General features: G+C 42.2%; 1 long non-coding RNA gene and 2 gene segments (V, D, J or C); 2 read left to right on the forward strand and 1 right to left on the reverse strand.

Annotated features, from left to right (window-relative positions):
- Positions 1-12568: 12568 nt before the first annotated feature.
- On the reverse strand, positions 12569-114157 carry LOC140716614 (uncharacterized). Of its 2 annotated transcripts, XR_012096328.1 has the most exons (4): positions 113789-114157; positions 28086-28187; positions 15083-15162; positions 12569-13334 (listed from the first exon to the last, which is right to left on the reverse strand). It is a non-coding gene; the product is annotated as an uncharacterized lncRNA (long non-coding RNA). The 2 variants fall into 2 exon arrangements; XR_012096327.1 differs by lacking the exon at positions 15083-15162 and having other exon boundaries at positions 113789-114143.
- On the forward strand, positions 24052-39483 carry LOC140716611 (Ig heavy chain C region-like). The segment is given in 7 exon segments: positions 24052-24951; positions 30595-30897; positions 31859-32158; positions 35765-36067; positions 36153-36470; positions 37814-38128; positions 38783-39483. Coding segments are annotated over 6 exon segments (1731 nt in total).
- Positions 50326-65680, forward strand: LOC140716230 (immunoglobulin heavy constant gamma 2-like). The segment is given in 4 exon segments: positions 50326-50621; positions 50704-51027; positions 53615-53757; positions 65391-65680. Coding segments are annotated over 4 exon segments (744 nt in total).
- Positions 114158-144179: the final 30022 nt, after the last annotated feature.

Here is a 144179-nt window from a genome sequence, read left to right on the forward strand (position 1 = left end):
GATGCCTAGAATGCATTGCCTGCTGTGATGGTAGAGGCAAATACATTAGAGACTTTTGAGAGATATTTGGATAGGTGCATGAATATGAAGGAAATGGAGGGTGTCAGGGTCCAGTCCGGTCCAGTCCAGAATCCACGTTCCGGGTCTTGATCCGGTCCGAGGGCTCTGGACTCCGGGTCCTGCAGTTGCCCCTCCCGTCACCCGTGAACTAGTTAGGACCCGCCTGGCTCAAGGAGGCACACCTGTGACTCATTGAGCTGCAGGTGTTTATAAGGGGCCTTGGGACTGGGACCAGGCGGGTGGTCATTTTGTTCTGTTTCCTGTTTCTCTGCTGGCTCTGAACTCTTCTCTGCATTCTGTTATCCCGCCCAGGCTCAGATCCACTCCTCATCATGCTTCTCTGCCCCGTACCAGTACAGCCAGGTTGGTCCTCTCCCCCACCTTTCTTCCCATGTGCTGGTCCCGCCTCTCCGCTCGTTTGTTTTGTTCGTGCGGTTGCGCTGTCTGCCGGCCTTTCCCGATTTTCCTGCTATTATGGCTGTTGTGTTGGTCACCCTAGACCTATGCCCATTCCTACCCCTTGCCTCCGTCAGGCGGGTCCGGCTGACCTGCTGCTGCCTGGTGGTGGTTCTGCCCGTTCCTATCCCTTGCCTCTGTCGGGCGGGTCCAGCCGGTCTGCCGCAGCCCGGTGGGGTTCTGCCCCGTCCTCCTCTTCCACACAAACCCCGGGATTGTGCACCGCACCCGCCTAGGAGTCCGCGTCGTGCCCAGGCCTCCGGTGTTTCCGCCAGGGAGGTGGCCCTACCCGGGACATATGCGGCCCACCCAGGGACGGCTCTCCGCCAGCTTATCTAGCCACCTAGACCTGTCTGCCTGCCAGCCTGAACCCCGGGGACCTGTCTGCCTGCCTGCCTGAACCCCGGGGACCTGTCTGCCTGCCAGCCTGAACCCGGGGACCTGTCTGCCTGCCAGCCTGAACCCCGGGAGCCTGTCTACCTGAACTCGAACTCCAGGAGCCCACTCCGCTCTGCCTGCCTGACACTCTATCTACCTGAACCCCAGCTCTACCCTTAAATGCCATGGCATCCCCATCCTGTCCTCCCCTTAGTACTTCAGTGTCTGCGTCCTGCGTTTGGGTCCATCCGGCCCCTTTCCTGACAGAGGGATTAGTTTTAGGGGATTTTTGATTTATTTTTCAGCTGGTTCAGCACAACATTGGGCGCTGAAGGGTCCGTTCCTGTCCTGTACTGTTGTATGTTCTGATAATCTGACTTTAGCTTCTCCCTTTCAAATTGCAGGGTGAATTCTATCATAATTTGACAACTGGCTCTAAGTGTTCCTTTACCTTGAGCTCCCACATCAACTCTGGTTTATTACACAACACCCAATCCAGAATAGTTGATCCCCTAGTGGGCTCAAGCATAAGATGCTCTAAAAATCCATCTATTAGGCATTCCACACATTATGTCTCTTGGAATCCAAAATCAGCAAAAAAACTTGATTTTCCCCATCTTCCTGCATTTTGAAATCCTCCATGATGATCATAACTTTGCTCTTTTGACTTGTGTTTTCTGTTTCCCATTGTAATTTGTAGCCCACATCCTGGCTGCTGTTTGGATATAACTCCCTGTATATAACTCCCTTCAGGGCCTTTTACCCTTGCAGCTCCTTAACTCTACCCACAATGATTTACATCTTCTGTGCCACCACCTCTGACTACTTGCCTATCCTTTTGATAGAATGTGTATCCTTGGATGTTAAACTCCCAACTATAATCTTCTTTTATCCAGAAATCTGAAATCCTGCCCTCTGTACCAGTATCTCAGCCATACTTTCATCTGCCAACTCATCCTATTTTTATCCTCACAGGCACGTGACACAGGCAGCAATCGAAAGATTACTGCACTGGAGGTTCTGTTTCAAATTTCTATTTGAACTCCAAGGCCCATCCGTTCCACATTACCCTCCAGGATCCTATCGTTTACTGTGGAAGTCCTACCTTGGATTAACTTTCCAAACCTTGAACTTCCCTGAATAGAACTGCAGTTGCCACTCTTCAGTCCACCTATTCAGCTAAACAAGATGCTACTGTAATGTTGATAACCTTCGCTCTTGACTTTACTGCATATTTTTCAGTTGGCTGCAATCAGTGCGAGAAGTTGGCAGGAGGATGGGAAGCAGAGTGATGGAGCTGAGGATCCGGCAGTTGGTATTGTTACGCCTGTGCCCCCACCCCCCCTCCTTTTTGAGAATCACAAGATCGCTATTAAGTCAGGTCAGGAGACCCAGGAAATGAGAGAGAGACGTTTGGAATGTCCTGGCCCCAGCGATACAAAGCCATGGAACAGGTCATTGTCTCTTGGAGACGGAATTGTGTATTGAGTACTGTACTTCATGGAGGCCCTCAGGCAACGTGGGCTGGTTGGGGGATGGCATCATTCCACCCTGATTGACATCTGAGACCCTGTGAGTCAGGATAAAAGAGGGACTGGGGAACAGCCCTTCAGATGCACCAGAAGAAACGCTAGAAATCCTGTAACAGCGTAATAGCGAAAGCCGGTGGAAAACCACGTGCGTCCTTTTCCATTTGCCTCGGAATTGGTGGGCCTTGCCACAGAAGAACGGCTTTAGCTAACAACAAAGGAGAAATCAGCCCCAACGACTCTCGAAGGATTGACATCATAAAAGGAATGGGCAAGTTTTAATCCGTCTCTCTCTCCAACCAAAAGCTGCAGCCTTAATGAACTTGAGTGACTTTTATATTTCCATCGGACAATACATTATCCCCTAGACAACGATAGAGCTATTTCTTATTGATTATTATTATACCCGCGCTTTTAGATTTAGTATTGACGACGTATATTATCTGTATGTTTGCATTGATATTATTTTTGTGTACCGTAGATTCCGGACTACAGAGCACACCTGATTAAAAGCCGCTGGCTCTAATTTTAGAACTAAAATCAATTTTTTACTTGTAAAGGCCGCACCGGATTTTAGGCCGCACCGGATTTTCGGCCGCAGGTGTCCCACGTTGTAATATGAGATATTTACACAGAAAGATATTACACGTGAGGATTTTTTAACTTTTAATTAAATCCATATGGTAACAAAAACAAATACATATTGCAAATGCTTTTTTTCGAACCGTGCCCGTAACGCGGCTACTTTTAAATATACGTTGCGTATACTTCTTTACTGAACAACATTCCAATATCTCCTAACGACTGGTAAAAAATATATATACTGCAGCCTACCAGGAAAAGTTATTGATCGCCTTTAACTTAAAAGCAGCATTTTCGCTCCGCCGCTTGCCCCCGCCTTCCCGTTTATCGCAAACGGCATTTTTCCCACAAGACGCGGCGAAACCGGGTGTGACGTCATAGCATCCCGCGATGTAGTACAGAAAACAAATATAGTTAAAACTCTTCTAACTTTAACTAGAAAATGAATTACTAAGCGAAAATATTATAAACTAAATAACTGCCATAAAGGCAGCACAATGCTTTTCTTCGAGTGTTTTCCATGTTGATGAGGGTGAGTACAAATGACTGATTTACAATAATTTAATTGTGAAAGTGCGCTTGATTTATCGTACAATTTCATTGGACCTCTGTGAACTACTCATCAATTTTATTGGTCTACTGTTACGAGGCAAAATGTTTTCGGCGGCATGAAAAAAAATAATACATTAGCTGCTCTGTATTAAAGGCCGCAAAGTTCAAAGCTGTTCAAAATGTGGGAAAAAAGTAGCGGCTTAAAATCCGGAATCTACGGTATTTTATCAATAAATACTGTTAAAAATAGTACCAACAGACTTCAACGGACCTCTCTATCTTTGCTGGTAAGTGACCCAGTTACTGGGTACGTAACAATTGGGGATCTCATCTCGGGATTTGACACCAAATTGGGAGGCCAGTGAATCGGGCTTGTAAGTCCAAACTTGGATCTGGTTACGCGGGTAGCCAGACGGGAAACCAGCAAAGATGGGTATGGATGAATTTATAGAAAACCCGACTCTAGAGGCGCTAGAGGCGGCCACTAAATCAGACTTGATAAATGTGGCGAAGGGGCTAAACCTCGCAGAGGTGCGGTTGTCAATGAAAAAGCAGGAGGTGCGAAGGGCCATAACTCAATATTATATTGAGAAGAATGTGTTTGCAGCTGAGGTATTGGAAAATATCCCTGAAAAGGTACCAGCTAGTGGGACGGCTCAGTTAGAGTTGGAGAAATTAAGGTTGGAACATGCAATTAAGTTAAAGCAGCTGAGAAGGAGAAAGAAAGGGCCGAGAGACAAAGGGAGCATGAGCTCCAGCTAAAGGAGTTGGAGGTGAAAAGGGAGCAGGACAGGGCTGAGAAACAAAGGGAGCATGAAATTCAGTTAAAACAGCTGGAAGCAGCTGAAAAAGAGAGGGAGAGAGCTGAGAAAGAAAAGGAAAGAGCCGAGAAACAGAGGAAACATGACTTGGAGATGGAGAAGTTAAGGCAAGAGCGAAGAGATCAAGGGTCAGACCGAGAGGAACGGTTTAATGTTAGTCGGGAGTTGAGGTTAGTACCTCCATTCGAGGAGAAGGATGTTGATAGTTATTTCTTGCTTTTTGAGAAGGTGGCAGTGAATCAGAAGTGGCCCAGAGATCAGTGGGTGGCGCTGTTACAAAGTGTGTTAAAAGGGAAGGCACAACGAGCATATGCGGCGTTGTCCATGGAGGAGGAAGAGGCGGAGAGTTATGACAAAGTAAAAGCGGCCATTCTCCAGATTTATGAATTGGTACCTGAAGCGTATAGACAAAAGTTCAGAAATTTAAAGAAAGGGTGGAATCAGACGTATACCGAGTTTGCCTATGAGAAGGGTGTGCTCTTGGACCGTTGGTGTACAGCAGAAATAGTTAATTCTGATTCCTAACCCTAACCCTAATTTAAAGGTTGTGTTTCGGAGGATATCCGGATGTATTTGAATGAGAAGCCGGATAAGTCCATCTCAGACTTTGCTAGGTTCGCAGATGAATATGCCCTGACCCACAAGACAAAGTTTTCCTCGAATAAAAGTTACCAGAGAGACCGTGGGAATGATAGAGAAAGCCCGCCGGCTGAGGCAGAGGTCCTGCCGGGAGCTAGTGGTAAGATTGAGGGAGAAAGGCAAAACGGCCAGAGATTTCCGGGCTTGACCTATTTTAATTGTGGAAAGGGGGGACATATTGCATCTAGGTGCTTTGCTCCGAGGAAGGAGACAGGAAAAGGGAAAGCAGCAGTCCCTATCAGATGTGCTGTGGTAATCAGTAAATCGACAAGAGAACCCCGGGTAGACAGAGTACGAGAAGGGTCTGAGACTTGTATGTCAAACGGAACCGTGTCTGTGAGGGAGGGAGACACACCAGTTCCAGTACGGATCTGGAGAGACACGGGGGCTGAACTATCATTGATCAGCAGTAAGGTACTAGATTTTGGTCGCAAGACAGGAATGGTAGCTGTGAAAGGAATAGGAAAAGGGACGGAAACGGTGCCCTTGCATAGGATCATTATGAATTGTGAGCTAGTCTCTGGACCAGTTGAAATGGGGTTGCGATCAGAATTCCCGAGAACTGACGTGGACGTCCTTCTGGGTAATGATTTAGCCGGTGGTAAGGTTTGGTCAGCAATGACGCTGACAAGACAGCCGGTGAGTGTTGCGGTCCCGCCCCTAGATTCCAAGATCTATCCCGCATGCGCGATCACTCGCAGCATGTCGAGAAAGGCAGCTGAGAACGAGAGCAGTTTAAATCCGGCCAGTATCGATTTGGCCGAGACGTTTTTACCAACCCTGTACCACGAGGGTTTAGAGAGTGGTAAAACTAAGAGTAGTAAAGTGAAAGAGAGTAAGGGAGAGGAGGTAGACCTGTCCTTAGCGAGGAGAAAAGTTCTAGAGGCACGAAATAAAGATGAGAAACAGAAAAAGCTGTTAAAAGTTCCAGAGTTGGACATGGATGATCTGTCTGGTTTGGCAGAACTGTTTGAAGAAGTTGAAAATTCTAAAGGTGTTCCCGATAATGAAATGAGGGTAGTCCTAGATGAAAAGGATGCCATTACCTTGAAGAAGTCTGCTGGGTTGGCAGATGAGGTTGTTTCAGCCCGCGGGGTTGAGTTTACTCTGGAAGGGAGTTGCCCAGAGAGTAGCTGGGAGAATCAGGGGAATTTAGAATTTGGTACGGGTATTGAAAGCCTGGAAGAGGCAAATGTCCCGTTTGAGTGTGTCCAAGATGTGGATGCACGTGGTACTGAACCTAGTAATGGAGCTCAGAAAAAGTCTGAGGTATTTGATTCAGTTGAAAAGGAATGCAGTCCTTGTGGGTCAGATGGACTTGGTTCAGTGAAGAAAGGGTTAACCTTGGTAATAGTGGGAAGTGAGAGTTCCCAGGTGTTTGTGCTCGAAGGTGTGTTAAAAGTTAGTGAGGAGATCAAAAGTGGGGAGATGAATATTATTATTGAAGGAAAAGGGAAATATGTGGTTCCCAAATTGAATGATGAAAATTTAAAGGCTGAACTGATATCGAGAGTGGCAATCAGGCTACAGGGACAAAGGCATAGTACCACAAAGCCTGTGAATCAATTACAGGTTGAGTTGGAAGGTAACGGGGCCCCACACGCTATTGTTATTCCAGAGTGTGGTGTGAAAAGGCAGAATTTGAAATGCTGTTTGAACAAAGAGTTTAAACTAAAAACTAACAGCCTCAAGGGTCCTGAAAAGACAACTAGCAACTTGCGTAAAATTAAATAATTGGGTGGAAATTCAGGAAATGGTCTAAGTTTGGAACACATTGTTGATAAAATAACTCCTATGGAAGGAGCGGGCGAAAGCCTATTTCGGCAGGGTGCACAAGCTCCCCACGTGGGAATTAACTGGAAAAGAGGCGAGGGTTAATGGGAAGCCATTTTTAAATGGCAGAAGCCTGTTTTAAGGGTTTTCGACAAAGCATGTGAATAATAAAAGACAACCCCCATGGAAGCCTGCCTGTTAAGTTTGAAAGTAACATAAAGATTAGTATTTGCATGAACTTTTGTAGTATACCCGTAAGCTAAGATCACAACTCTTTAGTTTTTGTTGGCTAAAGAAAAATAAGACCTAAAAATAGGTGGTTATTAAATTGGAGTCTGATGCTACAAGACTTTAGTAAGGTACAAGATGTTAAGATATTAAAGGAAGTGACAATGTAATCGGTAACCATCTAGATACTGAATTGAATGTATAACTGTATTACCCTGTAGAAAAAAAAGCCTTTTGTACGGTGTTAGATTCTAAAATCCTGTAAGACTCTGTATTACTTTGTTTTTTCCCGATGGTAAAAAACGCGTTGATGAAAGGGGGTGTTACGCCTGTGCCCCCCCCCCCTCCTTTTTGAGAATCACAAGATCGCTATTAAGTCAGGTCAGGAGACCCAGGAAATGAGAGAGAGATGTTTGGAATGTCCTGGCCCCAGCGATACAAAGCCACGGAACAGGTCATTGTCTCTTGGAGACGGAATTGTGTATTGAGTACTGTACTTCATGGAGGCCCTCAGGCAACGTGGGCTGGTTGGGGGATGGCATCATTCCACCCTGATTGACATCTGAGACCCTGTGAGTAAGGATAAAAGAGGGACTGGGGAACAGCCCTTCAGACGCACCAGAAGAAATGCTAGAAATCCTGTAACAGCGTAATAGTGAAAGCCGGTGGAAAGCCACGTGTGTCCTTTTCCATTTGCCTCGGAATTGGTGGGCCTTGCCACAGAAGAACGGCTTTAGCTAACAACAAAGGAGAAATTAGCCCCAATGACTCTCGAAGGATTGACATCAGAAAAGGAATGGGCAAGTTTTAATCCGTCTCTCTCTCCAACCAAAAGCTGCAGCCTTAATGAACTTGAGTGACTTTTATATTTCCATCGGACAATACATTATCCCCTAGACAATGATAGAGCTATTTCTTATTGATTATTATTATACCCACGCTTTTATATTTAGTATTGAGGATGTATATTATCTGTATGTTTGCACTGATATTATTTTTGTGTATTTTATCAATAAATACTGTTAAAAATAGTACCATCAGACTTCAACGGACCTCTCTATCTTTGCTGGTAAGTGATCCAGTTATGGGGTACGTAACAGTATACAACTAGATGTGGTGTGTAGTGAGGCTGAGAAGAAAGGACAGGCAGAAGATGGGCAAAATTGAAGTCATGTGAATGAGTTAAAGTGTAACTGGGGCCAAAATCAAAAAGAGTGATGAATACAGGACTGAAGGTGTAATATTGGAAGGTCTTGTAGCGCAGTTAGAGATTGGCAGGTATGATGTTGTGAGCGTCATTGAATCGTGGCTGAAAGATCATAGCTGGGAGCTTAACATCCAAAGATACACATTGTGTTGAGAGAATAGGCAGGTAGGCAGAGGGGAGGAGGTGGCTCTGTTGGTAAAAAAAAATGAAATCAAATCCTTATAAAGTGGTGACATAGTATCAGAAGATGTAGTATCATTGTAGGCAGAGTTAAGAAAGTGCAAGGGTAAAAAGATCCTGATGTGAGTTATATACAGACCTCTGAACAGTAGCCAGGATGAGGGATACAAATTACAATGGGTGGGAGGAAAGACATGTAAATAGGGTAAAGTTCAAATAGTCATGGAATTTCAATATGTAGATAGATTGGGACAATAAGGTTGGTGCTGGATCCCGAGAGAAGAAATTTGTAGAATGCCTATGAATTGTTTTTAGAGCAGCTTGTGGTTGAGTCCAAAAGTGGAACAGCAATTCTGGATTGGGTGTAGGGTAATGAACCAGATTTGATTTGCAAACTTATGGTAAAGGAACCCTCGAGAAAAAGAGATCATAATATTATAAAATTCAGCTTGCATTTTGAGAAAGAGAAGCTACAATCAGATGTATCAGTACTACAGTGGAGTAAAGGGAATTACAGACACATGAGAGAGGACCTGGCCACAGTTGATTGGAAGGGGTCAGTAAGAGGGATGATGGCAGTTTCTAGGAGAACTTTGGAAGGCATAGGAAAGATGCATCCCGAAGATGAAGAAGTATTCTAAAGGGAGGATGAAACAATCATAGCTATCAAAGGAAATCAAAGACAGAACAAAGGGAAAGAGAGGGCATATAATATAGCAAAAACCAACAGAAGGCTTTCTGTCTGGCATGTGCTAAATGTAGCTTGTACTGTGTATGACTCTTCATACAGCGTTTTGCACCTTGGCCCCAGAGAAATGCTGCTTTGTTTGTCTGTACTGATGGGCATTCACATCTGGTTGAATGATAATAAACTTGAATTTGGGCTACATCCACAATACGCCGGATAAATCCGTAACCAAAGCTTTTCCTCTTGTTTTTACCCTCCGTCCACACTAAAATGGTGTTTTAGTCTCCTGAAACCGGAGCTTTTCAAAAACGCTTTCCAAGGTGGATATTCTTGAAAACGCTGCTCGGGCAGATCAATGTAGACGGCATAACCGGAGACTTCTGAAAACGCTATCAGACGGCAGCGCGCCATTTCATTGTTTTCTTGAACGCAACCTAACAACTTCGGAACAGACGGCAACGAGACTGAAGCCAGAAGAGTTAGAAATGTACTCCCAAATACTTTGACCCAAAACTTACTGAATAAATAAGTATGCTCACTTTGCCCTGTTTTCTGTCCTTGCTTGTATGAAGGTGGTTTACCTATTTATGCAAGTACTTCTCTGACAATAGATTTGTAACAGCCTAATGTAACATTGTATGGAAATACAAGATAACACTGATGCAGACATGTTTTATACATTTAACAAGGTGCTTTATTAATGCAACAGAGTTGGTCAGTTTTCCAATGTTCGTCGTCAGCCGGGTCAATCTGTCATTGAACTCCTTGTCGGTTGCCGCCGTACACTCAAGTATTTGGGTTTTTTTTAGTTTTAAGTTCTCCTGCACGAGAGCCAACAGCTGTCTGTCATTTTAAGTTTTTCTTGTCTGTAACTACACAAACGCGCACTTTTATGGCGAGATTCGACACCAAACATGTCGCTTGTTTTTGGTAGATGTGTCCTGCGCATGCCCAGCAGGAGGAGATTCGCCGAAATCTCCGTTTCAGTGTGGATAGAGATATTTTCAAAAACGCATAATATGGACGCCTATCGTTTATACGTGAAACCAACATTTTCAAAATTATCCGGTCTAGTGTGGATGTAGCCTTAAACTTGAGGGCAACTTAAAAACAAGACATGAAGAGAGAAGAGGTGAAATATGAAGGTAAGCTAGACAACAACATAAAAGAGGATACCAAAATGTTTCTGATATATATGAAGAAAATCAGAGACCAGAATGGCTATCAGACCACGGGAAAATTACGCTGGAGAGGTAGCAATGTGGGACAAAGAAATGGCAGGCGAACTTAGTAAGTATTTTGTGTCAGTCTGCACTGTGGAACACAGCAGCAAAATGCCAGAAATGCAAGAGTGTCGGGGGCAGAAGTGATTGTCATTTCTATTACTAAGCAGAACATGCTTGGGATGCTGAAAAGTCTGAAGTCACCTGGAGCAGATGGACAACACCTCAGGGCTCTGAAAGAGGGAGCTGAAGAGACTGGAGGCATTAGTAATGATCTTTCAACAGTCACTAGATTCTGAAATGGTTCCAGAGGACTGGAAAATTCCAAATGTCACTCCACTTTTTAAGAAGGGGCAGAGGCAGAAGAAAGGAAATTATACGCAAGGTGGTTAATGGTTAGTGCAGTCTCAGTGGTTAATAATGGTTAGTGCGGACACAGCGGTTAATGGTTAGTGCTGACTCAGTGGTTAATGTCTAGTACAAACTCAGTGGTTAATGGTTAGTCCAGAATCAGTGTTGTTAACGGTTAGTGCAAACTCAGTGTGGTTAGTAGATAGTACAGACTCTGGATAATGGTTAGTGCAGAGTCAGTAGTTAATGGTTAGTATAGACTCAGTGGTTAATGGTTTGTACAAACTCAATGGTTAATGGTTAAGCCAGACTCAGTGATTAATGGTTAGTACAGACTCAGTGGGATGATGGGCCTGTTTCTGTGCTGTATCTCTCTACTTACAGGAAACAGTACAGACTGAGTACGGAAGCCCTTGTAAGTGTTCCCCGGACTAACCATCAAAAGAGATAAGTGTGACCCCACTACAATCTGAAGGGGAATGCAGACCTGAATCACCAGTGATTAATGTTCTTTCCCAGACACTGTCTACCTCGCTGTTTTCTGATTTTATTTTCTACGCTCTTGTACATTCTAATAGAAAATGTGACTTCCTTGCGACTCAGCCCCCATTCATCATCAAAAACTTTTGTGGTTCATTTGTGGACGTGGTTGGTCTGCAATGCAAAATAATTGGACAATTTTGCCCAAAAGCAACCACTTGCATTTACAGTGTGGCTTTAATATAGGAAATCATCAGAAGGTGTTTCACAGGAGCATGAATCAGATGTCAGGTCATAGAAGGAGAGGGAATGGCAGGTGAGGAAGTGTCTGGTCAGAGGAGGAATCTGGAAGCAATGCCTCAGTCCAACGGGATGATGTGCTGAAATGGTTTGCACCACAATTTACTGACTCACTGAGACGTCTGACACAGAGTGATGGAAGAGTGAAGGGAATGGAAATGACATCCATAAGATGGATTTAAATTAAAGAGGAAGAGAAAGACACAGACTGCAGGTTTAAATTCATCAGAATGAATCTGTGGACTTTGTTGAGGAAGCTCCTCAGACAGAGTAATTGACAGTAGGACTGGACTCCCATATGGAGGAGGGTGAGAGGAAACTCAGGAATACTTTTAGAATGAACTCATGGGAAAAATCAGTAAAGTCCATGTAAATTATTTAATTCATTTATTTATTGGCATACAGCATGGAATAGGCCCTTCTGGCCCTTCGAGCTACACTACCCAGGAATCCTGATTTAATCCTCGTCTCATCTCAGGACAATTTACAATGACCAGTTAAAGTACCAAACTGAGGTATTAAAGACTTTGGACTGTGAGAGGAAACCAAAGTACCCGGTGGAAACCCACACATTCTTGGGGAGACATTACAATTTCCTTACAGGCTGTGGCAGGAATTGAACCCCAGGCTGCCTGCACCATAAAGCACTCTGCTAACCCACTGCACTACCAAATGCTGGGTTTCCCAGCCTGTCTGATGGATTCATTAATTAAAACTTAAACTTGTGTTGGGTCCTGAACTCAAAGTTCTTCAGCAGTCAAGAAGGGGCATTAAAACCCATTGCTTATGACCGCTGAAAACTGGTAGCAGACATTCTATTCAAATTCCACTGCTTAAATTAAACAATAAAATAGTCCCTATTCGAGCAATGTGATACCCGCAACTCACTGAGCAATTACATGTATATAAGTTATTATTTAAAAACAAACAAACACAAGAAAGTTAAACTACAATAAAAATTACAACTATGCAGTCCAATCCAAAACCTGAAAGGGCCAACTTCCCAAAATAATAAGGTAGTATCATCCTGGTACCTTCCTCGGGACAATTATTTACAGGTATTGTTAGATCTATCAATATGTTCTTACCAAGATTGATAAACGGTTTAAAGAGACTCAAATCCAGGTCAGGTGATGTTATTTAATTCAAGGTGAACACAAAAATCAAACAGCAAGGTACTGGCCCAAGGCTCTTACAGGAGTAAAACTACAAATTTTACTGTCCTGATGCCAGAGAGAAAGGTTTACTACACATCTATTCTTGCAGACCTCATCAGCTGATAACCTGTCAATGACAATGAGATAACAGATTATTGAATGTCTCTGAATCTGCAAGTTTGTTATCCTTGATCTTCAGGGCCTGAGAGCTTCCAGGCCAATGATAACCCCCAATTCCCACAGTGATCCAAAGTGATTATGGTCTGTGTTGTTGTTTCAGTCTAAGCTTTATTCACTGGGCAGCAATTGTTCTCATCAACAAACATCAGCATGTCACACCGGGATTCTGCCCACCCATTGGTGTAATGTTGACAAGGCAGTCTGTGGCATCTTTTAGTTTCTCCTTCTTTTTCACTTTATTGATGACAATTCACAATTATCTGATCACCAAGATGGACCTTTGTGCTCAGTTTGAGCAAACACACTTTAAGTAGTTGGTGGGAGTCTCCCAACTGCTTCAGAACATAAAGTGCAGGTGTACATACATTTGAACTGCTCATTCCCATAACATAATCAATAAATCAATCAGTAACACTCAATCATCATTACAGTGAGCCCGTTTCTGACACGTGGCAAATGCTCTGTAACGAGGAGAGGGTCTTGCTGTCTCTGTGTCTTTTGACCTTTGATTTTGATTCATTTCGTTTCATTCTGTGTGGTAAACGTGAACCTGTTGGTTGGTGCAAAGCACAATGTTAGAATTGTATTTCCATATGTAAAGCAGTGTGTTTATTCTTTTTAGTAACACAGCTCCACTGGGAGGGCCCCCTGCTCAAATTAAACCTGCCTGTGAAACCGGAGAGGAAGTGTAAGGACTGAGTGTTAATGTTATCGCAGAGTTTCAGACATCTGTCAGCTATTAATAACAAATAGTTACTGAGCTTCAAGTAAACCTACAACACAGAACAGTACAGCACAGGAACAGGCCCTTCAGTCCATGATGACTGTGACAACCTTAACACCAAATTAATCTAAACTGAACTATCTGCACATAATCCATATCCCTCCATATCCTGAATGGTCATGTGCTTTTTCAAATGTATCTCAACTGTACTATCATGCTGATTCACCACCACTCCTGCCAGTGCATTCCAGGCACCTATCACTCTCTGTGTAAAAAATACAACCCACAAATCTCCTTTGAATGTTATACCCCTCACCTTAAGTCTATGTATTTTTGGATACAACATTTTACCTTGGAAAAATAACTCTGACTGTCTACCCTGTCCGCCAGAAGAAACTCCAGCCTAATCAAGGACAGGCGAGGCAGACAAACCAGTTGTCTTTTTTCCCCCACATTTTGGACTCTGAGCTGATTGTTACTCTGGGGCGATCTAATCAGAGCAATTGAATGTGGATGCAAGGAATTTCAGGTAATGACCTGCTAAATCTGAGACCATTCTTGAATGAGTAGGTACTTACTATGCAAAATGCCAGACCTACCAAAGAAAAAAATCTTTGACGTCCTGATGAAGGGTCTCAGCCCGAAACATTGACTGCTCCTTTCAACGGATGGTGCCTGACCTGCTGAGTTCATCCAGCTTTTTTGTACGTCTTGATTTGACCACAGCATCTGCAGTGTACTTTGTGTTAAACAAAAAAAATCTGTTATCTTGTTTGACGCTGTCCGGGTCACTTCATTTAACTGGTTTGGGCCGGTCAGAGTTGAAAGACTCAAATATACAAGGCTGGGATGGCCAGAACCATGAAACAATGTTAGTGTAGCCCTGTACAATGACCAGTAAGAAGGTGACTGAGGTAGGTCAGGTGTCCTTGAGCCAATAGGATGGAGATCCACCAGTTCAATTGATGAGCAACACTGTAAGAATCAGGAACTCCAAATAAACAGGGGTGATAACTCTCCAGTAACCAGAGACCAACCATTGTGAACAAGTAGGACCTCACTGATACATGGAGATTGGGACCATGAGGAATGCCTGGCCAGCGTTGACTCCTTTCCCGGGTAATACCTTTTGGCTTCATTGATTGTTCATGGAGGGTCAGGGATTCTAGTCAGGTGCACACAGGTAATTAGTTTGTGAACCCACGTGCTTTTGAGTTGAGACAATAAAAGTTACTTGTCAGTAAATACAGATTCTCTGTCCTTCCCAGATCATTATTACAAGGGGTGATTCTTGTAACAACCCTATTGATGACTCTCATACTTTCATAAGCCTCTATCAGGTTGCCTCTCAGCCTACGCTCCAGAGTAAACAGTCAAAGATTGTTCAACCTCTCCTTACAGGTAATATTCTGTAATCCAGGCAACATGCTCGTGAACGTCTTTTACACCCTCTCCAAAGCCTCCACATCCTTACAATGGAGCAAACAGAACTGGGGTTTCATGAAGTTTCACCCAGGTAAATGCAGGCATGGAAACCTATGCTTAACTTCAACAAAAACAATCTGTACTCTTACCCAGTCCCATGAATTTCTCCCAGTCGGGACACTGTCACCTCGATGCTGCAATGTACTGGGTTCAACTTTAGGGCTCTTCCCTGTGAAAACAGGGGGACATTTTTGACCACATTAGTAACACGTGAATGGTTTTGATGCTCAAGTACACCCTGGATAGGAGAGTCATGAGAATGTTGAAGTGTAAAGCACATTTCCACATAAAATTACCTGATAGGGTGGAGAAGAAAGGTGGTTCAGTCTTCAGGAGGATTAAAACTATTTAGATTATTTATCCAGGGAGTGGGGAGAATGTAGATCTCTCCACAGAAGTGAATGTGGAGAAAGGGAACAGACGGAAAAGATAACCCAGTTGCACAAAGATGGAGTGACTGAAGGTTCATGCAGAAAATGAACAATGGCATGAAATTATTGGTCTGAATCTGCTCCTGTGCTGTACATTTCATTTAAGTCTGTGTAGTACCAGAGTTTCAGGAGGGAAACAAAATCTATTGAGTTTACTTTTCTTCACCATGTTCCTCTCCGACTCTCTTTATCTCTTCCTAGGACTTTCACTCTCCTGTTCCCCCCTCACTCACTGCATATCCATGTCATATTTCTCTCATTTCCATTTTCCCCTTTCTGTCACCCCTCTTGTCACTTCCTCTCCATTTCATTCTCTCCCACGTCATGTCTCGTATTCTCTTCCTCCTTCATTCGCTCTGCATGTTCCTCTCTCTTTATTTTCCCTTCATTATTCCTTCCCAAACTCTTTCTCAGGAACTGTTGTTTCCCAGTGGCAGCAGTTGGGCCCAGACCAGTCACCTACGGTCAGGTATATCAGATCATCAGACTCAACTATTTTCTGCCTTCACTCCCATCAGTATCAGAAACAGGTTTAATATCACTGACGTATGTAGTGAAATTTGTTGTGTTGTGGCAGCAGTACAGTGCAACACATTAAAAATCATAAATTACAATAAATGTATATATAAATATGAGGTAGTGTTGATAAATTGATACATTGCCTGGTCAGAAATCTGATGGCAGAGGGAAGGAAGCTGTTCCTGAAATGTTGAGTGTGTGTCTCCAGGCTCCTGTACCTCCTCTCTGATGTAGTAATAAGAAGAGAACATGTCCTGTATGATGTGAGTTTTTAATGATGGATGCGGCTTTTCGAGGCACCAAATCATCTCAAACTCCCAATGAAATTTAACCTCTAATGTTCCTTCTTTGTCATTTCATCAATAAGTTGGACCCAGTTAGCAATGTTGACAGCCGGGAATTTGAAACTGCTCACCCTTTCCACTGCTGATCCCTCAGTGATACCTAATGTGTGTACCCCCACATTCCCTTCCCTAAGGCCACAATCAATTCATTATTCTGACTGACATTGAGTGAAGGTCGTCGGTGTGACACCACTCAACCAGCCAATCTATCTCACTTCTGTACACCTCCTCATCACTATCTGAGATTCTGCCAACAACAGACAAATGTGAAGATGGCATTTGAGCTGTGCCTAGCCACACAGTCATGGGTGTAGAGAGAGTAGAGTGGAGCATGTTCCATATCTCAATTCAGAATGGGACAAAGAGGCAGAGGGAGCTGGAACAGATTAGCCAGCTGTGAGATTTTTAACTTACAGCTGTAAGCCTAGAAAATTTTGAACAAACTGTAATGAATACAAGCCAATGGTAGGTTGAGGCAGGTACACATGAAAATACTCAGGTGTGGTGAGAAACATAAGGAGGTAAACTGCCCACAGTCACAGAGGTTGTTGTTGTCTGGTGAGCTCGTGTTTCAAGAGAGGTCTTGTTTCTGCTGTGTCAGCTGACTGACACAGATTCCATAAGTTAGACCACATCTGGAGCACTGGCATCACTCTTCAGGAAGGATGTATTTTCCTTGGCGGGGAGGGGTTTGGTATTGCTGTTGGGCCGGGGGTCAGTGAAGTGCTACTGGGACAGGGATAGTTAGCATATTAGGTCTGGTCTTCTGTTCCCTGAAGTGTGGAAATTGAAAGCAAGTGCAACTTAAAAACATTCAAGGATGGCACAGAAGAATAACACAAAGAATCTGTTATTTCAGGGTATGCAGGGCACTGGAAATCTGGGACTCTCCCTGAGAAGTGGTCAAGACTGGAGAGCTATGGGGAGTGTCAGTTGAAACTTCAAAATTAATAGAATTTTGTTTGTTCAATTATTAATATATGTGGAGCCAAAGAAGGTAGATGGAGATTGGACACAGATCAGCTTAAGAAAGAGGGCTGAACAACCTCCTTCTAACACAGTGCATGGGATAAATTTGTACAGAATCTCTGTGTGCAGCTGTTGATTTACCAGAAACACATTTCATATTTTCTTTCTTGACAGGTGGATGAAACTGGACAGTGATATAGAGGCTATATCCTTCTCAGCTTCCTGTAGGAGATGTGGCTTGACTTAATCTGAACAGGGGACCTTCCAGAGGAAATAGGCTTACTAAAAATAATAAGCTCGCTGCTGAAGGCCTAGAAATACTTTTCTGATTCAGGGACCAATACCAATAAGCAATTCTTGTACAGTATTATTGAAAAGAGGATTGACTAATGGGACTGAAAGTCTGAAGGGAGAAGGGGTCCATGCAAGTATGGAGACATCTGTCCTCTGGGAAGTAACAATATAAAGCTGACTTAAACCAAACATAAATATTGGGTTCTATGGGAAGAAAACAGAGATTGGCTCAGATTGAAGGTGGTGGTTATTTACGCTGCAAACAGGAAATCTGTGCTCTGGCCCAATGCCATTATACTAATGGTTCCAACTGAACTGCTCCAGTACAGATACAACACTGACATCTGCACAAAAATGGGAAAAGTTGCCCAGTATGTCCATTCTCGAAAAATAGGACAAATCTAGTTAGACAATAATGGCCCAACTCATCTACACAATGTTCAGTAAAGTGATGGGAGCCATAGTTGACATTATTGGCAAGAGCCACTTACTCACCAGTGACCAGTTTAAACTTTGCTAGCACCACTTGGTTCTTCGTTGATCAATCTTGTTGTTTTATCTTAACCTCTCCTTACAGTTAATATGCTCCAATCGAAACAACACTAAGCTGAATCTACTCTGCACCCTCTCCAAAGTACCCACTTCTTTCCTGTAATGCAATAACTAGAACTTTACATGCTCCAAATGTGGAATTAGTATACAAACTCAAGATAAGCAGGACAATTTTGGAATGAATCCTCCATGGCCCGAGAATTCACCAGAGGTTCTCCCTGTTGATGCTAACAAATGCCATTTCAAAGTCCATGAAATTTGTGTGTAGTTGTCACTGTCAACTTTTCGTTCTGCTCTATGACATTCCACAGTCTGAAGACCTCATCAACAAAACCTTTATTCTTCCTGAAGCCATCTTGCTCCTTCTTCAAGCACTCATAAACAGTACCTGTAATCCACTGGACAATGACTTTGTTGAGAACCTTGCTAGTCACTGACAGAAGTGTGATTCCGCACCAGTTGTTTCAATCACTTAGTGTTCCTTTCTTGTGGATCCTAACAATAACTCCCTTTGTCCAGTCCTTGGGTACTTGTCCCCATTCCCAGATTATAATAAACAGTGATTGCAGAATGGCTGCTGCAACTTTTGGTTCAGCTTTGAACAGTTCGGTGTTCAAAATATCATGTCCTGCTGTTCTCTAATGATTTAATCGCAGCAACAATCTCTTCTTTCCTGGGTTGCATTGATGTCTAGATCCATTGCTACCTCTTGTATGTCAGGGTCTTCATCTGGTGGTGTTCTATTCAGTAATTCTCTGAAATACATTGTCCATCGTGCTCCTTGATCTTTATTAGTTGTCAAAACCAAACCAATTTTATCTCTCATGGGACAACTGGATCTGGCCTGGAGCTTTTTGCATACCAATTTTGACATCTTGCATATATTTTCCTGATCACCTTGATTGGCTTCTTCACTGGCTTCCACTGCTAGGTTTTCCATGTAGACTCTCTTATCCATTTTTTGAAGCTTTTCACTTTCTTCCCAGTTGAAGTTTCACCTTAATTTGTGTTGACTTTGCATCAAACACTTTCCTCCTGATTTTCCATCTTTCTTCTAAGGCTGTTCATGTTTCCTGCAGTATCCATTCTTTGTTTTTCTCTCCAGCTCTGTAATGTAGACAAGCCTCGCTGATTTCCTTGAACACTGACACAATCTGTTTCCACATTGTGTTGACCTTGTCCACTGACACATCCTCGTCAAAGGCCTGAAATCTGTTCTTAAGTTGAATGGTGACAGCAGATCGCACACTGGTGTCCTTGAGCTCAACATCAAAATGTCTTTGTACATATGCTCTGGTCCAGTGCTTCTCAGCATGAGTTTCATCACTGCTACAACAAGATTGTGATTACTTCCTGTATCTGCATCCCTCTTCACCTTTATACCTTGCTGGGATCGGCTCCACATACCAATGATCATCAAATGGTCAATCTGGATCTTGTCACATCCATTGGGTGAACACAATGTCAGTTTGTGGAAAGAGAGTCATCCTATGATCAGATTGTTCACGGCACAGAATTCCACCAGTCTTTCACCGTTGCTATCCATTGCTATTCATTGTCTCACTTACTTGTGTGCCCATGACCCTAGTGAAGTGTGAGTTGTTATTTCCCACTTTGCCATTTAGATCTCCTATGATGATTACATCATGGTGTGGTGTTAACTCTACCTCCGTTGTTTGTAGAAGATGTCATTTTCTTCAATGTCACTATTGTTACTTGGAGCATAGCACTGGATCACAGTCATGTTCACTTGCTTCACTCTCAGCCTGACTCTCACCAGCCGACTGTTGATTGGTTTTCACTCCAGCGGGCACTTCTCAATGCCTTTCTTCAAAATGACAGCTACACCATCATGATGCTGACCATCTTCCCTTCCTGAATATAGAACTGTTTCACCAGTTGCTGCCTTTATTCTGCCAGACCCTGTCCATCTGCTTTCACTGACACCAGTGTGTGTTGGCTGTAAAGACACATTACTGTGGTTATTTGTGTGAGCTTGCAGTGTTGTACGTGGTTAGTACATTTCCAAAAAACATTTTTGCTCTTGGTCTTTGTGAAGTTCATGGCTCCCTTCACCATGCCAGTAGCTTTCTCTCAGTTTTCACTACTGTCAGCTATGCAAGTCCTGGGTGGTGACTAGGGAATACCATCACACTCAGATGTAGAAGGATTCCTCATTGCTGTTTCTGTAACTGTGATGAGAGTCCTTGATGAGGATGGTTTGGACCCAAACACTGGAGTATCCGAAGCAAAGTTCAAGACACAGAATCAAACTGGATTGGGAACTGAGCACAAAACAAACGCTGGACAATGTCACCAGTAGGGCTTACGATTGAGCACCGAACATCAGTTCAGATGTTCTTTAAATACTCAATTCTTGGAGCCCAAAACATGATTGTCAATAAGTGGGATCATCCTGAATCTTAAAAGGGCTGCAACTAGCTATCCACACTCTGCAGAATTAGAGATTCTAAATCTGGAAGATGGCGTGGTTAGGAGTGTCTCGTAACAAAAATTATTTTTCTTTTTGACTAGTCAGGTTCACTAACCCTGACCTGAAACTCCGAACTTGGAGGAATGGTGGATCACTCTTCGTCTGGTACCTACACTTTGACCTGTGTAGCATGGGTGACCTTACCTAGAGCTAAAGCACAAGACCCTGACTCAAGTCAACATAGATCTCTGGGTTATTGAGGCACACAAACCCTACAAAAATTTGTGGTCCTCTTGGAGGAAAAAAAATGATTCACCATTTTGACTGGTGTCTTGGTAGGGTTGTTGTGTCAGGTGAATGTAAAAGATTTGGAAATTTCTCTACTATGCATCCAAAAAATTGATCGCTCAATCAGCATCACTGAATGTCTGATCAGACTGAATGTCTGATCGCCAAGATGGCAGCATGACGCAGCTTGCTGTGGCCATTCCGGAGCTGATTATCTGTTATTTGTGAAGCAGGGTGCTGTGCACAATCATAATCGATGAAAAACGGACGTGGGAGCATGGAGGAACATCTGGAAATCTCCAGGAAGACCTTCTTCGTTGCTGCTGCTGCTGTGAGGTCCGGGACTCTGCTGGGAAGAACAGGCCCCCAGTCCTCGGGGTCGTGTTGCCGATGGCCGTTGGCGGGGGCGTCTTAATACGCTCGGCAGAGGATGATCCTGTGCCGGAGGGGATGGTCGGAGGCTCGGAGGTTTGACGGACTCGGAGTTCGCTGCGGTCAGGTCGCTTTCATTGTGTGCTGTGTCTGCGAGGCTGGGTTTGATGGAGCTTTCATTGTGTGCTGCGTCTGCGAGGCTGAGTCGGGCGGCGCCGTGGAAGTCCACAGCGGGGGATTCCCTTCTGCCGCTGGCATGGGATAACGAGTCTATCGGGACCCTGAGGACTTGTGGAAACTGTGTGGTGGTTTCTTTTGAACTTAGTCTTTTAACATCTTTAGATTATTTTTACTGTGCCCATGGTCTGTTTTTTTTTAATCAATTATGCTATTGTTTGCACTGTTGTAAATATATGGTTTTATGTAGGTCTTGTAGCTTTAGTTTGTGGTCTTGTTTTGTCTGGTGGGATTGGAGCTCCTCTCCGGGGAATGCGCTAAGATGGTAGCGTGATATTAATACGCAGCAGCCTCTCTGGACTCTGGATTGGGGATTGCCAAACGTTATGTGGACTTTCTGGTGTAGTCTGTTTTGTCATGTGCTTTTGTGATATCATTCTGGAGGAACGTTGTCTCATTTTTTAACTGCATAGCATTTGTGTTTTCTAAATGACAATAAACTGAATCTGAATCTGAATCTTTATATCTCAATGCTGTTTCAGAGAGGTTGCTCTGTGTAATTTGGGTCCCACCTTCCCTCTGTGACACCAGAGACTCCACTTTAAGAGGTACTTCATTGTCTGTAGAAACCGCTCTGGTTTGCCATGGAATCATGAAATCTGCTGAGTGATGGCAAAACAGCTTGAGAGGGGGGAGCTTTGGTGTGATTAGTAATTCAATCAGCACAGTTTATACTTTAGTGAAGATGCAAGATTTGGGACATGCAGTACTCCCATCACCAGGGTGGGAACACAGAATTACCCACCTTGCTGATCTGCCACATTGGATACCCTCCCCCCATCAGTTTCCTTTCAATAGGGACCGTTCAGCAGCGCTTGTCTGCCAACCCACTGGGGAGCATCCTGTTACCAACGACAACAACTTCTCCTGTTGTGTGGCTTCAATTCCCGAGTTCCCTGCATCAAATGTCCTGTTCCTCTCACAGGCTGAAACAGGTCAAAGAGATTTTGTGGGGAGAACTGCTGAGGGTTTTGCAGTGAAATTCATGCTGCCAGGTCCCTGACAGAGAAAATATCTTAAAAGTGTAAATTCCACCCATTTTCACCAGGAATCTCTGTTTAACATTGATTCTCATGCTATGAGTGCAGGCAGGCAATTGTGTGGTAACTCTTTCTACTGCAATGTATTTTCCTGCAAAGACACTCTCAGACTGTGTCTCTGTGGAGAATATCTGCCCACTGACTGGTGTCCCTCAGTCCCTGTCTCTCAGAGGGATATCTGTCCACTGACTGGTGTCTCTCAGGGGGATATCTGTCCACTGACTGGTGTCTCTCAGATATCTGTCCACTGACTGGTGTCTCTCAGTCCCTGTCTCTCAGAGGGATATCTGTCCACTGACTGGTGTCTCTCAGTCTCTGTCTCTCAGAAGGATATCTGTCCACTGACTGGTGTCTCTCAGTCTCTCTCGCTGGGATTCTGTGTGTTTCAGTTTACACAAACCGTTCATCGCTGAAATTGATGAATCGAGCAGAGTGTGACAGATCTTTAATCCGGATCTGGTCACTGACGCTGACCTGCCGCCTGTTGCAGAGACAAACATCTTTTGGGGAATTGAAATCGCTGCTGTGGGCGGGGACAGGAAGCTGCGCCTCTGGTTTCAGTGTGTGAGAGCCTGTTCAAACCGCGGCTCCCTCTCTCACTCACAGCCCACGTCCCTATTTAAACAGCGCTCACTGCGGCTCCGGACAAAGCCGGCCTGAGCTGAAGCCGCCGATCTCAACAGTGTCCAAGTCCGGCTCAGTGTTCAGGGCGATGGGGGTCGTTCCTTATCTCTGTCTCCTCCTGTCTTGTCTGGCAGGTGGGTGTCCCGCGGCTTGTCCTCCTCCCGGGACCGGCTGTTTCTCGGAGGCTTTGTGAACCTCTGCCCGTGGAACATTTTATTAATTTCTGCTCTTTTTTATTGACAGGCGTGCGGTCCGCCGTCGTGCTGACACAGCCCAAGTCAGTGGTGGTACAGCCCGGACAGTCCCACAGACTGACCTGTGACGTCAGTGGGTTCAGCCTCAGCAGCAATAACATGCACTGGGTGAAACAGGTCCCCGGGAAAGGGCTGGAGTGGGTGGCAGCTATAGCGTATAACAATAACAAATACTACGCGCCTGAATTCCGGAGCCGGCTCGAGGTTTCCAAGGGCAGCAGCACCGTTTATCTGCAAATGAACAGCCTGAGACTGGACGACTCGGCCACCTATTACTGTGCGAGAGGCACAGTGAGAGAGACCGGGACTGGACCGGGACAAAAACCCAGCGAGAGCGCCTGCCCTTCGGGCGCTGAGGGAAAGGGCAGCAGTGATCGCCACAGCTGTATCCCGGTCGTTCTGGGCCACATCCGCTCGTCCACGCAATGGAAGGCGGGTTGTCAGCGGGGATTCCCGAGAAGAGATGCTGGATGGATGGGCCGAGGGGCTCAGCGGATCACTTCAGAGGGCAGCTCGGAGCCAAGCGCCGTGAGTGGGAATGGGGTCACCGATCGACCTGGTCAGGTGTCGGTCCTTCGTCCACACGTGACAGTAAATGGTCGGGCTATGAGGAACATTAATGATCAGAGACACTTTGGTGTTCCAGTGCGGTTTGACTGAGGAGTGACTGTGCTGGGAGACAGTGAGAGGGCGGAGGTTATCGTAAGGCGGTGTATCACTGTGACTATAACTGGGTGGCACAGTGTGAGAGATGGCGGCTCCCTCCATACACAAACCTACCGCAACAAAACTCTTTAAATTGGGCTCTTCGGACGCTTCCACTGGCCTTTACCCCGAGATCCGTGAATATCAATCAGATCCCGAGTGGATAATCTGGAAGTTGGAACAAGTTCCACTGGAGAAGTGTCTGGAAGGGAACGGGACCACCGAGGAGGAGCTGTCAGTGGAAGCCCAGTGAAAGGTCCCGGTGGGTTATATCATCTCCACTTCAGGACTGGGATGGCCGAGATTGGGACCCACTGTGTGGGATACCAGGACACAGAGGGAGGGTTTAATAAATCCGCCGGCCGGTTGTGGGATCCACTGGATTTCGGGCTGGATGTGATGAAGGCGGTTTGTGACCTGCGGTGAAGCACTGTGACTATGGACCACGGTGACGGGGAGCTGAACAGAAACTGGTCCCGACAAAGGAGCGTCTGCAGCGCAGTCTGTCTCCACGGATTCCGCATTGCTGCTTCCCAGAGTCAAATCCCCGAAGCCTGACTCGGACTGCTGGGTGTAAATGTCCATTTCTGGACAATTAAAAACTCAAAAAAGATTCGACTCTGATTCCGGGTGATGACGGGAGCCGGTGTCCACAGACAGGAAAACTGTGAAAATGCCTCTTTTAATCACACGCCATGAAGAGACGAGGACGGAGTTTGGGATGGAAATCCAGGAAGCGGCTGCTCCCGGTCCGGACAGGGATCATGTTGACATTTTGCTGAGATTATTGGATGTGACGGGCAAGTGAAGTTACTGCACTGGGTGAATGGGGAGACGGAGCACTGTGACTATCTTGACTACTGGGGCGGAGGAACCTCGCTGACAGTGACTTCAGGTAAGACCAACTTCTCAATTGTATCTTCACGCACTAGTATTTTATTTATTTACGGTTTTGGCGAATTCTGTGATTTAACTGAAATCAGTGAGATATTTAGAGCGAGTACATGAATCTCCACGAACCGGCGGGTTTCTCTAGAGCCCAGTAACAGTACAAGGGTACATACCCCACCTCACCAGTGAACTGTCCACAGACCGGGAACAGGCTCAGGGGAATGGGGTCGGATCTTGTCACCAGACTGTGCCTTGACACCGGCCGGTTGTGCTGAGTGAGCTCAGTGTTTGGTTCAAGTCTGGCTTCTGATCCTCAGCACCAACTGAAGCCACGTTCAGGGGCTGAGCGTTTCAGTGCAGTTGAACTCGTTCCGTCAGTGACAACAATGGATCTGTTCAGTGTCAAGTTATTGGGATCGGGTTTTACTGTCGGCTGCTTTCATGTTGAAGGTAATGGGATTGAGACATAATCTGAGGGAATGGTTACACATGTATGATCTGGTTGATGGCTCAATATCCCCAGGGTACAGGTGGGTGTCAGTCCCATCATGTAATGTCCGGCGTGAGGTCCGTCCCGGGATACAGCAAAAGTATCGGCGATATCCCAGGATTAATTGATGGGATTAAGGTTTTAGTTTTAATCACTGATGGGTGAGGAGGCTGGGTATGGTGGGAAAGAATTTTGGAGTGAGAAGGCAGTGGGGAAGTGGTGCAGGAGGGTAAGGCAGGGAATTGAAATCACAATTCCTTCACACATTCCGGGCAGCCTTGCATTGGTGGGTGGGGGAGGGGGGAGTGGTGCAGGTGGGGTGGGGAGGAAAGCGTTCAAGTCAATAATGTGTAATAGGGGAGCATTTAAGGGAAGGTTTGTTGATGAACGTTTGTGATCTGGAACACACCGCCTGAATGATGGTGGTGGCCAATAGTGAGTGTAGAGAGGGAACAGGAGATCCACCTTTTGTAGGGATACAGGGAAGAGCAGAGAGACCAATGGGTTTATTGGGTTTGCTCAGCTAAAGGGAAGCACAGACACTATCGGATGAATGGCCTCACTCTCTGCTCTGTCATTCAATAGAATCAGTATTTATCTTGTAAATCTGGGAAATTCTTCCTCAAAGGGATTCCAACAATCACCCCAGAGTACACAGAGCATGAGTTAAATGCAGATTACAGTTCCCATGTCCTGTCCTGGCAGCCACAGATTAGATACAAAGATCCTTCTGCACTGTCCCATCCCTCCCAGGGCGGAGGCAGCAGAGCTTAGACACAGAGTGAAGCTTCCCCCAACCTGTCCCATCACACACTCACGGGACACGAGTTGAACATTACTGTATAAATGAACTGCTTATTCTCAGTTCACAGACGGAGCAACTGCTCTAATTTCTTGCCCTCCTCCATCCCCCGACTGGGTTTGTTTAACGAGTGTTTTCCTACATCAACCAGTGTTGCTGGTGATTCAGTGAAAGTGGTTGTGAGATAAAGTGCTGACATTTACAGACACCTTTCATGGTGTCCCCGAGCTCTTCACAGGCAATGAAGTAGTTTCAAAGTACAGCCCTGTTGTAGAGTCGGGAATGTGGAGCCACTCTGCACACAGCAGAATCCACAAACTGCAAGGTGAGAACGATCAGACAGTCTGTTCTGGTGATGTTATTGAAGGAGAAATATTGTCCAGGACACCGTGGACACAGTGATCCAATGGACAGGCACAAGGTTGGATTCGGAGTGATGGGAAACAGGGCAGTACATCAAAGCAGATGAGTAGTGCAGAGGGATAGATGAACAGTCCACGGTTACCACCACAACAAAACTGACAAATCTAAACTCAGTTCATCATAATCTGCAACAGATTTGGATCTGTGGTCAGATTTCCATCATCTTAGTAATTGTTTGGTATTGTTTTTAAATCTAGTCATTAGTAATGATGACCATTCAGTTTTACTGATGTCCCTCAGGGAAGGAGATCTCTGGTCCTTACCATCCTTACCCTTTGCAGCTATATAGGACCCTGGTCAGACCCCACTTGGAGTACTGTGCTCAGTTCTGGTCGCCTCACTACAGGAAGGATGTGGAAGCCATAGAAAGGGTGCAGAGAAGATTTACAAGGATGGTTCCTGGATTGGGAACATGCCTTATGAGAACAGGTTGAGTGAACTTGGCCTTTTCTCCTTGGGGCGATGGAGGATGATAGAGGTGAAAAAGATGATGAGAGGCATTGATCATGTGGATAGTCAGAGGCTGTTTCCCAGGGCTGAAATGGTTGCAACAAGAGGACACAGGTTTAAGCTGCTGAGGAGTAGGTACAGAAGAGATGCCAGGGGTAAGTTTTTTACTCAGAGAGTGGTGAGTGCGTAGAATGGGCTGCCGGCAATGGTGGTGGAGGCAGATACAACAGGGTCTTTTAAGAGACCTTTGGATAGGTACATGGAGCTCAGAAAAATAGAGGGCCATGTGTAAGCCTAGTTCTTAATTTCTAAGGTAGGGACATGTTCTGCACAACTTTGTGTGCCAAAGGGCCTGTATTGTGCTGTAGGTTTTCTATGTTCCATGTTCTATGTGTTCTATGAGCCTATTTATGACCCATCAATGTGTTTGTCTCCAAAAGCCCTCTGAATGACAGCTCAGATGTGTAATTCATTCAGACTTTACCGGCAAAGCCCAGATTCCAAAAGACGAATGAATAAATAAAATTGCCCATCTGTTGTTCATACTCCCCGATGTTCTATCCACTTACTACAATACAGACTGAAATCAGACTGAACCTCCACCGATCTGCTGATTCACCATCGATCGTTTTGTACAAATACCCAGCTCCTGTGACCCATCGAGATCCAGTTCCCCTCTTCACCTCAGCACCCTGTGACCCACCCAGATCCAGTTCCCCTCTTCACCTCAGCACCCTGTGACCCACCCAGATCCAGTTCCCCTCCACCCCAGCACCCTGTGACCCACCCAGATCCAGTTCCCCTCTTCACCTCAGCACCCTGTGACCCACCCAGATCCAGTTCCCCTCCACCCCAGCACCCTGTGACCCACCCAGATCCAGTTCCCCTCTTCACCCCAGCACCCTGCTATCAGTTTGATGGGTGTTTTTATAAAGACCCAGAGGAACACTGATCCAGACAGAACTGTACTTACCACCTGCTGGTCCTGGGATGTAAAAGATCCTCAGCTGCAAATCTCACCGACTGACATTATTGTGCCTCCTGCACTGCCAACACTGAGCAGCTCAGGGAACATCTGTGGGGTGAGAAACAGAGTTAATGTTTCACATCAGTGACCTTTCACCAAACTCCGTCAGTCTGATTTCTGGCAACTACACTGTTTCCAGTTTTATATTACTGAATATAAATTCATCCTGGAGGGAAATCATCCAGAAATCATCCAGTAACCGGAGAAACTCCGGATGTAATGTACCTTTCCTATTTTGATGAAAACAATTTGTTTTTCATTGGCTTCTACAACCCCAGAACATCCCAGGGCCTTTACCAACCCAGCAAGTACTTCTGCAGTGTGTCACTTGTCCACAAGCGGAACTACAACATGACAATCTAGTCTGTTTGGGTGATGTTGGAAGGGAATGGTCACTTTTAGCCTACAATTCCTAAAGCTCCCCGCCATTGGAAAATCTTCATTTGAAGTCTGAAAATTCAAAGTAAAATTTATTATCAGGGTACATATATGTCACCACATACAACTCTGAGATTCATTTTCTTGTGGGCATACTCAGCAAATCTATAGAATAGTAACTGTAAACAGGATCAATGAAACAGCGAGAGCATAGAAGACAATAAATTGTTGAAATGGAACCCTAAATAAATAGCAATAAATAACAAGGTAAAGAGCCCTTAAAGTGAGATCATTGTTTATGGGAACATCTCAATAGATGAGCATAAATATCCTCTTTTATTCAAGAGCCGGATGCTTGAGGGTAGTAACTGTTCTTGAAACTGGTGCTGTGAGTCGTGAGGCTCTTGTTCCTTCTGCCTGATGGCAGCAGTGAGAAAAGAGCCCGGCCTGGGTGGTGAGGATCTTTGATGATAGATGCTGCTTTCTTACGACAGCATTTCATGTAGATGTGCTCAATGGTTGAGAGTGCTTTACCCATTACGTACTGGGCTGAATCCACTATCGTTTGCAGTATTTTCCATTCAAAGGCATTGCTGTTCCCATACCAGGCCGTAATGCAGCCAGTCAATACACTTTCCACTAGACATCTATAGAAGTTTATCAAGGTTTTAGACATCATGCCAAGTCTCCACAGACTCCTGAGGAAGTAGAGGCACTGTCCTGTTTCCTCTGCAATTACATTTATATGCTGAGTCCAGGACAGGTCCTCTGAGATAGTGACACCCAGGAATTTAAAGTCACTGACTGTGTGGTAGATGAATAGATAGACACAGATTACTGATGGTCCCAGGTCTTTGGTCCCATAACTCCCTTGTTGTGAGGGGTTGACGCTGATAAACAGCAGCAAGGTTCCTCAGACCACAGCTGACCATCCCTTTCCCCTGCTGCTCAATACAAGGGAAACTGAAGATACTGTGGTTTGAATGGTGCTGGCTGTAGCTGGCATTCCCGAAGTGAACCATTTACCAGTGTCTAGCCACTTACACTGGAGTCAGTCTCACAGTTCCACAGACCACTGTGCACCAAGATTTACTGAGTGACAGATGCCACCAGAACTGTCACCACACTCCACCACTTGACATGGGGCCTTGCTGGAGTTCCCAGGATTAAACTGGGGATTCCACCTCAATGATTCCCTCGCAGACTAGACTTGTCAAAGGATCACAGTCACCATTCATCTCAGTGCGATTCTTGGCCTGGTGTGTTGGGAAGGCGTTTGGCTTGTAATTCCCACAGGCTCGGTGCGGTTGAAGTTCTTCCTCAGTTGCATGGGTTGAATTTTGAGGCGGTGTCAGATGCATCAAGTAGTGCAGAGGGTGCATCAGAAGTGCGGAAGACTTCGGAGTCCTCGTGCGAGTCTCCCAGGTGAATTTACAGGTTGAGTCTGTGGTAAAGAAGGCAAACTCAATGTTGGCATCGACTTCACATCGGACATTTATAAACAGTACTGTGCAAAGATCTTGGGCCTATGTATATTGCTAGCGTGCCTAAGACTTTTCTGTAGTAACATATTTGTCAAAGTGGAGTGGAGAGTGAGTTTGTAAATCTGGCGAGAGCAACGCATGTTGGGAACGGTGACGGTGGAGCGCCACGGGAGGGGTGTGGGACAGGTGACAGAGCAGGGGCAGCAGTTGGCACGGGTGCAGTTCCAACCAGCTCTGAGACAACAGGCAAGGTCACTTGATTCAAAACAATTGGTTTATTGATCTTTCCAGAATGTCTCTCTGATGCTTCTCACTCCCTTCCCTTTCCCACTCTCAGTCCACAATAGAGACCCACATCAGAATCAGGTTTATCCTCACTCACATCTGTCATGAAATTTGTTTTTCTTTAGTGGCAGAGGTACAGTGCAATACATAAACTTACTACAGTACAGTGGAGGGGTTGGGTGGGCATCCCAGCTTATGTGTCTCAGACTTCAGCACAGTAGTTAGTAATGGTAATGTATAACATGTCTCCTTTGTCTGCTAGTAATGCATTTATTTACAGAACTTCTGTGAATTTCTTTCCATTTCAGATGTCAAGTCCACACCATCAGTCTACATCACACATTCCTGCAACACAGAATCTGACCAAGGCATCAGGCTCCTCTGTCTGGTCAAGGACTATCAGCCTGAGAGCATCAGTCAGACATGGTCCACTAACAGTGGGGACATCACCACTGGAATCAAGAAATACCCAGCGGTGCTGGGGCAAAATTCAAAGTACACGATGAGCAGCTTGCTCGAAGTCTCTGCGGCAGACTGGAAGAAGAATAAAGTCTACACGTGCAAGGCAGGGACGGTGACAGCGGGGGTCCAGCCATTGCCGAAACCTCAATGTTAGTATGAGACATAATTTTCTCTTAAAAGCTGCATTGATCTCAGAGCGTAAATCTGGAACACAAACCTTTGTCAGATAATGTTCGGCGCAGCAATTAACTCCTTTATTCTGATCTTACAATGGCAGTATGACTCCTCACCAAAATGACAGTGAGAAAACATATGGAATTGATATGGGGGGAAACGTCCTCCTGAACTCAATGAAACTCAGTATCAGTGGAGGGTTGAGGAAACAACTTGTGCTGGTCTGCCTCCATTGTGTCCACTCCTTTCAGGAGCCTCTCCACCATCCCATCCCACAAAAACCTCCCGACAGATCAGCTCCCGTACACATACAGAGACCGCTGGCTTATCGTACCCCTGCACACAGAACAACAACTTAAACTTTACCCCACTCCTCCTGCACTTTCTCCTCCATCCTTCAGCTGCCCCTCTTCTGGTAAAAGCAATCCCTGGTGAATGTGATGAAGGAATCCACTCCACTGCCCAAGTGTTTAAACAAGTGTTTAAAGAAAAACATCTTCTTACAGATCTGAACCAGCCTTTGCAGATACAACAAAATAATTCCCTCCTGTCCATCTGTTCTTCTTTCCCATTGAAAGTAAAATTGTGTTTCCCAAACTCACCAGTGGAAACAGTACCACACCATGTACTCCTGCTCACAGGAGCTGGTATCAGTCATTCTCCATTAAACAATTAGATCACGGCAGGTCTGCACCTCAACCCCATGACCCACCTCTCTGCATTATCATAGCATAGTGGGACACACTGCTGGGAGGCCCAAGTGATACACCCAGCCCTCCCACTCACTGGTGTGAGCCATCAGATCATCAGATCAGCTGTAAATTAACAACATTCTTGAGGGGGCTGGAACTGGGGATCTAGCCCATGATGAGGGGGAATGAAGTCAAAAACATGGGCCAAGCAATCATGTACTGACAGATATTAAATGTGTTACAGCTCCAAAGCTCAGCTCCCTTGTTCCATCCCGGGAGGTGATCCACAGTCAAGCAAATGCTGTCCTGGGCTGTGTGATATCTGGATTCTCTCCTGACAACGTTACAGTGTCCTGGATAAAAGGTGGATCTGCCCAAGAAGGCATTGTTCTCCGTTCCACTCGGAGATCTGGTGGTGGATTTGAAACAATTGCTTACCTGACAGTGCCTGTGCGGGAATGGACCAAGAAACAGGAATATACTTGTGAAGTGAATCACGCACCTTCCGGTTTCAGTGGTCAGGTCAACATGACGTATCAAGAGGGTGAGTGACGTCTGAAGAAAAATTAATTAACTTATAGCACTAAACTACCTAACTGATACTCCCACACAATTCCTGTCCCTACTATCACTTGTTGAGTGATGTACAGATGATCTTTGCACTTTGAATCAAATCATATCACCAGCAGCTTTAACCCCATCTACTGGGCAGGAAAGGTGTTAGATGAGGTCACCTGTCCATTGTGTCTCAATAATTTTAGTTGTATTTGTTTGTAGTTATAATGAAAATAAGTTAGTGAGCAAAGCTCACGTCCCATGATTTACCATCTGGAGAAAACCTCCCTGTTCCCTTTTCACTGTCTTCTTAGTGTTAGTTCCTAAAAAATATCTCTGCAATTTCATATTTGCTTCAGTCTCCAGAGTCTGTTTCCAGTGTTTCCTGAGAGACTCTTCTGTCAATTGTCCACTCACTGAAATGTAGGTGCCTGGATTATTTTTGAATTGATGCCCAGTCCTCGAGTGAATGTTGTGACCTTGTGTCCTCAGATCCTTGACCAGATTCAGAGAGCACATGCATTTATCATGGCTGACACAACCTCATCTCGATAGGATGCGATATACAGAGGATAGAGAGTGGGAATATGTGGGACTCCCTTTTCTCCAAGCATGGGAAAAGAGCTGAAAGTATTTAATATTTAAATCTATGAATTTTCCATTTGCAGGTGAAAAGTGTTTTTCGGAGCCTGTGCCAGTGTTCTTTTACCAGAGTAATCTCAATGCAACATTCTCCGATGGTTCTACCATACAGTATCATTGTTCTGCAGGAAAGTGTGAAATAAAGTGATTGGCTGTGTAATCAATTCGTTATTGAATTTCATAACAATCCATTTACTGGATTCCCGACCTGCCCCTGGTATCCATTGGGATGGAAATTTAACAGAGAGAGAAGAAAACACATGATTCAAACTGACTACCTCTCCAATCACATTTCTATTCGACTTTCTATTATCCTTGTGGCCACCTTTTTCAATTTGACTTCCCATTCGCATTCTGACATGTCTGTCCATGGTCTCCTCTACTGCCCTGGTGAGGCCAAAGTCAGGTTGGAGTAGCAACACCTCATATTCCATCCAGATACCTGCCAACCTGATAGCCTGAGTTCTAATTTCTGCAACCTCCAGTAATCTCCCCTCGGTCCTTTATTCCCCTTTTTTTCTAATCGCCATATTAGATACCGCCTCATTCTATCACCTCTCCTTGTCTGCCCATCATCTACATTTGGTTCCCCTCCTCTTGAACCTTTCCTCCATGGTCCACTGTCCTGTCAGATTGCTTCTGCTTCAGCCATTTATCTCTTCCATTTATCATCTACCAGCTTTCTACTTCATACTCCCTCCCCATTCACACCCTTTTCCCCTCACCTGGTCTCACCTCTCATCTGACAGAATGTATTCCTCTCCACTCCACCCAGCTCTTATTCTGGCTTCTGCCCCCTTCCTTTCCAGTACCGGTGAAGTCACTTGGCCCGAAAGATCGACTGTTTATTTCCCTCCATAGACACTGCCTGACTTCCCGTGTTCCTCCAGCATTTTGTGAGTGTTGTTCAAGATCTCCAGCATCTGTAGAACCTCTTGTGTTTCTGGTTGTCCATACAGTCATTCATTTGTGTACATTGTTGCTTCAGTGCGACACAGATCCCAATTCCAGTTTCCTTGGCCAGATTCCCTCCTGTCTGACTCCAGTCAGCAAGAACTGGAACCTGTTTTTCACCCAGTGGCTGTGAGGCATGAGGTGATGAAGGTGAATGGGGCAGAAATTCCAAATTGACTCAGTCAAAGGACGGATGACCCTTTGATAATGTTGGGCACAAGACAAATTGGTGAGACAAGACACAGGGGTCTACCCAGTCTCCTGTCCAATCTGACATGCTTTGTGTGTAATTCCTGGATCAGACAAATTGCTAAAGTTACATTGATCCACGTGCGGGACACTGAATTCAGTCCAAGAGGGAAACTCAGTAATCCCAAGGAATGTCAGAAAGGAGAATGTTTTGTTAGAATTACACAAGCATTGATAGAATTATATGCTTCTTGTGGAATAATTCAGCAATAAGTGGAGCGATCATGACTCTGTCAGGTTTTATGACAGGATCACATTTCCCAGGGACTGCTGAACATCAAGACCAGGCAGATATGAGACCGAACTGAGAAACCTGCCAAAACACGTTTAACAACATCACAGTGCTGATTAAACTGGGATTCACAATTCCGTTACCCTTCAGTGTACACCGAGGTTTGCAGATTTGTGATATTACACAACAACAATGATCATCTAGACTACACAATGGACTTTCTGTTTTAAAAGAAAATTGCTCATAAGCTTACTGACATGAGAAAGGTTAAGAAATACACATCATACTTTGTCAGATGATCCATCCCAGTCAGACTGGACAGTGTGTGTTACATCTGCTCTTTCTTCAGACAAGGACACTGACTCACAGTCTCACTGAAGGACTCAACCATGACACAAACACTATCTGCCTCCACACTAAATGTCAAAGAGCAAAAACACCCCACGTTCCCGAAGGTGACCAAGTGTGTAAGTGGTGTACACAAAGTGCAGAGAGCTGCAATGTCTGTGAACTGAAGATCATGCATTGGGAGACGGCCTCAACAACTTCGCACAAAACCGACACTAACCCTGAGGACAGGTGACCCAACACTTGATCAAAGAGCTGTTTTATTCATTTATCATTTCCTATCAATCACTGATCGCTCTGGAGCTGAGGGACTTGCTGCCTCATTCCTGATGGTGATTCAGGTTCAGCCGTGTTGCTGCAGGTCTGGAGTCACAGACCAGCCGGATCAGATGGGACTTCTCTCCGGAAGTTATCACAGGGAATGAAACTACAAATACCTCCGTAGACATCTTTCTATTCCAAAAAGCATTGATGAATTGAATTTAAACCCCCATCCACCAGTTTGGGATTTGAACCCATTTTGCCAGTTCATCAGCCCAGCAACTTAACGATACACTCTGACCATGGCTGCTCATTTCAAGAGAGACAGAGGCTTCAATGTTTGTAAGCACGAACACTAAAATCACAGGCACCAGCAGAAGCAGTGCAGGTGTATGAGGGAGCAGAGTTGAAAGAATACGATGTTTTCTGAAGTTTGTGTTGGTGGTGAAGGTTGCAGAGATGGGGAGAGGCACAGCCACAGTAAGACTGGAATGTCGGGATGTGAAGTTATTAAACTGAGTGAATCCCAGGCTCAGCCCAGATGAAGAAAGGGATTCTCATTGATTCACAGTGTTCATTGTTACTGATCAATGGCACTGAGTCTCCAAGCAAAGAATATACTGAGCTGTGTCTCTGCTGAGAAATCTGCATGCTTCTCTGTCTCACAGTGAACCAATTGGTACAGTTATTAGAAAGGGATTCAAAACCGAATTAGCACATCCTTTGTTCTGATTTTCTTTTCTGAATCAATACTTACAGGAATATAAGACACGTGATACAGTCCTGGGTGTTTCTGTTATTCTGTTTGCATTAAATGCAGCTGACATTACTGATGATCTGTCTTGACCTAACACAACCAATAGAAAGATCTCCAGTAAGATTCTGAGCATTTCCATTTCTAATCCACAGAATTGTCTGTCTTTATTCAAAATCCTGACATTGAAGAGATGTGGATCGACAAGACTGCTACCGTGAAGTGCACGGTTCTCTGTACAGATCCCGAAGATATCCACATCTCTTGGCACGTGGGCGGGAAGGAGAAAACTAAAGGAATTCACACCCATCAAGCGGAGAGGGACGGGTCCCAATACAGAGTGCTCAGCGAACTCCAGATCAGTGTGGAGGAGTGGTTCAGTGGGGTGGAGTACGAGTGCTCTGCTCAGGTATCTCCTTCATCTACCCGAGTGTCAGCACGGACCAATAGTACCAAAGGTGGGTCAGAGACCAGCAATTAAATGGCCAGCATTAGTTACCTGAGTCAAAATGTTTGACATTTCCTGTTCTCTGTCTGTTCCAGTCGAGATAAGAAGTCCCAAGGTCAGACTGCTGCCTCCACCTCAGGAAGAGACCAAGAAAAGACAAACGGCCACACTGGAGTGTGTGGTCTCTGGATTCTTCCCGGACCAAATAAATGTCATCTGGGAGAAAGGCAGCACCGTGATCACCTCCAACACCAGCGCTACACTGACCGCTCTGGAGCAGGGGTGGACTTTCAGAGCCAGACACTTCCTGACCGTGAATTTACAGGAATGGGAGACAGAATCAGTCTTCAGCTGTACAGTGATTCATCCCCCCTCCAACACCCGTATCAAGAAGCAAGTGAAGAACGTCCAAGGTAGGGTCCTGGTACTCACCCCATTATCAAAATTGTTTACATTGTGCTATGAATTCAAGGTCAGCACTAAATCACAGTGTAGTTCTGGTATAGTTATTTGAGGGAACTGATAAAATTCCAAGTATATTTATTATCAAAGTTTGTGCACCATATACAACCTTGAGATTCTCTTGTTGCAGGCAGACACAAAACAAAGAAACACAATAGAATTCAGAGTCAAACTTCCAATGTGTGAAAAAGAAAGAATGAATTGTGTAAACAATAAAAAAATTCAAATAAACAATCCACAGAACCTGAACCGCAGAGTCCCCTGAAGTAAATCCACAGCCACGTCACCAGTTCAGCACTGCAACCGGTCCAGGAGACCGATGGCTGCAGGCCACGGCCACGGAGCCAGGCTCAGTGCTGAGGTGAGTGCCGATGGCTGCAGGCCACGGCCACGGAGCCAGGTTCAGTGCTGAGGTGAGGGAAGCCTCACAGAGTAGTGAGCTGAATACCGGTTTGTCCATTGACTCAGCTTCAATGCCTTCATCTTTTTAATCTCGCTTGGCACTTAAATTGGCCAATCATTGGTTTGTTTACCGATCTCAACCAACATAATCCACATTTTCACCATAGAAACAATACTATCCCAGAAAATACTTTCATAACTGGAGGAGAATCCAGATCATTTCACTGGACAGACACTCTGGAAATCGCTGATACTCATCTTCAAAATGCTCCCTCCCTCGGCCTTTGAACATAATCCCAGCCTCCAATTAGTGCCTCAGTTGTGACTGAATTTCCAGCAGAGCAGCTCTCCCTTTGCTCCTGTGTGGGAATAGTCAGCCTGGACAATGTGTAGAAGCCTCTGGAGGGCGGCTTGAACACACAACATTCTGACAAAGCTGCAGCAAATGTTAGTTACACCTAACAGAGAAAAAGAGTGCATTTAATATTAGTCACAAAAACTGAATGTTTCCCATAGATTCTGTAATATGAATTCTGTATTTTCTGGAAGATTTTCACGTGATACTTTGCTCTATTTCCTGTTCCACCAACACACTCTGAAATACTGGGAATTTTCTGTATTTGTTTTAATAAGTGGCTGGAAACAGTTTAAGTGACCATGAAACTGCAAATACAATGTAAGGAGCCAATCCTGTTCATTTACATTCCCTCAGGGTGTTTACCCTGTCTGCTCAATAGGGAAGATTTCTTTCTTCACCAATGTAGATTGGTCTCATCTCCTCTTGATGGGACTGGCAAATCATCAACCAGAGACAAACAGAAATGCTGGTCTTGTCAATAAGAAATTCATCCATTGGGGAATGGGGAAATAATAATTGTGACGTTTCTCCCAGATGAATGTTCAGACACTTCAGTCACTTTAAGCAAACCTTCCTTCGAAGAGATCTGGACAAAGAGGACAGCGACCATTCTGTGTGAGGTGGTTGACAGTGATTTACAGGGATTCAGTGTAACCTGGCAGGTGGACGGAAGGAAGAGGGAAGATGGGGTGAGAACTCTGGGTCCAGACAGCAACGGAGATGAAGACATGATCACCAGCAGACTGACAGTCCCTGCTGCAGAGTGGAACAGTGGGGCTGAGTACTCGTGTGTGATAGAGGACGAGAGTTTGCCAACACCGGTGAAGAAATCCATCAGGAAGGACACAGGTACGTGTGGACAGAATTCAGTGTGAGTCTGATCTCAGTAATATGACATATTTATCACCATCCAGCAGGGTGATAGACGATAGAAAATGAGAACAGCAGCAGGCCATTGGGTCTCTCGATCTGCTGAACCATTCAATCTGGTCTCAGCTGATCATCCAAACTCAATCAATATTCCTATTTTCTCCAGATATCCTTTGACCCATTCGCATGAAGAAGTACATACAACCCATTCTTGAATATATTACATGATAATTCTTCAAGTGCTTTCTGTGGCAGAGAGTTCCACAGGTTCTCACTCCCTCTACACGTACACAGCTGAGACTGCCACCCCTGCTCCAGGGGAGATGGAACAAACAGCACAGGATGATGCAAGTCCAGGGGCTGAGTTCCACTTTCTGTCGAGTTGCTGTGTTCAGCGACTCCCATTGATTGAACTGAATGGACTAACCTCACTGGAAGAAGTAAAATGCAGCAGGTTCAAGATTCCCACTCCACAAATCCCAATGATGAGCAGAAAGGGAAAAGCCTTTAGTTTCAGATAAAGTGAAGTCTCTCAGATTTAGAAATTGTTCATGTTGGTGCAAGACCAGAATGTGTTGGGTAAGGAGGGAGTTACTGGAAGATTCATTCTAACGGAGATTCTCTCTGTTCCAGGTGATGTTGTGACCCGTCCTCAGGTCTACCTCCTCCCCCCTTCATCGGATGAGGTAGACACCGATCAGACTGGGACCTTGATGTGTCTGGTCACCAAGTTCTCTCCCGCAGACATCTATGTGGCCTGGATGGCCAATGACACCCTTCTGAAGACAGGGTTTGTGAACCAGCCGGTGACCAAGGACCCCAGAAGAGGCTGGAACACAATGACCAGTCAGCTGAAGGTTTCTCCTGAGGAGTGGAAGAGCGGCACCACTTTCTCCTGTGTGGTGGGTCATGAGTCGCTCACAACCAACCTGTTCCGAAGCATCAATAAATCTCACAGCAAACCAACCCTGGTCAATGTCTCACTTGTTCTGACTGATAGTTTTAAATCTTGTGTGTAATACTGCGTGATTCAATCCATGAAACCCTAGTTTTGTTAGTTTTATGATTATTAATTATTACAGAGGGTTATTTTGCTGATTAAAACATGTTTAAGATCTGGACCTTTTAAAATAACTAAGAATAAAATTAAGATCAAGAACCAAATTAAGGAACAAACATGATTCACCTCAAATCTCTGAGTTTGTACGTACATCCTAAGACCTTCTTCTGCCATGTTTGAATGGATTTCAACCCTGTGTGGGACTGCACAATGTATTAAATCTCTGTTTGTGTCAATGTACAGATCCAAGTGCAATAAATATGATTTGAAAATGTTTTAGCTGTGATTTTTGGAGACGGGAATTTAGGAACCTTCGACGTGAGGTGTTGTAGGTGACGCACACTCGGGGAGAAATAGGTGTCTTTGTATCTATGGTGTCTAAACCCTTCCTGCATCAGGAGTCCCAACGATCAGCTGTCAACAAATGGTCAAAGAAATTAGAACCTACGGCCATCTGACAAAGAGGTGAGAGTGCCAACCACTGACCAGACAATATATTTGTGTCAAAGATGTCAGATCACTGTTTGAGGGCTCCTTGTCCCCACTAACTTTGCTGCTCCTCATCTGGCTCATGTGTGACGCTAACTAAATGAAACATATTGTTGGGAACTGTTCTGTTGCAATGGTGCAGTTAAACATCTGTCTGTCAGGGCAAACACGAGGCAAATGAGCTCATGTCATAGATCAACATAAGGAATTATTATACTGTAAACATTAGTGAGACTTGGTTGCAGGAGAGGCAGGACTGGCAGCTCAATATTCCAGAGTTCCATTGTTTTAGACATGTCAATGCAGGAGGGATTAAGGGGAGAGGAATGGTGTTACTTGTGATCAGTCAGGAGAGACTGGAGAACTCCTCTATTTAGGCTTTATGGGTGGAAATGAGGAATAAGAAAGGTATGACCACGTTGATGGGCCTATATTAAAGACCAACCAACAGTCGACAGGATTGAGAGGTACAAATTTGTAGGGAGATCAAGACTGTTGCAAAACACATAAGGTTGTGATGGTAGATCATTTCAACTTTCCACATATTGACTTGGACTCCTATTCTATAAAAGGGATGGAGTTTGTGAAATGTACACAGGAAAGTTTCCTTAATCGGCATGGAGAAGTCCCACCGAGAGTGTGTGGAATACTCGATGCCTTTTTAGGGAATGAGACAGGGCAGCTGACAGAAAATTGTGTAAGGGAACACTTTGCATCTACTAATCAAAATGCAATTAGTTTCAAAAGAAATATGGAAAAGATAAATCTGGTTCACAGGTTCAGATTCTAAATTCGAGAAAGGCCAATTTTGATGGTATCAGAAAGGATCTGGCAAGTGCGAGCTGGGACAGGGTGTTTTCTGGCAAAGGTGTTCTTGGTAAGTGGGAAGACTTCAAATGTGAAATTTTGAGAGCACATTGCTTGTATGTGCCTGTCAGAATAAAAGGCAATGATGACAGGTTTAGGGAGCCTTGGTCTTCAAGAGATATTGAGGCCCTGGTGAAGAAGAAAAAGGATCAGGCAGGTAGGAACAAATGAGGTACTTATGGGGTATAAGAATTGCAGAAAAAAACCCTAAGAAAGAAATAAGAAGAGCTAAATGAATGGACGAGGTTGCCCTAGCAGGCAAAGTGAGGGAGAATCCTATGGGATTGGACAGATATGTCAAGATAAGGCAGTAAATTTGATTGGATATTGGCTTTGTGGAAGAAGCCAGAGATGGTAGCAGATGGTTGCTTCTCTGACTGAAGGCTTATGACTGGTGGAGTTTTGCAGGGATTGGTGCTGGGTCCATTGTTGTCTGTCATCTGTACCAATGATCTAGATCAGGGATGGCCAACCAGTGGCGCATTTTACCGCAGTGATAATAATAAAAAAGTAACCCCACTCATGCAAAAAGTATTAACCAAAAACTGATTTGTAGAAAAAAAACTATAACAGGAATTCAAGTAGCTTAGATCAAGAAATGGGATTTACTGAGAATAAATCTAAAACTTAGCGATTATTTTTAGTGATTTTATTATTTTGTGCACATCTTTTGGTGAATGTTATCTTCTTTGACATTAATCTGCTTTCAATTTAAAAAAAATGTTCAATGAGTCAAACTAGGAAAGAAGGACTTTTGTTCTGTAGTTGTTCCATAACTGTTCAATACACATTTGATACTTGTTTGATCTTCAGGCACCGGGCGTCTGCACCAGTGATGCATCACAGGCTCTTGCCAATCAGTTTACAATTGACACTCATGTGCTATGGAGTTATGCTTTGTTTGTCTTTTGTGAACATTTGCAGTTTTGTGCTTTTTCGAAAATTAAGCCTTGTTTTTACATTCAGTTACCCATCATAGTGCAAAAGAAATTGAGTAAAAGAAAGCAGAAAGTGATAGCAAGCATGAATTCAATGGACAGTGGGAAAATGAGTTCTTATTTATAGCAGGTCTGTCAGGAAAACCATTGTGCATTGTTTGTGAAAACACTTTCTCACCTAATACAAGACATGATCTTAATAGACACTATAAATCACAACATCAGACTGAAATAGAAGGAAAACTGAAGCTAGTGCTTGGGTCTGAGTTACAGAAAGAATGTGATTAATAAAAAGGAAGAAGTCAAAAGGAGAGAAAATAAATTTGTTAAAAGAAGTTGTTAAAGTTTGGCAATGACTGAAGCGTCCTACGAAATTACTTTAGCGTTGGCCAAAAACGGAAGTCTTTCTCTGATGGAGAAGAAATTATTAAGCCTTGTCTGCAAATATTTGCAAGATGTCTTGGTGATAAAAGTATCGAAAGGAAAGTACTTGTAGATGAAATTGCTCTGTCAAAGCAGTTACGAGATGCACCGAAGAGCTTTGTCATGATGTATCTGAGCAACTGAAAGACCTTGTCCATGCTTGTACTTTCTATTCTTCAGCTTTGGATGAATCTGCTGACATATGTGATGTAGCCCAGTTAAGAATTTTTATAAGAGGAATTGATGATAATATTAGCGTCTTTGAGGAACTTATTGGTCTTCAGTCTCTTCATGGAAAAACAAGAGGATCAGACATATTTGACAAAGTAAAATCATGCCTAGAAAATCTACAACTAGATTCCAGTAAACTCATTGGCGTTTGTACTGATGGAGCGCCGGTAATGATTGGTAAAGCCGCTGGGACTACTGCTTGAAAACTTTTTAGGTTGTCCTCTACTAAAATACCACTACATTATACACCGAGTCACTGTGTGGAAAAACTTTAAATTTTCAGCATGGTATGCTACTGGTTGTGAAATGTGTGAATAAAATTAAAGCAAGAGGATTAGACAGATGAGAATTCAGAGAATATTGTGAAATGTTAGATGTTTAATATGGCGATCTTGTCCTTCATTATGAGGTGCGCTGGCTTTCTAGAGGATAGGTTCTGAGTAGATTTTGGAAACTGAAAATACTGTTCATAATTTTCTAGAAGAAAGAAATGAGCTGCCTGAGGAAAGAGCCCTTTTAACAATTGTCTGTTTGATTTAGCATTTTTAGTTGATGTTAAAAGCATCTCAATGATCTAAATTTGAAACTCCATGGTAAGAACAAATTGTTTCCTAGCTTAGTAAATGAAATCAATGCATTCAAGATGAAGTTAAAACTGTTCACCTCTCAGTTAGAAAATGAGGATTTGAGCCAGTTTCCACACTTAAAAGAGCAGAGTGAATGTGCTGAAGATAATGGCAATTTTACAAAATATATTGAAAAAATCAGGTTATTGCAAGAGTCATTTGAAAGTTGTTTTCATGACTTAGCTAAAGAAGTAGACTGCATACTTGCATTTATAAACCCATTTTCACTTGAACAAAGATCATGAAGATGCCTAGTAACACAAGTATAGAACTTATTGACTTGAAAACAAATTCATTATTGAACATGAAATTTGATGAGCTTCCCTCAGTCCCAAATGCTTCTGACATGATTAACTTCTGGCGATCATTACCCTGTGAACATTTTCCAGAACTAAGAAAATTTGCCCAGAATTATATATGTTGTTTCGGAAAGACCTACAGATATGAACAAGCATTTTCAGCCAAGAAATTGATTAAAAGCAAAATGAGGTCACGATTGACTGATTCTAATTTGAAGAATTCTCTGCTGCTCTCAGTAATTAATTTATCTCCAAACATTAAAATCTTGACAAAATCAAAACAGACTTAAAAGTCTCATTAAGGTAAATAAATTTTATCTTGTTCTTATATTAAATCAATATATCACATAAAAATGCTAAATATGTCTATATTAACATGTTGTTACAAGAAATTAATGGGGGTACAAGAGTTGTATGGCGCATCTGAACTCGTGCGTGAAAAAATTGACGCATGGAATGTAAAAGGTTGGCCACCCCTGATCTAGATGGTAATATAGTTAACTGGATCAGCAAATTTGTAATTGACACCAAGATTGGGGGATGGAGCGGACAGCAAGGAAGACTATTGGAGCTTGCAGTGGGATCTAGACCAGATGGTAAAATAGCAGATGGAATTTAATGTAGGCAAGTGTGAAGTGTTACACTTTGGTAGTACCAACCAGGGTAGGTCTTACATTGTGAGCGATAGGACACTGAGGAGTGCAGTAGAACAAAGGGATCTGGGAATACAGGTCCATAATTCATTGAAAATGGAGACACAGGTAGATAGGATCATAAACAAAACTTTGGCACATTGGTCTGCATAAGTCAAAGTACTGAGTACAGGAGATGGGAAGTTATCTTAAAGTTGTATAAGACATTCGTGAGGCCTCATTTGGAGTACAGTGTGCAATCACTAACCTACAGGAAAGATGTAAATAAGCTTGAAAGAGTACAGAGAAAGTTTAAAAGGATTCTACCAGGACTGGAGAAACTGTGTTATAAGGAAAGATTACAAAGTTTAGGACTGTTTTCCCTGAAACGTAAAAGATTGAGGGGAGATTTGATGGTGGTGTACAGATTTATCGGGGGTATAGATAGGGTAAAAGCAAGCAGGCTTTTTCCACTGAGGTTTGGAGGAACGCCAACTAGAGATCATAGGTTAAGGGTGAAAGGTGAAATGTTGAAGGAGAACATGAGGTAAACTTCTTCGCTCAGAGATTTGTGAGAGTGTGGAATGAGCTGCCAGAACAAGTGATGCTTGCAAGCTTGATTTCAATGTTTAAGAGAAGTTTGGATGGTTAGATGGATGGGAAGGGTATGGAGGGTGATGGTCTGGGTGCAAGTCAGTGGGACTTAGCAGTTTAAATGACTTAGCACAGACTAGATGGGCTGAAAGGCCTGTCTCTGGGCTGTACTTTTCTAGAGCTCAATAGGCAGAAAAATGGCAGATGGGACTTAAGTGTGATGTGTTGCAATTGGCCTTCACAGATCTAGGGATGGTGTACAGGAGATTGGATGTTATGTTGAAGTTGTATAAGACATTCCTGAGGCTAAATTTGGAGTGTAGGTACATGAATGAGTGGGGTATGAATGGCTATGATCTGGGTGGAAGTCAATGGGTTTGGGCAGTTTAAATACTGGATGGGCCGAAGGGCCTGTTTCTGTAACTGAAGTGACTGTCAGACAGTGACCGAGGCCAGACATTCCTTAGAGTTTAGAAGAATCCAGGATTTCTGGACTCAAACATATGAGATACAAAAGGGGCACAAGAGGGTTGATGTTGAGAGATTGTCACCTGTCAGAGAGGAACGAATAAGGGGACATAGATACGAAATAAGAAGCTGGATATTTGAAACTGAGGTGCAGAGAAGTTTCTTCTCTCAGAGGGAACAAATCCCCAGAAATCTCAGCCCAGAGCATGGAATCTGGTGGTCTACATTTTCTCCTGTTTTCTTTTCTTCTTGTGAGTTCAGTGGAGACTGAGACAGAGAGAATTGCAAGAAGAGACAAAGGATAAATTCAGAACTATGCAAATAAAGAAACTGTGTGAATGTTTGAAGAGGGAAGGCAGAGGACAATCTAAGTGGCTAAAGCAGAGACAGACAGACCCAGAGAGAGACACAGGGAGACCTTCAAAGGGATCATTGGCATCGGTGCCCTTTGAACAGGACCTCACCTTCAGTGTGTCTCAACAAAATCTCCCTTACTCTATGCAGGACACAGAACATGTTATGTGATCCACAATGTGCCTAACTTTCTGCAGAACTCCAAAAGACCATAAGACGTAGGAGCAGAATTAGGCCATCTGGCCCATCGATTCTGCTCCACTGTTCAATCATGGCTGGTCCTTTTTTAACTCCATTTCAACCCCAGTTCTCGGCCTTCTCCCCATAACCTTTGATGCCATGTCCAATCAAGAACTTATCAATTTCTGCCTTAGATATACCCAACCATCTGGCCTCCACAGCTGCATGTGGCAACAAATTCCACAAATTCACCTCACTTTGGCTAAAGAAATTTTTCCACATCTCTGTTTTGAAAGGGCGCCTCTCTATCCTGAAGCTGTGCCCTCTTGTCCTAGACTTCCCCACCATGGGGAACACATCTATTCAGACTAGGCCTATCAACATTCGAAACGTTTCAATGAGATCCCCCCTCATCATTCTGAAATGCAGTGAGTACAGACCCAGAGCCAGCAAACGTTCCTCATATGATAACCCTTTCATTCCTGGAATCATCCTTGTGAACCGTCCCTGGACCCTCTCCAATGCTAGCACATATTTTCTAAGATGAGGGGCCCAAAACTGTTCACAATTCTCAAGGTGAGGCCTCACTGGTGCTTTATAAAGCCTCAGCATCACCTCCTTGCTCTTGTATTCTTGTACTCCTTATACACGTTTGTGCTCAAGCGACTGGAACTGTGACACCAGTTCTGATTCAATGTCGAGTGTTTTGTATTTCTCACTTGAGCCAAACACAGCAGCTTTATTGTTGGGTCAGAGATTAATTCCCGGATGGTGATTGAGAACAGATGTTCCTCCCAGGTCGACCCAATGAGAGGATTAGTGTTAGTGTTACCAAGCAAAGATGAATAGAGGAAATACAAAAAGGTATCATTGTGAGTATTCCACAATGCTGGTGTGTTTAGAGAGACAGTAATTCATAAGTACAGACGTGAGGTGTGGTTGGTGATTTTCAGTCCATGGTGACCAACCCCTTCTACCAGGATTAGCTTTAATATTACTGCCATTTGTCATAAAACTTGTTGTTTTGTTGCAGCAGTACATTTCAATACTTAATAATAAAAAGCAATAAATTCCTATATGAAGTAAATATAAAAAATAAATTAAATAAGTAGTGCAAAACAAGAAGAAAAAATAGTGAGATAATGTTCATGGATTCATTGTCTATTTAGGAGAGGAAGAAGCTGTTCCTCAAATGTGGAGTGTGTCTTCAGGCTCCTGTACCTCCTCCTTGAAAGTGGCAATGAGAAGAGGGCAGGTCCTTGGTGGTGGGAGACCTTAATGACGAATGGTGCCTTCTTGAGCCATCGCCTGTTGAAGGTGCCATTGATACTGGGGAAGTTAGTGTCCATGATGGAGCTGGCTGAGTTTACAACTTTCTGCAGCTTTTTCTGATGGTAATGCAATCAGAATACTCTCCATGGTATATCTGTAGAAATCCGTGATAGTCTTTAGCAACATACCCAGACTACTCAAATTCCAATTAAAATATAGCCACTGTCACGCCTTCCTTGTTATTGCATCAGTATGTTGGAGCCAGGATAGATGTTCGGAAATATTGACACCCAGGAATTTGAAACTGCTCACCCTTTCCACTGCAGATCCCTCAATGAAAACTGATGTGTTGTCCCACAACCTCCCCTTCCTGAAGCCTGCAATCAATTGCTTTGTCTTACTGATGTTGAATGCAAGGATGTTATTGAGATACCGTTTACCCAGCTGATCTATTCTCTCTTGTATGCCTCCTCAACACCCTGAAATTCTGCCCACAATAGTTCATCAGCAAATTTATAAATGCCACTTGAGCTGTACCTAGCCACACAGTCATGGGTGCAGAGAGCGTAGAGCAGTGGATTAAGCACACATCCTTGAGATGCCCCAGTGTTGATTGTCAGTAAGGAGGAGATGCTCTTTCAGATCCACACTGACTGTGGTCTCCCAGTGAGGATGTCAAGGGATCCAGTTGTGGAGGGAGGGCTAGAGACCCAGGTTTTGGAGCTTGTAGATTAGAACTGAGGGTATGATTGTGTTGAATGCTGAGCTGTAATAAGTAAACAACATTCTGACATACAGCAGGTATTGTTATTGTCCAGGTGATCCAAGGCTAAGTGGAGAGCAAGTGAGATTCCATCTGCTATAGACCTATTGTAGCAATAGGGTAATTGCAGTGGGTTCAGGTCCTTGCTTAGGCAGGAGTTGAATCTGGCCATGACCAACCTCTCAAAGCAGTAGATGTAGGTGCAACTGGATAACAGTCATTGAGACAGCTCAGCCTGCTCTTCTTGGGCACTCGTATGATTCTCACTCTTTTGAAACAGGTGGAACCTCTGACTGCAGCATTGAGATATTGCAGATGTCCCCGAACTCTCCCACCAGTTAGTTGGCACAGGGTTTCAATTCCCTACCAGGTACACCATCAGGGCCTGATGCCTTGTGAGGGTTCACCCTCTTGAAAGCTGTTTGGACGTTGGTGTCCGACACAGAGATGACAGGGTCGTCAGACACTGCTAGGACTTTCACACATGTAGTTTTATTCTCCCCTTCAAAGTGTGCTTAAATGGCATTGAGTTCATCTGGGAATGAAGTATCACTGCCATTCATGTTGTTGGGTTTCATCTTGTAGGAAGTAATGGCCTGAAAAGTCTGCCAGAGCTGAAGGGGATCTGATTCCTTCTCTAAGTTCAATTGGAATTGTTCAAAGGTTCATTTATTATCAAAGCCTGTATCCACGTAAAAATTGAAATTTGTGTCCTCCAGATAGCCATGAAAACAAGAAAGAATATGAAGGTCATTCAGAGGGAAACATCAAACCCACCCCGTCCAACAACAAAAACGGCATCCCGACCATTAACCTCTCCCCCCCCAATATCCTCCTTCCCCTTCACAGAATGGAACAGGAACATCAACCCCCAAAAAACAACCCCTCCCCCACACAAAAAACTAACAGAACAACGACCCCCAACACCCTCCCCTCACACAACAAAACGGAAAAAGGAACGGGTGATAAAAAACACAGAATATAAAATGATAAGTCTGAAAATGTCCACAGTCCATAAACACAACAGTCCAGTCCATAAACACAGAGCCACAACACCATCTCTGATATCACCGACATTCATTGAAAGAGCAGAGAGGGACACCACACGAGGCAGAGAGGCTGACCCGCCTGTCACAGCGAGCCACACAGCAACAGGCCGCTCACAGAATCCATCTCTAGCAGCGATCAGAAGACAGGCAATTGGTGCTGAAACTCTTGCTCGCTTAATGGACGGTTTAAATGCTGAAATGGAGTCAATCATCATCTTGAAGTTTCATCACGTCGAGGCCGTCTGAGTACATGCTCGGAATCTTCACGAAGACAGCAAAGCGCTGAATCGCTGAAACAATCTCCAATCAAAATCACAGTCTCTAACTCTGACAGTCCCAGAAACATATTTAAGGATAAAGACAGACGTAAAAGACCAAAAAAGGATATTTTCATGAGCTACCTGGAAGAGATTGACCGAGGGAGCATTGCACTCTGGCATCATCTTGACCCAGATGAGTTTATTCACTCTTCCGCAGGTCATACTTGGGCTTCTTGTCTAATGTTGGATCACCAGCCCAGACTGCCATAGATCAAGACCTCAGCAGACTACAAATCTCCTGGTCCATCCACAACTTTTGCTTTGGTTATGTCCAGTATGCTCTTGAAGGCACACACTCATCCACACAGGTCTTGATGAAGTTGGTGACAACTGTGGCGTATTCATTTCGATTTGAAGATAAGTCTCTGAATATTGTCTAGTTCACCAACTCAAAGTCCTGTAAGTGCAATTCTGCCTTCCTTGACCAAACCTTCTTGGTCCTCACTACCAGCAGTGTGGACTTTAGTCTCTGCCTGTATGCCGGGAGTTGAAGTACAGCCAGGTGATCAGCCTTACCAAAATTTGGCCATGGGCTGACACGGTAACCATTGTTGATGGTGGTATAACAGTGGTTAAGTGTTGGCTCCTCTGGTTCCACATGAGATATGTTAGTGGTTGTTGTTCAAAAATTTCCTCAAGATGCCCTGGTTCAAATCCTGGTGGGCTATTTCGTGTTTAGTGATCACGGTGCTCAGCTCCCCAGTGACTGCCCGATGTTCGCCTGAGGTGGCTGCCCCCACACCATGCCTGGATCTGCTGTAGACTAATGGACTGAAATTGTTTGCAATTATTCATCGACAACTCCATTATCACTGGGTCATGTGACAGGGTACTGAACCCAGCAGGATTTAATCATGAGCTGTGTCCTGCAATGATCTTTGTTGGTCCTGCAACTATTCGCTGATATTACTAATGATGTGAATGATGGGACACAAAGCCGTGTCTATGAGTGTCCAGCAAATGAAAAGCAGACTCCACGGTAAGTAGAACGGCAGGGAGGTTTGAAGTGTAGAGCTGGAAACAGATGAAGTGAACAGGACAATTGGAACAAAGTGAGATCATTGACTGCGGCAAACAAGTTACAGAGATGAAAGGAGAGATTTTTCATGGGAGATCCGAAAGTCAGCATCAGAATTTTCAATCTGGAGGAATCCAAGGCTCAGTCTGAACAGATATGAGGCAGCTCTTTGATTCAGGTCACTGTCAGAAATGGATCTACAGACTCTCACATGCTCCAAGACAAGAAGATTGCAGAAAGTGTTGTCTTTAATGAGAAACTGCATCTCTCATTGCAATTCGCAGCTCCAATAGCATATTTCATTGGCATTCCAGCAGCAAAATGTCACGTAGCTGGGCAACTGTCCTGCAGTCCCTGCTGTGACCCGACTGGGTCCCAAGGAAATCAGCTCCTTGATGTTTGATTTTGTTTTCTCAGTCAAAGGTTGTAAGCAGAGATGAGCAACCCACTCTGCAAACAAACCTGATTTCATTCCAATGTACAATTCTGTACAAATTGAGCTTCAGGATAAGTCTGAGCTGAAGTTGTCAAGCCAGCTGACAGCAGATATTGTCCAGTTTGTAAATTTTCTATTTCTCATCTACAGAGTTGTCTGTCTTTATCCAAAATCCCTCCATTGAAGAGATGTGGATCAACCAGACCGCTACTCTGGTGTGTATGATTGTGGGTGCTGATCTGAGCCAGGTCCAAATCCACTGGCAGGTGAACGAGGGGAAGAAAATCAAAGCAAATGTGACCAAAAAACCGAGAGAGGAAGGAACCCGAGACACAGTGATCAGCCAACTCCAGACCAGTGTGGAGGAGTGGGCCAGTGGGGTGGAGTACACTTGCTCTGCCCAACAACCTTCTTCAACCTCACCAGTATCAGCACGGACAAAAGATACCAAAGGTGGGCAAGAGGTCAGCGATTAAAATGGACAACGTTGTTACCTCAGTAAAAATGTTTGACATTTCCATTGTTTGCTCATCAGTTCCAGTGGAGACAAAAGCTCCCAAAGTCAGACTGCTGCCACCTCCCGGGGGAGAGACCAAGAGTGGGAACACGGTCACCCTCGAGTGTGTTGCCTCTGGATTCTACCCGAACCAAATAACCATCACCTGGAAGAAAGGAGACTCTCTGATCTCTTCCAACATCAGTGTGAGACCAACTGCTCTGGAACAGGCGGGGACTTTCATTGCCAGCTACGTCCTGACTGTGAGCACAGAGGAGTGGAAGGAAGGCTCAGTTTTCAGATGCACAGTGTCTCATCCCCCCTCCAACACCAGCGTCAGGCAGGATGTGAAAATCATTCAAGGTATGATTCTGAGATTCACTCCACTGTTGACATCCTCTGCCACAGCCACAACCCAGGGCCAAGCAAGGTCAATAGGTAACGGCAAGTGTGGCATTGTTGTAGTTGTGTGAGTGGATTAATAATGTAGAGGCAGAGAGTGGGAAAGAATCAGAGTTCATCCGATGCTTTCAAAACTTGACTCTCTTCCAAACTACCAACACAAGGTCTGTCTGTCCATCAGTAAGTGCCCATCTGGGCCCCTCTGTCACATCTCAGACAGATGTGTGAGAGTGCAGCACTCCCTCAGTACTAGTACCAGGATCACTGACCTACAGTCTGTTCCCAAGCCTCAGGACAATGGCGTGAACACACAACCCGAGGTGACTGTGCCGGATTCTAGTTTGAGATTACAAACTATTTCTCTGAAATTCTTTGGTGAAGGACACTGGCCTTCCTACCCTGTTTACCCATATCCATCAGTCCCACACCAAACTCTTCACTGCTCTGTGATCGGTCCGCTGGAGCAGAGCAAGGAATGCCGGCCTTGTCAGTGAGGGAATGATGAAATAATGACTGCAGGATCAATGTTTGCTCACCAGCGTCTCAGAAACATGAAGCAAGTCTATCTGTCAGCAGAACTGGAGGAACTGAGTTTCACTGGAGCAGGCATTGTGGAATGTAACTGGACACCAGACAGTTGTTGAGTTCCAGTAAACCAGAGAGATGCACAGTACTCAGCCAGGCACAGAACTAGTGCTGAAGCAATAGTAGAGAGTACACTTGTGATGCTATCTCAATGTTATCCCTTTCTCTGTCCATAAATGTTCTCTAACCTGCTGAATACTTTCCACAATTTCCCTTTCATTTCTAAATGTAAAAATCCTTCATATTTTAGATGCAGAGAGATCTCTAGTGGTGTAAGTATTGGCCTGGATGGTGTAAGAGTATAATATTCCCAGTAAACATCATATAAAAAAAAGTCCATTCCCAATAGGAACCTTCTAAAGTTACCCTTCCCCACCAGATGAGATGGAAAGAAGTTGGGTCACTGGCTTCTCTGCAGCAGAGATTCCCATGGACAGAGTGGCCGACAACTCCAATTGTCAACCTTCAATTGATAGTTGATCCTACAACAGTGTGATTCACATCACTAAAACACGCAAGACTACCTGCAAGTCCTTTCTCATTAACTCTAAGTGCAAATATATATTACTTTACTTTATTGTTACCAAACAATTGATACTAGAGCGTACAATCATCACAGTGATATTTGTTTCTGTGCTTCACGCTCCCTGAAGAACAAATCAAAATAAATATAATAAAAATTTAAATTATAAATCATAATTAGAAAATAGAAAAGGGAAAATAAGGTATTGCAAATCAGGTCCAGATATTTGGAAGGTACGGCCCAGATCCGGGTCAGGATCTGTTCAGCAGTCTTATCACAGTTGGAAAGAAGCTGTTCCCAAATCTGGCCGTACAAATCTTCATGCTCCTGTACCTTCTCCCAGAGGGAGGTGGGACAAAAAGTGTGTTGGCTGGGTGGGTCTTGTCCTTGATTATCCTGGCAGCACTGCTTCAACAGCGTCTGGTGTAAAGTGAGTCCCAGGATGGAAGATTTCTTTGTGTGATGTGCTGGCATCACTGTGATAGTGATGTTCACTATCTTCTGCAGCTTCTTCCGGTCTTGGACAGGACAACTTCCATACCAGGTTGTGATGCACCCTAGAAGAATGCTTTCTACCATGCAACTATAAAAATTAGTGAGGATTTTAGGGGACAGGCCAAATTTCTTCAGCTTTCTCAGGAAGTAAAGACACTGGTGGGCCTGCTTGGCAGTGGACTCTGCTTGGTTAGACCAAGTCAGGTCATTTGTGATATTCACCCCGAGGAACTTAAAGCTTTTGACCTGTTCCACCTGCACACCACCGATGTACATGGGGTTGTGCGGTCCGCTACTCCTTCTGAAGTCAACAACCAATTCCTTTGTCTTGCTGACATTGAGGGATAGGTTATTGTCTTCGCACCATGCCACCAGGTTCTTAATTTCCTCTCTGTACTCAGACTAATTTCATGATTAAATACATAAAAATAAATTACTAACACTTCTGAGATCCTGCAGTTCTTGTTAACACTTCCTTGTATCAGGTCTGATCTTGTTGGAAACTTGTGTAGACTACTTGAGAGGCTAAACATTCCGGATTGGTCTACAGTTTAAAATATACAAAGTTAATTGACAGGGAAAGGTACTTTATTTACTTTGTGAAGACATTTGGTGAACTCATTCAGAAAGTGGAGAGTTACAGAAAGAAGGGACAATATGTAGCCAGTGATGCCCTGGGACCTGCAGCAATGTGTTGAGTGCTGACACTATTCACTGGATTTATTCATGGTTTAGATATTGGGCAGAAACACACATGACCAACTTTGCCACTCACTCAAGGCTGGCAGATCCATCAGCATCTGGAAGGTTTTAACTACAGAGAAAATAATCGATGAAATGAATAGGCAGCAACCAAGTCCTCAAGTTTACTCAAGTTTGTTGCCATGTTGATCTTCATGAAACATTGACAAGAAACTAACTCTCTCACTTTCTCAATTCTTTCAGAAATCTGCACAGACTTGACAGGAGAGGAGGGGAAGGAAGAACAGGGACACGTGGATGGAGATGACAATGTGCTTACAGTTGCTGCCTTTGCCATTCTGTTCATCATCAGTTTCCTCTACAGCACCTTTGTCACCGTTGTCAAGGTAACTAATTGACTAACGGAGGCATTCCATGAAACCCAAACTTTCACCTTCCTTATCTCACCACATTGCATTCTCTGACACTGCAACCCCAACGACAGCACAATCAACAGACAATGGAGTCTGAGGCCTTTCACAACCGCTCGGACTTTACAACTTTCCTCTTTACTCCGAGCCTCTGGGCCTTGATAAGCAGAAGTTATGAGGTGTACAAAAGGGACAGATTACACCTGAATCCATGGGGGACAAACAGATTTGCAGACAGGTTTGCTAGTGCTGTTCAGAGGGGTTTAACCAAATTTGGCAGGGGAATGGGAAATGAAGTGAAAGGGATGAGGATCAAATCATTGGTTTACAAACAGAGGCAGTGTGTAGTGAGACTGCTAGAGAGAAGCCGATGTTTGTGTAAAATTGCACTCTATAGGATGAGTTGCAATGTAAAAGGGGGACAAAATTTTAAACTGTGATGAATACAGAACTGAAGGTGTTATATTTGAATGCACAAAGTATATGGAGTAGGCTAGATGAACTTGATTGGCATGTATGAACTTGTGGGCATCACTGAATTCTGGATGAAAGAAGATTACAGCTGGGAGCTTGATGTCCAAGGATAGACATTGTATCAAAAGGACAGGAATATAGGCAGAAGGTGTGGTGTGGCTGTGTTGGTAAAACATTAAATCACAAGAAAGTAGGGACATAGGATCAGATGGTGTAGAATTTGCGAGAGTGAAAGACGCTGATGGGAATTATAAACAGACCTGCAAACAGTATAGCAAATATGTGGTCTACAAATTACAACAGGAGACGGAAAAAGCACGTCAAATGTTAAGATAATCATCGGGAATTTCAATATGCAGGTTGATTGAGTCGGATTGCACCAGAACCGCAGGGGAATCATTATCCTGGCTTCAAAATTTGTTGATGCTGCATGGGAGAGTTTAAGGGATTCCAATAGGGCTGAATTTGTTAAGTGTATCCAGGAAGGTTTCTCAAATCAGTATGTGTACGGTCCAATGAAAGTACGGGCCACCCTGCTCCTGGTACTGGAGAATGAGCCTGGACACGTGACTGACCTGTCAGTGGGTGAACGGTAACGAAAGCGTGACAACTCATTAACTTTTAGGATAACTATCCACAAAGATAGGTATTATCCTTGTGGAACAATTTTAAATTGGCATAGGGCAATTTACAAGGGCATTCGGCAGGAACTAAGAAGTGTTAATTGGAAATACCTTTTCTCTGGCAAGTCCACATCAGATATGTGGAGGGTGTTTAAAGAGCAATTGCACAGAGTACAGGAAAAGTATGATTCTGTCAGAAGGAAGGATGGGGATGAAAAGATAAGAGAACCCTGGATGTTCAGAGACGTGATGAATTATTCAAGCAGAAAAAGATAAAGTATGTAAATCTTCAGAGGGTAAAATCAAACAAAGCACATGAGAGGTATAAAGAAGCTAGAAGGGAACCAAAGGGAATTAGGAAAGCCAGGATGGGCCATGAAAAGTCCTTGGCAAGTTGGAGTAAGGTGAATCCCAAGGCATTATATACATGTGTCAAGGGTAAGAGGATAACTCGGGAGAGGGTGGGACCACTCAATGATAAAGGGAGAAATATCTGCTTGGATGCAGAGAATGGGAGTGAGGTACTTAATGAGTACTTTGCTTCAGTCTTTACAAAGGAAAAGGATGTGGAGGATCAAGAGATCAGTGCTGAGTGTATAAATAAATTCAGGCATTTTGAGGTAAAATTGGAGGGAGTATTGGACCTCCAAAAAGCAATTAAGATGCATAAGTCCTCAGTATTAATGTTGTACCTCTATTTATGAAGGGAACAAGGGTACACCTTTAAGGGCAAGGTCCTTAACCGTGTTGCTGAGCAGAGAGATCTTGGGATCCAAGTTCAAATTCCTTGAAAGTGGCTTCACAGGTCAATAAGGGGCTAACAAGGTTTATGGAAGGATTGCTTTTATTAGTTGTGGCATTGAGTTCAAAGGTCAGGAGATTATGTTGCAACTTTACAAAACTCTGGTTCAATCACATCTGGAGTATTGCGTAGAGTTCTGGTTGCCCCACTATAGGAAATATTTTGAGGCTTTGGAGAGGGCGCAGAAGAGGTTTATGAGGACGCTGCCTGGTTTAGAGAGCATGTGCTATCATGAGAGGCTGGATAAAGTTGGTTTGTTTTCTTTGGAGCATCAGAGCTAAAGCAGGATCTATAGAGGTTTTCAAGATTATGAGAGGCATAGATAGAGTGGACAGAGAGTATCTCTTTCCCAGTTGTTTTAAGGAAGTAGGAGGGCTATGGACAAGGCGTAAGTAGGAGGGACTGATGTCTGGATGGTTTTGATTTGCTTTACAGCTTGTTCAGCACATCATTGTGGGCTGAATGGCCTGTGCAGTACTAAATCATTTTGGTGCCGGATCCCAAGGGAATGAATTTGTAGAATGACTACTAGCTTGCTTTTTTAGAGCAGCTGGTGTTAGAGCCCACTAGGCAATTAGCTATCCTGGATTTGGGGTTGTGCAATGAATTGGAGTTAAAATAAAAGGAAATCTTAGGAGCCAGTGGTCATAATATGATAGAATCCACCCTGTAATTATTTTGAGAAGGTGAGCTAAAGTCATACTTATCAGTATTACTGTGGAGTAAAGGGAATTTCAGAGGCATTGAGAGGAGCTGGCCAAAATTGATTGGAAGGGGATACTAGCAGGGATGATGGCAGAGAAGCAATGGCTGGAGATTCTGGGAGAAAATTGGAATGCACAAAATAGATGCATCCTAAAGAAGAAATATTCTACAGGCCAGATGATGCCAGACAGTATCTATGGAAAAGAGTAAACAAAAGATGTTTCAGGCCAAGTCCCTTCATCAGTCTGAAACATGGACTGTTGACTCTTTTACACAGATGCTGCCAGGCCTGCTAAGCTCAACCAGCACTTTGTGGTGTTGCCTTAGAACCCATGGTACTACAGGAAAGATACTGGGGTGGTTAGAACCCCGGCTGATTGTCAGGAGGCAAAGATTAGGAATAAAGGGAGCCTTTTCTGGTTAGCTGCCGCTAACCGGTGACTATATGCGACAACATCTCTTCATGTAAAATATCAATAATTTGGATAATGGAATTGATGGCTTTTATGGCAGGGTTGCAAATGATACAAAGATAGGTGGAAGGGCAGGCAGAGTTGAGGAAGCTTCTTATGGTGGAAGAGTCTATGACCAGAGAGCACAGCATCAAAACTGAGGGGCCTTTTTTAGAAAGGAGATCAGGACAAACTTTTTTCAGCAGAGAGTGATGAACCTGTGGAATTCACTGTCACATGCAGCTGTGGAAGCCAATTCTTTAGGTATATTCAAGGCAGAGGTTGATAGATTCTTGATTAGTCAGGGCATGAAGGTGTACAGGGAGAAGGCAGGAGATTGGGATTGAGAGGGAAAATGGATCAGCCATGATGAAATGGTGAAGCAGACTTGATGGGCCAAAATGGCCTAATTCTACTGCTATAACTTATGGTCTTAATGGAGAAGTTCTGAGGGTTAAGAGCTATTTCAAAAAAACTGGGGTTGATTAGGATTAGTCAGCAAGGCTCTGTGTGTGGGAGATTATGTCTCATGAATTTCCTCCATTTCATCCCTGCACCACCTTCCATAAGACCATAAGGTTTCTCTCTTTCTGTTCCCATTTGTTCATTCCTCATCTATTATGGCAAAGTAATTTAGTGAGAATGGCTCCAGGGACAGTGTTTTGCTCTCTGTGTGGGATGTGGGAAGTTTGGGAGACTCCAGTCTCTCAGGTGAACAAATCTGTACCAGGTGCACCGAGTTGCAGCAACTGAGAGAATGTATTAAGGAAATGGAGCTGCAACTCGATGAGCTTTGACTCATACGGGAGACTGAGGAGGTGATAGACAGGAGCTACAGGGAGGTAGTTACACCAAGGCTGCAGGAGACAGGTAGCTGGGTGACTGTCAGGAAAAGGAGGGCAAATGCACAACCAGTGCAGAGAACACCTGTGGCTGTTCCGCTCAATAATAAGTATTTAACTTTAGATACAATGGAGAGGAATTGACCTACCGGGGGGATCCAGAATGACGGGGTTTCTGGCACTGAGTCTGATGATGTGGCTCAGAAGAGGAGAGAGGTTAAGGGGAATGAAGTGAGGATAGGAGATTCCTTTGTCAGACGAACAGGGACGAGGTTCTGTGGGCTTGATAGAGACACACAGATGGTATGTTTCATCTCAGCTGCCAGGAACAGGGATGTCACAGATCATGTCCATGGCATTCTCAATGGCAAGTGTGAACAGCCAGAAGTCTTTGTTACAAGACACTCCAAACTGCACCAGTTTCTGAGAGAACGGATATCTGTCACGGCCCCTTTAAGGGTTCATGATGGTCCTGCTAATTGATCATCGTGTATGGGCACCAAAAACTGAGTACTTAAGGAATAGCTGAACAGAGGTTTGGTGCTCAATCGTGAGCCAACTGGTGATATCATTCAGCATTTCTTTTGTGCTCAGATCTAGTTTGATACCGCGTTTAGAACCTTGCTTCATTTACCCCAGCAACTTGGTCCAAACCATCCTCATCAAGGACTCTTGTAACATTACAATTGAACCAACATGGACCCAGTGGGATATCAAAATCTTTTGTCCTCTGTGTTACGAGGATTACCAGACAAGGCTCAGAGATTCATGAACTCCAGGTAGGCATTCAACAACTTTCGCAAGGAGGAAGCCAAGGTCGCTCAGGAGAGCCAGCACATCATTCAACCCCAGAGAGATTTGACAGTGACTTGGGTTCTTGCTGTGGCCCTTCACCCGATGCTCATTCATGTTTGAACAACAGCTGTTCCAGTTCCCTTCAGATCAAGGAAAGGTGGCCTTCATTATCTCTCTCCGGACTGGAAGAGCTCTACCTTGGGCCACAGCGCATTGGGAACATAGGTCAGAGATCTGCTCGGATTTTGAGGAATTTATGACTGCGAGGAGGAAGATGTTTAATCACCTCACCAGAGCCAGCGAGCATCGGATCACTTGATGAAGATTCAACACGAGCTATGGTCCATGGCCAACAACACAGTTGAATTTTGGATCTTAGCCCAGGAGAGTGGTTGGAATAGGGAGGCTGTGGCCATGTTCTACTGCCACGAATGAACTGAAGGACGCCTCACCTTGGGAGAGACAGCTGAGATCTTAGAAGCTTTCAGTGATCTGTGCATCCATCACAATAATCGTGTGGCAGAGTGAAGGTGGGACCACTTCAGGAAATCAAAGTGAGTCAGTCCAATTCTAGTCCCTATGCATCAGTTTCACTCCCCCAACCTTGGACCATAAGCAGCCCATCACTACTCAAGATCCAGTCGAACTCATGCAGCTTGGTTGTACTGGACTCTCTGCCGATGATAGGTCCCGGTGTCAGAGTCAAGATCGCTGGGGAAGTATGTCACTGGTGGGCCAAATGTCCCAGGTTGTGGACTGGAGGGAGGGGAGAATCATTGCTTGCTCCAGTCATCATAAGAGGGTTTATTTGTGCCATGGTGTTCTGAGACTCAGACTCTCCCATGGCCAACAACCAATAAGAGGGCAGCCTTCAGTGTGAGGTAACCTGAGACCTTCTAGAGACTGTCCTCAAGGATGAACAAGCTGTCTTCAGTCAATGCTCTGCAAGTCCCAACACTCTCTAGTCAATTCCCCTAGTTCAGCAGAGGACCAAGGAAATATCTGAACAGTCTGGGGAACTTGCAGCCAAGCTTATGAAATCCAGCCACCAGGTCTAAAGGAAGGAAGAAGACTCCTTTACGCTGAATCTCAAAGTTGATTTCCAAGAGGGAAATAACCCTCCGTAAAGCCTCACTGATGATTCAGACGGGGATTTGAGGAGGAAGAAATGTTCAAAAGGCAAGATGATGCAACCATGGTGAACAAGGGAAGTCAAAAGCAACGTAACAGCCAAAGAGAGGGCATATAATTGAGCTCGCATTGGTGGGAAGTTAGAGGATTGAGAAGCATTTAAAACCAACAGAAGGCAACTAAAAAGGTCAGTAAGAGGAATAAGATGGAACGCTAAAGGAAGCTACTCAACAATATTAAAGAGAACACCAAATGTTGCTTCAGATACATAAAGTGTAAAAGAGAGGCAAGAGTGGGTATCGGACCAGTGGAAAACAATGCTGGAGAGGTAATAATGGGGGACAAGAAAATGGTGGACACACTAAATAAGTATCTTGCATCAGTGAGGAAGACACTAGCAGTCTGGTAGAAGTTCCAGGCGTCAGGGTCATGAAGTGTGTGAAGCTATCATTACTACAGAGAAGATTCTTGAGAAATTGAAAGGTCTGAAGGTAGATAAGTCACGTGGACTAGATGGTGTACACCACCACATTCAGAAAGATTATATCTTTTTATATGTCAGTGATTTGGATGTTGGACTTTATGGATCTGTTGGAAAGTTTGCAGACGATATGAAGGTAGGTCGAGGGGCAGGTAGTTTTGAGGAAGTAGAGACGATACAGAAACAGTTAAATAGATTAGGAGAATGGGAAAGATGAGGCAGATGGAATACAATGTTGGAAAGTGTATGGTTATGCACTTTGGTAGAAGAAATGAAATGGTTGACACTTTTCTAAATGGACAAAAAATACAAAATTCTGAGGAGCAAAGGGATTTGCGAATCCTTGTGCAGGATTCCCTCATGGTTAATTTGCAGGATGACTCTGTGCTGAGGAACTGAACCTTTCTGAAAAATTTTCATGTGATTCAACCCCCAACTTTAAAAAAACCATGAACACTGGTAAGGCAAGCCATATGTTGGATCTGCGTGCAAATCAATGGAGATAAAAAGAGAGAGTGGGAACCTGCAGACCTTCAACCAATAGAGGTAGATAGTCTGCATTTCTCCAGCTAGATGTAAGACGGGCCTTTTAACCGATGGTGGCAAGGACAGAAACAGATAGGTGGGAGGTCTGGTTTACTGTGTCTGCCTGACTTTTTCTCTGGTGTTTCCCTTCTCTGTCTTCCCTCTGCAAACAGCCTATTGCGGGAATGGCCTGTGTATACTTACATCCTGACACTCTCACAAACATCCTCTCCACATCAACCCTATCTGGGCTTTTCACTAGTTGATAATGTTCTGAGGTTTTTATGGCAGTTGGCAAAAAGCTTTAAGGTGCATTATCGGCACTACAGAACCAGAGTGTGGGTCATCATATCATGACACACATTTTTAAATTTGACCCCCTATTTATATTTGTATCAAATTTATAAAATGACCTGTTCTTAAGGAACTGCACTATTTATTTAATGCAATAATCCTGCAGTCCTTTCTGCAAAATGCTGTTAATTTTAAATTTAATTTTATTCAGTGATAACTCTAAGATCAATCAACCCCTCTCTTGATTATGTCTTGTTGATTACAATATTCACAACTCCCTGTATTGTGTTTCTTCATGAAAAACAGTGTACTTTAACTCTGTGCCCAAAACTCAATCTTGATGTTATCACCTCCTGCTCTTTCCTGCATTCCTCAACTATCCCATTTCTTTCTGGACATTATTATGTGGTCGAAATAAGGTTTGTATTACCTTACTTACAATGTCTTGTCTTGCCTCAAAATGTAAATCTTTTTGAGTCCTGATTGTTGTCCTTGAATCAGACAATATTACAAATCTCATCGGTCTTACCTCCTCCACCCACTGCAAAGTGAATAGTCCAGCTGTCATTTCCCCTGTATACACTGAGAAATCATCATTTTTCCTCACCTGCTTTTTCATGTTCAAATCAGGCACTACCAATCCTACCCCTAATCTACCATTGCCATTTTTGAAGCATTTGTTTGCATTTGTAAATATACAGTACATAATGATCATTATTTACATGAGCTTCAACTATATCTTGATTTAAAATCAATTCTCTATTTTTCTGTCTCTTTCTGAATAATTTAGGATCCACTTCTGGTGCTTCACACAGTCATGGAGACAGCCCAGGAAAAGGCTCTGTATCACTCACTGCCTTATTATTAATTATTGTCCTTTCTGCTTTTCCGTCAATAGTCCATGCAAAACTTCTGAATTTCCTTCTTTCCTTTTCCCAGCATGGATCTAAAAGCTGTTTACTTGGATGATGTTCTCCAGGCCCTTGTAGGTTTACCCAATATGTTAACACAAGCTGAATTCTTCTCAGTTCCAGAGGTGTCTCTCCCAACTCCACCTGCATTGCCACCACTGGTGTCCTTATGCCCCACTGATTAACCTTAATGCGTGACTTTGAATTATATCCAGTTTATTGAGCACACAGTGTGATGCTGATCCATACACCATACGTCCATAGTCCAGTATTGATCTTATTAATCCTATATATATTGCTTTCAAGGGATTCCTACCAGCTCCCCATTCCTTTCCTGTTGAACACCTCATAACATTTAGCACTTCCTTACTTTTGGTTATTATTTCTTTAATATGTGTTGACCATGTGAGTCTTTCATCAAACCAAATTCCTAAAAATGTAAATGTATCCACACTTTCTAATTCTGTACCATAAAGTTTTAGTTTCAAGTGTTGTTCTGTATTCTTTCAAGTGAAAAACATTATTTTGGATTTCTCTGCTAAAAATCTGAATTCCCATTTTCATGCCCAATCTTCCACCTTAACCTAAGTTTAACCTTAACCTTAACCTTGAAGTTTCCGTGTTATAAATTCTACATTCCCACCCCTTTTCCACATTGCTCCATCATCTAGAAATAATGATATTCCAATACTACTATTTCTATTGGAAAATATATCATTTATTATGATAGTAAATAATATTCTGTTGTTGGTTTACAAACAGAGACAGTGTGCAGTGAGACTGCTCTCCACGGTGACACACCAAATCTCCTCAAGCTCCTAAAGAAATATAGCAGCTGTTGTGCCTTCTCTGAAGCTGCATCAATATGTTGGGTCGTCTGGGTCTTGATAAGGAAAAGGTGGAAGAATATTCACAGGTTGCACGTGAATCCAAGGAAGATAAATATCTTTGTGGGCAGCTTTGCTGGAGCTGTTCAGAAGGGTTTGAACTAATTTGACAGGGGATGGGAAATGGAGTGATAGGGCTGAGCTTCCAGACGTTGGTTTAACAACAGAGGCAGTGTGTAGTGAGTCTGCTAGCAAGCAAAGGCTGATGATAGGGCAAAATTGCAGTCAATGGGATGAGTTGAAATGTAAAAGGGGGACAAAATTGAGAAGGATAATGAACATTGGGGTGATGTCAAGGATACACATTGTATAGAAAGGACAGGGAGGTAGGCAGAGGGCTTGGTGCAGCTGTGTTGGGAAAAAATTAAATCAAATCATTAGAAAGAAGTGACGAAGGATTGGAAAGTGTAGAATTGTTGTGGGTAGAGCTAAGAAACAGTAAGGGTAAAGTCCTTGATGGGAGTTATGTACAAACCTCCGAACAGTAGCAAAGATGTGGTCTACAAATTACAATGAGAGATAGAAAATGCATGCCAACAGTGCAGTGTTAAAAGAGTCATCGGGAATTTCAATATGCAGATAGATTGGGGTGGTTTGCACGTGAACTGGAGAGGAGCCAATATCCTGGCTGTGAGATTCACTGATGCTACCTGGGAGAGTTTAAACTAGTTTTGTAGGGGGCTGAGAACAAGAGTCCCTAGTCAGTAGGGAATGGATCTGATCAGAAATTAGACGTCAGAGAAGGTATTGAAAGGCAAAATTGAAATGACGGGTAGGATGAGTCGGATAGTTTGAGGTGTGTATATTTTAATGCTGGGAGTATTATGGGTAAGGGTGATGGATCAGTACATGGAACTATGGTGTTGTAGCCATTACTGAAACTTAGTTGACAGAGCGGCAGGCAGGAATGGGTGATTAATGTGCCAGGTTTTTGGAGTTCTAGAAAAGATAGAGGAGCAGGTAAGGGGGTGGTGGGGGGGGGGGGTTGCACTCCTTATCAGGGACAATATCACAGCTGCACTCAGAGGAGACATAATGGAGAGGTCAGAAACTGAGCCCATTTGGGTGAAACTCAGAAATGGGTAGGGTGCAATCCCACTGATGGGATTGTACTATGGACCCCCTAATAGCCACTGGGACATTGAGGAGCAGATATGTAATCAGATGAAGGAGAAGTGTAATAATAATAGGGTTGGTGTCATGGGGGAATTTCAGCTTCCCTAATATAAACTGGGAGCTTCTGAGTGTAAGGGGTCAGATGGGTTTGAATCTGTTAAGTAGGTTTCTTAAATCAATGTGTGAGTCTAGTAAAAGGAGGGACCAAACTGTACCTGGTGTTGGGGAATGAGCCTGGCCAGGTGACTGACCTTTCAATGGGTGAACAGTTCGGGAATCGTGACCACAACTGGTTAACTTTCAGGACAGCTATCGACAAGGATAGGTATGGTCCCTTGTGGAAGAGATTTAAATTGACACAGGACAATTTACAAGAGCATTAGACAGGAACAAGCATTAATTTGGGAACACCTTTTCTCTGGCAAGTCCACATCAGATGTAAGACCGTGAGACAGGAGCAGTATAGGCCATTCAGCCCATCAATGCTGTCCTGCCATTCCGCCATGGCTGAACCCGAACTCCACTCAACCCCATACACCTGCCTTCTCACCATATTCTTTGATGCCCTGACCGATTAGGAAACTATTAACATCCACCTTAAATATATCCACGATTTAGCCTCCACTGTAGTTTGTGGCAGAGCATTCCATAGATTCAGCATTCTCAGGCTAAAAAAATCGTTCCTTACCTTTGTTCTAAAAGATTGCCCCTCAATTTCGAGGCTGTGCTCTCTTGTTCCAGATACCCCCACCAGAGGAAACATCGACTCCACATGCATCCTATCTATTCTTTTCAACATTCAGTAGGTTTCAATAAGAATGCCCCACATTCTTCTAAACTCCAGTGAGTACAGGCCCAAAGCTGCCATATGCTTCTCAAACGTTAAACCCTTCATTCCTGGAATCATCCTCATGAACCTCCTCTGGACTCTCTCCAATGAAAACACATCCTTTCTGAGATATTGGGCTCAAAACTGTGGCCTGATTAGTGTCTTATGAAGCCTCAACATTATCTCCTTGCTTTTATACTCTATTCCCCTTGAAATAAATGCCAACATTCCATTTGCTTTCTTCGCCACAGACTCGACCTGTAAATTAACCTTCTGGGAGTCTCACACAAGGACTCCTAAGTCACGTTGCACCTCTGATGTTTGAACCTTCTTCCCATTTCGATAATAGTCTGCACTGTTGCTCCTTTTGCTAAAATGAATTATCATACATTTCCCAAGATTGTAATTCATCTGCCACTTTTTGCCCATTCTTCCAATTTGTCTAAGTGGTACAGCAATTGCATTGCCCAAATAGCATAATTCTGCTCCTATATCTTATCTTATGGTTTTACTCAGAAACTGAAACATTAGCCCAACGGTGGATCACCCTAAAGGTCTGAACTGGTATTCATATTTTTGTTTTGGAGTGACCTCAGAGAATAATGATGGACGTCTCTTCATGGGATTCCATATCCTGCAATGAGGACAAACCGTCTGTTATTTTGTTCACCTGTCCTCACAGGTTAAGGTCTGTGCTGCAACTTGTCACACACAATATCATACTCTCCTGTCTATATTTCAGGCTCAGCAGTGACCAGCAGATACACGCCCCACACTCAGACAAGAGATCCCCGTGTGGCTGCGATGTTTGGAAATGGAGTCTCCATCTCACTCACTCGGCAATCCGAGGCTACTGCACTGCAACTGCTCATTTCAGAATATAAACCGCTAAATGCACCGGGGATGCCAGATGGAAAATGGGGGCACAGAGCCGGTTAGGTGGGCGGAGGGACAGCAGTGGATGATACATTGGGAAAATGGCAGGATATGTGACACTGGAGGGGGTATACAAGAGGGGAGAGGAAGGCAGCATTAAGCCTTGGGAATGGGGAACAGGGGTTGGGAGTTTTGTTAGTGAAGGAGAAGAGGGAGGTGAGGAAATGGATATTATTGTTAAGGGCAAGAATTTGATGTGGGGGGTGATTGTGGTGGAGGGTGGGCTCAGTGTATTGTCCTGTCATATTTTGTAATTCAGACATTACGGAAATCATTGCCTGTAGCATTTCTTTCATTATTCCGCTGGAGTTTATTTCATGATTTGAAATTGTATTAATTAAAAACAAAGACAATGAGAAAATCAAGTGTCTGGAGTTGATAAAACTGAGAGAAGCCATTCATCCCATCTTATTTCCCTCATCACTGCAGTGACTTCACCTGCCTACAAGTACAACAAGTGGGTATTGCATCCCATAAGACCATAAGACAAAGGAGCAAAGTCGGCCATTTGGCCCATCGAGTCTGCTCCACCATTTCATTATGAGCTGATCTAATCTCCGCTTTAGTCCCATTCCCCCCCACCTTCTCACCATAACCTTTGATGCCCTGACTACTCAGATACCTATCAATCTCTGCCTTAAATACACCCAATGACCCGGCCTCCACTGCCACCCGTGGCAACAAATTCCACAGATTCACCACCCTCTGGCTAAAATTTTTTTTTCGCATCTCCGTTCTGAGTGGACGCCCTGCAATCCTCAAGTCATTTCCTCTCGTACTAGACTCCCCCACCATGGGAAACAACTTTGCCACATCCACTCTGTTTGCCTTTCAACATTCAAAATATTTCTATGAGGTCCCCCCTCATTCTTCTAAACTCCAAGGAGTACAGTCGAAGAGCGGTGAAACCTTCCTCATATGTTAACCCTCTCATTCTCAGAATCATTCTAGTGAATCTTCTCTGAACCCTCTCCAATGTCAGCACATCCTTTCTTAAATAAGGAGCCCAAAACTGCACACAGTATTCCAAGTGAGGTCTTACCAGTGCCTTATAGAGCCTCAACATCACATCCCTGCTCCTGTACTCTATTCCTCTAGAAATGAATGCCAACATTGCATTCGCCTTCTTCACCACTGACTCAACCTGGAGGTTAACCTTAAGGGTATCCTGCATGAGAACTCCTAAGTCCCGTTGCATCTCAAACTTTGAATTCTCTCCCCATTTAAATAATAGTCTGCCCATTTATTTCTTCTACCAATGTGCATGACCGTACACTTTCCGTCATTGTAATTCATTTGCCACTTCTTTGCCCATTCCCTCAATCTATCTAAGGCTCTCTGCAGACTCTCTGTTTCCTCAGCAATATTTGTATCATCAGCAAACTTAACACAAAGCCATCTATTCCATAATCCAAATCGTTGATATACAATGGAAAAAGAAGCGGCCCCAACACGGACCCCTGCGGAACACCGCTGGTAACCGGCAGCCAACCAGAATGGGATCCCTTCATTCCCACTCTCTGTCTCCTGCCAATCAACCAACAGTTTATCCACGTATGTAACTTTCCTGTAATTCCATGGGCCCTTTTTTTTGTTTAGCAGCCTCATGTGCGGCATCTTGTCAAAGGGCTTCTGAAAATCCAAATACACAACATCCACTACATCTCCCTCGTCCAGCCTACTTGTAATTTCCTCAAAAAATTGCACTAGGTTTGTCAGGCAGGATTTTCCTTTAAGGAAACCATGCTGAGTTCTACCTATCTTGTCATATGCCTCCAGCTACTCCGTAACCTCATCCTTGACAATCGACTCCAACAACTTCCCAACCACCGATGTCAAGCTAACAGGTCTATAATTTCCTTTTTGCTTCTTTGCCCCATTCTTAAATAGCGGAGTTACATTTGCAATCTTCTAGTCCTCTGGAACCAGGCCAGAATCTATCGACTTTTGAAAGATCATTGCTAATGCCTCTGCAATCTCCACTGCTACTTCCTTCAGAACACGAGGGTGCATTCCATCTGGTCCAGGAGATTTATCTACCTTTAGACTATTCAGCTTCCTGAGTACTTTCTCTGTCATAATTGTGACTGCGCATATTTCTCTTCCCTGACACCTTTTTTTAATTTTTTAAAATTTTATATATATTTTTATTAAATTTTTAAGAGAATTACATAAAATGAATAGAATAATAGAGTAATGAAAATTAATATTAGCCCTCCCCCTCCCCTTAACCCTTCCCCCCTTAACATCCTTGTCTAAAAAAAAAGAAAAAAGAAAAAAAAGAAAGAAGTAAAAAAGGTTTGCCTGGATATCTGAGGATCCCCACATGCTCGATGGAGTTCAAAATAACTTTAGTATATATCTTTTTTTCCTCCAAATAACTAATAATTTTATCTTCAAATGACCTATATATTTAGTCCTATCTTTTGTAGATAGGGGTGCCAAATTTTCAAAAATATATCATATTCATTTCTTAAATTATAAGTAATTTTTTCAAGTGGAATGCAGCTATATATTTCATTATTCCAATGGTCTATAGTTAAGTATGAATCTGATTTCCAAGTAACTGCAATAGCTTTTTTGGCTACTGCCAATGCAATTTTTATTAATTTTTTCTGATATTTATTCAATTTAGGTTTCGGTATTATCCCTTCAATGTCGCCTAATAAAAATAATATTGGGCTATGTGGAAGTTGTATTCCAATAATTTGTTCCAGTAAAAGTCTTAGCTGACACCCTTGAATGTCTGGTATATTGCTGAAGTCTTCCTCAGTGAAGACTGATGCAAAATACTTGTTCAGTTCCTCCGCCATCTTCTTATCTCCCATTACAATTTCTCCAGCATCATTTTCTATCAGTCCTACATCTACTCTCACCTGTCTTTTACTCTTTATATACCTGAAAAAGCTCTTAGCATCCTCTTTGATATTATTTGCTAGCTTCCTTTCATAGTTCATCTTTTCCCTCTTAATGACCTTCTTAGTTTCCTTTTGTAAGCTTTTAAAAACTTCCCAATCCTCTGTCTTCCCACTAAGTTTTGCTTCCTTGTATGCCCTCTGCTTTGCTTTTACTTCGGCTTTGACTTCTCTTGTCAGCCACAGTTGCATCCTTTTTCCATTCGAAAATTTCTTTTTCTTTGGAATACATCTGTCTTGCACCTTTCTCACTTCTTGCATAAACTCCAGCCACTGCTGCTCTGCCGTCCTTCCCGCTAGTGTCCCTTTCCAGTCAACTTTGGCCAGTTCCTCTCTCATGCCATTGTAATTTCCTTTACTCCACTGAAATACCGACACATCGGATTTCGGCTTCTCTTTCTCAAATTTCACAGTGAACTCAATCATGCTGTGATCACTGCCTCCTAAGGTTTCTTTCACTTCCATCTCTCTAATTACCTCTGGTTCATTACACAATACCCAATCCAGACAATCCCCTAGTGGGCTCAACAACAAGCTGTTCTGAAAAGCCATCTCGTAGACATTCTACAAATACTCTCTCTTGAGATCCAGTGCTGACCTGATTTTCCCAATCCACTCGCATGTTAAAATCCCCCACAATTATCATAACACTGCCCTTCTGGCAAGTGTTTTCTATTTCCTGTTGTAATTTGTAGTCCACATCACTGCAGCTATTTGGAGGCCTGTAGATAACTGCCATCAGAGTCCTTTTACCCCTGCGATTTCTTAGCTCAACCCATAAAGATTCTGTACCTTCCAATCCTATGTCAACTCTTTCTTTTTTTTTGTAATTTTTTTTATATTGAAGTTCATCATCAAACAAACATTTCCATAAGATGTGTTTCAGACATTGTACATATATATCATATAATCAAATATATCACAATCTCCAGAAAGTATTTATCTGAGGTATACACTTATAGAAAAGAGCAGAAAGAGAAAGCAAGCAAAAGGAAAAAACTATGTACAAGTAGGGAGTAATTTTTTTACAACATATTCATTGAATTATGAGAATAAAATCAGGCCTATGAGGCATTATGTAGTTAAATCATTTTTCCCAGTATGAATCAAATTGTTCCAGTTTATGATTAACAGATGCTGTTATCTTCTCCATTTTGTAAATGTCCATTGTAATTTCCATCCATGCATTTAAAGTTGGGCTCTCCTGTGATAACCATTTCCTAGTAAGTGTCTTTTTCCCAGCCACCAACAGTATATTCATTAAATATTTATCTCTTTTCAACCATTCTTGAGGTATATATCCAAAATATATGGTCTTACTCTCTAAGGGTATTTCACATTTAAAGATGTATTGTAGGGCATTGTGTGTCCCCCTCCAATAGTTTTTGATAACAGGGCAGTCCCAAAAAATATGATAATTATTTGCATTTTGATTTCCACAATTTCTCCAGCAAACAGAGAGGTTACTATCATAATGGGATTTCTGAGAGGATGTAATAAAATATCTTATCAAGTTTTTCCATCCAAACTCCCTCCATTTCTGGGAACTGGTACACTTCCATTGATAACTCCATATTATTGTCCATTCTTCCTCAGATATAATTATCCTTCCTTCCTTCTACCATTTTGTTTTAATGTATGAAGTCGAATGTGTTTTAAAATTTGATAACCCCTTATACATGCTTGAAATGATTCTACTACCATTATCTGAATTATATGCTTTTCAAAATAGCTCTATCAAGCATGTACTTGCCTTGGTTACATTTTTAAGTGTCTTATTAACATATTGTCGCATCTGTAAATATCAATAAAAATCTTGTTTTTCTAATGTGTTTCTCTTTAAGCATTTCAAAACTGAACAGTGTTCCTTCTTTCATTAAGTTGCAAAGAACTGTTATTCCTTTAGCTGTCCAGTCCTTAAATCTAGCATCCAATTTATTTGGTGTAAAATCTGAGTCATATGCACACTATTTAAGAATTACAATATCTCCCTCTAGATTATATTCTTTTATAGTAGTTTTCCCTATTTTAAGAGTCTATTTCACCCATGGATATCTATAGTACTTATGTACCTTTGCAGGTTGTTATCAGCCAAAATTGCTTGTATGGGGATGGGAAGTACCCACTCCTCAATGTTTTTCCATTGAGCGTCATATGATGGGTTGCACCAACATATCACAGCAAAATAATAATCTCTAAGAGAAGGTAGGCCCCATGTCCCTTTTTCCTTGGCTAATTGCAAAGTTTTGAGACGAACTCTAGGCCTTTTACCCTGCCAAATATACCTTGATAACATCTTGTTCCACTCATTGGATTGATTTTGATTAATCTCTATTGGTAGGGTCTGAAAGAGATATAACAGACTGGGCAGTATATTCATTTTAATAGACTCAATCCTTGAACTGAGACTGAAAAAAGCAATCAGGTTCCACCTTGCCATATCTTCCTTAATTTTTTATATAAAGGCTGATAATTACCGGTACATTCTGATAATTTTGTCAAATCTTTTGGCATAATGATGCCCAAATATTTGAAAGACTCTGTCTGCCTTGCCCAGGGTTATCTACTTTCAATTTCTCTTGGTGGGCTATAGTAATATGCAAGGATTGCATCAATTTAGGTAAAGAGTATGTTGGTTGCCATAGATAGATCAAAATGTCATCTGCGTAACAAGCCAATTTATGCTCTGTCCCTTTAATAGAAATTCCCCTGATATCTTCATTTTGTCTGATGTATTGAGCTAATGGTTCCAGATATAATGCAAAGAGTAGCAGTGACCATGCACAACCCGGTCTCATGCCCCTTTCTAGGGTAAGACTATTTGATAAATATCCATTGATTTTAATCCTAGCAGTAGGGTTGTCATATAGTTTCTGTATAGTTTTAGTAATTGTGTCTTGGAAACCAAATCTATGTAAAATTCTGTAAAGGAAATTCCAATTAACCGAATCAAATGCCTTTTCATCATCCACGCTTATCACTATTGCTTCGATTTTATTTTTTTGTATATGATCCATAATGTGAAATATCCTTTGTATATTGTCTTGTGTTTGGCGTTGTCGTATAAAATCTGTCTGATCGTTACATATCAGCATGGGTAGAAACTCCTCTAAGCGTTTGGCCATGATAGAGGTAAATAATCTATAATCTACATTAAGAACAGATATTGGTCTAAATGACCCGCATTCCATTTTATCCTTGACTTCTTTCAGTATAGCTGAGATTATCGCTTCCGTCCAACTGGGTGGCATTTGTGCCTGTTTTAGAGTGCAGTTCAGTGTGGGGAGTAAAGCAGGAATTAACTCATTTTTAAACTCTTTGTATCACTCTGCCACATACCCATCTGATCATGGTGATTTGCATAATTTAAGCCTACTAATCGCAGCTTTTAATTCAACTTCAGTTATGTCAGTTTTGTTCTTCGCTTAAAGTGGATAACTCTAGAGAATTCAATAAGGTGTCAATTTGGGTTATGCTTCCCCCTGGAACTTTGGAATATAGAGTTTTGTAAAACACTTCAAAAGATTCTTGAATTTCACTTACCTTATTTTTTTTATCATTTTCGTTCTTATGTCCCTAATTCTATGAATTGTATTTTCTGATATCTTTTTTTCAATTTCCACACCAGTATTTTTATAGACTTTGATCCACTTTTATAATGTCTCTGTTTCAGAAACATTACGTTTTTCCTGATTTCTTGCGTAGCCAAACTAATAATTTCATTCCTAACTTTTTTTTAATTTCCCCTAATGTATCCTGTCCCAAATTCATTTTTTGCTCTATTTTCTTTAGCCTATTTTGTAACTCCTCTAATAGATAGATAGATAGATAGATAGATAGATAGATAGATACTTTATTCATCCCCATGGGGAAATTCAACTTTTTTCCAATGTCCCATACACTTGTTGTAGCAAAACTAATTACATACAATACTTAACTCAGTAAAAAATATGATATGCATCTAAATCACTATCTCAAAAAGCATTAATAATAGCTTTTAAAAAGTTCTTAAGTCCTGGCAGTAGAATTGTAAAGCCTAATGGCATTGGGGAGTATTGACCTCTTCATCCTGTCTGGTTTTATTCCTTATTTTTTTCTTATATGAAGATATCGCTATAATTTTCCCTTCTAAGACAGACTTCAGAGTATCCCATAGAATGGGAAGTGAAACCTCTCCATTATCAATAGATTCTAAGTAGAGACCAATTTCTTTTTTAATTTGTTCCTTAAAGTACGGATCATTGAGTAGACTTGAATTTAGTTTCCAAATAGTATTCTTTGGTTGTAGGTCAAAATCAACAGATAAATATATAGGTGCATGGTCACTTACATCTATTGTCCCAATTCCACAGGTGTTTATTTTGTCTTTGTCTTTTCCAAATGTTATGAAATAGTCTATTCTTGTATATACAAAATGAGGAGCAGAATAATGAGTGTAATCCCTTCTGTCGGGGAAAAGGTCCCTCCATATATCAATGAAACAAACATCCTCAAAATGTGTATTAACTTTCTTATGTAAGGATTTTGTTTCATAGGTTTTTCTTTTGGAAGAGTCTAAGTTTGGTTGTAATTGTAAATTTAAGTCTCCCCCACATATCAGGAGACCTTCTGTTTCCGCTACCATAATATCAGTAATTTTCTGAAAGGAAACAACAATATCACTTCCCGGGGGTGCATATATATTCAATAGAGTAACTGAATTTCCATCTATATTCCCGCTTACCAGAATATATCTGCCTTTTTTATCTCCCATTTCGAATACTTTTTCAAAATTTAGCTTACTTGAGATAAGAATAGCTACTCCTCTCCTATGTCCTGATTTTTATGAGGAGAAAAACAAATAGTGAAGCCCATTCTCTTTACTTTTCTATGCTCATTATCACTTAAATGAGTTTCCTGTAAACGTACTACATGGGGTTGTTCTTTTCTCATTTTGGATAAAATTCTATTTCATTTGATTGGATTTAATAGCCCATTGAAATTAAAAGAAATGAATTTTACTTTGTCCTTAGCCATCTGTATTTATCTGTCAATGTATCCTTGAAATTAGCAGAATAAAACTTAATTGATCTACTCCCTGAACAAATAAGAACCAAGAAAGGCAAATAATAACAAAAATGGCAAACGAACGTGTGATTCCAAGGCTGAGGTATCTAGTAGATGACCCTGCGTTGAGCTAGAGGAAATGTCTAGCTGTGGGGGATAACCCCTCCTACTTGTGAGTTGAGGGCCCCCATTGCAGTATTCATAAAATTCAGTGAACAAATCCATATATATATTCTCATTTTGGTGGGGAATTGGAGTAAGTGAGCGAACAAAGAATAACAACTAAGTAATATAAAATCCACATTATAATAAGTATTTCTTGAGATAGGTATATCACCGTCTACTTTTGCTTTCATTTAGTTTCTCAACACTTTTAAAGTTAGCCAAACATTATGGCTCTTCTGGAGGGGATGAGGGCTGTCTTTGGAAAACTCTCGGTCTCTTCCTGATATACTTCTCTCGGCCTCCTCCCGTCTCCTGCCTTCTCGATTCTCGCACTATTTCCCAAGCGGAGCGGGATAATTCCTCTGCCAGGCTTTCCCTCGGTTTGATTCGCTTTACTTCAGAGTATTCCTTACATTTCTGCAGGACTGTGGGGGGGGGGTGGATCTTGGTCGAAATATATTAATTTATCATCTAAAAGCTCCCTCTTCTTACCCCAGGCCCTTCGTAGAATCTCCACCTTGGTATTGTACCGAAGGAATTTAATTATTATTGAGCGTGGCTTATCTGCTCTATCTTGGGTAGGCTTCGGGATAAGCGCACGATGGGCTCTCTCGATTTCCAGCTCCATAGTTGAGGGAAGCTCCAGCAACTTTCCGACGAACTCTGTCATAGACAATCCCTCTGCTCCTTCGGGAACGTTGAATATTATGATGTTTCTCCGCCATGATCTTCCCTTCAGGTCAAGCAGTTTACCTTCTTGGTGATTTAATATTTTTATCATCTTACTCAGTATCCGTTCTACGTTTTGAAAGCGATCTTCCACCTTCTCAATTCGATTCTCTGCCACCGCTATTTTTTGATTGACGTTGGCGAGCTCTCACTTAATATCATTTAGCTACTGCTTTATATCTTTCTGGAACTCCCTTATCTCCTTCAAAATTTCCATCATATTTGCCGCTTCGCCTGAATGAGGCTCAGCGTCCGCCTCGCTAGCACACGGTTGGGTAGGAGAGCCACTCACTGCACTCCTCTCGGACGCAGGCTCCACAGGGTCGCTTTTTTTATTTCCATTCTTTTTCCCCATTCTTGCCCCTCTTTTCAGTTCAAATATTTTTCAAAAAGTACTATATTTGATGGGTTAACAGGGCTTAATACGCATTTTTCCGGAGGAGCTAGTGACTTAAGCTGCCATTCTCGACGATGAATTCACCGGAAAACATGTCAACTCTTTCTAATGATTTAATATCATTTCTGACCATTAAAGCCACGCCACCCCTCTACCTAACTGTCTATCCTTCCGATACACCGTGTATCCTTGGACATTCAGCTCCCAGAGACATGCATCTTTTAGCCACGTCTCAGTGATGGCCGCAATATCATACCTGCCAATCTGTAACTGTACAACAAGATCATCCACCTTATTCCTTATGCTGCGTGCATTTAAGTATAACACCTTAAGTCCAGTATTTGGAACATTTTGCATTGATTGCACTGCAACTTTATTGCACTGCAACTCATCCCAATGGCTGCAAATTTGCTCCATCATCTGCCTGTCCTTCCTGACATCCTTACTGCTCACTACCTTAGATCTATTTCTGTTTTCTCTCTCCTCCGCTCCATCATTCTGCTTCCGATCCCCCTGCCAAATTAGTTTAAACCCTCCCTTACAGCTCTATTAAACCTACCCGCCAGGATATTGGTCCCCCTAGGATTCAAGTGTAACCCATCCTTTTTGTACAGTTTACACCTGTCCCAAAAGAGGTCCCAATGATCCAGAAACTTGAATCCTTGCCCCCGCTCCAATCCCTCAGCCATGCATTTATCCTCCACCTCATTTCATTCCTACTCTCACTGTCGCGTGGCATAGGCAGTAATCCCGAGATTGCTACCTTTGCGGTCCTTCTTCTCAACTGCCTTCCAAACTCCCTATACTCTCCTTTCAGGACCTCTTCCCTTTTCCTACCCATGTCATTGGTACCTACATGTACCACGACCTCTGGCTCCTCACCCGCCCACTTCAGGGTATCTTGGATGCGAGCAGAAACATCCCGGACCCTGGTACCAGGGAGGCAAACGACCATCCGGGTCTCCTGATTGCGTCCACAGAAATGCCTATCTGACCCCCTAACTATCGAGTTTCCTATTACTTGGCCAGTTATTCTGATGTTAGTGGTTGGGAAGATTTTGGAGTCGATTGTTAAGGTTATAGTTTCCAGGTACTTGGAGGCACATCGTGAAGTAGGCCACAGTCAGCATGGTTTTCTCAAGGAAAACTTTGCCTGAGAAATTTGTTGGAATTCTTTGAAGACTTACCAAGCAGAATTGAATCAGTGGATATTGTGTACTTGGATTTTCAAAAAGCATTTGACAAGGCGCTGCACACGAGGTTACATCACAAGTTAAGAGCCCATGGTATTACAAGGAAAACACTAGCATGGATACAGTAGCTGATTGCCACGAGGCAAGGAATGGGAAAAATGGGAGCCTTTTCTGGTTGGCTGCTGATGACTAGCGGTGGGACTGCTTCTTTTAACGAAAAATGTCAATGACTTGGATGATGGTAATGTTGACTTTGTTGCAATGTTTGTGTATGAATCAAGATGGATGAAGGGGCAGGTAGCTTTGGGGAAGTACAGAGGCTACAGAAGGACTAAGACAGTTTGGGAGAGTGTGCAATGAAGCAGCAGAAGGAATACAATGTTCAGAATTGTATGGCCATGCACTTTGGTAGAAGAAATAAAAGGGCAGGCTGTTTCCTAAATGGACAGAAAATTCAAAAATCTGAAGTGCAAAGGAACTTGGGAGTCCTTGTGCGAGATTTCCTAAAGGTTAGTTTGCAGGTTGAGTCGGTGGTGAGGGAGGCAAATGTGATGTCAGCATTCATTCCAAGAGGACTACAAGATAAAAGCAAGGTTGTAATGTTGAGGCTTTAGAAAGAATTGGTGAGGCCCAACTTGGAGTACTGTGAGCACTTTTGGGCCCCTTATCTAAGAAAGAATGTGCTGACATTGGGGAGAGTTCAGAGGAGATTCACAAAAATGGTTCTGGGATTGAAAGGCTTGTCATATGGAGAGCATTTCATGTACTCACTGGAATTCAGAAGAATGAGCAGTGACCCTATTGAAACCAATCAAATGTTGAAAAGCCTTGATAAGAGTGGATGTGGAGAGGACAGTGGGAGAGTCTAAGACTGAAGGACAGAACAGAGGGGACTCCTTTTTGAATGGAGATGAGGATGATTTTTTTCAGCAGAGCGTAGAGAGTCTGTGGAATTTGCTACCACAGGCAGCTGTGGAGGCCAAGTCTGGACATATTCAAGGCAGAGGCTAATTTTTCTTGATTAATCAATGCATGAAGGGATATAGGTAGCGGACAGGAGTTTGGGGCTGAGAGGGAAAATGGATTAGTCATGATGAAATGGCGGAACAGACTTGAGGGGCCAAATGACTTAATTCTGCTCCTATATGTTATGGTCTTAATGGAGGAGTTCTGAGGGTCAAGAGCTATTTCAAAAAACTGGGGTTGATTAGGATTAGTCAACAAGGCTCTGTTTCTGGGAGAACAGGTCTCATGAATTTCCTCTGTTTAGCCCCTGCTCCACCTTCCATAAGACCACAAGGTTTCTCTCTTTCTGTCCCATTCGTTCATTCCTCATCTATTAGGTCATGGTAGTTCAGTGAGAATGGCTCCTGGGGCAGTGTCTTGCACTCTGTGTGGGATGTGGGAAGTCTGGGAGATCTCCAGTCTCCTAGATGAACATATCTATACCAGGTGCACCGAGTTGCAGCAACTGAGAGAATGTATTAAGGAACTGGAGCTACAGCTCGATGACCTTCAACTCATACAGGAGAATGAGGAGGTGACAAACAGGAGCTACAGGGAAGTAGATACCCCATGGTTGCAGGAGACTGGTAACTGGGTGACTGTCAGGAGAAGGAGGGGAAATGCACAGCCAGTCCAGAGAACACCTGTGGCTAGTCCGCTCAATAATACGTATTTAACTTTAGATACTATTGAGGGGCTGACCTAACAGTGGGGAGAAAGAGTGACAGGGTCTCTTGCACTGAGTCTGGTGATGTTGCTCAGAAGAGGAGAGAGGTGAAATGGAATGCAGTGTTGGTAGGAGATTCCTTAGTCAGAGGAACAGATACAGATAATCAGAGGGCACGATTGAATGTCCCAGGATGCAACAGTTGGGATGCTAAGACTGTTCAGTATCAGGAGGACTGTGACTGAAGCAGTCACTACTCCAATCCCATTGATTGATTGGTCTGTTCAAAATCCAGAATCAGAATCAGAATAAGGTTTATTATCACCAGCATGTGTCATGAAATTTGTTAACTTAGCAGCAGCATTTCAATGTAATATATAATATAGAACCATAGAACATTACAGCACAGAAACAGGCCTTTTAGCCCTTCTTGGCTGTGCTGAACCATTTTTCTGCCTAGTCCCACTGACCTGCACCTGGACCATTTCCCTCCATACACCTCTCATCCATGTACCTGTCCAATTTTTTCTTAAATGTTAAAAATGACCATGCATTTACCACTTCATCTGGCAGCTAATTCCACACACTCACCACTCTCTGTGTGAAGAAGCCACACCCCCCCCATGTTCCCTTTAAACTTTTCCCCCTTCACCCTTAACCCATGTCCTCTCGTTTTTTTCTCCCCTAACCTCTGTAGAAAAAGCCTGCTTGCATTCACTCTATCTATACCCATCATAATTTTATATACCTGTCAAGTCTCCCCTCATTCTTCTATGCTCCAGGGAATAATGTCCTTACCTATTCAAACTTGCTCTGTAACTCAGTTTCTCAGGTCCCGGCAATATCCTTGTAAACCTTCTCTGCACTCTTTCAACCTTATTAGTATCCTTCCTGTAATTTGGTGACAAAAATTGCACACAATGCTCCAAATTCGGCCTCACCAACGCTTTATACAACCTCACCATAACATTCCAACTCTTATACTCAATACTTTGATTTATACAGTACCAAAAGCTCTCTTTACTACCCTATCTACCTGTGATGCCTCTTTTAGGGAATTTTGTATCTGTATTCCCAGATCCCTCTGTTCTCCTGCACTCCTCAGTGCCCTACCATTTACCTTGTATGTTCTACCTTAGTTTGTCCTTCTGAAGTGCAATACCTCACACTTGTCTGTATTAAACCCCATCTGGCGTTTTTCACCCCATTTTTCCAGCTGGTCCAAATCCCTCTGCAAGCTTTAAAATGCCTTCCTCACTAATTCACTACACCTCCAGTCTTTGTATCATCCGCAAATTTGCTGATCCCATTTACCACATTATCATCCAGATCATTGATACAGATGACAAATAACAATGGACCCAGCACTGATCCCTGTGGCACACCACTAGTCATTGGCCTCCACTCAGAGAAGCAATCCTCCACTAACACTCTCTGACTTCTCCCATTGAGCCAATGTCTAATCCAACTTACTACCTCACCATGTATACCTAGTGACTGGATCTTCCTAACTAAACTCCCATGCGGGACCCTGCCAAATGCCTTACTGAAATCCATGTAGACAACATCCACTGCCTTCCCTTCATCCACTTTCCTGGTAACCTCCTCAAAAAACGCTAATAAAATTGTTAAACATGACCTACCATGCACAAAGCCATGTTGACTCTCCTTAATAAGTCCCTGTCTATCCAAATACTTGTCGATCCTATCTCTTAGTACTCCTTTCAATAATTTACCTACTACTGACATCAAACTTAATGGCTTATCATTTCCCAGATTACTTTTAGAGCAGTTTTTAAACAATGGAAGAACATGAGCTATCCTCCAATCCTCCGGCACCTCACCCGTAGATACCGACATATTAAATATATCTGCCAGGGCCCCTGCAATTTCAACACTTGTCTCCTTCAAGGTCTGAGGGAATACCCTGTCAGGTCCTGTGGATTTATCTACTCTGATTTGCCTCAAAATAGCAAGCACCTCCTCCTCTTCAATCTGTGTAGGTTCCATGACCTCACTACCTGTTTGTCTTATTTCCATTGTCTCCATGCTAGTTTACTTAGTAAATACAGATGCAAAACCTATTTAAGATCTCCCCCATTTCTTTTGGTTCCATACATAGCCGACCACTCTGATCTTCTGAGGACCAAATTTATCCCCTACTATCCTTTTGCTCTTAATATACCTGTAGAAGATCTTTGGTTTATCCTTCACCTTGACTGCCAAAGCAACCCCATGCCTTCTTTTAGCCCTCCTAATTTCTATTTTTTAAGTTTATTTGCACTTGTTGTACTCCTCAAGCATTTTATTTTCACCCTGTTCCCTATACATGTCATACATCTTTCTCTTCTTCTTTATCAGATTTCCAATATCCCTTGAGAACCAAGGTTCCTTATCCTTATTCACTTTGCCTTTAATCCTGACAGGAACATACAAACTGCACTCTCTAAATTTCTCCTTTGAAGGCCTCCCACTTGCCAATCACATCTTTGCCAGAGAACAACCTGTCCCAATCCACACTTTCTATTTGTTTCCATGATCAAATTGAAACTAATGGTGTTATGATCACTGGAACCACAGTGTTCCCCTACACACACCTCCGTCACCTGTCCTAAATCTTTTCCTAATAGGAGATCTAATATTGCATCCTCTCTAGTTGGTACCTCTATATATGATTTAGAAAACTTTCCTGAACACATTTTACAAACTGTAACTTGTCCAGACCTTTAACAGTGTGGGAGTCCCAATCAATATGTGGAAAATTAAAATCCCCTGCTATCACAACTTTGTTTCCTGCGGTCGTCTGCTATCTGTAAAGGAAGTTACAGAGGAATGAGAGAGGAGTTGATTGCCAGAATTGATTGGAAAAGAACATTGGCAGGGATGATGGCAGAGCAGCAATAGCTGGAAGCCATTCACAAGGTATATATTCACAGAATATATACATCCCTGAAAAGAAAAAGTATTCTAAAGGCAAGATGACACAGCCATGGTGAACAAGGGAAGTCAAGGCCAACATAAAGCTAAAGAGAGGGCATATACCTGAGCAGAAATTGGGTCGAGGATGAGGAAGCTTTTAAAGAACAATAGAAGGTAACTAAAAAAGTCAGTAAGGAGGTAAAGATGGAATATGAAAGTAAGCTAGCCAATAATATTAATGAGGATATCAGCAGTTTCTTCAGATACATGAAATATTAAAGAGAGGTGAGAGGGCATATCAGACCACTGGAAAAGGATGCTGGAAAGGTAGTAATGAGGGCCAATAAAATGGCAGACAAACTGAATAAATATATTTCATCAGTCTTCACTGTGGAAGACACATGCAGTGTGGTAGAAGTTCCAGGTGTCAAGGGTCATGAAGTGTGTGAAGCTACCATTACTAGAGAGAAGGTTCTTGAGAAACTAAAAGGTCTGAAGGTAGGTAAGTCACCTGGACCAGATGGTGTACACCCCATGCTTCTAAAAGAGGTGGTTGAATTGATTATAGAGGCATTAATAATGATCTTTCAAGGATCATTAGATTCTGGAATGGTTCCAGAAGAGTGGTAAATTGCATATGTCACTTCACTCTTCAAGAAGGGAGAGAAGCTAAAGAAATTGTTACCCAGTTTGTCATAGGTGGAGGGGCAGATGGTTCTCAGGAAGTACAGAGGCAACAAAAAACTTGGACAGATTAGGAGAATGGGCAAATAACTGGTAGATGGAATACAATGTCAGGAAGTCATGCTCAATGGTAGAAGAAGTGATTTAATAGGAACAGAAGGAACAACTTTTTCACCCAGAGGATGGTCTGCACAGCTGCCAGATGAAGTGGGTTAGGCAGATGCAAGAACAATATTTGAACAAACAAAACACTTGGACAGGTATATAGATAGGCAGGACTTAGAGCAGGGACTCCTAACCTGGGGTCCGTGGACCCCTTGCTTAATAGCATTGGTCAATGGCATTAAAGGGTTGGAAACAACTGTTTTCGAGGGATGTTGGGTATGCACTGGCAAATGGGCAGCTTTGATGAGAAATTTGGTCCAATTTGACCATTTGGGCTAAGAGTCCTATTTCCATGCTCTATGACTCTGCATGAAGTGCTCCAATTTGGGAGGACAATCCAAGCAAAGTCTTTCACAGTAAATCGTAGGGTGCTGAGTGTGCTGATATTCTCCAGGGGAGCCTAAACCTCGACAGCATTAAAATGAAGTTCTTCAGTATCCAGTAACTGCTCCCCCTCTACCCCTTACCTTCTGCCTCCTGATCTACCTGACCTCCAGCACTGTCTCTTTCTCCTCCTCCACCCTCTGTATCAGCACATCACCAAAAGTACAAAGTTCAAAGTAAATTTATTATCAAAGTACATTGATGTCACTATATACTACACTGAGATTCATTTTCTTGCAGGTATTGACAGTAAACGCAAATAGAATCACAATAGAATCAATGAAAAACTGCACACAACGAAGATGGGCAAAGAACCAATGTGTAAAATAGAAGGAAGTGTGTAAATATGAAAAAGATATCAAAATAATAATAATAATAATAATAAATAAATACATAAATAATATTGCGAACATCAGCTGTAGAGCCCTTGACAGTGAGTCCATAGGTTGTGAAGCAGACTCGATGGACTACATGGCCTAATTCTACTCCTATATCTTATGGTCTTACGGAATCAGTTCAGTGTTGGGGTGAGTGAAGTTATTGACCCTGGTCCTGAGCATAATGGTTGTGTGGTGATAACTGTTCCTGAACCTGGTGGTCTGGGACACAAGGCTTCTGTAACTTCTTCCTGATGGCAGCAGTGAGAAGAGAGCATGTCCTGGATGGTGGATGTGCTCGATGATGGATGTTGCTTTCCTGTAACAAACTCCTTGTAGATGTGCTCAATTGTTTGGAGAGCTGTTAGAACATATTCTGGAGTTATGTTATATAGCAAATACTAATTTCAACAACAGCCAATCTTCATGCCTGAATGTGGATCGTACATTCAGTTTAAAATGCACCCATAATGATAAGTGTTCTTGGAGCTGCAGAATGGAGTTGATTGCAAACAAAGAAACTCACCACTTGACCCCAGATACCTGCATTTGCATGATGCGACCCAGAGTCAGTGGGGATTAACATTCTGTAACATCCTGGGAAAGGTTTCACTGCTAATGTAATGGTCATTATTGTAGCAGTAGTGTTTGGGTTATGACTAGAGATAAAAGTGGCTTTGGAATTTGCGCAGTCCAATGAAGGGAGAGTTATTTTCTTGTTGTGTGCCTGAGAGTGAGCAGTTCAAGGTCTTTTGTTCAGTGGAAGATGGAGAGAGAAGATGCCAGAATGAAGAGGTTCTAGACTGCAAGACTGAGAGGACTTGGAATGGGGCCGGGAGTTGATGACGCCTGGGGGGAAATTGATGGAGGACTAACGGACAGGAAACCGTGAGCTCCAACGTGCACATTAGACTGTTTCATTAAAATGGGCACTTTTCTTTTTGTTTTTCTTACTAACCCTCTAGTCAAATTAAGAATTGTAAAGCTAAATCATTTAATTGCATATGGTGTACTGTCTGTTATTTTGTGGTACTGATTTGTAATGGGGAACACATCAGGCAGTATCCACACAAACAAGAGGTTTTGCACCTCAGATGCTGTGGTAGAGATTGAGGCAAAGTTGAGAACAGCAGAAGCCCTCGGTTGTACAGGTGAACAGGATGGCAGTGATTGTCAGGAACACTACGAAGAGGGAGGTCACCTTCAAGTGGGGGATGCCCTGGTGATTCTTTTCCCGGTGACGGTAATGTCCAGAGTCCCTGTGTGACAAGCCAGGAAGAAACTATTGGAAAAAGGGGAAGTTGACAGCTGAGTCATTCAACTTCGGGGTCTCCCTGCTACCTGTGGGTTGGTAGAGAAGATGTTGAAGCTGGAAGCTGTCTTTTCCACTGATGAGTTTGATGTGGGTTGTTCCACGAATACTCATCACAGCATCTGGGTGACCGAGGACACCCCGTTCAGAGAAAGGTCACGGCAACTGGCCCCTGCAGAGGTGGAAGATGTTCAGCAACATCTGTGGAAGTTGAAGGAAGCTGGGATCATCACTGAGTCCAGAAGCCCCGATGTGTTCCCAATAGTAGTGGCCAGAAAGCAGAAGGTATGGCTGTGTGTGGACTATAGGACCCTGAACAGGTGTACCGTCCCTGACCAGTATACGGTCCCAAGGATCAAAGATGCACTGGCCTGTCTGAGTGGTGCTAAGTGGTTCAGTGTGCTGGACTTGAGGAGTGGATATTACCGGATCCCCATGAGTGAGGCTGACAAAGAGAAGACGGCATTTATATGTCCAATGGGACTCTTCCAGTTCAAAAAGGTGCCAGCAAAAAGGGCTTAGGGGGTGTCCTGCACAAAATCAGGGTACCAGTTGAGATTGGTTGCGTTAGTCAGCCGGAGTCTGTCACCCCCAGAGAAAAACTCTCCCACGCACAAGTTGGAGTTTCTGGTGTTGAAATGGGCTGTGGTGGATAAGTTGAGTGACTACCTCTTTGGTGCCAAGTTTGAGGTGAGGACGGACAACAATCCCCTAACTTATTGCTGACCTTGGCAACATTGGATGCCACAGGCCATCGTTGGTAGGTGGCGTTGTCTGCCTTTGATTTCAGTCTGAAGTACCGGCTGGGAAGTAGGAATATTGATGCTGATGCTTTGTCCTGACGTGCACATGAAGGGCTGGACAGGGACGAGGAGTGGGAGAGCGTTCCTGCCCTGGGAGTGAAAGCCATGTGCCAGTTTGCCATCGCGGTGAAGGCAGATGGAAGGCAAGGGCAGGATCAAGCGGTAGATCAATTGGGAGCTTCTGATGATGCCATTCCACAAGTTTACTGTAACATGACTACTCTGAAGACAAACCGGTTACTGGAATTGAGTCCCGGGGGAAGAGGCAGCTGCTCAGCGAGATGACCTGGGCATCGGTACCATTTGGTGAGCGGTCGAAAAGGGAGACCCGGCCCAAGTGGAGAAGATGAAACACACTGCGGTACCTCCAGTAGACAATAGACAATAGACAGTAGGTGCAGGAGTAGGCCATTCGGTCCTTCTAGCCAGCACTGCCATTCACTGTGATCATACACAATCAGTACCCCGTTCCTGCCCTCTCCCCATATCCCTTGACCCCGCTATCTATAAGAGCTCTATCTAACTCTCTCTTGAATGCATCCAGAGACTTGTCCTCCACTGCCTTCTGGGGCAGAGCATTCCACATATCCACCACACTCTGGGTGAAAAAGTTTTTCCGCATCTCTGTTCTAAATGGCCTACCCCTTATTCTTAAACTGTGGCCTCTAGTTCTGGACTCACCCATCAGCGGGAACATGCTTCCTGCCTCCAGTGTGTCCAATCCCTTAATAATCTTATATGTTTCAATCAGATCCCCTCTCATCCTTCTAAATTCCAGTGTATACAAGCCCAGTCGCTCCAATCTTTCAACATATGACAGTCCCGCCATTCCAGCAATTAACCTTGTGAACCTACGCTGCACTCCCTCAATAGCAAGAATGTCCTTCCTCAAATTTGGAGACCAAAACTGCACACAATACTCCAGGTGTGGTCTCACCAGGGCCCTGTACAGCTGCAGAAGGACCTCTTTACTCCTATACTCAATTTCTCTTGTTATAACAGCCAGCATGCCATTAGCTTTCTTCACTGCCTGCTGTACCTGCATGCTTGCTTTCATTGACTGATGTACAAGAACACCTAGATCTCATTGTACTTCCCCTTTTCCTAACTTGACTCCATTTAGATAGTAATCTGCCTTCCTGTTCTTGCCACCAAAGTAGATAACCTCACATTTATCCACATTAAACTGCACCTGCTATACATTTGCCCACTCACCCAACCTGTCCAAGTCACCCTGCATTCTCATAACATCCTCCTGACATTTCACATTGCCACCCAGCTTTGTGTCATCAGCAAATTTGCTAATGTTACTTTTAATCCCTTCATTTAAATCGTTAATGTATTACTGAGAGAATGTCCCAGATTGGAGTTGAGGAACTGGATCCTATACCAGGTCATGTCACCTCCGGAATGACCTCAGCATTCCCAGCTGGTTCTGCCTGAGAAATATCGGAGTCACTTCATGATGATTCTGGACATTTAGGGGTTGAAAAGACCTATGGATTGCTCAGAGATCAGTTTTACTGGCCCCGGATGAAGCCAGAGGTTGAAGAAAACTGCAATTCATGCATTTGATGCATACAGAGGAAGACACTGCCTACGAGGGCAGCTCCTTTGTCCCATTTGCAGATTGCGGGGCCCCTTGACCTGGTGTGTATGGATTTCCTGTCAATACAGCCAGATGCCAGCAACGTGGCGAATGTCTTAGTCATCACAGATCACTACATCAGATATGCGCAGGCTTTCCCTACCAAGGATCAGAGGGTGTCCACGGTGGCCAAAGTGTTTTGGAAAGGTTTTTCATTTATTATGGCCTCCCCAGGCAGATACAATGATCAGGGATGGAATTTCAAGAGTAAGCTCATTCATGAGTTACTGAGCATGCTCGGAGTCATAAATTCGAGGACTACTCCTTATCACCCGCAGGGTGATCCCCAGCCTGAGAGGTTTAATCGGACCTTGCTAGACATGCTCAGAACCTTGGAGGTCAGCAAGAAGAGCAGGTGGAGTCAACATATTGGACATCTGGCCCACTACTACAACAGTACCCGAAATGAAGCTACTGGGTACTCGCTACACTATCTGATGTTTGGGCGCGAGGCGAGGTTGCTCATCGACCTTTGTTTTGGGACGAACAAGAATGACCTACCACCGAAGACTTATCTGAAGTATGTGTCTGACATGAGAAGAGCTGAAAAGGGTTTATGAATTAGCTGGGGTCCCGGCTGCCAAGCAGAATCAAGGAAATAGGAGGAGGTATCATCAAGAGGTTAGTATCTCCAAACTCATGCTGGGAGACCAAGTCCTCATAAAGAATTTGGGGCTACCTGGAAAGCATAAGTTGGCTGACCGCTGGGTGGCTATGCCCGATGTAGTGGAGAGCCAGATGCCAAATGTACCAGTTTTCCAGGTGAAACCAGAGGATGGGAATGGGCTGGTCAAGATTCTCCATTGGAACCACCTTGTGCCCCTGGGATAAGAGGTGTGGGTTGACCCAGAGCCCAACCTGGAGCCTACACAAAGTAAGAGGACTCTTGTGGTATCGCTGGGTGACTGAAAGGCCAACAACAGGAGAGATTAGACCAGCCCCCACCGCGAAATGGGGTACAGACTTGGAGGATGCGGAAATAGGGATGTGGTATATGCCACCCTTTGCTAACTCCCCACTGATTGAAGAGATTCCCAACCCTTCTCCCATTGAGTTAGGTGATATCCAGGGGTGAAAGACAGTGTCCTTGCCTGTTCTTCATCTTCCTCTGGTTCTCCCTGCCCCCTTTCTTTCTTCCAAGGCCTTCCATCCTATGACACTCCCCCTTCTCCAGCCTTGTATCCCTTTTGCCAATCAACTTCCTAGCTCTTAGCTTTATTCTTCCCCCTCCTGTCTTCTCCTATCCTTTCGGATCTCCCTCTCCCCCTCCCACTCTCAAATCTCCAATCAAATCTCTCACTATCTCTTTTTTCTGTTGGTCCTGATGAAGGATCTCGACCCAAAACGTCAATTGAATTTCTTCGAATAGGTGCTGCCTGGCCTGCTGCGTTCCACCAGCATTTTGTGTGCGTTGCTTTACCTGTGATGGACTAGTCTGTATCCAGGACTTTTTGTCGGCTTTTCCATTCAAAGGGTTTCCATACCAGTCCGTGATTCAACCTACACACTCCGGCCAATGGTTCCCATCTCCCACTGCTCCCCTCCGTCCTCTGCACCTCCCTCCCTTTAGTTCATGCTCCACCATCCATTATCTTCAGCCTTTTGACACTCCCACCCTTCATCTACCACTTTCTAGCTCAGTTCCCACTATTCTATTCCCCATCTGCTTGTAAACCCGCTCACCTGGAGGCCCCTATCACCTGACAGCACTTGCTCTCCCCTCCCCTCGCCTCTTTACACCGGTCACCTCCCCTCTGTCTTTCACTCTACGGGAAGCGTCTCAACTTCAAACGTCACTTCTCCATTTCCACTCGAGATAGAGTTTATTCTAAGCGCAGGGGCGTTTGGGTAACTGAAATCTCCATTTCATCATTTCTAAGACAATCGCAACTTCCATTAAACATTGTTTTCTATTTTTAACCATCACAACATGTGACCATCAAATGGCAAATTCGCTCCCAATACTCCCCGAGGCTTCAGAGATACTGTACGGAAATAATAATTTATACGGCAATGACCGGTAAACATCACCATTCAGCGCGGGCATAAACCTGCTGCGCTATTGTTCCCAAAGTTTTCTGTGTTCAATCATAAAACTTACACCTTCACAATTTTACAGCTTTGCTGAAACATCCACTTTAATTTTGTGAACCAAATGGACCTTTCAGAAAACTTTTCAGAAAGGTCTTCGCCATTACTAAAAATAAACTTGACCAATGGTAGAGCACGTAGTGAGAAACGCTCGAACCTCCAAGCAACCAATAGCGGCTGGTGGTCTGCATGATTCTCTAATCCGGTGAATGACGGGTGGGAGGACCGAAGGTCCTTTTAACCAATAGCGGTAAGAATAGAAACAGGAAGTTGGGACGTCTGGTTCACTGTATCTGCCTGACTTTTCACTTCTCTCTCTTTCAGCAAACAGCCAATGGCGGGAATTGTCTGTGTATGTTTACATCCCGACACTCTCGCAAACATCCTCTCCATATCAACCCTGTCAGGCCTTTCGATAGTTGATTGGTTTCTGAGGCTTTTAATTTTTTTTTAAGCCCTTCCCCCCTCCCCCCTAACATATCCCTATAGAAAGAAAAAAAAGAAGAAAAAAATAAAGAAAGAATGCCTGGATATCGGAAGATCCCCACATGCTCCATGGAGTTCATAATAGCTTTAATATATATATTTGTTTCGTTCCTCAAATAACCAGTAATTTTATCTTCGGAGCACCTATATATTTAGTCCTATATTTTGTAAATAAGGGCGCCAAATTTTCAGAAATGTTTCATATTTATCTCTTAAATTATAAGTGATTTTTTCAAGTGGAATACAGCTAAAGATTTCGTTCTTCCAACGATCTATACTTAAGTATGAATCCGATTTCCAAGTAACTGCAATAGCCTTTTTGGCTACTGCCAATGCAATTTTTATGAATTCTTTCTGATATTTATTCAATTTGGGTTTTGGTTTTATCCCTTCAATATCGCCTAGTAAAAATAGTATTGGGTTATGTGTAAGTTGTGTTCTAATAATTTGTTCCAGTAAAACTCTTAAATTTGTCCAAAAAGGTTGAATTTTAAAACAAGACCAAGTAGAATGTAAAAAAGTACCAATATCTTGATTACATCGGAAGCATTGATCAGATAAATTTGGGTTTATTTAATTTATTTTTTGTGGTGTAATATATAATTGATGTAAAAATTATATTGTACTAATCTTAGCCGGACATTTGTTGTATTTGTCATACTGTCAAGACATAGTCTTGACCAACTTGTTTCTTCAATTTTAATATTCAAGTCAGTTTCCCATTTTTGTCTTGACTTATGAATTCCTTGTTTAATTGCCTGTTTTTGAATCAAACTATACATACAAGAAATAATTTTTTTAATTTTTCCTTTTTGAATTAAAGTTTCTATTCCATTAGGTTTCGGCAATAACATTGTTTGACCCAGTTTATTTCTTAAATAAGCCCTTAATTGAAAATAACAAAAAAGTGTTTTGATATTTTGTGTTTATTCTTTAATTGATCAAATGACATTAATATACCTCCTTCAAAACAGTCTCCTATATATCTAATCCCTTTTTGAAACCAGTTGTATAAAAGTTGGCTATCCATTGTAAAAGGAATAAGTTTATTTTGATTTAAAGGTCTCTTTGCTAATAAAGATTTCCTTATCTCATCGTCAACATTTATCTTATTCCATAAATCAATCAAATGTTTTAATATAGGAGATTCTTTCTCCTATATTATAGATCTTTTAAAGCCCACATCATAAAGACCTATTTCTTTGTTAAACACCGATTATAAAATAATAGCAAAAATTTTATCTAGTAGATTATCTAAATACTTACCAAAATTAATACGTATGGATCAAACAGGATTTCTCAAAAATAGACAATCGGCAGATAACGTAACCCGGTTACTTAGTATAATTCATTTGGCACAAAAGAGGGAGGAAATGAGTGTGGCATTTGCTTTAGATGCAGAAAAAGCATTTGATAGATTGGAATGGGATTTTTTATTTAAGGTATTGGAAAAATATGGATTTGGAGTATCCTTTATAAAATAGATTAAAACCTTAAATACTAATCCCAAAGCTAAAGTAGTGACAAATGGTCAAATTTCAACATCATTTCAGTTAACAAGGTCAACTAGACAAGGTTGTCCATTATCACCTCCTTTATTTGTGTTGGTGATAGAACCATTAGCTGAATTAATTAGAACGGACGCAGATATTAAGGGTTTCAGAGTTAACCAGGAGGAATACAAGATTAACTTATTTCCTGACGATGTTCTGCTTTATTTAACAAACCCATTGTATTCGCTACGTAAATTATATTTTAGATTGGAAGAATATGGGAAAATATAAGGCTACAAAATAAATTGGGATAAAAGTGAAATTTTACCTCTTACTAAAGGAGATTATAGTCAATGTCGATTAATAACTCAATTTAGATGGCCGATAAATGGTATAAAATATTAAGGTATAAGAGTTGATAATGATATAAATAATTTATATAAATTAAATTATTTACCATTATTGAAAAAAATTCAAGAAGATCTTGATAAATGGATGATGTTTCTGAGGCTTTTATGGCGGTCATCAAACAGCGTTAAGGCGTATTACCGCCCCTTCTAAACGTATCTTGACCCACGTAATTATATTTCACCCCATATTTATATTTGTGACAATTTTTATTTGTGAATTAGTGAAGTAACTGCATTATTATTTCAAACAATAATCCTGTGATCCTTTCTCCAAAATGCTGTTAATGTTAAATTGAATTTTATTCTGTGATAATTTTAAAATCAACCATCCCCTCTTTTGATTATATCTTGTTGATTACAATATTCACACCTCCCATTGTTGTGTTTCTTCATGAAAAACACTGTGTGCCCAAACCTCAGTCTCGATATTACACCTCTTCCCTCCTGCTCTTTCCTGCGTTCCTCAACCATCCCACTTCTCTCTGGATACTATTTTGAGTTGAAATGAGGTTTATATTATCCTACATACAATGTCTGCTATTGCCTCTGAATGTAAATCTTGTAGACTCCCGATTGTTGTGCTTGAATCAGACAATATTACAACTCTCATCGGTCTTACTTCCTCCACCCACTGCAAAGTGAATAGTCCAGCTGTCATTTCCCCTGTATACACTGAGAAATCATCATTTATTCTCACCTGCTCTTTCATGTTAAAATCAGGTGCTACCAATCCTCCTAATCTAATATTACTGTTCTTGGAGCATCTGTGTACATTTGTAAATATCCATAATAATTGTTATTTACATACTATTCAACAATACCATGATTTAAAATCACTTCTTTATCTTTCTGTCCCTTTTGGAATAATTTAGGATCCACCTCTGGTGCTTCACACAATCATGGAGACAGCCCAGGAAAAGGCTCTCTATTACTCGCTGATTTATTACTAATTCCTGTCCTTTCTGCTTTTCCGTCAATAGTCCATGCAAGAGTTCAGAATTTCCTTTTCCCAACATGGATCTAAAAGCTGTTTAGTTGGATGATGTTCTCCAGGCCCTGGTAGGTTTACCCAATATGCTAACACAAGCTGAGTTCTTCTCAGTTCCAGAGATGTCTCTCCCAACTCCACCTGCATTGCCACCACTGGTGTTGTCCTTATTGCCCCACAGATTAACCTTAATGCTTGACTTTGAATTATATCCAGTTTATTGAGCACACAGTGTGATGCTGATCCATATACCATTCTTCCATAGTCCAGTATTGATCTTATTAATCCTGTATATATTGCTTTCAAGGATTTCCTATCAGCTCCCCATTCCTTTCCTATTAAACACCTCATAACATTTAGCACTTTCTTACTTTTGGTTATTATTTCTTTAGTATGTGTTGACCATGTGAGTTGTTTATCAAACCAAGTTCTTAAAAATTTGAAGGCATTGGCAGTTTCTAATTCTAATCGATAATCAATTAAATGGAGTGATGAGGCTGAGGATCGAGTCGTTGGTTTACAAACAGAGGCAGTGTGTAGTGAGACTGCAAGCAAGCAGAGGCTAATGATGGCAAAACTGCAGTCAATGGGATGAGTTGCAGTGTAAAAGGGGGTCAGAAATCAAAAAGGGTGTTGAATACAGGATTGAAAGTGTTACCTTTGAATTCACTCAGTATACAGAATAAGGTAGATTAACTTGTAACACAGCTACAGATTGGCATGTATGACATTGTGGGCATCACTGAATCGTGGCTGAAAGAAGATTATAACTGGGAGCTTGACATCCAAGGACACACATTGTATCGATAAGACAGGCTGGTAGGCTGAGGGCATGGTGTGGCTGTGTTGGTAAAAATTTAAATCAAATCATTAGAAAGATGTGACAGAGGATTGGAAGATGCAGTATTGTTCTGTGTAGAGCTAAGAAACGGCAACAGTTAAAAACCCTGATGGGAGTTATATACAGACCAACAAACAGCAGTAAAGACGTTGTCTACAAATTACAACGGGAGATCGAAAATGTATGTCAAAAGTGCAATGTTAAGATAGTCATCAGGAATTTCAATATACAGGTAGATTGAGACGGGTTGCACCTGAACTGGAGGGGAACCAATATCCTGGCTTTGCTGATGCTACTTGGGAGAGTTTAACCTAGTTTTGCACGAGGTGAGAACCAGAGTCCCAGGACAGCAGAGGAAGGATCGGACCTGAAGTTAGATGTCAGTGAAGGTATTGAAAGGCAAAACAGAAACAACAGGCATGATGGGTTGGATAGTTTGAAGTGTGTATATTTTAATGCTGGGAGTATTATGGGTAAGGGTGATGAAATGAGAGCATGGATCAGTACATGGAACTACGATGTTGTAGCCATTACTGAAACTTGGTTGAGAGAGCAGCAGGAATGGGTGATTAATGTACCAGGTTTTTGAAGTTTTAGAAAAGATAGAGGAGGAGATAAAAGGGGGGTGGAGGTTTGTATTACCAATCAGGGACAATGTCACATCTGGACTCAGAGGAGACATAATGCAGAGGTAAGAAACAGTCCATTTGTGTGAAACTCAGGAATAGGCAGGGTGCAATCACTCTGATGGGATTCAGCTAGGGGACATAACCTCAAGATTTGGGGAGGTAGATTTAGGATAGAGGTGAGGAGGAACTGCTTTTCCCAGAGAGTGATGTATCTGTGGAATTCTCTGCCCATTGAAGCAGTGGAGGCTACCTCAAAAGATATATTTATGACAAGTTGGATAGATTTTTGCATAGTAGGGGAATTAAGGGTTATATGGAAAAGGCATGTTGTTAGAGATGAGTCCATCGCCAGATCAGCCGTGATCTTATTGAATGGTGGAGCAGGCTCGATGGGCCAGATGGCCTACTCCTGCTCCTATGTTGTATGTAGTAAAGACCCCCTAATAGCCACCAGGACATTGAGGAACAGGTTTGTAATCTGATTAAGGAAATGTGTAAAAATAATGGGGTTGTTGTCATGGGGAATTTAAAATTCCCGAATATAATCTAAGACCTTCTTAGTGTGAGGAGTTCAGATGGGGCTGAATTTGTTTAGTGCATCCAGGAAGGTTTGTTAAATCAACATGTGCACGGTCCAATGAAAACAGGGGCCATTCTGTACCTGGTGCTGGGTCATGAGCCTGACCAGGTGATTGACCTTTCAGTGGATGAACAGTGACCACAACTCCTAATCTTTCAGGATCTTTCAGCCTACTGTGCTATTCCATGCCCTCACTTCAGGAAGTCAGATCACTTGGCTGTGCTTCTACTCCCTGAGTATAGGCAGAGACTGAAGACTGCAGCACCAGTAGTGAAGACCAAGAAGGTATAAACAAGGGAAGCTCTGGAGTGCTTACAGGACTGATTTGAATCAGTGGTCTGGACCGTATTCAGGGATTCATCTCCGAATCTGGATGCGTATTCTGCTATTATTACCAATATAATTAAAACCTGTGTGGATGAGTGTGTGCCTACAAAGACTTGCTGTACATTCCCAAACCAAAAGCCGTGGATGAACCACGAGGTACGTCTTCTGCTGAAGGCTAGATTTGTGGCATTCAAGGCTGGCGACCCAGATCTGTACCAGAAAGCCAGGTATGACTTGCGGAGGACTATCTCAAGGGCAAAGAGACAATTTTGAATGAGGTTGGAGGAGACATCAGATGTACAACAACTCTGGCAGGGTTTGTAGGACAGTAATTCCTACAAAGTGAAACCCAATAGCATGAATAGGAGTGATGCTTCACTACCAGAAGAACTCAACATCTTCTATGCCTGCTTTAAAAAGGAGAATATAACTATAGCTACGAAGATCCCTGCTGCACCCGGTGACCCTGTGATCTCTGTCTCGGACGTCGATGTTAGCCTGTCTTTAAAGGGAGTGAACACTCGCAAGGCGGAAGGCCCTGTCGGAGTACCTGGCAAAGCTCTGAAAACTTGTACCAACCAACTGGTGGGAGTATTTCAGGACATTTTCAACCTCTCACTGCTATAGGCGGAAGTTCCCACTTGCTTCAAAAAGTCAACAATTACACCCAAGCCTAATAAGAATAATGTGAGCTGCTTTAATGACTATCGCCCAGTAGTGATTACATCTACAGCGATGAAATGCTTTGAGAGGTTGGTCATAACTAGATTGAACTCCTGCTTCAGCAAGGACCTGGGCTCACTGCAGTTTGCCTATCGCCACAATAGGTCAATGGTAGACGCAATCTCAATGGCTCTTCACGTGGCCTTAGACCATCTGGACAATACAAACAGCTTTGTCAGGATGCTGTTTATCGATTATAGATCAGAATTTGACACCATCATTCCCACAATCCTGACTGATAAGTTACAGAACCTGGGCCTCTGTACCTCTCTCTGCAATTGGATCCTCGACTTCCTAACTGGAAGACCACAGCTGGTGATAGCATCTCCTCTCACTGACGATCAACACTGGTGCACCTCAGGGGTGTGTGCTTAGTTCACTGCTCTACTCTCTCTATATCCATGATTGTGTGGCTAGGCATAGCTAAAAATACCATGTATAAATTTGCTGATAATACAACCATTGTTGGTAGAATCTCAGGTGGTGACGAGAGGGCATACAGGAGAGAGATATGCCAACTAGTTAAGTGGTGTCACAGCAACAACCTTGCACTCAACATCAGTAAGACAAAAGAGGTGATTGTGGATTTCCGGAAGGGTAAGATCAAGGAACACGTACCAATCCTTGTAGAGGGATCAGAATTGGAGACAGGGAGCCATTTCAAGTTCCTTGGTATCAAGATTTCTGAGCACCTAACCTGCTCCCAACATATTGATGCAGCTATAAAGAAGGCAAGACAGTGACTATGCTTTATTAGGACTTTGAAGAGATCTGGTATGTCAACAAAAACACTCAAAAACTTATGTGGATGTACTGTGGGTGGGCGGTTGCTACTGCACAGGACCGAAAGAAGCAGCAGAAGGTGGTAAATTTATTTGGCTCTCTCTTGGGTACTAGCCTACGTAGTATTCAGGACATTTTCAAGGAGCAGTGTCTTAGAAAGGCAGCGTCCATTATTAAGGACAACCAGCACCCAGGGTATGCCCCTTTCTCACTTTTACCATCAGGCAGGAGATACAGAAGCCTGAAGGCACACACTCAGTGATTCAAGAACAGCTTCTTCCCCTCTAACATCTGATTCCTAAATGGACATTGAACCCGTGAACACTACCTCTTTTCTAAAATGTATACTGCTTCTGGTTTTGCATGATTTTTAATCAATTCAATATACGTATATTGTGATTTTTTTCTTCTTCTTCTTTTATATTATGTATTGCATTGAACTGCTGCTGCTAAGTTAACAAATTTCACGACACATGGCGGTGAAAATAAACCTGATTCTGATTGTGATTCTATTTATAGACAAGGATAGGTATGGTCCTTGTGGAAGAGTTTTAAATTGAGGTCATGCAATTTAGAAGGGCATTTGGTAGGAACTAATAAGTGTTAATTAGGAACATCTTTTCTCTGGCTGACCACATCAGACATGTGGAGGGTGTTTAAAGAGCAATTGCAGTAAAGAATTATAGAAATGAAATGGACTAATGATGAAGACTGAAACAAGGTTGGACTTGACGGACATCTATTTAAAAAAAATAGTTGAGGAATATTAATTGGGAGTAGAGACATTAATTATTTTCTTTCTTTTCTTCACTAATATATTTTCTTTTTTTTTGCGGGGGAGCTGGAGGAGCTCCTGATCGATGGCTGCGAGTTTCACGTGTACAATCATGGCAATTGCCATGACCCGTAAAATGGGGGGGGGGTAATGTTGTGTTTTATTTATTCGCAACATTAGTGGGGGGGGTACTTTGTTTTTTTTTCTTATATATTAGTTATCTTTCTTCTATTTTTCTTCTTTTTTGCCTGGATGGTTGGGGAGAAACTCATAGCAACATGGAGAATTTTAAAGAGTTTCCAAGGTATTATGAATGATTAATTTACTTAATTTTTTAAATTTTAATGTTAATGGAATTAATGGACCTGTGAAAAGAAAAAGTGTTTTAACATATATTAAGAAAATGAAAGGAGATATAGCTTTTTTACAAGAAACACATTTAACAGAAACAGAACATAAGAAATTAAAGACGGATTGGGTTGGAAATGTTATTGCAGCTTCATTTAATTCAAAATCGAGAGGAGTTGCAATTTTGGTTAATAAATCTTTACCAATTAAAATACAAAATGTAATAATTGATTCTGTGGGGAGATATGTGATTATACATTGTCAAATTTTCAGAATTATGGACTTTTATGAACATTTATGCACCAAATGAAAATGATGCAAAATTCATACAAGAAGTTTTTTTGAACTTGGCTGATGCACATGATAAAATATTAATAGGTGTTAGATTTTAATTTTTGTTTAGATCCAGTTTAGGATAGGTCAACTAAAGCTGCTACAAAATCAAAAGTAATAAAACTAACTTTATCATTAATGAAAGACTTAAACCTGATTGATATATGGAGAAAAATTAATCCGAGAAAGAGATTATTCATTTTATTCAAATAGACATAAAACTTACTCAAGGATTGATTTTTTTTATTATCAAAAAATATTCAAGATAGAGTGAAAAGTGTGGAATATAAAGCAAGATTACTGTCAGTTCACTCCCCCTTGATAATGACAATGATAATGATGGATAAGGAGGAATTGATTTATAGATGGAGATTTAATTCAATTTTATTAAAACATCAAGATTTTTGTGATTTTATGAAAAAACAGATTCAATTTTTTTTTGGATACAAATTTACATTCAGTTGAGGATAAAATTGTATTATGGGAAGCGATGAAAGCATATCTAAGGGGTCAGATTATAAGTTATACATCTAAAATTAAGAAGGAATACATGGCAGAAATAGATCAATTGGAAAAAGATATCATAAAGTTAGAAAAAGAATCTCAAAGATATATGACAGAAGAAAAACGAAGACAACTTGTTAATAAAAAACTACAATATAATACACTCCAGACATATCGTACAGAAAAAGTAATTATGAGAACTAAACAGAAATATTACGAATTAGGTGAAAGATCATTTAAAATTCTTGCTTGGCAGTTGGAAACAGAACAGGCTTCTAAAACAATAAATGCAATTAGAACAAGTGTAAATAAGGTTACTTATAAACCTTTAGAAATTAATGAAACTTTAAAAAAAAATTATACTGAACTATATCAATCAGAATCACAAAATAAGATTGCTGAGACAGATAAATTTTTATCACAAATAACCCTTCCAAAATTAAATTTGGAAGAACAGAAAGGATTAGATATGCCCTTTACATTAAAAGAGGTTGAAGAAGCTTTAGGATCACTTCAGGGTAATAAATCCCCAGGAGAAGATGGTTTTCCTCCTGAATTTTATAAAAAATTTAAAGATTTATTAATTCCTCCTTTTATGGAATTAATATACCAAGTGGAGAGAATGCATAAACTCCCACAATCTTTTTTAACAGCGATCATAACTGTATTGCCAAAAAAAAGATAGAGATCCTTTAAAACCAACATCATATAGGCCTATTTCTTTGTTGAATACAGATTATAAAATAATAGCAAAAATTTTATCTAATAGAATATCTAAATATTTACCAAAATTAATACATATGGATCAAACAGGTTTTATTAAAAACAGACAATCAATGGATAATATAACCCGGTTACTTAGTATAATTCATTAGGCACAAAAAAGAGAGGAAATGAGTGTGGCAGTTGCTTTGGATGCAGAAAAAGCATTTGATAGATTGGAATGGGATTTTTTATCTAAGGTATTGGAAAAATATGAGTTAGGAAAATCTTTTATACAACGGATTAAAACCTTAAATACTAATCCTCAAGCTAAAGTCGTTACAAATGTTCAGATTTCAACACCATTTTGCTTAACGAGGTCAACTAGACAAGGCTGCCCATTATCAACTGCTTTATTTGTATTGGCAATAGAACCATTAGCTGAATTAATTAGAACAGATTAAGACATTGGGGGCTTTAGAGTTAATCAAGAAGAAAATAAGGTTAATTTATTTGCTGATGATGTTTTGATTTATTTAACAAACCCATTGCAATCTTTGCAAAGATTATCTTTTAGATTGGAAGAATATGGGAAAGTATCAGGGTATTAAGTAAATTGGGATAAAAGTGAAATGTTACCTCTTACCAAAGGAAATTATAATCAATGTCGATTAGTTACTCAATTTTGATGGTCAATAAATGGGATAAAATATTTAGGTATTAGAGTTGATAATGATGTAAAAAATTTATATAAACAAAATTATTTGCCATTATTAAAAAAATAAAAGAGGCTCTTGATAAATGGATGATGTTACCAATAACATTAATAGGTAGAGTTAATGCTGTAAAAATGAATATATTTCCTAGATTGCAATATCTATTCCAAACTTTACCAATACAATTACCTCAGAAGTTTTTTCAAGAACTGAATAAATATGTAAGGAAATTTCTTTGGAAAGGAAAGATGTCAAGAATATCATTGGAAAAATTGACATGTAAATTTGATTTAGGAGGGTTATAAATCCTCCATAGGATAAATCAACTTAGATTTATTGCGTCTTTTTTTGATGAAGAAAAACCGGCATGGACTAGAATAGAATTAGATACGATAGGAGAAAACATACCAGAAGATTTTATATATAAATGGGAATCCAAATGGATACGGGAAAAAAAAGAATCTCCTATATTAAGACACTTGATTGATTTATGGAATAAAGTAAATATGGACGATGAGATAAAGAAATCTTTATTAGCAAAAAGAACTTCAATTCAAAATAGACATTCCTTTTACAATGGATAATAAACTTTTACAAAATTGGTTCCAAAAGGGGATTAAATATATAGGTGATTGTTTTGAAGGAGGTATATTGATGTCATTCGATCAATTAAAAAATAAATATAAAATATCAAACAACACTCTTTTCTGTTATTTTCAATTAAAGGCTTATTTACGAGAAAAGCTGAGACAAACAATGTTGATGCCAACACCTAGTGAAATAGAAATATTAATTAAAAATGGAAAAATTAAAAAATTTACACCTTGTATGTATAATTTGATTCAAAAACAGACAATTAAATCAGGAATTCATAAATCAAGACAAAAATGGGAATCTGATTTGAATGTTAAAATTGATGGAAAAAACTGGTCAAGATTATGTTCTGATAGTATGAGAAATACAATAAATGTTTGACTTAGTTTAATACAATATAATTTTTTACATCAATTATATATAACACCACAGAAAATAAATAGATTAAATTCAAATATGTCCGACCAATGTTTTCAATGTAATCAAGAAATTGGTACTTTTTTACATTCTACTTGGTCTTGTTTTAAAATTCAACCATTTTGGATAAATCTAAGACTTTTATTGGAACAAATTACTGGAGTACAACTCCCACATAGTCCAGTATTATTTTTAATAGGAGACATTGAAGGGACAATACCGAAACTTAAATTGAATAAGTATCAGAAAAAATTTATAAAAATTGCATTGGCTGTAGCCAAAAAAGTTATCACAGTTACTTGGAAATCTGATTTATATTTAACTATGGATTGTTGGAATAATGAAATACATAGTTGTATTCCACTTGAAAAAATTACATATAATCTAAGAAATGAATATGATATATTTTTGAAAATTTGGCTCCCATACTTACAAAAGATAGGATTAAATACATAGGTCCTTTGAAGATAAAATTATAAAGTAATTGGGGAAAGTAAAAATAAATATTAAAATTATTTTGAACTCCATGGAGCATGTGGGGATCCTCCGATATCCAGGCAATCTTTCTCTTCTATTTTTTCTTTCTTTAGATAAGGGTTAAGGGGAGGGGGGAGGGTTAATATTATTTTTCTCATTATTTCATCATCTTTTATTCTTGTAATTTTCTAAAATTTAATAAATAAATAAATAAAAATTTTAAAAGAGCAATTGCACAGAGTGCAGGAAAGGTATGTTCCTGTCAGATGGAAGGATGGGATGGAAAGACAATATATCATTGGATGTCTCGGGAGGTGATGAATTTAGTCGAGAAGAAAAAGAAAACGTAAGTAAAGCTTCAGAAATCAGAATCAAAATGAAGCACATGAGGAGTATAAAGAAACATGAAAGGGACTAAAGAGAATGAAGAAAATCAGGAGGGGCCATGAAATGTCTTTGTCAAGTAGGATTAAGGTGAATCTTAGTGCATTCTATACATACATTAAGAGTAAGAGGATAACTCAGGAGACGATGGGACCACTCAAGCATAAAGAGGGGAACATTTGCTTGGAGCAAAGAATGTGAGTGAGATACTTCATGAGTACTTTGCTTCAGTATTTACCAAGGAAAAGGATGTGGAGGACCAGGAGATCAATGCTGAGTGTATAAATATATTACGGGTTTGGAAGTCAAGGAGGCAGAAATATTGGGCCTCCTAATGCAGATTAAGATGGATATGTCCTCTGGGCCAGATGGGATTTACCACAGGATATTGATGGAGGTGAAAGGAGATATTGATGAGGTCATGACCAGTATCTTTGTGTCCTCTCTCACCACAGGTGAGGTCCCAGAGTACTGGAGAGCGGCTAATGTTGTACCTGTATTTAACGAGGGAAGAAGTGCAAATTCTCGGAACTATAGACCGGTGAGTCACATGTGAGTTGTTGACAAATTGCTGAAGGAAAATCATAGGGATAGAATACTTGAGCACTTGGAAACCCATGGCCTAATTAGGGAGAGCCAGCATGGCTTTGTGTGTGGCAGGTCATGCCTTACCAACTTGATTGTATTTTTTGACAACATGACAAGACAGACTGATGAGGGGAGGGCAGTGGATGTTGTCCACATGGATTTTAGGAAGGCATTTGACAAAGTCCTTCATGGGAGGCTAATCCAGAAGATTAAGATGCATGGGATATGCGGCAAATTGGGTGTTTCGCTTCAGAAGTAGTCTGCGCATAGAAGACAGGAGTAGTGGTTGAAAAGACATTCGAGCTGGAGGTCTGTCGTTAGTGGAGTGCTGCAGGGATCTGTGCTGAGGCCTCTGCTGTTTGTAATGTATATAAATGATTTGGATGAAAATGCATATGGGTGGGTTAGTAAATTTGTGGATGATTCCAAGATTGATGGAGTTGTGGATAATGTAGAAGACTGGCAAAGAATACAGCATGATATAGATCTGTTGCAGATATGGGCTGAGAAATGGCAGATGGAGTTTAACCCAGATAAATGTGAGGTGTGACACCTCCGGAGGGAAAATGCAAGGAGACAGTACAGGGCAAGGTCCTCAACAGTGTATCTGTGCAGAGAGATCTTGGGATCCAAGTTCAGACTCTTGAAACTGGCTACAGAGGTCAATAAGGTGGCTAACAAAGTTTATGGAATTCTTGCTTTTATTAGCCAAGACATTGCATTCAAAAGTGAGGATGCTGCCTGGAAACTCAACGTTAGGTCACACCTGGAGTATTGTGTATGGTTCTTGTTACCCTACTATAGGAAGGATGTTGAGGCTTTGGAGAGGGTGCAAAACAGGTTTACCAGGCTGCTGCCTGGTTTAGAGGGCATGTGCTATCATGACAGGCTGTTTAAACGGGTTGTGTTCTCTGGAGCGTTGGTGGCTGAGGGCAGATCTGATGGAGATTTACAAGATTATGAGAGGCAGAGATAGAGTGCATGGAAAGTATCTGTTTCCCAGGGTTGAAATATCTATTACCAGAGGGCATGCATTGAATGTGTGAGCGGTAGATTTTATACTCAGAGAAACGTGGGTGCCTCGAATGTGCTGCCTAGGATGGTGGTAGAGGCAAATACATCAGAGGCTTTTAAGAGGTGTTTGGATAGGCAAATGGATGTAAGTAAGGAGAGATATAGACATCATGCAAGTGGAGGGAATTGTGTTTGGGTGATATTGATTATCTTTTTAGCTGGTTCAGCAGAACATTGTGGGCTGAACGGCCATTGTATTAAATCATTTTGGTGCTGGATCCCAAGGGAAGGAATTTATAGAATGCCTTTGAGATTGCTTTTTAGAAAGCTGGTAGTTGAGCCCACAGAGTTATTAGCTGTTCTGGATTAGGTGTTGTGCAATGAACCAGAATAGATTGGAGAGTTTAAGGTGAAGGAACCCTTAGGAGTCAGTAATCATAATATGATATTCACTCTTCATTTTGAGGAGAGGCTAAAGTTTGATGAATCAGTATTACAGTGGAGTAAACATAAAGTACACTGCAGATGCTGTGGTCAAATCAACACATCCAAACAAGCTGGATGAACTCAGCAGATCAGGCAGCATCCACTGAAATGAGCAGTCAACATTTCGGGCCGAGACCCTTCATCAGGACTGAAGAAGGAGGGGGCAGGGGCCCCTTAAAGAAGGTGGGGGGGGGGGTGGGTGGAAAACCAATCAGAGGAAAGATCAAGGGGTGGGGGAGGGGAAGAAGGGAGGGGATAGGCAGGAGAGGTGAAGAGGGAATCTAAGGGGAAAGCACTATGGGTAGTAGAAGAAGGCAGAATCATGAGAGAGGTGTAGGCAGCTAGAAGAGGAGACAGAGTGAAAGTGGGATGGAGGAAGGGAGAGGGAGGGAATTACCGGAAGTTGGAGAATTTGATGTTCATACCAAGAGGCTGGAGACTACACTGATGGTATATGAGTTGTTGCTCCTCCAACCTGAGTCTGGCCTCATCATGGCAGTAGAGGAGGCCATGTATGGACATATCTGAATGGGAATGTGAAGCAGAGTTGAAGTGGGTGGCAACCGGGAGATCCTGTCTGTTGTGGCGGACGGAGCGGAGGTGCTCGATGAAGCGGTCCCCCAATCTGCATTGGGTCTCACCGATGTAGAGGAGGCCACACCGGGAGCACCGGATGCAATAGATTACCCCAACAGACTCACAAGTGAACTGTTGCCTCACCTGGAAGGACTGTTTGCGGCCCTGAATGGTGGTAAGAGAGGAGGTGAAGGGACAGGTGTAGCACTTGCGCTTGCAGGGATAAGTACCAGGTGGGAGATCTGTGGGGAGGGACATGTGGACCAGGCAGTCCCAGAGGGAACAATCCCTGCAAAAAGCAGAGAGGGGTAGAGAGGGAAAGATGTCCTTAGTGGTGGGGTCCTGTTGAAGGTGGCGGAAGTTGCGGAGGATAATATGCTGGATCCAGAGGCTGGTGGGGTGGTAGGTGAGGACAAGGGGAACATGGTCCTTCAATGGTCCGCCACCTTCAACAAAGGGCCTTGGGAGCCCTCGTGCAGGATTCCGTTAAGGTTAATTTGCAATTTGAGTCAGTAGAGAGGAAGGCAAATGTTTGAATTCACTTCTAGAGGACTAAAACATAAAAGCAAGGATGTAATGTTGACTATTTGTAAGGCACTGGTGTCATCTCATGGAGTATGGAGAGCAGTTTTGGGCACCTTATCCAAGAAAGGATGTGCTGACATTGGAGAAGATTGAAAGGAGGTTCACACAAATGATTCTGGGATTGAAAGGCTTTTCATATGAGGAATGTTTGATGGTTCTGGGCCTGTATTCACTGGAATTCAGAAGAATGAGGGGGGATCTCATTGAAATTCAGATTAGATTAGATTCAACTTTATTGTCATTGTGCCGAGTACAGATACAAAACCAAATGAAATGCAGTTAGCATCTAACCAGAAATGCAAAGAATAGTGTTATTTACAAAATAACTGTGAATAAAAAGTAAGTGCTACAGCACTCAAATATTGAAGTACTGACACAGTACAATATGGGTGCAATACTGCTTAGCGCTGTGATGTGAGGTTCAGCAGGGTCACAGCCTCAGGGAAGAAGCTCTTCCTGTGCCTGCTGGTGCGGGAGTGGAGGCTCCTGTAGCGCCTACCAGATGGAAGGAGAGTAACAAGTCCATGGTGAGTATGAGATGCATCCTTGATAATGCTTTTCACACTGCCCAGGCAGTGTTTATGGTAGATGTTCTCAATGGTGGGCAATTAGGTGCCGTTAATCCACTGGGCAGTTTTCACCACACGCTGGAGTGCTTTGCGGTCCGATACGGGATAATTGCCATACCACACTGAGATGCACTTTGTGAGTATGCTCTCAATAGTACAGCGGTAAAAGTACGTCAGTATCCTGAGACAGAAGTGACCTTTCTTGATGTTCTTCAGGAAATAAAGGCGCTGTTGCACCTTTTTGATCAGGATGGAGGATTGCAGGCTGAGATCCTTGGAAATGTGGACACCAAGGAATTTGAAACTTGTTACACGCTCCATTGATGTAGATGGGGACGTGAGTGTGGCTCCTAGCATGCCTGAAGTCTATAATGGTCTCCTTGGTCTTCTGGGTGTTAAGGGCCAGTTTGTTGTCGGCACACCACGCAGCCAGGTGCTGGACCTTGTCCCTGTAGGCCGTTTCGTCATCCCCTCTGATCAGGCCAACCACCGTGGTGTCGTCTGCGAACTTGATTATGGAGTTAGAAACATGTGCAGGAGTGCAGTCATAGGTAAAAAGGGAGTACAGAAGAGGGCCTTGAGGCACGCCAGTGTTCAGGGTGAGAGTGGAGGAGGAGAGGTTGCTTAACTTATCAAATTGGGGTCTATCAAATATTGAAATGCCTGGAAAGAGTAGATGTGGAGACGATGTTTCTTATGGTGGGGGAGTCTAAGAACAGAGGTCACAGTCTCAGAATAAAGGATTGTCCATTTAGAACAGAGATGAGCAGGAATTTATTTTGCCAGAGAGTCATGTCTCTGTGGAAATCATTGCCATAGACAACTGTGGAGGCCAAGTTATTGGGTTTATTTAAGGAAGAAATTGATAGATTCTCTATTAGTCGGGTCAGGAAGGGATACTGGGAGAGGGCAGGTGATTGGGGCAGAGAGGTAAATTTGATCAGCCATGATGTAATTCTAGAACAGGCTCAATGGGCCAAATGGTCTGATTCTGCTCCTATATCTTTTCTTATGTTCTTAGTCAGGACATGAAACATTCGCCCAACTATGGATCACCCATAAGGTCTGAACTGGTATTCAGATTCTTGTTTTGAGGTGACCTCGGAGAATACTGACAGACATCTCTTCATGGGCTTCCATCTCCAAGAATGAGGACAGATCATCAGTTATTTAACTTGCCTGTACTCACAAGTTAAGATCAGTGTTTCACCTTAACACACAGAATATCATACTGTCCTGTCTATATTTTAGGTTCAGCAGTGACCAGGAGATACGTTGAACAGAGAACATAGAAATCTACAGCACATTACAGGCCCTTTGGCCCACGATGTTGTGCTGACCATTTAACCTACTGTAGAAACTGCCGAGAATTTCCCTATCGCATAGCACTCTAGTTTTCTAAGCTCCATTCACCCATCAAAGGGTCACTAAAAATACCCTATTGTATCCGACTCCACCACCATTGCCGGCAGTGTATTCCATGTACCCACCACTCTCTGTGTGAAAAACTTACCCCTGATATCCCCTCTGCACCTACTTCCAAGCACCTAAAAATTATGCCCCCTCCTTTTAGCCATTTCAGTCCTGGGAATCTCCTCTGCACTCTTTCCATAGTATTCATGTCCTTCAGACTTGTGAGGTGACCAGAACTGAACACAGTACTCCAAGTGGGGTCTGACCAAGCTCTTACATAGTTGTAACATTACCTCATGACTCTTGAACTCAATCCCACAGTTGATGAATGCCAATACATCATACGCCATCTGAACAACACTGTCAACCTACACAGCAGTTTTGAGTGTCCTATGGACACAGAAACCAAGATCTCTCTGATCCCCAACACTGCCAAGTCTTACAATTAATAATATATTCTGCCTTCAAATTTGACTTACCAGAATGTACCACTTCACATTTATCTGAGTTGAACTCCATCTGGCACTTCTCAGCCCAGTTTTGCATCCTATCGATGTTGCACTCTAACTTCTGACAATCCTCCAGACTATCCACAACACCCCCAACCTTTGTGTTATCAGTAAACTTACTAACCCACCTTTCTACTTCTTCATCCAGGTCATTTATAAAATTCACAAAGAGGAGGGGTCCCAGAACACATTCTTGCAGAATATCACTGGTCACCATCCTCCATGCAGAATATGAACCATCTGCAACCACCCTTTGCCTTCTGTGGGCAAGCCAATTCTAGATCCACAAAGCAAGGTCTCCTTGGATCCCATCGCTCCTGACTTTCTGAATGAACCTTATCAAATGCCTTACTGAAATCAGTAAAAAAAAATCCACTGCTCTACCTTCATCTATGTGTTTAGTTACATCCACAAAGAATTCAGCCAGGCTCCGAAGGCCCGACCTGCCCATGACAAGCCATGCTGCCTGACCCGTATCAGATTATGTCTCTCCAAATGCTCATAAATCTTGTCTCTCATGATCTCCTCCAACAACTTGCCCACCACTGAAGTAAGACCCACTGGTCTATCATTTCCTGCGTTATCTCTTCCCACTTTCTTGAACACGGGAACAACGTTTGCAACCCTCCAATCCTTTGGAACTTCTGCAGTCCCTTTTGATGCTGCAAAGATCATCACCAGAGACTCAGCAATCTCCTCCCCTGCTTCCCACAGTAGCCTGGTGTATCTTTCATCTGGACATGGTGACTGATCTAACTTAATGCTTTCCAAAAGTTCCAGAACATTCTCTTTCTTAATGTTTATATGCTCAAGTGTTTCAATCCACTGTAAGTCATCCCCACAATTGCCAAGGTCCTTTTCCCTGGTGACAACTGAAGCAAAGTATTCATTAAGTACCTCTGCTACTTCCTCTGACTCCATGCACACGTTTCCACTATCACACCTGTTTAGTCCTATTCTCACATGGTTCATCCTCTTGTTCCTCACAAATCTGTAGAATGCCTTGCGGTTTTCCTTAATCCTACTTCCCAAGGCCTTCTCGTGGCCTCTTCCAGCTCCTCTAATTTCATTCTTAAACTTCTTCCTGGAAACCTTGCATTTTTCTAGAACTCTATTAGTACCTAGTTTTTTGGACCTTTCATAAGCTTTCCTTCTTAACTAGATTTTCCACATCCTTTGGTTATTTTACCCTACCATCCTTTCCCTGCCTCAATGGAACATACCTATGCAGAGCACCGTGCAAATTTTCTCTGATCATTTGCTTGGGAATGGGGAGCAGGGGATGAGAGTGTGATTCGTGATGGAGAAAGGTGAAGTGAGGAAGTGGTTATTGTTATGCAGCAAGAAGGTGATATGGGGAGGGTGGGCTTGGGATCTTGTCCTGTAATATTTTGTAAATCAGATGTTACAGAAATCATTGGCTGTAAATTTTCTTTCAATTTTCCCCTGGAGTTTATGTCACAATTTGAAATTATGTGAATTAAAACAAAGAAAAGGAGAAAATTGAGTGACTGGAGTTGATAAAACTGAGAGAATCCATTCAGCCCATCTTAGTTCCCTCATCACTGCAGTGACTTCACCTGCCTCCAAGTACAAGTGGGTAATGTATCCTGGGACAAATATCGGAGAGATTTGCAGCCTGTAATATATGTGTAACCCCACAAGTACTGCTCATGTTCATAAGGGATTTCCCACAGTGGGAATACTGGGGTGCTTCACCCCGAGAAAGATATTCAGGACAACACAGAGGCTCATTGGAAGAATTTCTCAGAGTCTCTTCTCGGCAGCCCATGGAGTAAGACGCACGTTGGCACTACTCCTTCCTTTTACAATGTACTTTCCACTGCTAGTTTTGTTTAAACTTTGAAGATTTATTACTTTTAGTGAAGGATTTACTATTTAATTACAATGGCTGGAACCCAAACTGTAATCAAATTAAGAGGTGGCAAAATTGTTTCCGAAGGTGAACAAACTAAGGAGGCAGAGGAAGTCCCTGCTTCAGAAAGAATGTTTTCTTTGATGCAAGATATTAAAACCAGGGTCGGAATGGTGGACACTAAGATTGATAAATTGACGAATAGTAATGAAAAGCTTGAAATAACCATCTCTGCTGTCCAGGAATCTTTGAGGAATCTGGAATTTCAATATCAGATGCTTAAAAAGGACACAAATAGAATCAGAAGAGAACAGGAGACAGTGAATCAAGTGATTAAAGAACAAGAATTAAAGATATCTACTATGGAAAAGAAAATTGTCGAGGTTTCTTTGGAATTATTGAGAGTTAAGAAGAAAACGATTGATCTGGAAAGCAGAAGTCATAGGATGAATTTATGCATACTGGGTTTGTCTGAAAATTTGGAAACCGGTGAGCCACTAAAGTTTTTATGAATATGCTATACTCACTTTTTAGTGAGATACTCGAAGCCCCTCTGATGATAGAGCTCACCGAATCATCTGCCTGAAGCCTTCGGTGGAGATGAAATGTTGCCCGGTGATTTTATGTTTGCATTACTTTGCTACTAAAGAAGCAATTCTTCAAGATGCTAGGAAGCGGGGGAAGCTAATTTATAATGGAGTAGAGATTCGTATAGTTGAAGATTTTACCCCAGAGGTTTATACAGAAGTAATTAAATATCGGGAATTGACGGCTGAATTTAATAAGGAGAACTGTCGTCCCTCCTTGCATTATCCAGCTTGTTTGAGAATCTCCCTGCCTAATGCTCGCCCAAAATTGTTTGACTCCCCAGAGGAGGCTTGGAAATTTATAGAGGAGGTTAAGCCTGTCTTGCAAACACTTAACCTTAGCTGGGAGTCTGGGAGTCAAAGTAGCTGGACCATTGAAAGTTCAATCTACGTTTTATGTCTGCCTAGACATCATTTTGGCTGTTTTATTTTTTCCTTTAGGATTTGTAAGAGTTTAATACTAGTCGTAACATATTACTTGGTTGGATCTATCTTTTGAATATATGATCAATTTTTATTAAATGAATTTAAGACAGCCGCTGTTAACTATGATCTAACCTCTGCTAGTCATAATATTAACATATTTGGAATTTGTTTATTTCTTTATTTATCTGTTGTGCCTTTAGTCAGCGGTGTTAGTGTATAACTTTTAAAAAAAGAGTCTGCCTATTGGAGACAGGGGTTTAGGGATTTTAGTTTAGCATGCTGTCCGCCTATTGGATGGTTCTCGGGCTTTGGGGAGAGAGTGGTGGGGCTATTAGTTTAGGCTTTTTCGACTGGGCAGTCCTGAGAGGTTTTCCTGTTAATCATTTTGTTTTTTGTTCTCTCTGATCGAATCCATAATTTGTTCTTCCCTGTGTGTTTAGTCTGTGCTGGCGCACTAACTTATTTTATAAAATCTTAAATAAAAGCCTTATTATGGATCTTAATAAAATTAATATAATCTTTTGGGATCTGAATGGCTTGAACCAACCTATCAAGCGTAATAGGTTAAGTGGGGTGGCAGGCGGATGGGGTGAGGGCAGATCACCCTACCACCCCACCAGCCTCCGGGTGCAATGTATAATTCTCCGTAACTTCTGCCACCTCCAAAGGGATCCCACTACCAAACACATTTTTCCCTCTCCCCCCCTTCTGCTTTTCGCAGGGATTGCTCCCTACGCGACTCCCTTGTCCACTCGTCCCCCCATCCCTTCCCACCGATCTCCCTCCTAGCACTTATCCTTGTAAACGGAACAAGTGCTACACCTGCCCTTACACTTCCTCCCTCACCACCATTCAGGGCCCCAGACAGTCCTTCCAGGTGAGGCGACACTTCACCTGTGAGTCGGCTGGTGTGGTATACTGCATCCGGTGCTCCCAGTGAGACCCGACACAGATTGGGAGACTGTTTCGGTGAACACCTACGCTCGGTCCGCCAGAGAAAGCAGGATCTCCCAGTGGCCACACATTTTAATTCCACATCCCATTCCCATTCTGATATGTCTATCCATGGCCTCCTCTACTGTCAAGATGAAGCCACACTCAGGTTGGAGGAACAACATCTTATACACTGGCTGGGTAGCCTCCAACCTGATGGCATGAACATTGACTTCTCTAACTTCTGTTAATGCCCCTCCTCCCCGCTTAACCAATCCCTGACATATTTAGTTGTTTGTTTGTTTTTTTTTCCTTCCCATCACTCTGCCTATTCTCCATCTCCCTCTGGTGCTCCCCTCCCCCTTTCTTTCTCCCGATGCCTCCCGTCCCATGATCCTTTCCCTTCTCCAGCTCTGTATCACTTTCGCCAATCACCTTTCTAGCTCTTAGCTTCATCCCACCCCCTCCGGTCTTCTCCTATCGTTTCGCATTTCCCCCTCCCCCCACTACTTTCAAATCTCTTATTACCTTTCCTTTCAGTTAGTCCTGACGAAGGGTCTCAGCCCGAAACGTCGACAGTGCTTCTCCTTATAGATGCTGCCTGGCCTGCTGTGTTCCACCAGCATTTTGTGTGTGTTGTTTAAATATAACTTTCTTCCGTTAATTGAATACACGCAACAAATACTTCCCGGTGACATTATCATTAATTGGTCGAATTAATGCTATTAAAATGATAGTGTTACCAAAGTTCTTATATATATTCCAAGCAATCCTTTCCTTTGTTCCTAAACAGTTTTTGATAGAATAGACTCTAACATTTTATCTTATATTTGGAATAATAAAAATCCTAGATTGAGAAAACCTCTAATGCAGAAATTAAAATAACATGGTGGTATGGCTTTGCCAAATTTTAGAATGTATTACTGAGCAATTATTATTTGATATATTTTGTTTTGGGTTCATTATTCAGATGTAAATGACTATCCTTTATGTGTGGATTTGGAGAAAAACTTGTTGAAGGGGTATTCTTTGGCCTCTTTACTGGGTGCTCCTCTTCCGTTTTTGCTTTCTAAGATTGGTAGTTGAGACCTCAATCCCATTATCAAACATACATTAAGAATTTGGTTTCAGTTTTGTAGATTTTTTGAGTTTAATAACATTGTTCTTTCTAGTAGAATCCATCTTAATTATTTTTTAAACCATCAATTTCCAATCAGACCTTTTTAATTTCGAAAACCAAATGAATAATAACTTTTTTAGACTTGTTTATGGGGGATTGTTTAATATCTTTCACTCAGTTAGTGGACAAATATGACTTATCTAAAGCACACTTTTTTAGATATTTACAGATTAGGAATTATTTTACGTAGCTTACTTCCAAATTTTCCATCTGCTTTTTCACCCAATATGATAGATACTCTTTTTCAGGTTAAACCATTTCAAAAAAGAATGATAGCTATAATAATTTATAAATGGTTATTGAATTTGCGAAAGGTATCTAACGATAAAATTAAAGGTACATGGGAATTGGAATTTCAAGAGTCACTTTCAGATAATCAATGTGATAAAATTTTTCATTTGGTAAATACTTCAGCTATTTCTGCCTGTCATTCTTTGATACAGTTCAAGGTAGTACATTGGGCACATATGTCAAAGGATAAATTAGTCCGTATCTTTCCCAATATTAATCCTATTTGCGACAGATGTGATATTGAGGTGGCTACTTTAACTCATATGTTTTGGTGTTGCATCAAGATAGATAATTTTTGGAAAGATGTCTTTAAAACTTTATCAAAAGTCTTGAATTTGGACCTACAACCGAATTTATTTACAGCAATTTTTGGGATCACTCCACCAGAAGCAGGATATATTCTGGTTTCCGCTCAACGGGTGATAGCTTTTACAACTTTATTGGCGAGGAGAGCCATTTTGCTTAAATGGAAAGACTGTAATCCACCTACATTTTTTTTTATTGGCTTACCTCCATTATGTCCTGTCTAAATTTAGAGAAGATAAGAAGTTGGACATTTGATACATCCTTTAAATTTGAAGAAACCTGGTGACCTTTTATTCAATATTTTCATATTGTTTGATTTATTGCTCTTCCAGTTACTTGATCAGAAAGTTTCTGTTTTTTCTTGCTTTTACTCTCAGTATGGGCGGCCCAGTCCCTTTTTTTGTAGAGTGGGTTTTTTTTTTATTATGTAAATAAAATGATAAAAGTTTCTTTATCTTTTTTCTTCTTTTCATGGAATGATAAGAGAATTGATTATCTTATTTTTTATTATCTACTATCAGATTAATACTATGTATGATCTTGATGATGATTATTTTACCTTTTATATGAATTGTTATCGATATAGATATTTGGGATAATTCTCCTCTTGTTTATAGATATGTACTTTTTTAATTAATAAAAAGATTGATAAAAAGAAGAAAGAAGGATTTCTCAGTACCTTGTTACACACACCAGAGCCAGAGATTGGTGGAATGTTTCATAATCAGTGTCTCAATCCCATATTTCAACATATTAACCTAATTCACCACACTCCGTCCCATAAAGCTGTGGGGACAGGAGCTTCTCCGTTGCACACACAATCTCCCTTCAATGTCCCAGCTGAAAGGCAGCACCTCTGTCCCTCGGTGCCCTGGAACAGAACAGAACTCACTGTCAAGACCAAAGCCTTTGGTCTTCCCAGTGTTTAGCTGAAGGAAGCTTTGTGCATCCTGCAGTAAATATTCTAATGTGATGTCAGCAAGAGAGAACATTTTGAGAAAATTTGCCAGTGCAAAAATACAACAGATACTGGGGTAAAACACACAAGAAGTAGAAAACATGAACAGGTACCAGATTAGTGCAAACCAAAAATACAATAGGGTGGATTCCCCATGTCCATAACCTGGAGTGAATGTGTCAGCACGACTGATCAATACAACTATTGACAGAGTCATTCCCAATGCCTTATCTGAAGGAGTTCTATCACAGCAGCAACTTATCAATGAAATTCCATGGAGACAATTGACTACAATATCATGACGTAACTACATAAAATAATAAACAGTAAAGCAGTCATTAAGTATTATTAACACTAAATTAATTTCATTGCAACTTAATTAAAAATCAATCCCAATCCCGTGGGATCAATCTAAAAACAATATAGTGATGTATTCGTCATGATACAACTTAACTATGGATGACTTTTATTTATAAATTCATGGGACGTGAGTAGAACAACATTTCTTTCCCATCCCAACTTCTCTAGAACAGGGTGGATTACTGAGCCATTTCACAGGGTAGTTAAAAGTCAGTTACATTACTGTGGGCCTGGAGACCAGGCCAGACCAGGTAAAGCCAGCAGATTCCCTTCCCTGAAACACATCATTCATGCATTTAGACACAAATCCATTTCTCAAAGCCACAGTTACATGTTTAATGAACTGACTTTAAGCATCCCAGCTGCCATGATGTGATCTGAACTCGCGTATGAACATCACACACTCAGCTTCATGATTCCGTTCTCAGTAACTTCACTCACTCAACGCCATATCTGTTGCTCAGCAACCAGACTCACTCCCACTCGCACGTTTTAACCAACTACAAAGGCAGGATGTGCAACAACTGAGGACCTTACCTTGCCACTGGCCTCTGGGAATGTCGGCTCCCGACCCTGGCCTGCCTCACCTTCTTTCCCGCCATGAGAACGTGCTGCCAGTCCTCCAGTATATTTTACACTCTTCACTGCTCACAGCAACAGCTTTGTCTTCTGCTTCCTGTTTGTGTCTCTGCCTCTCTCTCTCTCTCTCTGTCAGCTAAGGGCTCTGACAGCCTGTTTGTACAAAGTGCAGACAGCTTGTCAGAGCCAGCTTCTGACCTTGTGCACTGTGAGGTGGGAGGGAGAAATGAGGCAGCAAATTGAAGGTCTGAAAAGTCTGAAATGAGCTTAGAGAAGGTGGAAAGAGAGAGAGAAGGGTCAGGTAGAGAGAGAGAGATGCAAGGAAGGGCATGGAGGGAGAGATCACGGAGTAAAAGGGACAGACCCTCCATCACCAGTGGACTGGACTAATGTACAAATACGAGCCATGTTCCTCACTGTGTTTTGGCACTGGGAATCTCCCCCACTATGTGAATGTGTGTGTCTCCAAAACCGTATCCAATTACACTTTCACACAACACTGAATAAGGGGGCATCTCCCTAGAGATGGACTGAGAATTGTTCCTTTGAATTTTATCCTGGGACCTTGTCCAATGATTGATACCAGGATGAAGGAGTCCTCTCATTGATGGGATTGATCCCATATTCCCGAGTAGTAGATGGCAGGTGACACTAAAATAGATAGTATTGTAGGAAGTGAGCATGTTATACATTACTGCGACCTTGCACAGGGAGCAGGAACACACACAAAATGCTGGTGGAATGCAGCAGGCCAGACAACATCTATAGGAAGAAGAACAGTCAACGTTTCCAGCTGAGACACTTCATGAGTCCTGACGAAGGGTCTTGGCCCAAAACGTCGACTGTACTTCTAACTATAGATGCCGCCTGGCCTGCTGCGTTCCACCAGCGTTTTGTGTGTGTTGCTTGAATTTCCAGCATCTGTAGATTTCCTCATGTTTGCATTTTTAAATTCACAGGGAGCAGGAATTCAGTTCTTTGGACCTTTTGGACATTTTCTGGGATAGACAGGATATGTATGAATAATTTTGCACCTTTATTTAAGAAGGGCTGCAAATAAAATTAAATGCCAGGAACTATAGATTGGTAAACCCAATTTCTTTGGTATGAAGTTAATATAATAGGGCAAATATTGGTGGGAAGTTAGATTGGGAAGATTTTTAAAAAACACCAGAAGGCAACAAAACAAGTTTTAAAGAAACAAAAGATGGAACATGAAAGTTTTAAAGAGGATACTAAAAGTTTCTTCAGATACATAAAGTGTATAGGAGAGGTGAGAGTGGATATCAGACCACTGGAAAACAATACTGGAGAGGTCGTAATGGGGACAAGGAAATGGTCGATAAACTGTATAACGATTCTGCATCAGGCTTCACTGTGGAAGACACTAGCAGTATGCTGGAAGTTCAAGAGAGTCAGGGGGCAGAACGGGGAGATGGTGCCATTAGTAGGGAGGAGGTTCCTGAGAAACTGAAAGGTCTGAAAGCAGATACGTCACCTCGTCCAGATGGTGTACATTGTTCCATTATTTAAAAAGGGTTCTAAGAGTAAACCTTGCAAATATCGGCCTGTAAGTTTGATGTCAGTGGTGGATAAATTAATGGAAAGTATTCTTAGAAATGGTATATATAATTATCTGGATAGACAGGGTCTGATTAGGAACACTTAATGGATTTGTGCGTGGAAGGTCATGTTTAACAAATCTTATTGAATTTTTTGAAGAGGTTATCAGGAAAGTTGATGAGGGTAAAGCAGTGGATGTTGTCTATATGGATTTCAGTAAGGCCTTTGACAAGGTTCCACACAGGTTAGTTAGGAAGGTTCAATCATTAGGTATTAATATTGAAGTAGTAAAATGGATTCAACAGTGGCTGGATGGGAGATGCCAGAGAGTAGTAGTGAAGTAGTGCAAGTCAGGTTGGAGGCCGGTGACTAGTGGTGTGCCTCAGGGATCTATACTGGGTTCAATGTTGTTTGTCATATACATTAATGATCTGGATGATGGGGTGGTAAATTGGACTAGTAAGTATGCAGATGATACTAAGATAGGTGGTGCTGTGGATAATGAAGTAGGTTTTCAAAGCCTGCAGAGAGATTTAGGCCAGATTGAACAGTGGGTTGAAAGATGGCAGATGGAGTTTAATGCTGATAAGTATGAGGTGCTACATTTTGGTAGGAATAATCCAAATAGGACATACATGTTAAATGGTAGGGCAGAGTGATCTAGAAATAATGGTGCATAGTTCCCTGAAGGTGGAATCTCATGTGGATAGGGTGGTGAAGAAAGCTTTTCGTATGCTGGCCTTTATAAATCAGAGCATTCAGTATAGGAGTTGGGATGTAATGTTAAAATTGTACAAGGCATTGGTAAGGCCGAATTTGGAGTATTGTGTACAGTTCTGGTCACCAAATTATAGGAAAGATGTCAACAAAATAGAGAGAGTACAGAGAAGATTTACCAGAATGTTACCCGGGTTTCCAAACCTAAGTTACAGGAAAAGATTGAACAAGTTAGGTCTTTATTCTTTGGAGCGTAGCAGGTTGAAGGGGGGGCTTGATAGAGATATTTAAAATTATGAGGGGGATAGATAAAGTTGATGTGGATAAGCTTTTTCCATTGAGAGTAGGGGAGATTCAAACAAGAGGACATAAGTTGAGAGTTAGGGGGCAAAAGTTTAAGGGTAACACGAGGGGGAATGATAAAATAGGCCATGGTCAGCATGGTTTCCACAAGTGAAAATCTAGCCTGATGAATCTGTTGGAATATAAACAGATTCCAATGAAATATAAAGCAGAATAGACAAAGGAGAATTGGTGGATGTTGCAGACTTGGATTTTCAGAAGGCCTTTGACAAGATGCCACACATGAAGCTGCTTTACTAGTTACAAGCCCATGGTATTGCAGGAAAGATACTAGCATGTATAAAGTGGCTGATTGACAGGACGCGAAGAGTAGGAAGAAAGGGAGCCTTTTCCAGTTGATTGCCAGTGACTCGTGGTGTTCCACAGGGTTCTGTGTTGGGACTGTTTCTTTGAACATGTAATGTCAATGACTTGGATGATGGAATTGATGGCTTTGTTGTAAAGTTTGCAGATGATCTGAAGATAGGTGGAGGGCCAGGTAGTTTTGAGGAAGTAGAGGGCTACAAAAGGATTTAGACAGATTAGGAGAATGGGCAATGAAGTGACAGATGGAATAGTGTCAGGAAGAGTTTGGCCATACACTTTGGTAGATGAAATAAGAGGGTAGATTATTTTCTATATGGAGAGAAAATTCAAAAATAAGTGGTGCAAAGGGTCTTGGGAGTCCTTGTGCAGGATTCTCTAAAGATTAATTTGCAGGCTGAGTCAGTGGTGATGAAGGCAAACGCGATATCAGCATTGATTTTAAGAGGAGCCTATCAGCTCTACGAACTAACTAAAAGTACAGAAGGTATAAGCGGAGTGGCCATTATCGGGACTAGGCCAGTGGCAAGAGTAGAAGTGACAGGTTTTGGCACAAAAGAGGCTTCGGCTTGGAAGAGGCATCGGCTCTGTGTGAAGCGTCTGTTAAGATTTCCTTTTTATCTTTTTTCCCTCTCTTGCTGTTCTATTTAAATGGCTGTGGTGCGTTCTTCATGCCGGAAGTTAGATCGTGGGAGACCCAGAGTCTCCTGGGGAACTACATCTGTGTGAAGTGCATCTGGTGCAGCTCCTTGAAGACCATGTTAGGGATCTGGAGCAGCAACTGGATGACCTTCAGCTTGTATGGGAGAATGAGGACATAATTGATCAAAGTTACAGAGATATAGTCACCCCGAAGTTGCAGGAGGTGAGTAGCTGGGCGACTGTCAGGAGAAATGGAAAATGGCAATTAGAGCAGAGCACCCCTGTGGCCATTCCCCTCAAATGTATCCGCTTTGGATACTTTTGTGGTGGATAACCTCCCGGGAGAATGCTACAGCGACCAGCTTACAGGCACTGACCATGGGTCCGTGGTGCAGAAGAGAAATAGAGAGAAGAAGGGAGCGGTAGTGATAGGAGATTCAATAGTGAGAACAGACAGGACATTCTGTGAGCGTGAACGGGACAGCCAGATGGTATGTTGCCTCCCAGCTGCCAGGGTCAGGGATGTCTTAGGTCGCATCCACAACCATTTTGGAGTGGGAGGGGGAGCAGCCAGATGTCTTGGTACATATTGATACCACTGACATAGATACAACCATTGCTGGTAGAATCTCAGGTGCTGACGAGAGGGCGTACAGGAGTGAGATATGCCAACTAGTGGAGTGGTGCCGCAGCAACAGCCTGGCACTCAACGCCAGTAAGACAAAAGAGCTGATTGTGGACCTCGGGAAGGGTAAGACAAAGGAACACATACCAATCCTCAGAGGGATCAGAAGTGGAGAGAGTGAGCAGCTTCAAGTTCCTGGGTGTCAAGATCTCTGAGGATCTAACCTGGTCCCAACATATCGATGTATTTATAAAGGCAAGACAGCAGCTATATTTTATAGGAGTTTGAATAAATTAGATAAGTCAACAAATACACTCAAAAACTTCTATAGTTGTACTGTGGAGAGTAATCTGACAGGCTACATCACTATCTGGTATGGAGGGGCTACTGCACAGCACCGAAAAAAGCAGCAGAAAGTTGTAAATCTAGTCAGTTCCATCTTGGGTATTAGCCTACAAAGTACCTAGGACATCTTTAGGGAGCAGTGTCTCAGAAAGGCAACGTCCATTATTAAGGACCCCCAGCACCCAGGCCATGCCCTTTTCTCAGGTACAGAAGCCTGAAGGCACACACTCAGTGATTCAGGAACAGCTTCTTCCCCTCTGCCAGCCGATTCCTAAATGGACTTTGAAGTTTGGACACTACCTCACTTTTAAAAAAAATATACAGTAATTCTGGACTCTGCCTCCAGCTTTCGGACATGTAAGAACTAGTTGCTTACTGTCAACCTTTAATCTCTCCCTTTTCTGGTTTAAACATTGAAATTTCAACTTTGTACAGCAATAGTTATGGCTACTTCAAAGACCACCAGACGAAATCTGGACCCATCTAATGGGAATTCGAAGAAGACCAACGAGTACGCAGAAGAACCCCCTTGGGTCAAGAGATTAGAATCTCGAATCAGCAGTATCTGCACTGAAATAACTCAACTAAAAGGGAAATTTGAAGAAAAAATTGACTCTTTGAGTGTCGATCTTAAAGAAGTCAATCGAAATGAGGCTGATCTTGTTTGGAAAAGGCTCAAAAAAGAATCGTGGATTTGGTAGCTCGGTCATGTCGGAATAATATTTGAATTGTTGGATTAAAAGAGAAATCAGAATCTGCCAACACACTAGATTATTTTGCGAAAATGTTTCAGTCTTTATTTTCAGAGGTTTGTTCGCAACTCCCGGAGATCGAATCGGCTCATAGAACCGGTGCTTTAAAGTCTTTGGGTGAAGGTAAAAACAGGCATATTGCTGTGCGTTTCCTCCATTTTAGAGATAAGGATCACATTATTAAGCTTGCAAGAAAACAAAGAATATTTTCATTTCAAGGCTCAGAATTCCATTTTTTTGTTGATTTTCCACATGAAACTGTTAAACAACGCACTGCTTTCGCTCCTTCTATGAAACTAGCTTTTCAAAAGAAGCTTTTTCCATCACTACAATTTTCAGCAAGATTAAGGATCATTATTAAAAATTCTGGAATTCGTATTTTCCATGATCCAGCTGAAGTATTGCATTTTATTAACTCTTTGTCTGACGAGTCCGATGGCAAATCTGAAGTTTGAAGATTGAATGATTTAATAGTTTGATGGTCTCGTGGTGTAAAGTGAAGAAATAGGAAGATTTGATGGTTATAAAAGTTTTTACCAAAAAATGTATTTTTATCTCCAAAAAGTCTGGTTTGGAGGGTTTTAACCTCCGAAAATATAGCAAGAGAACTGTTGAAAGATCGTAGATAATTCTGAACCATCTAGACTTTTTTTTTCTGCAGCATCTAAATGTACCAACTCTTTTTTATTTTTGTTTTGTATGCTTTTGTAAAGTTTCTTTTAAGTAATTATCTGGATTTTCTTACGCTTTAAAGAAAGACTGGACAATTTAAAGATGGCACTTTTTCTCTCTGTGCAAATATTTCAATGACGACGAATTTGAAGCCTGAAGTTGAATGACTTATAATGGTTTGAGTGTCTCGCAGTGTAAAGACTGATAAAATTGGAAGATTTGATGGTCCCAGAAAGTCTTTATTTTAAAATCTATTTTTATTTTTGAAAAAGACTGGTTTGGAGGGTTTCAACCTTAGAAGATATAGTGCGAGAACTGTTGATAGGCTGTAGTTAAGTTTGAACCATCTCGAACTTTTTTTTGCAGTATTTTAAAGAATCAATTTTTTTTTATTCTGTATGCTTTATTGAAGATTTTTTTAAAGTAATTATTTGTATTTCCTTGTGTTTTAAAGACAGATTGGACAATTTAAAGATGGCGATTGTTTTTCTTTTGTGGAAATATTCCAAGAATTGTTTTGGATGTGTTTTTCTTCCCTTATCTAATATTATGAAGGTTCCTTTCAAATTGAAAGTTGTTTGCTTTCACAAGAAAAACACTATCCTTCCAAGTTAGTTATACTTAGACATATGTTGACTGAAATGAGATTTATATTCGGTAGAGGGAGATAGAGATTACTTTATTATTATTATTTTTTATTACTCCGCTAGGTGGAGCTGTACTCGCGTCTATGCTTTTCTTGGGGCTTGCGTCGATCGGCATCGACTTGCTTCTGGGCTTTGTAGGTTGGGTGTTTTTTTTTCTTTTTTTATCCCCATTATGGAATCCCGCAGCATACGCTAATTATTTTTATTGTTATTCATCTCCGCCATTTTCAATCACATTATCCTGACATGCGTCAAACTACTTTTTTTAGATACAAAGTTCCATGATGATATCTAAACAGTTAAATGTTTTAACTTGGAATGTTTGCGGTTGGAATCACCCTATTAAGCGTAAGAAAACATTTAAAGTTATAAATCAATTCCAGCCTGATATATTTTTGCTCAAGAGACGCATATCAGGTTATGTGATAAAAATCAATTTTTCTAATTTTGGAAAGGAACCTCTATTTCATGCAAATTCCCAGAGTAAAACTAGAGGTGTCTCTATTTTTATTGATTCTAATATTCCTTTTAATCAGTAGGATGTTATAGCTGATATTAATGGTATATTTTTAATTGTTAAAGGAATAATTTGTAATAAGAAAATGGTTTTGGTTAATATTTATGGACCAAACGTTGATGATCCCTCGTTTTTTAAAGCCGTTTTTGCTCTATTACCTGATTTAAATGAATATACGTTATTAATGGCTGGTGATTTTAATACTTGCTTAAATCCTTTAATGGATAAGTCATCATCCAAACATCAACCTCCTAACTGTTCTGCATCACTTATTAATTCCTTTTTAATTGATTATGGTTTAATTGAGGTCTGGAGGCATATGCATCCTAATGATAGAGAAAATTGCTTTTTCTCACATGTTCATAATAAATATTCGAGAATTGACTATTTTATAGTCGACCCTCAACTTTTATGTAATGTTCAGAAATGTGAGTATGATGCGATTGCTATTTCTGATCATGCTCCTTTAAATTTAATATTTGAATTGAAAGATGTTGTTTCTACCAGACCATTCTGGCGTTTTCCAGAACATTTATTACAAAGTACAGAATTTGTTGAGTTTATTGAAACTCAGATAAAAGAGTTTTTCTCTTTAATAATTTAGGAAACGTCTCCAAGTTATTAATTTGGGATACATTGAAAGCTTATTTAAGTGGTCAAATTATATCGTATATAGCTAAATTGAAGAAACAAACAAGAATGGAATTAGATAAAATTTCTAAACAAATTGAAGAATTAGATAACATTAATGCAATTTCTCCAAATGTTGTTTCATTTAAAAGAAGAGTAGAACTACAATCACAGTATAATTTATTACTGACATATCCTATTGAAGGATATTTGCTTAAATTGAAAAGTCAATTTTATATCTCTGGGGATAAAAATAATAAGCTCTTAGCTTCCCAAATAAGAGCAGTTAGAGCTAAAAGACAAATTTTAAAGATTCATTAAAAACAATGGAGATATAGTAAGTAACTATGAGGATATTAATAACACTTCTCAAGATTTTCATTCTGATCTTTATAGATCTCAATTTCCTGCAGATTCCTCCAAAATGGAAGCTTTTTTACATAAGATTAAATTTCCACAAATTTCTAATGAAGATCAACTGATGCTTGATGCTCCAATTAATGAGCATGAAATTCAGAAAGCTATTTTATCAATGCAATCAGGTAAGGCTCCCGGACTTGATGGTTATTCAGTGGGATTTTTCAAAAAATTTGAAAGATTACTTTCTCCGTATCTTTTGGAAATGTTTCATGAATCCTTTGAGAAGGGTAATTTACCACCTTCTTTTTATGAAGCATCTATTTCCTTAATTCTTAAAAAAGATAAAGACCCTGTAGAATACTCATCATATAGAGCTATTTCGCTATTAAATATGGATGCAAAATTCTTTCTAACATAATGGCTAACCACTTGGAAAAATTTTTAATTAAAATTATCGCTATGGACCAAACGGGCTTTATTAAAGGCAATTACTCTTTCTCTAATGTTCACAGATTGATGAACATTATTTATTCACCATTATCTAAGCAACCTCAATGTGTTATCTCTCTTGATGCAGAAAAGGAATTTCATAGAGTTGAGTGGCCATACTTGTTCAAAGTATTAGAAAAATTTGGTTTTGGTAATAATTTTAATAGATGGATTCAAATGATCTATAAGAACCCTATTGCCATGGTTATTACTAACAATTACAGGTTTTCTTTCTATTCACTTTCTCATGGTACTAGACAGGGATGTCCATTAAGCCCTTTATCATTTAATCTTGTATTGGAGCCTTTAGCTATAACATTACAGGAGGCCAAAAACATTTATAGTATTTCTATAAATGGAACCATACATAAGATTTCTCTTTAAGCAGATGATCTTTTGATTTTTATTTTGAATCTTGAGGAATCAATTCCTAATCTTTTGGAAACACTTAAAGATTTTGGAAATTTTTCAGGATATAAAAGTGAATATAAAATAGATATAAAATAGAATAAAAGTGAATTGTTTCCATTAAATGCTCCTGTTAGTATGTATAATAACATTCCTTTTAGAATTGTTAATACATTTAGATATTTAGGTATTATAATTACTAAAAAATATAAATATCTTTATAAAGCTAATATAATTCCTCTAGTAGACTCCATGAAATTACTATTTTCTAGATGAAATCTACTTACTCTTTCTTTAATAGGTCATATCCATGCTGTGAAAATGATGATTTTACCTAGATTTTTATAAATTTTCCAAAAAATACCCATCTTTTTACCTAAAATTTTTTTTCATCAAATTGACTCTCTTATTTCTTCCTTTATTTGCAACAATAAGAGACCAAGAATTAGCAAGTACCATTTACAAAAACCCAAAAAAGATGGTCGACTTACATTTTCTAATTTAAGATTGTATTATTGGGCTCTAAATATTAGACAATTATGTTTTTGGTTATATTGGCTCAATAAGAGCCAAAAACCACTTTGGATTGATTTGGAATTAAAAGCTGTTAAACAATTTCACTTAACTTCAATATTAGGAGCTCCATTACCTTTACAGCTCTCTAAAATTCCAAATTTAAATTTTTACCCAGTCATTAAATCTTTAAGGATTTGGATTCAGTTTCATAATTTTTTAAATTTTAAACAATTTAAGTTGTCTAGTTTTTTATATCAAAACTTTTCATTTAAACCTTCAATAACCGATCCCATTTTTCTCCTATGGAAAAATAAAGGGATCTGTTTTTTTTACAGATTTATTTTATAATGGACGATTGATGACTTTTGAAGAGTTAATTAATAAATACTCTCGCGCTCATACAATTTTTTTTGCAATTTTTCAGGTTCTTTCGCCAAATATTACCATTTAATTTGTATTATTCTATATGGTTTCCTTCCAATTTTATTATCTTTTTTTAAAAAAAAGATGTGAATTGGCAGTTGATGATTTTTTTCTATATATCTAGATAATGGTTAAACGTATTGCTTCCGGGGGTTGATTCCTAATGGGGTTGTTTTGGTAGTTAATGGGTTTTTTTTACTCAGTTAGATGGGGGTTCTTTATTTTTCCTTCTTTTTTCTATATATAATTTTTTTCATTTTTATATATTACGATTAGATTTTTTCAGCTCTATTAATTGTACATATATTAATTTGTTGAAATTTTGTATTATTCTATAGGTGTAGAAGATTATGTACTAATAAAAAGATTCTAAAAGTGAAAATGTAATTCTGTTTTTGCACATTTTAAAAAATCTATTCCGTATACGTAATTGATTTACTTGTTTATTTATTATTTTTATTGTATTTATTATTATCATTTCTCTGCTAGATTATGTATTGCATTGAACTGCTGCTGCTAAGTTAACATATTTCACATCACATGCCGGTGAAAATAAACCCGATTCTGATTCTGATTCTGAAAAGAGAATTTAGAGAGCTGGGTAGAAAACTGAGAAGCAGGAATTCCCGGGTAGTAATTTCTGGATTGCTGCCTGTGCCACACGTCAGTGAGGGTAGAAACAGGATGATCTGGCTGATAGATGCGTGGCTGATAATTGAATTGAATTGACTTTATTTCTTATATCCTTCACAGACCTGAGGTGTAAAAATCTTTGTGTTACATCTCCATCTAAATGTGAAATGTGCAATCACAGTAATTTATAATAATCTATAATAAACAGAATAGTCAATGAAACATAGAAATACACTCAGATCAGTGTGATTTAATCAGTCTGATGGCCTGGTCGAAGAAGTTGTCCTGGAGCCTGCTGGTCCTGGCTTTTAATCTGCGGTACCATTCCCTGGGTGGTAGCAGCTGGAATAGATTGTGGTTGGGGTGACTCGGGTCCCAATGATCCTACGGGCCCTTTTCACACACCTGTCTTTGTAAATGTCCTGAATCATGGAAGTTCACAACTGCAGATGCGCTGGGCTGTCAGCAGAGTCCTGCAATTAAGGGAGGTACAGTTTCCATACCAGGCAGTGAAGCAGCCAGTCAGGATGCTCTCAATTGTGCCCCTGTAGAAGGTTTTGAAGATCTGGGGGCCCATGCCAAACTTCCTCAATCGCCTGAGGTGAAAGAGGCACTGTTGTGCCTTTTTCACCACAGAGCTGGTCTATGCAAACCACGTGAGGTCCTTAGTGATGTGGATGCTGAGGAACTTAAAGTTGTTTACCGTCTCAATCCTATCCATTGATATCAACAGTGGTTACACCGCCTCCATTTCTCCTGTAATCCACAACCAGTAGGGGGCAGGGCTTCAGGGTCTTGGATCATTGGGATCTCTTCTGGGGTAGGAATGACCTGTTCAAAAGTGACGGGTTGCACCTGAGCCCGAGGGCAACCAATATTCTCGCAGGCAGATTTGTCAGAGCTGTTGGGGGGGGGGGGGGGGGGGGGGGTGGGTACCAGAGTGAAGGGACTCAGGATAGGACAGATGGTGAAAAAGTAAAGATAGCATGCAGTCAGACTGTCTGGAAGGGCAGGGAGGTGATGGGATGTAGTTGCACCAAACAGTCTGAGTATCAAATCATTAGGGAGGCAGAATCAGAAAGGAGAGCAAATACGGTACTCAAGGTGTTGCATCTAAATGTGCATAGTATAAGAAATAAGGTGGATGATCTTGTTGCAATATTACAGATGGCCAGGTATGATGTTGTGGGCTATGTAGTTGGGAGTTGAATGTCCAAGGTTACACGTTATATTGGAGGGATAGGATGGTAGGCAAAAGGAGTGGTGTGGCTCTACTGGTAAAGAATGGCATGAAATCAATGTAAAGATGTGACATAGGATCGGAATCCTTGTGGGTTGAGTTAAGAAACTGCAAGGGTAAAAGGATTTTGATGGCAGTTATATACAGGCTTCCCAAAAGTGGCTGAGAGGTGGACCACAGGTTACAACAGGAACTAGAAAAGGCAAGTCAAAAGGGCAATGTTATGATAGTCATGAGAGATTTTAACATGCAGATCGATTGGAAAATCAGGTTGGTAATGGATCTCAAGAGAGTGAGTTTGTTGAATGCCAAAGTGATATTTTTTTAGAGCAGCAGAGCCGATTATGGGACCAGCTATACTGGGATTGGGTGTTATGTAATGAACCGGAGGCAATTAGGGAGCTCAAGTTAAAAGAACCCTTAGAGAACCAGTGATCACAATGTGATTGAGTTTAACTTGAAATTTGATAGGGATAAAGTAAAGTCTGATGTAGCAGTATTTCAGTGGAGTAAAGGAAATTATAGTGGTATGAGAGAGGAGTTGGCCAAAGTAAATTGGAGCTGCAGACAGGGATGTCAGCAGAGTGGCAATGGCGTGCATTTCTGAGAAAAATGAGGAAGGTGCAGGATACATGTATTCCAAAAATGAAGAAATAATCAAATGGTAAAATTGTACAACCATGGCTGACAAGGGAAGTCAAAACCATTGTAAAAGTAAAAGAAAGGGCATACAACAAAGCAAAAATTAGTGGGAAGGTAAAGGATTGGGAAGTTTTTAAAAACCTACAGAGAGCAACTAAAAAAATCATTGGAAGGAAAAGATGAAATATGAAAGCAAGCTAGCAAATGATATCAAAGTGAATAGAAAAAGTTTTTCAAGCATGTTAAAAATAAAAGTAGAAATGAGAGTGGATTTAGGACTGCAAGAAAATGAGGCAGGCAAAATAATTATGGGGGACAAGGAGATGGCTGAATAAGTAGATTTGTTGCATCAGCCTTCACTGTAGTGGACACTAGCCATATGCTTGTTGTAGTGTGTTAATGAAGTGAAATGGGTGCAGTTCCAATTACAAGAGAGAAGGTGTTCAAAAAGCTGAAAGACCTAAAGGTACATGTCACACGGACCAGATGAACTGCATCCTATGGTTCTGAAAGAGGTAGTGTTAGAGATTGTGGTGGCATTAGAAATAATCTTTCAGAAATCATTGGACTCTGGCATGGTGCCAGAGGACTGGAAAATTGCAAATGTCACTCCACTCTTTAAGAAAGGAGGAAGGCAGCAGAAAGGAAATGATAACCTTAGTGGTTGGGAAGATGTTAGAGTCAATTGTTAAGGATGAAGTGATGGAGTACCTGGTGACACGAACAAGATAGTACAAAGTCAGCATGGTTTCCTTCAGGGAAAATCCTGCTTGACAATCCTGTTGGAATTCTTTGAGCAGATTACAAGTAGGATAGATAAAGGGGATGATTCAGTGAATGTTGTATATTTGGACTTTCAGAAGGAGTTGACAAGGTGCCACATATGAGGCTGCTTACCAAGTTAAGAGCCCATGGTATTACAGGAAAGTTACAAACGTGGTTAGAGCATTGGCTGATAGTTAGGATGCAGCGAGTGGGAATAAAAAGATCCTTTCCTGGTTGGCTGCCAGAGACTAGTGGTGTTTTAAAGCGGTTGGTGTTGGGAACACTTCTTTTTATGCTGTATATAAATGATTTAGATGATGAAATAGATGGATTTGTTACCAGGTTTACAGATGATATGAAGATTGGTGGAGGGGCAGGTAGTGTTGAGGAAACAGGTAGGATGCTGGACTTGGACAGATTAGGAGAATGGGCAAGATAGTGGCAAATGAAATACAATGTTGGAAAATGCATGGTCATGCATTTTGGTAGTGGTGATAGATGTGTGGACTATTTTCACAATGAGGAGAAAATCCAGGGAACTAGATACAGAGGTTACTTGGGAGTCCTTGTGCAGAACACCCTGAAAGTTAAGTTGCAGGTTGAGATGGTGGTGAGGAAGGCAAATGCCATGTTAGCATTCATTTCATGATGTCTAAGATACAAGAACAGGGGTGTGATGCTGAGGCTTTATAAGACACTGGTGAGGCCTCACCTTTAGTATTGTGAACAGTTTTGGGCCCCTCATCTTAGAAATGATGTGTTGGCATTGGAGAGGGTCCAGAGGAGGTTCATAAGGATGATTCCAGAAATGAAAGTGTTGCTATACAAGGAACATTTGATGGTTCTGGGTCTGTACTTACTGGAATTCAGAAGGTTGAGGGAGGATCTCATTAAAACCTTTTAGATGTTAAAAGGCCTAGACAGAGTTGATGTGGAAAGGATGTTTCCCATGGTTGGGAGAGTCTAGGACAAGAGGGCACAGTCTCAGGATAGAGGATGCCCTTTCAAAACAGTGTTGCAGAGAAATTTCTTTAGCCAAAGGGTGGTGAATTTGTGGAACTTGTTGCCATATGCAGCTCTGGAGGCCAGATGGTTGGGTGTATTTTTGAGAGAGATTGATAGTTCTTGTTTGAACATGGCATGAAAGATTACAGGGAGAAGGCTGGGAACGAGGGTTGAGCAGATGCAAAAAAATGACCATCCATAATTGATAGATAGATAGATAGATAGATCTTGGGCGGAGCAGACTCCATGAGCCAGATGGCCTAATTCTGCTCCCATGTCTTATGGTCTTATAAAAGCAAAGATATAATTTTGAGACTTCAGAAAGCACTGGTGAGGCCATCTTGGAATATTGTGAGCAATTTTGGGCCCCTTATCTAAGAACTGACTTGGTGACATGGGAGAGGGTTCAAAGGAGATTAATGAAAATCATTCCAAGATTGAAAGGCTTGTCATTGGTCCATTGGATGGCTTTAGGCTTGTGGTCAGTGGAATTCAGAAGAATGAGAGGTGACCTCATTGAAACAGGACGATTGTTGAAAAGCCTCGATGGAGTGGATGTGGAGGGGATGTTTCCTGTGGTGGGAGAGTCTAAGAAAAGAGGACACAGCCTCTGAATAGAGGGGTATCCTTTTAGAATGGAGATGAGGGCAAATTTCTTTCAGCAGAGAATGGTGAATCTGTGGAATTCGCTGCCACAAGTGGATGTGGAGGCCAAGCCTTTAGGTATATTCAAGGCAGAGGTTGATGGATTCTTTATCAGTCAGGGCCTGAAGGGATATGGGGAGAAGGCAGGAGATTGGGGCTGGGAGGGAAAATGGATCAACCAAGATGAAAAGGCGAAGCAGACTCGATGGGCCAAAATGGCATAATTCTACTGCTATATCTTATGGTTTTAATGGAGCAGTTCTGAGGGTTAAAAGCAGTTTCAAAAAAAAGGGGTAGATTAGGATTAGTCAGCAAGGCTGTGTTTGTGGGAGATTATGTCTCAAGAATTTCTTCCATTTTGTCCCTGCTCCAGCTTCCATAGGACCAGACGGTTCCTCTCTTTCTGTTCCCATTTGTTCATTCCTCATCTATTAGGGCACAGTAGTTCAGTGAGAATGCTCCAGGGGCAGTGTCTTGCACTCTGTGTGGGATGTGGGAAGTCTGGGAGATCTCCAGTCTCCTAGATGAACATACCTACACCCGGTGCACCGAGTTGCAGCAATTGAAAGAATGTATTAATGAACAGGAGCAGCAGCTCGATGATGTTCGACTCATACAGGAGAATGAGGAGGTGATAGACAGGAGCTACAGGGACGTAATTACCCCACAGTTGCAGGAGACAGGTAACTGGGTGACTCTCAGGAGAAGGAGGGGAAATGCACAGCCTGTGTAGAGAATAACTGTGGCTGTTCCACTCAATAATATCTTTAGATACTATTGAGGGGGATGTCCTACTGGTGGGTAGCCAAAGTGACCAGGCCTCTGACATTGATGTTGCTCAGAAGAGCAGAGAGGTGAAGAGGACTGCTGTGTTGATAGGAGATTCCTTGGTCAGAGGAACAAAGGTGAGGTTCTATGGGAGTGATAGAGACACACAGATGTTATGTTGCATCCCTGCTGCCAGGATCAGGGACATCTCAGACTGTGAACATGGCAATCTCAAGGTGAGTGTGACCAGGCAGAAGTCTTTGTTATGAGACACTCTCAACCACACCAACTTCTGGGATTTAGACGCATGAACACTCTGGAGTACAGATAGCTGTCTCAAGTTCAGGATGGTCCCGCTAACTGGTAATCCTGGTTTTGGTGCCAAGAATTGACTATTTAATGAACGGCTGAACAGATGTTTGGTGCTCAATCGTAAGCCTACTTGTGACATCATCTGGAGGAACTCAGCAGGCCAAGCAGCATCTCCGGAAAGGAGTATAGTCAACGTTTCAGGCTGGGACCCTTCATCAGGATGAGGGGTCTGCTGAGTTCCTCCAGCATTTTGTGTCTGTTGCTTGGATCAGTGAGAGATCTGCTTGGATTCACAGGAATTCATGGGAGCCACGAGGTTGGTGTCTAATCACCTTATTGGAGCCAGTGAGACTCAGACCGCCTGATGAAGAATCGACAGGGGGTATAGTCTGCGGCCGACTACGAAATTGAATTTTGGACTTTCTTCCAGGAGGATCATTGGAACTGGAAGGTTTTGGCCATGCTATACCACCATGGATCCCAAAATAAATTGAAGGATTCACTTGCCTTAGGAGAGCCAGCTGAGAACTCAGAGGCTCTGATTGACCAGTCCATCCATCTCGATAATCATCTCGGAGAGCAAGAGTGGGACTACTTCAGGAAAATGAAGACAGCTGGTCCCTACATATCGCAGTTCCACTCCCAACCTCAGACCATAATCAGTCAGTCACCTGCTCAAGATCCAGTCGAACCCATGCAGCTCAGTTGCACTAGACTCTCCGCCAGTGAGAGATCCCAGCGTTGGAATCAAGATCGCCGGTTTAACTGCAGGAAAGAATGTCCCAGGCAGCAACCATCAGGACTGCAAAGACCGGCCAGCATTGGGTGGACTGTGATTGTAGCAGTCACTACTCCCTTCCCACTGACTCTGGGTTTGTGCTGAAGGCAGAGTTTTCCAGGGTAACAACTTCAGGCAGGTGAGGGCTTTTGTGTACTATGGGTTCATGGGTAATTTTCTGGATTTAACAACAGCCCATTGGTTTGACATACAGTTGCAAGAGTTGAGTCAACCCATGTCAGCAATTATCTTGGACAGTTGCCCTCTAGGTTCTAGACGTATCCAGCAACAGACTGTGGATTTGCAGATGAGGATAGATAGATAGATACTTAATTGATCGCAAAAGAAATTACAGCATCACATCAGCATTACAAGTACACAGATATAAATACTAGAAATAGAAAGAATAAAATTAAGTTCCCTCCAACAGCCTAACAGGAGGGGGTCTTCACTTCCCCAGCTATAGGCTGACTCTTTATATAGCCCAATGGCCGAGGGTAAGAATGACCTCATATAGTGCTGTTTACAGCAGCACATTTGTCTCAGTCTATTACTAAACATGCTCCTCTGTTCAGCCGAGGTGGCATGCGGAGGATGAAAAACATTGTCCAGAATTGCCAAGATTCTCCGTAGGGTCCTTTGTTCTATGACAGCTTCCAGTATATCCAGTCTGACTCCTATAACACAGCCAGCCTTTCTGATCAGTTTATTCAGCCTGTTAGCATCACCCGTGTTGATGTCTTTGCCCAAGGACACTAGCCCATAAAAGATTGTACTGGCAACAACAGACTGGTAGAGCTTGTGAAGGAAAGGCCTGCATACTCCAAAGGATGGAGCTGTAGGTGGTCGAAGGTTACAAGAGGATATAGACAGGCTGCAGAGTTGGGCAGAAAAATGGCAGATAGTGTTCAATCTGGAAAAGTGTGAGGTGATGCATTTTGGAAAGACAAACCAGAAGACTGAGTACAGGATTAATGGTCAGTTACTTAAGAGTGTGGATGAACAAAGGGACATTGGAGTTCAAATCCATACATCCCTCAAGGTCACTGCACAGGTTGATAGGGTAGTTAAGAAGGCCTATGGGATGCTAGGCTTCATTAACAGCGGGATTGAGTTCAAGAGTAGAGAGGTCACGTTGCAACTCTACCAATCTCTGGTGAGACCGCGCTTAGAGTATTGTGTTCAATTCTGGTCACCTCATTATAGGAAGGATGTGGAAGCTATGGAGAGGGTGCAGAGGAGATTTACCAGGATGTTGCCTGGTTTGGAGAACAAATCATATGAAGCAAGGTTAGCAGAGCTTTGGAGCATAGAAGAATGAGAGGGAACTTGATAGCGGTCTACAAGATTATGAGAGGCATAGATAAGGTGGATCGTCAGTACCTGTTTCCCAGGGCACCAATAGCAAACACCAGAGGGCATATGTACAAAATTAAAGGAGGGAAGTTTACGGGAGAAATCAGGGGTAAGCTTTTTTACACAGAGGGTTGTGAGAGCCTGGAATGACAACCAGCGATGGTGGTGGAGGCTAAAACATTAGGGGTATTTAAGAGCATCTTGGACAGGCACATGGATGAAAGAAAAATGGAGGGTTATGGGGTAGTGTGGGTTTAGTACTTTTTTTAAGGATTATATGGGTCGGCACAACATGGAGGGCTGAAGGGCCTGTACTGTGCTGTAGTGTTCTATGGTTCTATGGATCTCGCTCTCCTCAGGAAGTAGAGGCAACTCTGGCCCTTCTTGTGGAAGACATTAGTTTCTACATTATTGACTCTCCACTCATACCCCTGATCCTCAGTTACCCTTGGCTGTCCCAGCATAATCCATCCATAAACTGGAGGGAGGGGAGAATCATTGCTTGGTCCAGTCATTGTAAGACAGTTTGTTTGTGGCATGGTGTTCCAAGACCCAGACTCTCCTATGACCAACAACTAATAAGGGGGCAGCCTCAGACCTTCTGGAGACCTCATCCTGCCCTCAGGGATGGACAAGCTGGTTCCAGCCAATGGGCCTGTATGAGTCCCAATACTCTCGAGTCGGGATCCCACAGGAACGTGAGAGAGGGAATCTCTAGTTCAGGAGAGGACCAAAGAGATGCCCAAACAGTCTCGGGAACTTGCAGACAATCTTAAGGAATCCAGCCACCAGGTTACAAGGAAGGGAAAAGACTGCTTTACACGTGAAACCTATTTCCAGGAAGGAAGGAACATTCTGTAACGCCTCGCTGCCGTCGCCTGAGGATTCAGACGGAGATTCAGACTCTGATTTGGCCCATTTCCATGAATGAGCTTTGAGCCTAGGGACGGTTCTCTGAGGTCGGTTGAATCTCCCCTGCTGCTTAAGACTCAGGAGTCATTCTCACAGGAAGGTCGGGAGGAGGGAGCAGCAACAAAAGGGTCAAAATCCCTTCATTCTATAAGGACCTGTCCTTTGGCAAGAGAAAGGCCTTGAGTCTTCCCCTGCACTGACCCTATGACTGTGCGATAGACCTGCTGCCCGGTACTTGTCCCACACAGGGTCAATTGTACGTGTTCTCAGGCCCAGAGAGAAGCGAAATGGAAGAGTATATTATGGAGGCTGTTGCCATGGGCTTCATTCAGCCCTCCACCTTATCCGCCTGTGCAGTCTTCTCCTTCATACAAAAGAAGGATGGGAGCCTGCGGCCATGCATTGATTAAACCGCATGATGGCCAAAAATCACTACCCCCTACCTTTCATGATTATGGCCTTTTAGATGCTCCAAGGAGCCAGTGTGTTATCAAAACTAAACCTACAGATGTATACAATCTGGTCCATGTTGGGGAAGGCGATGAGTGAAAAACTGTGTTCAATATACCGACGGGGCATGGCGAGTATCTGCTTTTGCCCTTCAGCCTTTTGAATGCTCCAGCCATATTCCAGGCCATTATAAATGACATTCTCCAGGATACTCTCCATAAGTATGCCTTGGTCGACTTGGATGATAACTGAATCTTCTCTAATCCATGGGGGAGAATATTGTTTATGTCAGGGACATTTTAAAGTGTGTTCTAGAGCATGAACTTTATGTCAAGTTGGAGAAGTCCGAGTTTCATGTGACGACTATTTCAGTTTTGGGGTTCATCATCTCCAATGACAATCTCAAGATGGACTCTACCAAGACCCAGGCAGGGATTGGCCACCATCACCTAGCATCAATCAAGTCCAACGATTCCTGGGGTTTGCAAACTTCAGCTCAGTGGTAGCTCCTCCGATGTCACTATTTAAGAATTCCTTGGACTCTTTCGTCTGGACTACTGATGCAGAGGCTGCTTTTGTTGAGCTTAAACATTAGTTTACAACAGCTCCCATCTTGGTTTCTCCTAAGCCGGACTTACTCTTCATCATGGAGGTGGACGCCTCAGACATTGGAGTGGGTGCCATCTTGTCTCAACTCTCACCTTCCAACGGTAAACTGCACCCGTGTGCATTCTTCCCTAGGTGGCTATCCCTGGCAGAGAGGAGATATGACAACAGAAATCAGGAGCTCCTTCCAGTTAAGTTAGTTTTGGAGTGATGGTGTCAATGATTCGAAAGAGCCAGGAACCCTTTTATCATTTGGGCTGACCACAACAACCTGGCTTATATTCAGGAGGCCAATAGGCTGAATTCCAGGCAGCCCAGGTGGTCTTTGTTCTTTTACCACTTTGAATTCATCCTGCCCAATCGACCGAAGTCAAAGAACCAGAAGCCAGATGCCTTGTCCCACGAGTTTGATAAATCGGAACAAGAGGAGCAGCTGAACACCATTTTGACCCAAGCAGGGGTGGTCGCGGCAATTTGTTGGGGAACTGATGCTTTTGTTCACGAAGCCCAAGTGCAAGGGGGGGATTTCTAAGAATGGCCCTCTGGGTCAGCTGTTTGTCCCAAATTCCTTCTGGTCGCAGGTACTCCAATGGGGACATTAATCAAGATTGACCACACCGCCAGGGATTGGCAGGACCCTCAAGTTTATCAAGAGGAGGCATTGGTGGCCCAGAATGATGAAAGAGGTTTGGCAGTACATGCAGGCAAGTGAGGTTGGTGCCCAGAACAAGGAGACCTGTACCTGACCTCAAGAGCTCCTCCACCCCTTACCTGTTCCGGAAAGATCTTGTGCACACATCTCCATGGACTTTGTTACGGGCCTCCTGCCATCTGAGAGGAAGTTGGTCAACATGGTGATTGTCGATCGGTTTTCATAAGCCCACAAGTTCATTGCCTTGGAAAAGCTACTGTCTGCAGTGGAGAAGGCCCAAATTTTCCTGGTCCTGGTCTTCAGGATCCACAGATTCCTGGTGGACATTGTCGAGGATTGTGGTCCACGATACACCTCACTTTTCTGGTGGGCATTCTGTAAACTGAAAGGGGCAACAGCAAGCTTTTCCTCTGGGTCAAAGGTCAGACAGTGAGAACCAACAAAGGTTTAGAATGTACCCTAAGATGCCTGGCCTCGGAAAGACCTGATGAGTGGTGTGATCATTTGATGTGGGCAGAGTTCACCCAGAACACCTTACAGCATTCGGCACATGGGATGTCATAGTTTGAGTGCCAGTTTGGTTATGCTCCGCCTCTCTTTCCAGAACAGGAGGCAAAGGTTGGGGTCACTGTGGCCAAAGATTTCATCCAATGTTGCAAGCAGAAATGGATTAGGGCAAGAAAAATTATTCTGGCCTCTACCCAGAGGGCAGCGACCAAGGCAACCTAAAGAAGGAGACAGGGTCCCACTTTACACCAGGGCAACAGGTTTGGATGTCCAATCATGATTTGCATCTCTGGGTGGAATCTGGAAGTTGGTGAGCAAGTTCCCTGGACCCATTGAAGTCCTGAGGAAAGTAAACCTGGTGGCTTATAACCTGCATCTCCCCAAGACGCTAAAGATCAATCCCAACTTCCACATCTCTAAATTAAAACCTGTCTGCATAAACCCCTTATCCCCAGAAGCATCAGCCCTGCCACCACCCAGGTTTATTGAAGGGGAACAGGTCTTCATGCTGAAGAAAAGGTATTTAGATTTGTGTACTGTTCAGGGTGTTCTGCAATATCTCATGGGCTGGGAAGGATTTGGACCTGAGGCAAGGTGCTAGGTGCCTGGAAGATGTATTTTAAATCCAGCCCTCATCCACGATTATCATCACTATCATCACAGTCTTGGTACATATTGGCACCAATGACATAGGTAGACAAGGGGAAATGATCCTGAGGAGAGATTTTAGGATTCAAGGTAGAAACTGAGAAACAGGACCTCCAGGGTAGTAATCTCTGGATGGCTGACTGTGCCACATGGCAATGAAGGTCAGAATTGGATGACCTGGATGGTGAATACCTGGCTGAGGAACTGGTGCAGGGGGCAGAGGTTTAGATATATGGATCATTGAGTCTCTTCTGGAGATGGTATAACCTGTACAAAAGGGACAAGTTACACCTGAACCTGAGGAGGTCCAATAGCCTTGCAGGCAGATTGGCTATTCTGGATTGGGTGTTGTACAATGAACTGGAATTGTTTAGAGAGCTTAAGGTAAAAGAATCCTTTGGAGTAAGTGATCACAATATGATCAAATCCAGCCGGAATTTGGGATTGGGAAGATTTTAAAAACCATCAGAGGGTAACTAAAAAAGTCAGTAAGAAGATTAAGATGGAATACAAAAGTAAGCTTACCAATAATATTAAAGAGGACATCAAAAGTGTCTTCTGAAACATGAAGTGTAAAAGAGAGAAGAGAGTAGATATCCGACCACTGGAAAACGATGCTGGGAACGTAGAAATGCGGGACAAGGTAATGACAGATGAACTGAATAAATATTTTTCATCAATCTTCACTGGGGAAAACATCAGCAGTTTGGTAGGAGCGCCAGGTGTCAGTGGTCATGAAATGTGTGAAGCTACCATTACTATGGAGAAGATTCTTGAGAAACTGAAAGGTCTGAAGGTAGATAAGTCACTGAAGCTGAAGTCACCTTCCATGTCTCTCTGGTGACTTTGTTCACAGTCACAACAAGAGTTTTACCTGTGATGGACTGGTCTGTAACCATGACTTTTTGTAAGCTTTTCCATTCAAAGGAGCTTCCATACCAGTCCATGATACAATCCACACCCTCCCAGTGGTTCCCGTCCCCACTACTCTCCTCCGCTCTCCACACCTCTCTCCCCTTAGTTCATGCTCCACCTTCCTCTCCTATCAGATTCCATTATCTTCAGCTTTTTGTCACTCCCACCCTCACCTACAACTTTCAAGCACTGTTACCACTATTCCATTCCCCATCTGCCTGTCAACCCACTGACCTCAAGGCACCTATCTCCTGACAGCACTTGCTCTACCTCTTCTCTCACCTCTTCACACCGGTCACTTCCCCTCTGTCTTTCAGTCCACATGAATGTTCTCAACACGCAACATCACACCTCCATTTCCACTCGAGATAGAGCTTAGTGTTTGGATATCAGATGCCTCCATTCGATCAGGAGGAAGAAGATTGCAACTTCTATTAAGCATCATTTTATTTAAAACATCACAAAATGTGACCAACAAGTGGCAAGTTCACTCCCAAAATTCCCTGAAGTTCAGAGCTGCAGTATGGAAAGAATAAATTAACCGGAAACGACTGTTAAACATCACCACTAGGTGCAGGTGTAAACCTGTAGTGCTTTTGTTCCCAAAGGTTTCTCTGTTTAACCTTGACAATTTTCAGCTTTGCTGAAACATCCCCTTTAATTTCATGAACCAAATGGACCTTTCTGAAAATTTTCATGCTCTTCGACCACCCACACCCCCTCCCCCGGACCAAAACAAACATAACCAATGATAGGGCAATCCTTATGATGGCTCTACGCACACACCAATGGAGATAAAAGGGAGGGTGAGAACATGCAGCCCTCCAACCAATAGAGGCCAACTGTCTGCATGTTTTTCTATCGATTGATTGATGGGCGGGAGGACTGTCAGGCCTTTTGACCAATGGCGGCAGGGATAGAAACAGGTAGGTGGGAGGTTTGGTTCAGTGTGTCTGCCTGACTCTGATCTGGTGTTTCCCTTCTCTGACTTCCTTCAGCAAACAGCCTACGGTAGGAATGGCCTGTCCATGTTTACATCCCTACACTCTCAGAAACATCCTCTCCACATCTTCTGGGCCTTTCATGCCCTGTAATAGATTAGAGAGTTTAAGGTAAAGGAGCCAGTGATCATAATATGATAGAATTCACTCTGCAATTTGAGAAGGAGAAGCTAAAGTCAGATTTATATGTATTACAGTGGAGTGAAGGGAATTACAGAGGCATGAGAGGTGAGCTGGCCAAAATTGATTGGAAGGTGACATTCGCAGGGCTGATGGTAGAGCAGCAATGACTGGAGTTTTTGGGAACAAATTGGAAGGCACAAGACAGATGCATCCCAAAGAGGAAGTATTCTAAAGACAGGATGATGCCAGGCAGCATCTATGAAAATGAGTAAAAAAACAATGTTTGGGGCCAAAACACTTCATTAGTCTGATGACAGGTCTCGGCCCGAAAAGTTGACTGTCTACTCTTTTCCATAGATGTTGCCTGGCCCACTGAGCACCTCCAGTATTTTTTGTGTGTTATCTAAGAGCCCATGGTTATGACAGCAATGGCTACAAGCATGGATAGAACACTGGGTGATTGGCAGGTGGCAAAGAGAAGGAACAAAGGGAGCTTTCACTAGTTGGCTGCTGGTGAATAGTGGTGTTCCAGTAAGGTCTGTGTTGTGACCGTTTCTTTTCATGAAAAATGTCAATGATTTCGATAACAGAATTGATGGCTTTTTTGCCCAACTTTGCGGATGATACAAAAATTGATGGAGGGGCTGGTAGAGTTGAGCAATCAGAGAGGCTACAGAAAAACTTAAGACAGATTTGGAGAATAGGGAAAGTGGCAGATAGAACAAAGTGTTGAGAATTGTACGGTAATAACTTTGGTAGAAGAAATAAGTGCAGACTATTTTCTAAATGGAAAGACAATTCAAAAATCTGAGATGCAAAGGAACTTGGGAGTCCTTCTGCAGGATTCCGTTAAGGTAAATTTGCAGGTTGAATTGGTGGTGAGGAAGGCAAATGCAAAGTTTGCCTTCATCTCGAGAGGACATAAGAACATAAGAAGCAGGAGTCGGCCATCAGGCCTGTCGAGCCTGCTCCGCCATTCAATAAGATCATGGCTGATCTGTCCATGGACTCATCTCCACCAACCTGCCTTTTCCTCAGAATGCTTAATATCCCATCTATGCAAAAATAGAAACAGAAACAGAGAAACATAGAAACCTACAGCACAATACAGTCTCTTCAGCCCACAAAGCTGTGCTGGTCATGTCCTGACCTTATAAATTACCCAGAGTTACCCATAGCCCACTATTTTTCTAAGCTCCACGTACATATGCAGGAGTCGCTTAAAAGACCCTATTGTATCTGCCTCCACCACCACCAGCAGCAGCCCATTCCATGCACTCACCACTCTCTGCGTAAAAAACCTACCCCTGACATCTTCTCTGCACCTACTTCCAAGCACCTTAAAATTGTGCCCTCTTGTGCTAGCCATTTCAGTCCTGGGAAAAAGCCTCTGACTATCCACATGATCAATGCCTCTCATCATTTTATACACCTCTATCAGGTCACTTTTCATCCTCTGTTGCTCCAAAAAAGAAAGGCCGAGTTCACTCAACTTATTCTCATTAGGCATGCTCCCCAATCCAGGCAACATCCTTGTAAAACACCTCTGCAGCCTTTCTATGGTTTCCCCATCCTTCCTATAGTGAGGCAACCAGAACTGAGTACAGTACTCCAAGTGGGGTCTGACCAGGGTCCCATATAGCTGCAACATTACCTCTGGGACCCTAAATTCAATCCAATGATTGATGAACGCCAATGCACTGTATGCCTTCTTAACAACAGAGTTAAACTGTGCAGCAGCTTTTAGTGTCCATTGGACTCGGACCCCTAGATCCCTCTGATCCTCCACACTGCCAAGAGTCTTACCATTAATACTATATCCTTCCATTATATTTGACCTACCAAAGTAAACCACTTCACACTTATCTGGGTTGAACTCCATCTGCCACTTCTCAGCCCAGGTATGCATCCTATCAATGTCCCATTGTAACCTCCGACAGCCCTCCACACTATCCACAACACCCCCAACCTTTGTGTAATCAGCAAATTTACTAACCCATCCCTCCACTTCCTCATCCAGGTCATTTATAAAAATCATGAAGAGTAGCGGTCCCAGAACAGTTCCCTGAAGCATTCCACTGGTGACCGACCTCCATGCAGAATATGATCCATGTACAAGCACGCTTTGCCTTCTGTGGGCAAGCCAGTTCTGGATCCACAAAGCAATGTCCTGTTGGATCCAATGCTTCCTTATTTTCTCAATAAGCCCTGCATGGGGTACATTATCAAATACCTTGATGAAATCCATATGCACGACATCTGCTGTTCTATCTTCATTAATGCGTTTAGACACATCCTCAAAAAATTCAATCAAAAAGATCTATTCAAACTTGTTTTAAATATATCTACCGATGTAGCCTCCACTGCTTCATTGGGCAGAGAATTCCACAGATTCACCACTCTCCGTGAAAAGCAGTTCCTCCTCATCTCCGTCTTATATCTACTTCCCCAAATCTTGAGGCCATATCCCCTTGTTCTAGTCTCAACTACCAGTGGAAACAACTTTCCTGCCTCTATCTTGTCTATCCCTTTCATAATTTTATACATTTCTACAAAATCTCCTCTTATTCTTCTGTGTTCCAGTGAGTACAGTCTCTGGTGACTCAATCTCTCTTCATGGTCTAACCCCGTTATCTCTGGAATCAACCTGGTGAACCTTCACTGCACCACCTCCAAAGCCAGTATATCCTCCTTCAGGTAAGGATAGCATAACTACACTCCAGATGTGGTCTCACCAGGACCCTGTACAGTTGCAGCATAACCTCCCTGCTCTTAAATTCAATCCCTCTAGCAATGAAGCCCAACATTCCATTTGCCTTCTTGATAGCCTGCTGCACCTGCAAACTAATCTTTTGTGATTCATGCACAAGCACTCCCAAGTCCCACTGCACAGTGAATGAGCTCGTATTTACCAACATTGAATTCCATCTGCTAGTCGTTTCCCCACTCAATGAACCTATCTATATCTCTCTGCAGGCTCTCCGTATCTTCTGCACAATTTATTTTTCCACTCAATTTAGTATTATCAGCAAACTTAGATACACTACACTTGTTCCCCTCTTCTAGATCGTTAATGTATGTTGTGAACAGTTGCGGGCCCAACACCGACCCATGCGGCACACCACTCACCACTGACTGCCAACCAGAGTAACAACCATGTATCCTAACTCTCTGCTTTCTATTAGTTAACCAATCCTCTGTCCATGCTAATACATCACCCCCAACTCTATGCACCCTTATCTTATGGATACGTCTTTTATGTGGCATGTTATTCAATGCCTTCTGGAAATCCAAATAAATAAAGTTCATCTGTTCCACTCTATCCACTGCACTCATTATAACCTCAAACTGGACCTGCAGTTGCTGAATCCATGCTGTGTCTGCCGGATGGATCCATTTCTTTCCAGATACCTCACTATTTCTACTTTAATGATAGCTTTAAGCATTTTCCCAACTACAGATGTTAAACTAATTGGCCTATAGTTACCTGCCCTTTGCCTACATCTTTTTCTGAAGTGTGGCATGACATTTGCCATCTTCCAATCCGCTGGGATCTGCTCAGAGTCCAGAGAATTTTGGTAAATCATCAGCAAAGCTTCTACTATAGCTTCTGCCATATTTTCAGTACCCTGGGATGCATTCCAACAGGACCAGGGGCTTATCTATCTTCAAGCCCACAAGTTTGCTCAGCCTTACCTCCCATTGCACCATAACATCTCTCTTTGGCATGTTCGATGTGTACGCCACCGTGAAGACTGACACAAAAATATAAAACCTAGGATGTAATGTTGGGGATTTACAGGACATTGGTGAGGCCTCAACTGGAGTATGGTTAGCAGTTTTTCGCACCTTATCTAAGAAAGGATGTGCTGATATTGAAGAAGTTTCAAAGGAGGTTGACAAAAATGTTTACAGCATTGAAAGGCTTATCATATGAGAAGTGTTTAGTGGCCGTGGGCCTGTATTCACTGGAATTCAGAAGAATGAGGGAGGGATCTCATTCAAAACAACCAAATGATGAAAGGCATCGATAGAGTGGATGTGGAGAGGATGTTTCCTCCATTTCCTCTGGTGGGGCAGTCTAAGACCAGAGCACACAACCTCAGAATAGAAGATCGCACACTTAGAACAGAAATGAGGAGGGATTTCTTTGGTCAGAAAGTGGAGAATCTGTGTATTTTGTTGCCACAGGCAGCTGTGGTGCCCAAGTCATTGGATATATTTGAGGAAGAGGTTGATAGATTCTTGATTAGTCAGGGCATGAAGGGATACTGAGAAAAGGCACATGATCGGGGCTGAGAGGGATATTGGATTTGCCATGATGAAATCCTGGAGCAGACTCAATGGGCCCAATGGCCTAATTCTGCCTCCATATCTTATCTTATGGTTTTACTCAGGACCTAAAACATTAGGCAAACTATGGATCACCCTGAAGCTCTGAATTGGTATTCAGATTCTTGTTCTGGAGTGACCTCAGAGAATACTGAGAGACACCACTTCATGGGGTTCCATCTCCTGGAATGAGGACTGTCCGTCTGTTATTTAGTTCACCTGTCCTCACAGGTTAAGGTCTGTGCTGCACCTTGTCACATACAATATTATATTCTCCTGTCTATATTTCAGGTTCAGGAGTGACCAGCAGACACCTGCCCCACATTCAGTCAAGAGATCCCTGTGTGGCTGCGATGTTTAGAAATGGAGTCTCCATCTCACTCACTCGGCAATCCGAGGCTACTGCACTGCAACTGCTCATTTCAGAATATAAACCTCTAAATGCACCGGGGATGCCAGATGGGAAATGGGGGCACAGAGCCGCTTAGGTGGCCGGAGGGACAGCAGTGGATGATACATTGGGAAAATGGCAGGATATGTGACACTGGAGGGGGTATACAGGAGGGGAGAGGAAGGCAGGGTTAAGGCTTGGGAATCGGGAACAGGGGATGGGGGTGTGGTTAGTGAAGGAGAAGAGGGAGGTGAGGAAGTGGGTATTATTGTTACGGAGATCGAAGGTAACATGGGGAAGGGGAGTGTGGTGGAGGGCATATTATGGATCTTGCTCTGTCAAATTTTATAAATTAAAAGTTGTGGAAAACATTGTCAATATCTTTTCTTTCAGTTTTCCACTGAAGTCTATGTCATGATTTGAAATTGTATTAATTAAAAACAAAGAAAATGAGAAAATAAAATGACTGGAGTTAATAAAAACGAGGGAAGCCATTCAGCCCATCTTAGTTCCCTCATCACTGCAGTGACTTCACCTGCCCACAAGTACAATAAGTGGATAATGCATCCCGGACAAATATCAGAGAGATTTCCAGCCTGTAATATATGAGTATAGCCCCACATGTCCTGCTCATGTTCATAAGGGAATTCTCACAGTAGGAATACTGGGGTCCCTCACCCCGAGAAAGATATTCAGGAAAACACAGAGACTAATTGGAAGAGTTTCTCAGAACTGCCCAGATCCAGATATTGATGGAATGTTTCATAGTGAGTGTCTCAATCCCACATTTCAACAGCTATTTGGGTGACGGACACCAGCACCTGATTTTAACAGAGTAAGTCCAAGGAACAGACATTGAGAAAGGCACACAGGACCAGATATTGAAGGAATATACCCTAGGGATAGACTTTGGGGAAAACTATGAAAGACCAGACAATGAGAAAAATACCCCTTCACAGGACCAGAAATTGTGGTAATTGAAGAAAATCAATTGTGATTGATCTTCAGGAAGGTTGTGATTTCCATGTGTGAGAAAAAAAAATTAAAACCAGTTATTTGGAAGAATCCAAGAATCAGATTCCCAACTCCACATCTCAGGAAATGCACCGCATTCAGTCATATGGGAAAATATATATGGATCAGATTTTAAAGACTGCACCCAAAATCACGTATTGGAGGTGATCGCCTGTGCCCATAACCTGGAGTGCAGAGCAGGTCATGAGGGTCATGACACTGAATCAGATACTGGGGAAATTATTGGAGGAACAGGTGATGACTTGGGACCAGATCCTATGGAGATTCCCCATGCCCATAACCTGGATTGCATGTGTAAGCAGGACTGACCAATACAATTATTGACAGAGTCATTCCCAATGCCGTATCTGAGGGAATTCTATCACATGCAGTTTTATGCAAACAGAAACAATTTATCAATGGAATTTCCATAGAAACAACTCAATACAATATCATGTAACTACATTAAATAATGAACAGTAAAATAGTGAATTAATTTCATTGACATTGCAGCCATCTGCAAATCCAGGATGTGCAACAATTGAGGACCTTACCTTGCCACTGGAGTCTGCTTCCTTCCAGAAATGTCGCCTCCTGACACTGGCCTGCCCTCTCCTTTCCCTCTGTGAGTACATGCTGCCAGTCCTCCAGTATATTTTATGCTCTCCATTGCTCACAGTAA

Source organism: Hemitrygon akajei, chromosome 25 (genome assembly GCF_048418815.1).
Source record: "Hemitrygon akajei chromosome 25, sHemAka1.3, whole genome shotgun sequence".
NCBI classification, from domain to species: Eukaryota; Metazoa; Chordata; class Chondrichthyes; order Myliobatiformes; family Dasyatidae; genus Hemitrygon; species Hemitrygon akajei.